Here is a 144,179-nt window from a genome sequence, read left to right as displayed (position 1 = left end):
ACATTGGTCTTTCCAACCTTGTACTCCAAGGCAAAGTCGAACTCAGCCAAAAACATTTGCCATCGAGCTTGTTTAGGCGTCAACTTCTTCTGTGTCTGAAAATAGCTCGTGGCCACATTGTCCGTCTTGACGACAAACTCGGCACCCAAAAGGTAGTGCCACCAGGTCCTGAGGCAATACACAATGGCGGTCATCTCATGTTCATGCACTGTGTAACGCCTCTCTTCATCTTTCAACTTGCGACTCTCATATGTGATCGGATGATCATCTTGCATAATAACTCCGCCAATGGCAAAGTGTGAGGCATCCGTGTGGACTTCAAAGGGTCCCGAATGATCAGGTAGTCGCAACACTGACTCCCTCACTAAGGCTTTCTTTAATCCATCGAAGGCATCTTGGCACGCTCTTGTCCAGAGCCATGCTCGATTCTTCTTTAACAAATCTGTGAGGGGCGCAATAATGAGGGAATGGCCTTCGATGAAACGTCGATAATAGTTTGCCAAACCGAAGAATTACTGCAATTCTGACACTTTGCTTGGCAAAACTCATTCCTGGATGGCCCTTATCTTCTGCTTATCCATACGCAGCACACCATGCCCCACAACGTGGCCAAGGAAGATGATCTCCTCCTGCCCGAAGAGACACTTCTCTCGTTTGACACAGAGGTCATTCTCCTTCAGTACCAGAAACACTGTTCGTAAGTGCCCAACATGTTCCTCCATGTTGTTGCTGTAAATCACGATATCATCCAAGTAGACTACCACAAACTTGTCTAAGTAAGGGTAGAAGATCTGGTTCATTAAAGTTGTGAATGTGACTGGAGCATTTGTCAGCCCGAATGACATTACTAGAAATTCGTAAGCACCATAGCGGGTGACATAAGTTGTTTTCGACTCATCACCTTCAGCAATCCTCACCTGCCAGTAACTCGATCGCAGATCTAGCTTGAAAAAGATACGGGCACTGCCTAGCTAATCGAATAAGTCCGCTATCAATGACAATGGGTACTTGTTCTTCACCATGACCTTGTTCAAAGCACGATAATCCACACATATTCGTTTAGAGCCATCATTTTTCATCTGGAAAAGGACTGAGGCACCAAATGGGGCTTTTGATGGACGAATAATGCCTGCGTCAAACATCTCGTCTAGCTGCCTGTGCAGCTCCTTCAACTCAACTGACCCCATACGGTATGGGACCATTGCGGGAGGCTTCGCTCCCGGGGTCAACTCAATCTTGTGGTCGACCTCACGCCTTGGCGGAAGACGCTTTGGTAATTTCAGAGGCATCACCCCCCGAAACTCCTCTAATAGTGGGGCTAGGGTCGGCAACACTGCTGCTTCTACCTTCCCTTCTTCTGCATGCACTGCCACTAAGAATGTCTGCTCTTTATGCTTAACACCCTTCTTCAGTTGCATTGCTGATAACACTAAAGACTTGCCTTTCTGCATAAGGCACTGTACTGTGTGGGACAGGTCTGACCCCATGATCGTCAACATGTTAAACTTTGACAACATCATAACATTCTGGCTTCGCAGAAACTCCATACCCAGAATCACCTTGAAATCGTCCAGAGGCACCACAGAGAAGTTGGCTTTGCCGACCCAACTCTCCACTTGAGTAGCCACATCTTTTGCTTCACCAAGGATGGGCTTGGCCTCAGAGTTTACTGTTTTGATAGTCCTCTACTTTGACCCAGTTTTAAAGCCCAACCGCTCTGCCTCTTCCCGCGAGACAAAGTTGTGTGTGGCCCCGGAGTCTATCATTGCTGAAGTAGACTTTTCATTCATAATGACTTCTACGTACATAAGTTCCTTACTGACCTGCATGTTCTTATCTGCACAACTTCTAGCTGCGTTAATCGATCGCATGACCCCCATCCTTGGTTGCATGGTCTCAGTGTCACTGCATTCAGTATCGCTGCATTCTTCCTATGCAACATTGGCTTGCCTGTCGTCCTTTACAAGGAGCTTTGGGCACTGCCTGGCGATATGTCTATCGCCACAGAACCAACATGTCATAACCATACCTTTGTTGTTATTGTTATGCTTTGTGAAGTTCTGTTTCTTTTCGGATTGATGGCGTGTCGATGCCTCACCTTTATGATTGCGTTGCTTATCCTTCTTGCCTCTGTGGTCAGGCTTCTTCCCAACTTTGGTTGATGGGGTGAAAGGCTTGTACTGAGTGTCAACTAAGCACTCGGCCGCCACATATGCATCTTCCACAATATGGGGGTTGCTCCTTTCCACTTCAGACTGTGCCCATGGCTGAAGTCCCACAATTAACCAGTTGAGCATGTCGTCTTCTAGAATGTTAGGTATCTCCAGCATAAGCTTCTGGAACGTTCTGACATAGTCTTGCAACAAACCAGTGTGTTTGAGCTCACGAACCATTCAGTATGCTTGTCTCTGCGCATTTCTTGGCATGAAGTAGTTACACAACTCTATTTTAAAGTCATCAAAGGTGTCTATCACACATTGACCTCTCTCCATGTCATTGCGCTTTCACCTCCACCAAGCGATAGCATCTCCATCAAGTAAGGTCGCTGCAGCCTTAATCCTTAGATCTTCAAGGGTAACATTTTGGATATCTAAGTAGTCTTCTACTTGGAACAAGAAGTTCTCAATGGCCTTGCTGTCACGAGAACCATTGAATTTTGTAGGTCTTGGCATATTAATCTTTGATGGCCTCTCACCATTTCCGCCATTTAGAGTCACCGTACGCTGCAACGTACGGTTCTTCAACTGAAGCTCCCCTACTTCAGTCTGCAAGTCAGTTACTGTAGTCGTCAATGAAGTGACCTGCCCCATTAGTAAGTTTACTTGCTCTTGCAGGCTCGCCACCACATCATTCAATCCATTGAATGATTCACATGCGCGTGAAATCACTTCCTTATGCGAAGTCACCTCTTCCATCAGCTTGTTAACAGTTGCAGCCAACTCTTCTTGGCCCTGAGGTGAACCCATCTCCTCAGCTTCACCAACTGCCTTGCCTTTGGTGTTGCGTAAGTTTTGATAAGGTGCCACGATGTCTTGCTCACAAATCGCAGCCTGTCGGCGTGTCTGTCGACACCGACTCTGGAGTCCCTTCCCCAACACAAGAACGGGCTCTGGTACCACTTGTCATAGGCCTATTTCCTTCAATGGGCCAACGCGGCGCGACGGTCCTTCCTCACCGCCGCAAGCCTACTAGTCAGCTCGCTTGTCGATCGCGGAAGCTTGTAATCAGAGTGCAAGAGAGCAAGAGAGAATAGAGGGAGAGAAATTGCAATCACAAGAAGCAATCACAACGAGGGTGAACAAAAGAAAACTCAACGCATTTACTTCATTCACAATTTTGCCCGCAGGCTATTACCGTTCAAGTATACGGGCTGCCCCTTCGGGGTATTGATTCACTTGAACCGGGCAACTTACATCAGACTCATCAAAAGCAAAACAGACTCTAAGCACAACTGTACACTGTAAGTCGCAAGGGAACAATCACATCTAAATGAAATAATACATGTTAACTGAACACACACGTTAATTCTATTTTACCCCTTGAATTCACCTATTGCAATTTAAATTACTAAGTGTTATCTTTAACCTAAATACGTTAGGAATCCAATTAACCTTTTGTAACCTACTTATAATCTATCCAAATTAATACCTTGTTGAACCAGCAATGTCTGACTTCTTCCTTGAAGAAGAAGACAACTCCAAAACCAATTAAATCAAAGAAAAAAATGAATTTTGACTATGACAAAAAAATGACTTTTGATAACAAGATTTGAAAGGGACCAAAACCAAATTCTTAACTACAATAATTACTAACTAAACCAGACATTAGGGTAACCTAAACACAATTTTATCTACTGTGACCAGGAAAAAAATCAGAACGTCAAAACGTTGAAACCTCAAAATTGGTTAGACCTAATCTAATCGATTTTGCTAATTTTAACGAAAATCACACACTAACACAAAATGACTTTTTAAACCACACTAACTCGATTTTAGACCTTACAAAAACATGCTTTTAAATTGCTAAAAAAAATAATCAAAAAATAAAAACTACTCTTGGCCATGACTTGACACAACTACGCTAGAAGAAGGGGTGAGAAGGAGAACGTACCTCAGAGGGTCGTCCGACGAATGGAGGGGAAGGAAGAGAGGTTAGTGCTTGGAATATCCACCCACACGTCCACCATGGTCTGTGTTTTCTGTAGTAGCTGCACCCAAACAAGAAGCCGATTTGAAGAAGAAGGCGGAAGGTAGAATCGAGAAGAAGCGAGGGAGGTAGAGGTTTGGCCGGCCCTTAGTGGTGTAGACAGCACACCAGCTGAAGGAAGCTTCATCTTCGATCTGCAATCCCTGCAAAAACACCACAAACACATGGCAGCACACAACAAAAAGAAAGGAAGACAAAGAAGAAAAAAAAAATAGAAGAAGAAGAAGAAGAAGAAGAAGAAGAAGAAGAAGAAGAAGAAGAAGAAGAAGAAGAAAAAAGAAGAAGAATGGGAAATCGTGAAAGAGAGGAGAAGAGAGAGACTAGGCATTTTTTCCAAAGCAAAAATGTGAACCTTGGAAAAATGTTGACTATTTAAATCAGCATTATGCCTTATTTCACAAAACCACCTAAAATTACAATTAATTTCAACTACATGCTAAAACTCTTTCCTATTTGCAAGCGACTATCAAAATGCTTAATAATTAAGGGATTTTCAACAAATGTTTATCTTTTGGACCATGGATCATGTGTGGATTTGATTAGAGTCATTTAATCACTGATCCATGATTCAAAAGTAAGCTTGTGGGTCGGATATGGATCCGATTTGCCTCAAAAACCACTCTAGAACCATAAAAATGCATTATTTTTCTCGTTTGAACTCTAATTCGAGTGAAATTCGAACTCAGACCTCTTTGTATCTAAATACATCAATACATGGAAAATGCATAAATAATCTATATATAAAAAATGATGTGTATTTCATGCATCATCATATATCGAAGATTAGGCAGATATTTTTCCAATTGCGAAGTATGGTTTACGAACATTGGAGGGACCGATAGTAGAAATAGATTAAATAGGTGGACATCAACATATATCTATGCTTGCTAGGGTATGGCAACAATGATTGAAAATGATTATCGTCATTATATTTTGGGTAAGCTTCGATATACTTCAAGACAAATACGCCACAGTCGTATGTGTCATGAATATATTGATGTATACACAGAAGATAACAACCATAATCATCATCGAAGATTATACAGATCTTTCCTCATGGTGTGAAATAACTATGTTATCAGCATCAAACCCCATCTATCAAGCACAGGTAGAAGGAACACAAAAGAACAAACAAGAAAGAAAAATACAAGGAAGAAGAAGAAGAAGGAGGAGAAGAAGAAGAAGCTGCGTTGCCGCAGAAAAGAGGAAGAGATATTAAATAGATTAGGGTTTTAGACCTGGACAACAGGTCGGGTAGGGTTTTACATAGATCTATATTAGGGTTTTACATAGAATAGGGTTTTTACCCACATGTACACAAATCGACAGGACATTTAGACTTAATAAGGTATAAATCGATTTACAACTTGATATAACTATTTAAGTAAAAGTTGCAAATCACTATCACTGTTTCATAGAAGGTGTTCTATCGCGATCTGTACAACAATGGACATAAAGTGGAAATGATGTCCTATCACGATTTACACAATGCTATATTAGTAAGAACCCGTTATTATAAATTGTCATCTCACGTTTAGCACTTATAACAAATATGCTATATTAGTAAGAATCGGGATTAGGGTTTGTTGTCTTATCGCGATTTGCTTTTACGAGCATTTTCTATGTGAATTATATGTCGTATCGCGATTTACCAATGACTTATTCATAAAAGGTGGAAAGAAAAAATAATACACAAATCGACATGATGTTTAGACTTAGTAAACTATATATCAAGGTAACTTCATAAATACAAATCGACATAACTTTATAAATACAAATCAACATCATTCACAAAGACATATCATTGTTGCGGTAACTTCATAACTACAAATCGACGTGATTTACAACCATATTCATTTATAAAATATATGAGTATTTAGTTACAATACATCTTGACCAATGGTTTGGCTTAGATACAATACATGACTATCATCATCAAAGAAAATAGACAACATCATATGCCCAATCGTGATTAGGGTTTAGGATTTTAAGGGTTTAGGCTTTAGGGTTTAGGATTCAGGGTTTGGGGTTTGTGGTTTAGGGTTTTGGGTTTAAGATTTAGGGTTTAAGGTTTTAGGGGTTTAGGGTTTAGGGTTTTATGTTGTAGGGATTGGGGTTTAGGGTTTAGGGTTTTAGGGTTTAGGGTTTAAGGTTTAGGGTTTTAGGGGTTTAGGATTTAGGGTTTAGGATTTAGGATTTAGGATTTAGGTTTAGGTTTTAGGATTTAGGTTTAGGGTTTTAGGGCTTTAGGGTTTACGGTACAGGGTTTAGGATTTAGGTTTTTAGGTTTTATGTTTTATGGATTGGGTTTAGGGTTTAGGGTTTAGGGTTTAGGATTTAGGGTTTAGGTTTAGGATTTAGGTTTAGGGTTTAGGATTTAGGTTTTTGGGTTTTATGTTGTAGGGATTGGGGTTTAGGGTTTAGGGTGTAGGGTTTAGGGTTTTAGGGGTTTAGGGTTTAGGGATTGGGGTTTAGGGTTTAGGGTTTAAAGTTTAGGGTGTAGGGTTTAGGGTTTTAGGGGTTTAGGATTTAGGGTTTAGGTTTTAGGATTTATGTTTAGGGTTTAAGGATTGGGGTTTAGGGCTTAGGGTTTAGGGTTTAGGGGTTTAGGGGTTTAGGATTTAGGGTTTAGGGTTTAATGGTTTAGGATTTATGGTTTAGGGTTTTAGGGTTTAGGGTTAGGGTTTGGGGTTTGAGGTTTGGGGTTTGGGGTTTAGGGTTTAGGGTTTAGGGTTTAGAGTTTAGGTTTTTGGATTTAGGTTTAGGGTTTAGGGTTTAGGTTTTTGGATTTTATGTTTTAGGGATTGGGGTTTAGGTTTTAGGGTTGATGAGCTTTGTCTATGTGAACGATGTATCATATTGCGACTTACATAATGACTGAATAATAAATGGCAGAAAACTAAAACAATAAAAAAACTGAGGCGATGTTTAGAATAAATAAAGTAAAAATTGAGGTTACTTCATAAATACAAATCAATTTACAACTTAATACCGATTTAAGTCACAGTTGCAAATCGATTTCACTGTAACGATTTATCCTATCACGATTTGCTTTGACGAGTTTTGTCTATGTTAATGATTTTCCTATCGCGATTTACATAATGACTGCTAAAAGACAAAAAAGTAGAAGAAAAAAAAAATCAACACGATGTTTATTGGTAATGTGAACTATTTGTCTTATCGCGATTTGCAAATCAATTTTACTATAACGAGACTTGCTATCTTAATTTGCTTGATACATCCTATCACATTGACTAGTTTTGTAAAAGGCAGATGAAACGATACATAATGCAATTTATTTGCTCGTGCTTTTTGAAAAATGGCGGTATTTTTTAAAAACTGGCATATTTTTTGAAAACTAGCAGTATGTGAAACAACGTTTCTTTTATATATGAATGACACATCACACAAGTTCAGGAGGGTGTCGCTTCACTTTGCTTCATGATTAAGGAATAAACGAACCGACATTTCCTTTATAAATGACATGTTCGTGAATCGAACATATAACCTACTTCATCGCAAAGGGGGTATCAATGTCGAGGAAGAAGACAACGACAACTACATGACCAATGATGGCGAGGAAGAAGACGACGACAACTACATGACCAGCGATGGCGAATCAGGCATATATGGTCTAAACCTCATGACGAGTTCTTCAAAATTTGTCTTTTTTTATAGCGTATATTCGATTTGTGTTGTGTACTGTAGAAAGGAATTTCAATATCGTTTAATGAATATTCTGCTAATGTCAGTGAAACTTCTACAAAAAGCGGTGCCCAAAAACTCGACAAAGAGCTCCAAGATAACATCATTTAGCTGCAATATGAATTTGCAGAAGGAAATACTATCACTAATTTTGTACATATGAAACCACTATCAGTTATATATTACGTATGTCATTTGTATGTATGTTAACACATACATATTTGTTGCAAATAGATTATATCTGATTTCGTCATGTATATTCAAAGCAACACAACAACTAATACTAGACGCGTTGTTACCCCTTATTTTATGGTATATCGGTTCTCTTATATGTTTATTTTTTTTATTTACTCTTGTTGCTTCATGTTTAAACCTTACTATTATCATTGTTTCGTTTAACAAAGTTTCATCCATCGATTGCCATACTCCATTGGAATTCAAGCTGAACTACCATACTGGGGTAACGATGATCACTGCGGAGACTTTTACTCAAGTGAAAAGGTAAGTGAAGAAACCTCTTGTCGAAGGTTTAGGCATAACAGTCCTAAACGATCTGTACTATCGATTTGTAAGATATTTTATCGATTTGCAGATATTGATTCCTACACTCTAGCAAACTGCTCAGCATTGGGTCTTATACGTGATGGATTTACGAAAAAAACAAATATGGTTCTACAACTCATTGGACTTTCACACTGGTGTATAACGTGACATTTTGCATTTTGTAAGTTTCCATCTATAAGGGTATCATATCATGTACGATGGCTCAGAATTTACTACTTGCTTCTGCATTAACCACATGCGAGATTCGTTAAAGACGTTTTGGGTGTCAACATTGGTGAGGGGAGGTTTTGCTCAGGACACGAAGCTCCTATACAAAATAATTGCGTCGATTATGGTGTATTTGTAATGAAGTATATTGAAGCAATATACAATGGACGAGAACCTGATTTTGACACTGTATGCTCTTTATTATCCTCTATTGTTGGGAACTCAATTTATATATTGGTGTCACATTACATTTTTGTTGCAGGATATTATACTTGGATTCCGCACAGAACTATGCAAAAAATTGATGGAGTTTCTAATTATGGAAAAAAAAACTCATCTGACAAGAATACATAGATGGCAATGAACGACGCGACCCCCTTGTAATGCTCCAAACCCCAACCAAGGAAAAACCTTATAATTTTTAGAGTTAATTTTTTTTGAAAGGTTTTAAATAAGCAACGAAAAACAAGGGGAAACAATGGTTGTAAGTTTGGATGAGTTATAGATAATAAGAATTACCAAAAGTCACTATATGAAAGTCCTTTATAAAATGAGAGTATGAATACATCGTAAATACAAAGTCTCCCAAAAAGTCTGAGAAAATCCCCTCAAAACAAAATGCCAAGACCACGAGTCCAAGTGTGGATCCCAAGCCTCCCACTGTGCAGTCATCGCATCGCAGCTCAAGCTAATCATCACCTGCACCCCCATAAAATGGGGTTAGACCTCTTACGAGGTGGTGAGACAAACCATTCACAATATACCATTTTCAGGAAAGCATGAAACATGATAGCAGTTATGACATGAATCAAAAGTAAGTAGCAGAACTACAACTAACATGATAGAACAATTAATAATATGTAACTAAAGTAAATGTGCATGTGAGCATATATGTGCAACATGATACAAGTGTAAGTACTAAGAGAAATAACCATACAAGCCATGTTTATCATGATGAGATAGTTAGAAACATGTGACCAAGGTAAGGCATTTACAGTACATACAACAAGGAATGAAACACATTATACAGTTCTAAGGTACGAAGCAAAAACATCTAACAAGGCAAGGTCAACATGTGATTGGTTAGTAATTATGTTCTTCTTACTTAATCCTTCGGGTACGCGAAGGAACCTCGCATTCTGTGAGACATGCACTCGACGTCTATTATTCAATTTCTAAAGTGGTAACCGGGGAAGCTACAGACCGAGTAAACCTCATGTGGGTGGCCCATGGTCGAAAGAAAACCACGCATAGGTAAAGGATTGCAATCCATACTACTACAGTAGTTGAGGCACCTTAATAGGTCACCTTGACCTCCCTAACTCTGAGTGACTGGAGGTCAAAGGATGCCTTTGCTCTTTAAAATGTGTCGTGAAATCGATCGGTCACTTAGGGCTGTACCATCCATCCTCTCCAAGGTGAACCGTTTTGTGAATAGGAGAAACATGCAATTTATCTTTCTTAAGCTGGTTAACAGACACACCTCCTTTCGAGGTATCTAGGCACACATGCCTCGTGTTCCCCACAGGGCCATACTATCAAGGTCTTTGCCCACCCATTCACATGCTCGAGCCTCACACGGTTAAGAAGAGCACATCGCCGGTGAAGGCGATACAACACCATTTCTTTTTATTTTTTTTAAGAGTATTACAACAATGAGCTTGCTCATGAACGTGGGACCATCACCCAATGCAACTCATGTAGAGTTCAACAATATCAACTGGAAAGATGTGCCAATACCCTAACGCGGTGTTCGATCTCAACCCTTTGTCTGGATACATCAAGTGTGTTGTGTGCGACATGCATCAATGTAGTGCCATGGTGTAACATAGTCTACAACCGTGGTAGGGCACAAAACCAAATACGACACTTGATGTTAATCAAACAACAATCAAGTCTACTGTCAATGTGTGCCAAAGTGAGAGTGCAAGGACATACGACATGTTCTCAATATTCTCGCACATATGTCAAAATTCAAATAGTAGCGACTACTCATATCCATACATCCACATTTCATAGGTGTAAATATGTGCAAGTGATGAGTATCGTCTAACAACTACATTCGATACATGAGTCAAATATGCAATTCTACTAATTATTGCAATTATGGCACTAAAGAAATTTAACGAAGTATTTCCATGCACAAGTCATGATGTGCGAGACTTATGCAATAGAAATGCGAGAATATATATATATATATATATATATATATATATATATATATATATATATATATATATATTAGCATGCGACATTACGCAACCATCTATCAAAATCCATACTTCATGCAGGCGAAAATCAAGCCATGCCAAGTGCTCAAACTCAAACAAAGGCCTTGCTTGCCATCCTTATGCGCAAAGGAAAGCAACAACGTTGAGAGCACGCATATGGAAAATAGAGGGAAATGTTCAATTGCGCTACATGCTCGCAACACACTGCGCGTGTGCAGGGAAAAAGGTGCCAAGGCAGCCCACAACTCGCTGCCTTGAGCCGCACACCACAGTAGTCCACGGGACTGCGAACCACCGCAGCACCCCTGCTGCTAGCACAACAAAGTTGCAACCTTGCACATAGGCCGGGACACCCAACAACAGGAAACATCCTGCTGCCAACACCGGCTGAAGCACCAGGCTATGGATTATAAGGCCAGCCCGCGGCTGCCTTGCAGGCTGCGACAACCTACCCCGAACTGTGACATTCTGAGTGCCAGGGAGCTAGGACCACTAAAATCAGGTCTGGTCCATGAGGGACCAGACCCAGCTGAATACACTCATGCCCTGGTCTGAACGAGGGAGGTTCGGACCAGAGGAGGTGAGGTGCGGTACACGCGGACAACCTAAAACAGGGACAGTCCGGGTGCTCCAACGACCAAACGACCCCCAGCCTGGTCTGGTCCATGAGGGACCACACCTTGCTGGAACAAAAGAAGAAGTCCCTAGTCTGAACCAGGAAGGTTCGTACCAAAGATACACGGTGCAAGCCTGCAGGCCTGTGCTGGAATGCCTGCAGCCAGCGACCAACAACTCAGGTGCAGCCCGCACCCGGTTGCCAGCCACTTAGTGGCGGCAGGGCAGAGAGCCTCTGCTCAGTCCAGGGTGACCCTGACAGGTTTGAACCACATTTGGTTTAGAACATGTTAGGCCAAAAACACAAAAAGAATGAGCTATGTCAGCCCGGACTGACGAAGAAGAGGGTGGCGACTCGGTTGGGTTACGAGCGAGCCCGATCTGGTCGCACCAACACCCCAAGGCTCAAGGCTGCCTTGCTGCCAACCTCTTAGCCGTGAGAGGTTGCTGCGAACAGGGCAGACCCCAACCGAAACCCTCCAAGAGAGCAAACCGAAATGAAAACTGAAGAGAAGAAAGAAAATAGACAACGTGAATACTTGCAAGAATGAAAATAAAATAAAGAAAGACGAGTTTCCACCGTATGCAAGAAAAAAAGGACCCTCTATCATGGATTTACCTAGAACCCCTTGCATTCATGTAATGAAAGAAGGGAGTTTCGGGTCCTAATCATTTCAAAAATCAAAATGAACCAATTTTCAACAAGAAACGAGAAACCATAGATAAGAAATGCATTTACACAACCAAATGAGTGTGTGTGGGTGCTCAAAAATGTGAAGTAATGACTATTTTAACACATGCATACTCTAATCCGTCAAAACCCCTTGCATGCACCGGATGCAAAGAAGGTTTTGCCTTCATGCTTTAACCGAAACATGCATTCAGCATTTCATCCCACCAAAAATGGTAAATAGGAAGGAAAACCTCACCTTGCTTTCGGATGGAGGAGGAGAAGACGAGTTCTTCTCTTAGCTTGAAGAACAAAATAGAGCACACACCACTCCCACGATGTTTCGGTGGAAGAGGAGAGGAGAGAGAGAGAGAGAGAGAGAGAGCTCAAGAAAAATTGCCACTTATGGCTCTCTCTCTCTTTCTTAAAAAGTTTTATACCTTGCATGCTAAAATGAAGGGCTAGGATTGCCTTGGAAGATCCGACGCCTAGGGTGAGTTGCACACCCATCCATGTAATGGCAAGAGTGAAAGACTCTTGTATGGCTGCCCAAGAGCTCCACTTACCTTCTTCTTTTTAAATTTACTTTTAAAGTTTTCAAAAGTGCACACTTCCTTAATGATTGCATTTCTTGAAATTACATGGATGCCATGGGCTGCCGCCCACTTGGGCAAACCACACGCCTTCTCTTAAATTCTTACCTTTTTATTGCCATAACACCACTGCCCAACTTGGTCAACGTGACCAGTTGGGCTCCCTCACGTGGGTGACGTCCAGTGAGGTCGAGCCAAGGCTGGGTTCGACCTCCCAATCGAGCCCAAGCCTACCTAGAAAGGAAATTAAAATAATATATATATATATATATATATATATATATATATATATATATATATATATATATATATATATATATGAATTATTCAATTTCCATTTCCGATAAAACCCATAATTATTTTAGAACCACATTCAAATTTCATGAAATAAAAGGGTTTTAAATCAATTAAATTCTTCCATGTTGATATATCCAACTCGATTTCAGATCCGAACCTAGTGTTTTAAATCCAAATCTGAGCCTCGTTGTCCAATTTCTAAATTAAAATTACAAAAATACCAAAAAATGGTTTTGAATGGCTCGGGCAGTTCATCCGGCATCCTGTTGTATCCACAACTCTATATTTCTCGATTCGAGGTTTTAAACCTCGAATATTTTCTCAAAATCCGGATCCAAACTCATTTTCTGAAGAAATTTCCCCAAAATAGCCTTGAATTCTCAGAAAAACTCTCCTTTGTAAATATTTTGCAAAAATAAAAAAAAATTAGTCTTAAATCTTTATTTTTCTCGTAAATCTTAGGATTTTACTCTAAAAATACAAAAAATGAAAAAACAACACAAAAACCAAAAAAAATGGAAAAACTACGAGAAAAACAAATGGTTTTAAGCTTTTTGAAGTTAATTTTGCTAAAAACCTCATTTTAAACCATTTTATAATTTTTTTTTTAAAAGAGACCCCCCCTTTTGAAAAAGGGGAAAATTTACAACGGCTTGTTCCCGCGCACTCCTCCCTCTCATTTTCTACCCTCCATCTTCAACAATCTTCTTTCCTCTCCACCTTCTATCTTCAACAGATTTCCTCTCTCGAATCCTCCATTTTCCCTTTAAGAAGAGGCCTCCACCGATTCTTGAAGACACCCATTATCGACATCATCCACCAGAGCACCATCCATTGATTTTTCTCATATCCACCTTCACACAACAACCCTCGAGGGATCCATTTTCTTCCTTCGATAACCCATTATCGAGTTTTCTTCTGATCCATCCATCCATCATCCGTTGGTACACAACAAATTCTCCTTCAGCATCATCCATTATCAGACGAAAAATCGTTCAGAGACATTTACAATTATAGTAAAGGAGATAAACCCATCCAGCAGTTGCACACAGAGAACTCATCTCTTCTATCTCCATCTCAGTCGAATCAAGGAATTCTGTTCAGCAGGAACACAAGGAGAGAATCCTTCCTCGAATTCACAGTAAGCGAGTCTTCTATTCTCTTCTGTTTATTGTTTTCATAAACCTCGGAGTTGTTCTTTATTATATGATAAGTAAGCCTTTGTTGTAATGTCGATCTGCATATGACAGAATCGACTTACATATGACGACATTAACGGAACAACAAGCGTTCCAACATTTCTTTGTGTCTTCATTTTATTTATACTGCAATTCCACTCTTATTGGGTTGAGGCTATCAGATTCAATGATCTGATAAGGTTCATTTGAATCCTGGTCCAATTTTTTTTTTTACCAAACTTTGTTTTCGTTTTCGATCTTCACGTGAGTTTCTGAATCGCCTATATGATCTCTGTTTTTAACATTTGATCTCTTGCCCCTGTTAGCTATCGTATTTTGATTTCCATTAACATGGTGGCTTCAGATAACTTGATTGTCGGCCTCACATCGGCCACTATATCATATATGCATCACCATTCACTACTTAAACATGAAGACATCATGTAGCAAGAGATCGTGCATCTCCTTATTTGATAGTTAGATCCTGTACATTTAGATATTATAAATTTTTTTGTTACAGTTGAATAATCTGCATCGAGAGGTTAGGTCTTTTGGTAAATTCATTCATATAGATTCATTTAGAGGTTTGTTCCATCATATTTTCTTTCACAAGCATTTATACTTCGATGAAGGTACAATCCCCTGTTGCATTTGTGTTCATTGTTTTATATTCCATCAAAACATTCACGATTCCTGCGCTTTCTTTACATAGCGTAAGCACCTGCTGTCACTAATTACGAACCTAGATGCACTCATATCCAGTCATTCCATCTGTGCGTTACCATCTCCAGACATAATCAGTGAGCTCATTCATAGAGCTCGCTAGGGATTTACATCTTTTTCATGGATCTGTTTGTTGAACCCACTCACTCGACTCACCCAATATATACACTCTCTATAAGTATACCCATTGAATTCATCACATTAGTTTCAATTCTAACAGTGGTACAATCCCTTACATCTGAACTTCTTTCTTACAGGAGGATGCCATAACACAACAACCAATTGGCTCTCCAATTCAAATCACCAGGTCTGGTGTACCTTCTATGCAGTAGAAGGCTATGCGGGCCCTTGAAAATATCATTTAAATTAGGCCAAATATCATTGCAGCTGCAGAGGTATATGCTTCAGCAGAAGCACAATGCAATATACCACGCGAGCTTCCAAAGATACCTTCATTCCATAAATTTGCCAGACGTGAGCAATATGCACAAAGAGATGAATTAGAGTCTAATAGGAAGTGGTGGCCTGAAAGTGATCTAGGAAAACAAGATTTTACAGCAGAAATTGATTCCAGAAATTACAGGGTTAGGAATTGGTCTATTGACTTTTCTACAGCTTGTGGTAATGTTGAGGGGTTAAGAATATCTGGTGAAAATTCCCAGCTAGGTTTTTCAAGTGATATCCGATTGAATTTCCATGAGCATTCTGGGGAATGGGGAGCAGTGCAAAACATATTCTTCCTTGGTTTATGCTTTATGAGAATTTGTTTTGTCTCATTTTTTTTTTCTTTTTTTCGATTTAATTTCAAAATATTACCTTGAAGTGCCAGATGTTACATTAGTGAGAATGCTTCAGTCTGGTATATAAAATCATTGTTGTGGATACATTGAATGTTTCTGCTAAATGTTGGGAAACGACAGTGCAGTTAGCACTGAAGTAATGGCATAAAAGGAGACCACCGATGCTCTCTCTTGTGGGTGCATCTCAGATCCCATCTACATTGTATATCCCACAGTATGCACACCCACTGTGTGCATACATCACCATTTCTAACACACACCAAGACACCGCTCAACACCTCTTTATAGCAGCGATTTTGCATTCATCGCTTATCCTGAACGTGTGAAGGCATTATACAGTACTTTGCATCACACCTTTTCTTATACCTTCACCTTCCTTTACTATTCACTATTCTACTTCCTACTATCCATACTTTCATCATATACAACATAGAGTATATCTTTGCTGTCATCATTTTTTTTTTCTTTTTCTGTTCATCATTGTCATAGAGACAACGCACTTGGCGCAACTTACTTGCATCAATTCCTTGTTGTTGTCATTTGTAATGGCATCATACCACACACTGCCATTCCAACTGGCACCATCCTCTTACACTTTACTGTCTAAATTTCTCCGCATTTATGAACATTGCTGCCACCACATCCTATTACCTGCAGTAAGTATCTCAAACAACACCCTGTTGTTGTCAACCAACAATATCCTCTGTACAATGCTTTTGTGTCCCCACTAAGGTATAACTCACTGCCAGTATTGCTGCACCTGTATAGTTCCTTCCCATTCACCATTCCACCTACACACACACACACACATATATATATATTCATATATGTATACATATACATATATAAATATACATATAAATGTATATATATGCATATATATGCATATATACATGTACATAGGTATATATCACTTTCATCTTTTCGACACTTTAGATCTTAAATATCTTGGCATGTGAGCATTTTTATCATTGACACCCATATATGTGCAATTTTCCTCTATTTTCATACTAATCAATTATTTTGCAGGAAATATGTGGAAAATGTCATTACTTGGGATTTGTATTTTCAATTTTAAGCATTGTAATAAATTAGATCTTAATGAGAATTTACATTTCCTGTTCTAGATTAGAATGAATGAGCATATAAATATAATTTGTTGCATCATTTTCCTTCATTTCAAAGTTTCACAAATGAGAACATGAATGGCACGTGCACCATTTCGTAAGAGGTAATTAATCCTAAGTCGATGATTTACATCAATGGCCATAGTCAGGATGTAAACAAAACTTAGGATTTTTATCTTTTATAAAATAACACTGGATCCACACTGGATCATTTTCAAAATTCATCATATTTTCTTTAAATATTTTCCTCTTTTATCAGAGTTTAGTCTAAAATTGATTCAATACATATATCAATGGCCATAGTCAGGATATATTGATAATTAATTTCATTTTTAAACTCTATAAAAGCACCAAAATGTATTTTATTCTTCGTTTGAATTTAGATATGATTATTATATAATACATTCAATGACCATAGTCAGGAGTGTATTATATCATTAATCTTATTTACATTCATTTAAAGAATGTAATATGATTTTGAAATGCAATTTCAAAAATTATTTAAATTCATTCATCATTTAGGATAGAATTGCATCATATTTTCAAAATTCCCTTTTTAAAATTCCAAGTGATTCTTTTTCTTCATTTCTCAGATCAAATCTTATTTATGGATTCAAATTCAATTCTATCTCATTTAAAAGATTCAAACTCGATTTCAAAGTCGAATTTAACTTTGAAATTTCAAAATCATTTTTTTATTCAAAATTCAAAATTCAAAATTCAAAATTCCAATTCAATTCAAATTCAAGATTCAAGGTTCAAATTAAGCTTTGAAGTTTCTAATTCATCTTCTGATTCAAAATCAAGTTTATTTTCCTTACCTTCAAAATCAAAATCAAAGTTTGAGATTAATTCTGAATCTCAAAGCTTGACCCTTCCTAAGTTTTAAATTCAATCTGAGTTTCTAAAACCCAGATCCATCTTCAAAAGTTCCATTTGGACTTTCAAAATCCAAATCCAAAGTTAGACCCAACTTCATCTTGGATCTCAGGCTTCAGATCCAAAAACCATTTTAGGATCCAGAATCCAACTACATCTTGGATCTTAGACTTCAGATCCAAATTCCATCCCAAAATTCGGATCCAATTCCATCATTGGATCTCAGACTTCATATCCAAATCCATTTTAGGATCCAGAATTCAATTTCATCTTGAATCTCAGACTTCAGATCCAATTCCTATTTAGGATCCTAGATCCAGAATCCAACTTCATCTTGGATCTCAGGCTTCAGATCCAAAATCCAACTCCATCTTGGATCTTAGACTTCAGATCCAAATTCCATCCCAAATTTCAGATCCGATTCCATCATTGGATCTCAGATTTCATATCCAATTTCCATACAGGATTCTAAATCCAGGATTTAATCTTAAATCTCAGTTTTATTTAGAATCCAAACTTTGGATTCAAATTCCATCTTGAATTCCATATTTCAAAACAAATTTTATTCCCAATTCCAACTTTCAAATCCAATTCCATTTTATTTCAGATTTCAAAATCCAAGTTTATCTTGATTCTCAAAATCCAAAAACCAATTTCTCAAATCTCACCTTGATTTCAAACTCTAAAATTGAAATTTAAATTACATTCCAAATTTCATCTCACTTCTGATTCAAAACTCCAATTCAGAGTCCATTTTTATGACTTTGAAAATTCCTTTCTTCTTTTTTTATTTCAACTTCAAAAACATTCCTTTCAAAGTCCACATTTATTTTTCCAAACTCTGATTATTCCAAAACTTGGAACTTTAGATCTTAAGTTCTAATTTAGAAACCATATATTCACTCTATTCATCAGAAACACTTGGAGATTTCCAAAATCATTTTTGAAAGAGCATACATCCTTGCATTTGCACAAGCATGATTCTTTGTGCATCGAGGCTTAGAATAAATTCTTAGATAATCTTTTAGTAAAACAAAAAGGCATGAATTCGACCCTTGGTTCGATTACCCCTAGTAAAGGCGCCAGGAACGGTCGAACCTCATACCGACGAGCGAATCCCGTCTCCCATTTTCTCGCAAAATATTTCAAAACGAAGGCGAGTAATTGTTCTAAATATTTTTCAAATCAAGGTCAAGTGAGACCCCACAAAAGAGTTTCCCTCTCTCTTCTTTCTTTTTCTCTTCTCTTCTCTCTTCTTTTTTGTCTTCTATTTTCTCCCTTCAAAAAGGAAAAAATAGGGATTAGAAAGGAGAAGAGAAGGAAGAGAGAGAAATACCAAGAGAGGAAAATTTTTGCGATGATCACAGGTTTGGCGACCGTGATGGGACCCGTCTTCGTCTGGTAAAAAATTATGCATTTTTCTTTTGCTTTGATATTATCTAAGTCTTTATTTTACAAATGTCAGCTATATTTTCATGCAAACCTTAGGAGCCTAGACTCTGTCCTAAGCTGACATCATTGCATATAGGATTTGAGTATGGTTTGGCAGGACCATATTGAGGAGATTATTCCATGTTCATATTAGACTTAGGTCTGAAATACAACTCTCCTCAATTCTAGGGATTGAATGCAAACAATGTATGCAAGTGTATGCTTCTCTTCATTTTAATCTATCTCTTTTAGGACTTGCATTAAGAGACATCTGATTTTATTGCATGTTGAGCATGTTTTTGAAAACCTCCCTACCTATATTGTCCCGGTCTTCACGTTGCTGGACTGTCTCACTGAACCATAGTTCGGGAGAGAGCCTCACAACTGGGCCATTTTTTTGGGTTCGTGTCCCCCTACTATGTACCTAAGGGCCATAGTGCGAGGTATATTGGTAGGTGCTCAAGGATGTTGAGAAGCCATTACCTTAGAACCGAAGAAATGTTTCTATGTCACGTACTTTGATCTTCGGCTTGAGTATATCGGCGTATCTTGATTGAAATCAGATGATCTGAACCCTAGAGTTAGGATTAAGGTCCTACAAGCCATTTAAAAAAATTGCATTTAGAGTCAGCCTTTATGGAATGCTGTGTGCGCATCCTTGTTTATGCAACTTTGGTTATGTGATGTTTCTCTTATTCTCTCATATATATGTATCAAACCCTTTTCAAAAACTCTAGGTATATTATTCAAAATTTCTCCTATTTTTCAGAAACCCCAGGTGTATATTTTCCTATACCTACATTTCTTTTCTCTTTTTAGATCAATTTTTCTTCAAAAACCCTGGAAAATTCCTTTAAATTTTTTTTCAATCTTTCAAAAAAAAATTTCCAGGTTTGTATCTTCAAGAGTCTATCATGCATTCTATCTAAATTCTTCTCATTCTTCTTTGCCCCAGTATCATTTTGATGGCGTCCGATTCTCTTGATGTTGTCTTTCCTAAAGATCATATCTTCTATCAGATACAGGATGAATCCCCAGATCATCGAGTCATCCAGTCTCATCCTTTCTTCCCTCGGTGGTATTATTCTTGGTTCGCCACCTTCTTGCGTATGTTCCCAGACCACTTGGATGACTGTGGGTTGGAAATAGCATCGGCAGTAGGCAAGCGAATCATCAACGGAGCTCTAATTTAGGCTATGGCAGAACGGTGGAATCCACGTACCTGCACATTTTGGTTTCCATGGGGAGAAATGACTCTGCTGATGGACGAATTCAATGATATTATGGGATTTCCCGAACCAGCTGGTCAGCTAGATGATCCTGTCGAGCAGCAGTTCCTGATCAACATCAAAGGGGTAGATGTTCGAGAAGCTTTGGCCCGAGCAACAGGGAGCAAATCTTGGCCTCTCACTGAGATCGATGTGAATGAGTTTATTGATCTGTTCGGACTCTATCGCAAGTACGGAGCTTACAAAGAGGTTGGCACTTTGTCTCGAGCAACGAAAGACCAAATTCAGCATGCCATGATCCTATGCACAGTGGGATTAGCTTTCTTCCAAGATGGTCAGAATTTCATAAATGTTAGAGTTGCCCAGCTTTTCGAAGATGGGGAAGCAAGCAGACCCGTCAGCATTCAGTTTCTATGGCAGCCTTGGCTTTTCTTTACCGAGGCTTGACTCGTTTTGCCCTCGGAGAGACTATTCTGGTAGAAGGATGCACTTATGCCCTACAGTCGTGGTTCCTGCGACATATGCCATCAAAAGTCACTTCCTTCAGATTCAGCAGTAAGCAGCCGAAGTCGGCCATTCAATATCGAGCCTTGATCGAGAAACTACATTAGGAGGAGATTGTTTGGGATTTCTTCGACAGAAAAGAAATAGTTCCTCATTACACCTATGCTTGCACCAAGCGCTACAAATTGCTTGGCCCCTTCTTCTGTGTTGATTATCAGCCAGAAAGATGTCTCAGACAGTTTTCGCAGCGACAGGTTTGTGCCAACACCCGCTTCTCGATGGGCAACAAGCCATAATTCAACCTACAGTCACATCAGTGGTCTGGGGCATACTATGTCACCAAATATACTTGGGATTCTTTTATTTCCCTATCTGTATTTTCGGGATCAAATGTATCTTCTGAATATCAAGAGTGGTGGCAAACTGTCTGCCCACCCTCTCTTTGTCTTTGAATATTACTATCAATAAAAATTACTTTTTGGGCCAAATTTTATTTCTTGTATTGTTTTATAGCACAAATGGTCACGATTCTGGTGACAACCTCATCCCGGGTAAATGGGACATCCCTCGCACTTCTCTTCAAATATCTTTTATCATGGTTGATGACCTCACCTAGGTAACAAGGCACATTTCTCTGTTATCATAAAAATGGTAACACAATTATCACAAATCTTGTGATGACCCAATCCCGGGTAATGGGATAATCTCTTGAAATTGTCTACCAAAGCCCTTCATTCTTGCTTTTCTCAAGGAATTGTGATTTTTAAAAAGTTTCTTCCATACTCTAACCATTCCCGTATTCTGCACAGAAAACTTTGGCATCTTAAAAAATGGTTCAGATAAGAGCAGGTAAGAAGACTGTTCAGCAACACAGTGACAGCGAGCAAGAAGAAATAAACTCTCCCAGATTATCTAAGAAACATGACTCAGGGGACGAGAGTGATGTTGATCCTGCTATGTACAGAGTTTTTCAAAAGATGATGTCAAAAATGATGGCTGAGCAGACTAAGGCTGGTCCGAAGAAAGCAGCTGCTAAAGGCAAGATTAAGAAGAAGCCCATGAAAAAGCCTATCAAGATCAGTAAGCAGAAGGTCCAGTGTGACAGCACCTCGGAAGATTCAGAATCAGCAGAAGAGAACTCTGAAGAAGAAGAGCAGTTGATTTATATCCCCAAGCATATGCGGCAGCCTAAGAAAACAGTTGAAGAGCCTGTGCCAGTAAGCAAATCCAAGTATGGGGCCCCTGCGGAAGATCCAATTCAAGCATTGACAAAGATAGTCAAGGATCTGCAAATCTGAGACAAAGGGAAAAGGTCATACACCAGGTAGGATTTCTATCTTGGCTTAGAAGGGGATAACAATCTGGAAAACCTCCCCCGAAAATTCATTAAGTTTGATGGATCCAGAGATCCTAAGGCCCACCTTGCCATGTTCTTCGCCAAATGCGCCAGGTTCAGCGAGGATAACCATGCCCTCTTCCTCTGTTTCCCCTGCAGTTTGGAGGGGATAGTTGCCAAGTGGTACGCCGAGCATGTCAATCCCATTGAATTGAGGGATTTTGACAAAGTTGTCAACATTTTATTGAGAGCTTTCTGTTCAATACAGAAACTCTGCCTATGCTAAACCATCTGTGCAACCTCAAGCAGGAACCCAATGAAAAGGTCAGAGATTTCATCCATAAGTGGAGGAGTATTTATAATAAAATGAGAAATCTCATCTCTGAGGAGCATGCCCTCCAAATTATCCTCAACAATTTCTCTCAACCCCTGAAAAGCCTCATTTTCTCATACCCATCCAAGTCATTTATAGAATTGACGGAACGAGCGGAATGACTCGAAATGGGGGTAGAGAATGAAATGTATGAAGGGGTCACTTTGGCCAAGAATATCCAGGATCAAAAGAAAAAGGCACACTTTACTTACTCAGCTGACGCTCCCGGGGATAATCAGGGCAGTAGCAGCAAGAATGGCAGCGGCAGTGGCACAAAGCCTGAGCAAAACTGAGGTAGAAAAGGAAAGTTCTTCAAGAACAATGATAAGCCTCTCTCAAGCGGTCCTCAACAAAAAGGGGATCTTCAGGAAAAGCCCAAGCATATCGATTGGAGCAGAGATCAGAAATTTACTCCCCTCGATCAGCCATTAGAAAAAGTTCTGGAATATTTACTATCCCACGGAATGGTGAAACTTCTAAAAGTTGTAGATCCGCCCGTGATCATGGGAAGGTTCAAGGAGCAGTATTGCAAGTTCCACAGAGCATCTGGGCACGATACAAAATATTGCTTTGTCCTGAAAAATTTGATCTAGGACTGCATTGACAAAAGCATCCTCATAGAAGATGAAGAGGAAGGCAAAATGAAAATCCTGTCCGCCCCATTCCCAAAACATTCAGCATCGACCATTTCAGAACATTCATTTCTTCCACAAAACCATATACATCCATGCTCCACTGAAGAACTAAGTCTCCAGCATCAGGTAATGGTTCTACATCAGAATCAGCCTACGTCTCATAAGATGAATATCTTCTCATTTTTGAACCAAAAGAATATATCAGTTGAGAGCAGAAAAACTCAAGTTTTTCTAAAAAGATTCCTTAAGAAAGAAACCTGCGCAGAGGAAACAGAAACCTCTAAGGCAACAGAAGAGCGGGCCAAAAGTCTCCAGAAACCGATTACAGCACTCTCTAACATTTCTATTTTTGAATTGACTCATGATTCTCCCAAGCATCGAGAGAAGCTAGATGATTTATTGAGAAAGATTAAGGTGAAGCCAAACACTACGCCAGAAGATATGGCACAGATTGTAAATCAGGCGATGACTAACGCGCCTATCACCTTTTCTGATGAGGACTTGCCAAAGCCTCATTCATTTCATAACAATGCATTATACATCATGGTAAGGACCAGGGGCATGACAGTCCCACATGTACTTGTCGATGGAGATAGCAGTCTAAACATTTGCCCAGAGATGACAACAAAGGCCTTAGGATTGAAGGAAGAAAAATATGTGCCTGATCCCATTACCATCTATGGCTTCGACAATCACAGGTAGACTGCCAAGGGCAAAATCTTTCTGGAAATCTTCATTAATTACTCAGTGCACACAATTCTGTTCCATGTCGTCAACGTGCCACCCCCTTATAATCTCTTGTTGGGATGAACATGGATCCATAATGCCAATGTCGTTCCATCAACCCTCCACCAATGCATAAAGTGGTCCAAGGGAGGAATGATTACCACCATCCTGGGAGAAGATCCTGAAGAGAGGCTGCCACAGCCTATGATTCCCCGTCCAACATTTACAGTGGATATTCCAAGCATCCGAGAAGCCGATGAAATCAATCTCAGTGAGAGCCTGGAGATGCTAAAACTGAAAGATGCCATGGATGAAGAAAATGTTGCAGCCACGGTCCAATGGCAATACCTTGTTTCTTCAAGTTAGGAGGACGTATCAACTACACCTCATTCAAAGATCATCCTTTATTTCCATAATTTTCCAAAGCAAGAAAAGGATTTGATTTGTTGATAAAACATGGATATCAGCCATTCCAAGGCATGGGAAAAAATGAGGATGGCATAGTAGAGCCTATCATTCCCGTTCAGCATGCAGACAGTTCAGGGTTGGGGTTCACCGGCAAAGCTTCCAATAAGAAAACAGTTTTTGTCAAAGGAGCCAATGAGCAGATGATGCCTTAGTTTTTCCTGCTTTTTCCATTCCTGTTCTTTCAGTTAACTCTTGTAGGGACGACACAGTCCCATCTTTTATCAAGTCTTGTAAATATTATATTTCAATCAATGAAAGATCAATCTTCTCTTCATATTTGGGCATCTATCATTCTTTCTTATGTTTTGTCTGCGCCATTAGCCTTTGCTTTGTACAAAAAACTTGTCTTGGACTTGTACTTTCTCCTAAAAACCTTTCTTACATTTTTAGGACCATTAGCTCCCGAATCGATGAAGAAATTCATTATCAACCCCAAATATTTAAAATTGGCATAGATTCCTAAGATGAAAGGCAGAGCAGAGGTCAGCCAGGCAGCAGAACAGATCGAAGAGCTAGCAGAGTTTGATTCAACTATCTAGGAATTGCCAGAATTTGCCCACATTCAGAAGCAGGATGAACCTTCATCTTTGGTTCAAGATCCAACTAAGGATATCAACATTGATTCGGAAGATGATCCAAAAATTCTCAAAATCGGTTCGGGCCTACAAGCAGAAGAGAAAGCAAGACTCGTCCAATTCCTTAAGCAGCATCAAGAAGTATTTGCCTGGATTTATGAGGATATGCCAGGATTAGATCCCAAGCTGGTTGAGCATCGACTCAAATTGAAACCAGATTCCAGGCCAATCAAGCAGAAATTAAGGAAGTTAGACCCTCGAATTGAGCAATAAGTCAAAGAAGGACTTGAAGATTTATTGAAAGCAGGCTTCATCCGAGCCATTGATTACCCCGATTGGTTGGCAAATATCATGACAGTACCTAAAAAGAATGGAAAAGTTCGGATCTGCATTGATTTCAGGGATCTCAACAAGGCTACCCCAAAAGATGATTATCCACTTCCCAATATTGATCTTCTGATCGATAGCACGACAGACCATGCCATATTTTCTTTTATGGATGGATATTCAGGCTATAACCAAATCAAGCTGTCCGTTCGTGATCAGTCAAAAACTTTCTTTACTATACCATGGGGAACCTTCTACTACACAGTAATGCCGTTTGGGCTAAAAAATGCCGGGGCAACTTATCAAAGGGCAATGGTCATTATTTTCCATGACCAGATGCACAAAAATATGGATGCATATGTGGATGACATTCTGGTTAAGTCTAAAGAAGAAGAGGATCACCTCGATGCTCTTAGTCAAGTTTTTTAAAAGACTTATTCTCTATAAGTTGAGACTTAATCCTCAGAAATGCGTTTTCGGAGTAGAATCTGACAAATTGCTCGGCTTCATTATCAGCAAGAAAGGAATAGAGGTGGATCCAGCTAAAGCAAAAGCCATTATTGATATGCCACCCCCAACTAATCTCAGGGAACTGCGGAGCCTTCAAGGGCGTATTCAGTCTATTCGCAGATTCATCTCAAATTTGGCCATAAGATATGAACCTTTCAATCATTTACTAAGAAAATGAGTCAAATTTGAATGGGGATCAAAATGTCAGTTCTCGTTTGAGCGCATCAAGCAATATCTCCTTAATTCACCAGTTTTGAAGCCGCCAAAATTGAAGAAGCCTCTCTTACTATATATTTCTGTCAATCAGAATGCCTGCGGTGGATTCTTCGCACAGTGTGAAGAAGGAAGCCTGATAGAGCACACCATCTACTATGTGAGCAAAACCTTCATTGACTATGAAAAGAAGTATTCTTAGATGAAGAAAACTTGTCTAGCTCTGGTTTGGATGTGCCAGAAATTGAGACATTACTTGTTGGCATCTGAAATCAAATTTCTATCAAAGCTTAATCCTCTCAGATATATTCTTGAACAACCATTTCTCACTGGACGGATTGCGAAATGACAGGTCCTTCTAATGCAATATGACTTAGAGTATATTTCTCAAAAGTCGATTAAAGGCCAAGCGATCGCAGATCAGTTGGCAGATTTTCCTTTGACAGAAGAAATTAAAGCAAAGAATGATTTTCCTGATGAGCACATCTGCAATGTCCAACATCCTCCAGTTTGGAACCTATTCTTCGATGGCTCTAAAAATATGTATGGCATAGGGATTGGAGTCTTGTTAATCACTCCAGAAAAAGAAATGATCCCTTATTCTCTCAAGCTTGGTTTCCAATGCACTCATAATATGGTCGAGTATGAAGCTCTAATACAAGGCCTCAAAATTCTACAAAATTTCAATGTCAAGAGAGTGCATGCCTTTGGCAATTCATTACTTGTTGTCAGTCAAGTTAATACTGAATGGCAAACGAAAGATTCCAAATTGATTCCCTATCAGAAGATTGTCCTAGCTCTTGTGGACAACTTCGAAGAATTTCAGCTCAGCCATATCAGAAGAGAGCATAATCAGATAGCCGACGACTTAGCCAGCTTGGGCTCCATTTTATCCTTCAAAGGTAGTGAATCATGTCGTTCTTTTGAAGTTGGCAGACTTGAGCAACCTACTTTCATTTCAACCATGCAAGTAAACCAAGTCGATCAAAAGGAGAAACCTTGGTATCAAAATATCAAAAATTTCATTAAGACTGGTGAATTTCCACCAGAAATGCCAAAAAGGGAGCAATGTGCAATTCAGCGTATGTCTACCCGTTATTTTATTCTCGCCAATGTCCTCTACCGCCGTAGGTTCAGTTCTGAGTATGCAAGATGCTTAGACAAAGAAGAGGCTATGAAAATTATCTAAGAAGCACATGAAAGGATTTGTGGTGGCCATGTTGGCTATCAAACTCTCGTCAAACAGATCGTCCGAGCAGGGTACTATTGGAATACCATGCAATAAGAATGTCATAGATTTGTGAAGAAGTGCGTCAAGTGCCAAATGCATGCGCCTTCCATTCATGCACCAGCTACATATTTACAATCAGTTGTTTCTCCTTGGCCATTTTCTATGTGGGCTTTCGACGTCGTAGGCCCGATTACTCCTTCTGCTTCAAACGACCATAAATACTTTCTGACTGCGACAGAGTATTTCACCAAATGGGTTGAAGTTGTTACTCTACACACAGTAGAAGGCTGCCATGTAGTTTCTTTCATTCACAAGAACATTCTTTGCCGCTTTGGCATACCACATGATATTGTTTCAGACATTGAAAGTCATTTCAAAAATGAGAGGATGAAGACCTTCTGTTCTAAATTCAAAATTTGCCACCATTTCTCAGCCCCCTATTATCCTCATGGGAATGGCCAAGCAGAGGCTACCAATAAGATTCTGATCCGCATTTTGGAAAGGACTATGAGGACAGGTCGAGATTGACATGAGAAAATTCACGATGCACTTTGGGCATACCGAACCACCATTCGGACTCCGACCAATGCCACTCCTTCAGAACTTGTTTACGAAACTGAAGTAGTGTTGCCTCTCCACGTTCAAAAGCCCGCTCTCAAATTTGCTTCCCTTATAGAATTTCCACTTGATTAATATCAGCAACAGAGATTGGTGCAACTGGATTTAATGGATGAGAAAAGACTCAAGGCAGCAGAGCATGCTCAAGCTTATCGACAGAGGATAGCTCGACACTATGCCAAGTCCGTCATTGAGAGAAGATTTCGAGTTAACGATTTGGTGCTCAGATCAACGGCTCATCTCAAGCATCGACCACGGGGCAAGTGGTCACCCAATTGGGAAGGCTCTTATTTAGTTAAGAAAGCATTGCCTCGCAACTCATATCGTCTAATCAACGCAGATGGGGTGAAAATGTCAGTTCCTGTCAACACTCTGCATCTGAAGAAATTTTATACTTAGAATTTTCATTCTAAAGCCTTTTGTACTATTCAAAGAGCCATTTCAATGAAACAATGATCTTCTATCAATTCTTACATTCTTCCTCATGATACTGGGGCATTTTTATTTGTGATTTATAATCATCTTCCTTCATCATATGCATGCAGGATTAAACAACATTCTTTTCTCAAATTCTACTAATTTTCAAGTGATCTTGTAATCTTTAATAAATTTCCTTCATATGGTTTATTTTCTCGCTTAAATCAAGTTTTTATCAAATTATTGTCAATATTTGTAAAGTGTTAACAATTTTTCATAAATCTTATTTTCTATCTACCTTTATCTTTAAAAATACCCTTTCAGGATAAGAGATAAACCTGATGCCTCCTTTCAATGAGGCATTCTTTTTATTATTTCCCCCCATTCAGGATAAGGGGATAAATCCTGAAAGCCGACCACATGCAATTAAACTATGATGGTCCATTAATTCTCACCAAGAACCTTTATCTTCTAAATTCATTTTGAAAATCTAGCTCATCTTCAAAACCAAGTCCTCGCACTGGTTATTTCTCAAACTTTTCAATCATATATTGAGCTCAGTTGGAAAATGTTAACACACCAAATTTTTCAAAAATTTGCAAAAAGATCCTTTTGCCCCTAAACCCCATTTTTCTGAGAAAATCAAAGCTAATTTTCAGTTATGCTTCGGATTTTTTGGATCAAATTTCATTCAAAATCAATTCTGAATCTGAATCCAATGCTTTAAATCCACATTTCTTCAAAATCCGGATCCAAACGCATTTTTTTGAAGAAATTTCCCCAAAAACACCTTTTTTTTAATTCTCAGAAAAACTCTCTTTTGTGAATATTTTACAAAAACACCAAAAAAATAGTTTTAACCTTTGATTTCTCGTAAAACTTTAGGATTTTATTTTAAAAAAATACAAAAAAATAGAAAATAGCATAAAAAAAAACCAAAAAAATTGAGAAAAGCTACAGAAAAATGAATGATTTTCAAAGCTTTTGAAGTCATTTTACCAAAAACCTCATCTTAAACCACTTTTCAAAAACCTCTCTAAAAGAGGACCACCTTTTTTTGAAATAGGGAAAAGCTCCAACGGACTCCCCCTATCTCAGGACCTCTTCTTCTCTCCATCATCCGCTCAATCAATATCCCCTCCATCGCATGCCTCATCTCACGTTCATCCCTAACCGTCTGAAACCCTTCTCGATCCTTCCTCTGCTTCTTATAAAAACATCGATCCCAGCCTTCAAAGGCAGCCATTTCTTTTGGGCTTTACTGCGTCCGATTTTTCTCTCTCCCTCAACTTCTCTTTTTCATATCTGATCGATTGAAGGAATCGACCATCCATTGCAAACAAGAGTGCGTGAGACGTCCCCCCCCTGCTTCGATTAAGATAAAACCATCTGGTAAGAACCTCTTCCCTTTAATCCCTTTGCTTAGTTTTTGATCTGTCCCATTAAAGCACCATTGGGGGTGTTGAGTTGCCTGTGCAACGTCAACCCACCTCTGTGCTATAGCAAACGGAATGTGAAATTCATACATCATTTTTTTTTCCTTTTTTTTTCATTTCTTCCTTCTTTCTCGTTTTCCTTCCTTCGATGAACTGTTGTTGATAACCTTGGGCTTCTCATATATCCTTTATGGTCTTGCTACTCAGTACGTCCTCAACATCTTTTATTTTATTATTGGCATTACCATCTGTGCGAGAGATTTCATTTCATGTTCCAGAATGTATGATTCTTGTTTGCCATTACATCATTATTCTGTCATTTTCATTATAGCTTACTGCATATCATGTATCTTGTTAAAATCCATCGGCTAATCTCTCTTGTTCATTTCATTTGTTATATTTTCTTCATTTTCGTTGACTAAATTCATTTGTTGAAATGCAATTCCCTATATTTGATCATGGATCTCATTTATCCCAACCTACCGTTTCATGAATTAAGGCAGTTTGATTCAGTTTGTGTTCTCTGTGCTGAATCTGGATGAATATATTGTCACTTTGTAGCATACCAGTCATAGTTGGAGCATCACATTTCACTCTACATCAGTTGTTAGTTGTCCGCTGGAAATTCACTGTGGGCTTTGGCTGATCTGGAATTATCGTGTAAATCATTGTTTGAAGCAATATCTCTGTATTCGCAAATGAGTTGTTAAAGGATGCTTTGATTAACCATGGAAATCAGACCTCTGATTTGCTCTGGAAAGAAAATCGGGTCTGTGGAAGTCACTCATCTCTGTCGTGAGATTCCTGTTAAATTTTTTTTTAACGATTCCCCATTATAAGTCACTGTGAAAACCTGGGTTATCATTGCTGTGGAGGCAGACTGGATTTACCTTGAAAATGGGTTACTCCATCATAGATTCTCATTCTCCCCTGCGGGGATAAGGCGTGTTTGGGGCTGTGTGGTCCTCTACATTACGTGTTTGGGTGTCTTCTGGTCTTCTTGCTCTGGATTTAGGGTTCTCCTTCTTTCTTCCATCATCTAGGGTTCGGTCTTCACTCTTTGGCTTTTCCGGATTCAGGAGGAGGGCAAAGCAAAGGGCCAGGTCGGACAACAATCAGTAAGTGTGTATTCGTTTGATTTGAGTTCTTTATTGTGATGCCTCTTCTCTGCTGTTTGCGATCTATTTTTGTGGCAAATTGTGGTACCAGTTTCAATTTTATTTGATATAAGGTGATCTTGAGGTGTTGTCGGTTTATAACCAGTATAATCGTAGGGAGGGAATTTGATGTTGATCATCTGGAATACAGAAGCAAGGGTTCCAAGGTTACGGGAGGTTGATTTGAAAATCTTGTGTGTTATATTTATGATCTTGCTTTAAAGGATTCGTGGTAGAGAGGGAAGCTGGTAGAAAGGCAGCCTTCTGTTGGTTAGTCCCCTGCTGGCATATCGGTCTTCTGCATATGATTGCTGAGTTGAGATTTCTGGTTTAGGTAATATGATAGTATAAGCAAACATGTAAAATTTTAGTGTCGGTTTGGGGGCAATTGGTGTATCTTTTTGGTATGATTGTTGACCTTGCCTTTTCCCTTCACCCCGAGGTAGAGCTGTTTTGAGTTTCGATGATTTATCTCCGTTTGTCTTGGTCTAGGTGTATGCTGACCACAGACTGTTGCTTCATGATTAGCTGTGCCTGTGCGGTGTTACTAGGGGTTGGAAAAACGAGTTTTACTGGCCTTGCCTTCTTTTAGTCGGATGAGTATACATCTCATGTTGGTTCTGGTTCTGCTGTTGAATCTAGAGCTTGTTGCCATGGTCGGAGCAAAAGCATTTGAATGCGAGGTAGTGTCTGTTACCTTCTATGAAGAGCAAAAGTATCATTATAACTGTATCTTCTTGTTAGGCTCCCGTCTTATCTATTGCTTCACTTGTCATTCGTTTGCTTCATTTGCCATTCCTGCCTCATGTGGGCGTTGACTGTTGTAGGACTCAAAGGAGCGGAAGTTGTTTGATTTTTTTTTTTGATGGGGCACTTTTGTGTCTTTTCTGTGGACCGAAATTTTGAGGAGCTAATTTTGGGGCACTTTGGGTTGAGTTGCTGCTGGGTTTGGCAGGCTACTGATTTTGGTCTTTTGATTTGTTAAAATTTTCATTACATTGATCATGGGGAAGTTTAGACTCTCTTCCAATCACGTGCATCTTGTTCTATATCATAACTTTCAAGTTTTTAGGAGACCTTTGTTCGCTGGGAATAGGGAGGTTGCACCTTTTCTTACTAAACATTTCGGACCTTTCTGTGTTTGGTCTTTTTGTGATAATCTTATTGGTCTGTATTATCTAAGCAGTTTTAATTGTTAATCATCTTTATGGTTGATCGTCAATTTTTTTTTCTGTCGTCTCTTTTATTGGGATTATGTCCATTTTTTTTTGATATACCACAAGGGAAAGATTCTTTGTGGGAGAGATCTGTTGCTTCTGTTTTGTGGTAATCCACTTCTGGTCTTCCAGGATTGCTTATAGCAGTTTAATGTGCTGAAACTCGTTGGGATTCTTTTGTATGGAACATATAGTGACATTATCATTATGCTGGCCTTCTTGGTTGATTATGTGATCTACTGAAAACAAAGAAAGACTTGCAACCTGCGTTGCTCATTCTCATTCGATGTTATGATATACATTCATCATGCCGTCACTGAGGTGATTGGAATGGAAAAGCCGGCATGAGTTTGGATCTGCTCAGTGCATCTTCATCGGTCCCATGGACACCCCTGTCATCAACCTTTGGACTTCTTACTGTGTTCCACTCTTTTGTAGTTTTTTTTTTTATGTAAAACTTCAACGAGCTGAAGTCCTCTTGTGATGAAGTTCCAGATGACTTGGTGGTCTTACTTTTTTTTTTTTTTTGCATTTTGTGTTTTCTGGATTTGCTTGTTAGACTATATTACCTATTTGTCTTTCTTTGATTTCAGTTGTATTAGTGGTGCTGCTCTTGTTCTGATGTGTTGGTTTCAATGATCATCTTACACTGTTTTTTTTTTAGTCGACCCAAGCATATCATTTAGACTATGTAAAAGCATCTTTTTAATTAGCCTAAGTATATCATTTTCACATGTGCATAGCATCTCAATCAACATTTTATGTCATTTGTATCCCTTGCATATTACATACTTATTACCATCATACTTAGCACACATCCTAGTTCCAAGACAAACCCTTAGCTTTCCTTTTCACATTTTTATGCTTTGCCTTATGCTAATTCTATTTTCTGTAGGGAATGTGTAAGAAATATTGGTTTCCTTCCTAGATTAGAAATTTATTATTTCAATTTCAGTTCAAATTGTAATAGCTAGGTATAAATGAGAATTTACATTTCCTGTTTTAGATAGAATAAATAAGCATTATAAATATCATAAAAATACTTATTCTTCATACTTTTTGCCTTTATTTCTCAAATTCTCACAAATGGCAACACGAATGGCACGTGCACCATTTCGTAAGAGGTAATTAATCCTAAGTTGATGATTTACATCAACGGCCATAGTCGGGATGTAAACAAGACTTAGTATTTTTATCTTTTATAAAATAACACTGATCCACACTGGATCCTCTTCAAAAATCATCATATTTTCAAATATTTACTTCTTTTATTAGAGTTTAACTTAGAATTAATTCAATATATATACCAATGGCCATAGTCAGGGTATATTGAGAGTTAATTTCATTTTAAACTCTATAAAAGCACCAAAATGTATTTTATTCTTCATTTGAATCTAAATATAGATTATTATATAATACATCCAATGACCATGGTCAAGGATGTATTATATCTTCAATCTTGTTTTAATTCATTTAAAGGATGGAATAGCTTTTCAAAATCCAATTTCAAAAATTTAAATTCATTCATCATTTGGATAGAATTGCATCATATTTTTAAATTCTTTTTCATAAATCCAAGTAATTCTTTCCTTCATTTCTCAGATCAAATCCTATTCATAAATTCAAATTCAACTCTATTTCTCAAAAGGATTCAAGAATTCAATTTCAAGGTCCCATTTGACTTTGAAACTTCAGAATCATCTTGTATTTCAAATTCCAAATTCTATCTTAAATTCAAAATCCAATTTAACTTTGGAATTCCTTTGTATATTCAAGATTCAATTTCTAAATTTCATTTTCCAAATTCAATTCAAACTTGGAAATTCTTGATTCATCTTCTAAATTCCAGATTCAAGCTTCAAATTCAAAAGTCCAATTTGACTTTGAAATTCATTTTGTATATTTAAAATTCAATTCTCAAAATCAATTATTGGAAATTCCAAAACCAAAATCAGATCAACTTGGATCCAGTTTTCTAAATATAATTCTACCTTTGGATCTTAGACTCCAGATCCAAATTACATCTTAGATTCCAGACCTTGGATCCAAATCCATCTTAGGATCTAGAGTCCAACTCTACATTGGATCTCAGACTTCAGATTCAAATCCATTCTAGGATCCAGAACCCAATTCTACTTTGGATCTTAGACTTCAGATCCAAATCTATCTTAGGATCCAGAGCCCAATTCTACATTTGGATCTCAGACTTCAGATCCACTCCATTTTAGGATCCAGAAACCAAGTCCATCTAGATTTCTAAATCTCGGATCCCATTCTGCCTAGGATCCGGAATCCAATTCCAATTCTAGATTTCAATTTCATCTAATCTGAATCTCTTAAATCCATTTCTATTCTTAAATACCATTTGATTTCTCAGATCCATTCTAAATTTCAAAACTTCAGAAATCCAAATTCAAATTTCATCTCAAGTATTCATTTCCTTTCCTAAATTCAAAGTTCAAATTCAAAGTCCATTTCTGACTTTGAAACTTCATTTTAAAGCTTTAAGTCATTCCTTCTCATTTATTCTTCCAATCCTGATTTACTTCAAAAACTTAGAACTCCTCTGATCTATCTCAAGTTCTAAAGTTAGATTAAATCATTTCTTCACTCCCTTATCAAGTTCATCTCAGAATAACTTGGAGATTTTCAAAATATCTTTCAAAAAGAGCATACATTATGGCATTGCACAAGCATGATTCTTTGTGCATTTAGATCTTTTAGAATAAATTCTTAGATTATATTTAGGCAAAGCAAAAGGCATAGATTCGATCCTTGGTTCGATTACCCCTGGTAAAGGCGCCAGGAACGGTCGAACCTCGTACCGACGAGCGAATCCCGTCTCTCCATTTTCCCGTAATATTTTAAAAAACGGAGGCGAGTTAAATTTCTAAATGCTTTCAAATTAAGGTCAAGTGAGACCACGCGAAATAGTTCCTCTTCTCTCTTTCTTTCTTTCCTTTCTCTTCTCTTTTTCTTTCTTTTATTCTTCTCCCTTCAAAAAGGAGGAAAATAGAGGTTAGAAAAGGAAAAGAGAAGGAAGAGAGAGAAACAACAAGAGAATAGGAAAATTTTTGCGATGATCACAGTTTTGGCAACCGTGATGGGACTCGTCTTCGTCCGGTTGAATTTATACCCTTGCTTTGCTTTTATATAATCTAAGTCTTTATTCTAACATATGTCAGCTACATTTTCCATGCAAACCTTAGGAGCCTAGACTCTGTCCTAAAGCTAACATCTTTGCACATATGATCTAAGTATAGTTTGGTAGGACCATATTGAGGAGATTATATCCATGTTCACATTAGATTTAGGCCTTAAATACAACTCTCCTCAATTTTAGGGATTGAATGCAAACAATGTATGCAAGTGTATGCTTCTCTTTATTTAAATCTATCTCTTTAAGACTTGCATTAGAGCCTTCTGGTTTTATTTGCATATTGATCATAGTTTGAAAACACCCCTACCTATATTGTCCCGGTCTTCACGTTGCTGGGCTATCTCACTGAAACATAGTTCGGGAGAGAGCCTCACAACTGGACCACTTATTTGGGTTCGCGCCCCCCCTACCACGTACCTAAGGGCCATAGTCCGAGGTATATCAGTAGGTGCTCAAGGATGTTGGGAAGCCATTACCTTAGAACCGAAGAGATATCTTATATGCCACGTACTTCGAGCTTCGGCTTGAGTATATCGGCGTACCTAGATTGGAAACAGATGATATAAATCTTAGAGTTAGGATTAAGGTCCTACAAGCCATTTCAAATATTGCATATAGAGTCAGCTTTAGGGAGTGCTGTTTGTGTATCCTTGTTTGTATATCTGTGATTGTGTGATATTTTATATCTTCCTTATATTTTCAAAACCCTGGGTATATATTTCAAAATTTCCTCCTTGTTTTTAAAACCCAGGTGTATTTTTCTTTATCCTTTTCTCCTTCTTCTAAAAATTCTTCAAAAAAATTCTTCTCATCCTGCCTGCAAGTTCTTCAAATTTTAAATCCTTACCATTCATTCTCAAATTCCATTTTTCCTTTTATTTTCTTCTGTTTTTATTCTTGTTTATATTTTCATAAAAATCTCTTTCCGTCAAGAGATATCCTTTTCAAAATGGTATTTTTTTCATATTTTAGTTGGTTACTCTCCCTCGTGGAGTAAACAACACAATTGTCACAAATTTTGTGGTGACTCAATCCCTAGTAATGGGATACAATTGTTTAGATTTTAACCTAAATCCTCCCTCTTGTCAAAACTTCTCCAAAAAGTTTCTTCAGTCTAAAAACCTCCTCTTTCCTCTACAGAGAGCACTGATATTCAAAAATGGTTACGACAAGAGCGGGAAAAGAAACAGATCCTCAACTCAGCGACAGTGAGGCAGAAGAGATGAGCTCTCCTAAATCAGTCAGGGGACAGGGTCAGAACAAGAAAGATGACATCGACCCCGCTATGTATGATATGTTCCAAAAGATGATGGCGAGGATGATGTCAGAGCAAGCCGAGGCCAAGCTGAAAGAGGCAGTTCCTAAAAGCAAGTTGAGGAAGAAGCCTGTAAAGAAGCAAGTCAGAATCATCAAAAAGAAGGTGCAGCCAGACACTACTTCGGAGGAATCAGAGTCAGTCGAGGAAGAGTCAGAAGAGGAAGAGCAGATTGTCTACAGACAGAATCCTCCAAAGCAATCCGTAAAAATAGCTGCAGAAGAGCCTGAATCCGTCAACAAGGCCATGTCTGGGGCTCCAGCAGAGGACCTGATGAGCAAGCAGATAAAGGAGATGAATCGAGCTATTAAGGATATTCAAGCCAAGGGTAAGGGCAAGCAGACCTATACTGGCGAAGATTTTTACGATGGTCTAGATGGGGATGATAACCTGGAGAATCTTCCTCGCAAGTTTCTCAAATTTGATGGAACTGGCAACCCTAAAGCCCATTTAGCCACATTTTATGCAGTGCAGCCGTTTCAGGAAAGATAACAGGGCTCTGTTCATCTGTTTTCCCCGCAGTCTGGAGGGTATAGCAGCCAGATGGTATGTTGATCATGTGAATCCTATCGAACTACGCGAGTTCGATAAGGTAGTAAATATGTTCATTGAGCGTTTTCTATTCAACACTAAGGTTTCCCCTACGCTCAATTACCTTTACAACCTAAAGCAGAATGAGACAGAAAGAGCAGGAGAGTTCATCCACAGGTGGAGAAGTACCTGCAACAAGATGAAAGTTCCCATTCCAGAGGAGCATGCATTGCAAATAATCCTCAGCAATTTCTCTCAGCCCCTGAGAAGCCTCATTGCCACTTCTCCAGCAAAATCCTTTATCAAGTTGATTGAACGAGCCGAATGGCTCGAGGCAGGAATAGAAAGTGGGCTTTACGAGGGCATGCCTCTGACCAAAAATATCCAAGATCAGAAAAAGAAAGCGCAGTTCACTCATGCAGCTGATACCTCTGGCAATAATCATGATAACAACAGAAGAAACAGAAATAACAGCAAAAATGGTCAGAACCATGGCGCAGCTCAAAGGGAAAAGTCTTCCAAACAGAATAACAAGTCGTTTCAGTCTAACCTTCCGCAAAAGGAAAAGATAAAGCGCGAAGGTTGGAGTAATGATCGTGAGTTCACTCCTCTGAAGCAAACGCTCGAAGAAGCCCTTGAATTCATGCTGGCCAAGGGATTGGTTAAACTCCCAAAAGTCGCGGATCCTCCCACGGTCATGGGAAGGTTCACAAATCAGTTCTGCAAGTTCCATCGAGCAGTAGGGCATGACACCGATCACTGCTTTGTCTTCAAAAATATTGTTCAGGATTGCATCGACAAGAGTCTCTTTGTTGAAGACGAAGAAGAAGATGACCTAGCCGTCATGACCAAGTCTCTCCCCGGCTACTCAGAAGACTGAAGACGTCAGAATTCTCCTACCTTTTCCCTTTTTGCCAAGTCACCTTGTAGGGGGCCAGTCAGCCCAGTCCTTTTGTGACCTTTTGGTCAAAGTGTTTGTAAATATTTCAGTTCTTTGTTATCAGTTTCACTCGTCAATGAAATGTCAATTTTCCTTTATATCTCTAAATATCCCAATACTTTCTTCCTCTACCACATAGGGGCATTTGTTTTTAAAATCTATATTTCAAAAATCTCTTCATCGGCTTCTATTAAAATCACATTTAAATTCCTGTTCTTTTCAGAATGCGGGACCAATCCTGACATCACTCATGAGAGAAATGATATTACCTATGAGGGCCTTTTCAAAAAATCATGAAATTTCAAAAAGTTTTCGTTATGACCAAAGAGTTCAAATATTCTTCGGTCCAAGCTTTGTCAAAAATCAACCCTCGTGTTGATCATGTTTTCAAAAATAGTTTCTTCGAACCATTGCATTGAAAAAAATCAACCATCGTGTTGATCATGTTTTCCAAAATAGGTTTTTGAAACCATTGCATTGAAAAATCAACCCTCGTGTTGATCATGTTTTCCAAAATAGGTTTTTGAAACCATTGCATTGAAGGATCAACCCTTGTGTTGGTCTTATCTTCCAAAAATAGATCTCGAATCTCGTGTTGATCATATTTTCCAAAAGTGGTTTTTTTTTCAAAATGTTATATTCAGAGATCAATCCTGGCATTGGTCTCATCTTCCAAAAAATTGATTTTAAATCATTATAGTCAAAGATCAACCCCTGTGTTGGTCTTGTCTTCCAAGTTTGATTTTTTTTCGAACCGTCATATTCAAAGATCAATCCTTGCATTGATCTTATCTTTCAAAAATGGGTTTTAAATCATTATATTCAAAGATCAATCCCTGTGATTGATCTTATCTTCCAAGGTTGATTTTTAAACATTATCTTCAAAGATCAACCCCTGTATTGATCTTGTTATCAGTTTCAAACTGTTATTTTTAGAAATCAATTTTGTTATTGATTTTCTTTTTCAAAAATTAGATTTTCAAAACCATTGCCTTCAAAATTTGACCCTCATGATGATCTCTCATGTTTGATTTGAAGGATCAGTTCTCGCACTGATCATTCTTCTTATGGTAGATTTTCTTCCCAAAATGATTTTTCACTTACCTTTAAATGAACATTTTCCTTTCAAGATCCCATATGCAGGCAGGATCAGAAAAACTCCTTTTTCTCTTAAATCTTATAAATTTTCAATTAAGTTTGATATTTTTATCAGTTTCATTCATTTTATTCAAGTTTATATCAATTTTATCAAGTTTTTATCAAGTTTATCAATATTTCCTCAATTTCATTAAAATTTTATCAATCTTTTTACCCTTTCAGGTTAAAGGATAAACCTGATGCCTCTTTCCCATGAGGTATTTCCTTTATTCTTTTCCCGCTCAGGTTAAGGGATAAACCTGACCCTCGTTGTCCGAGGTGTTCTCATTCAGGATAAGGGAAAATCCTGAGACCCCTTGTAGGAGCAACAACACTACCTATGAGGATTCTTTTGTAAATACAAGTTTTGTTAATCTTTATTGATTTTCTAGATTTATATCAATTTGCCTTCGCTAAATTTTCTTAAATTCTATTCTCTTCCCATTCAAGATAAGGGATAATCCTGAGACCCCTCATAGGAGCAACAATGCTACCTGTGAGAATTCTTTTCCAAAATAAATTTTCAAAATTTCTTTCCTTTCTTCTTCTCCATTTTTTTTATAAATTTTATTCTTCTCCCATTTCAGGTTAAGGGATAAACCTGAATCATTCCTTTCTAAATTCTCATCAAATGTCTATTCCATTTCCCCTTCAGGATAAGAGAAAATCCTGAAAAACACCGACAACCATTCTTGCTCAATTCTTAAATATCTTAGAATATCGGTGTCCCCTCTTCTTCAAATCTCCATCAGAAAACCCAGTACTTACACTGGGGCATTTTTTTTGAAGAATTCAATACTCATACAAGTAAGCCTAGCACTCGTGCTAGTGCCTGGCTGACCGATCAGTTAGCCTCTCAGGATCAGTCTTTTTGCACTGACCCTTCATAAAAAATCAAAGCTCTAAATCCAATGTCGACCTTCGGGTCATTCAAGTCTCAAATTCAAGCCTTCATGTTACAATCTTTCCTCGATTCTCCTTAAATTCTGCCAATTTTCTTCTATCCCTTCTCATCAACTCTCCTTTGAGATTCGAGTTTTCGACTCGAACTTCCAACTCTTTCCTCTGAGATTCGAGCCTTGACTCGAATTTTTCAGTTCTCCTTCGAAGGTTTGAGTTTTAACTCAAGTCTTCTGTTCCTTCACAAATCTGAACCTTTCCAGTTTTCCCTTGAAATTCGGGCCCTGGCCCGAACTTTCCAACTTTCCTTCAAAAATTTGAGTTTTAAATTTTCTTGCCTTCAATAAATGAACCTTTAAAGTTTAGATTCGAGCCCTAACTCGAACTTTCCCGTTGTCCTTCGAAAATTTGGGTTTTATCTCGAGTTTTCTTGCCTTCAGTAAATGAACCTTCAAGTTTAGATTCGAGCCCTGACTCGAACCTTCCTACTTTCCTTCGAAAATTTGAGTTTTATCTCGAGTTTTCTTGCCTTCAATAAATGAATTTTCAAGTTTTCCCTTGAGATTCGAGCCCCGACTCGAACCTCCCAGTTTTCCTTTGAAAATTCGAGTTTTTACTCGAATTTCCCTGTTTTCCTTGTGGAATCTGAGTCCTGATTCAGATACTCTTTCAAAGGCTTACCTTTAAAATCCAGTTTTATATCAAGCTTACCTGCAGAACTTTAAATTTACATTTTCCTTCAGAATTCAGCCTCATGTTGGATTCTTCCCCAGAATCCCACTGATATTATCAAAATTCGATGTTAAGCAAAGGTTTCATCATTAAGGATTTCAGGAATATCTGGCCAAATTGCCATAAAATAGTTGTTGATCTCAAACTTTTATTACATAAAGAATTTCCTCAAATCTCCTTAGTATTCCTTCCAAAAGGGTGAAACTTCTGTGAAGAAAGGCTCAAACTCCAAATTTTCTGTTGGTCAACCAAGAGGATGAAGAAAAATCTTCGACATGACCGATAAAGGAAATATTCAATGATGCAGAAGAGTCATAAATAAGCTGATATTGATCATAGCTACGGCACATTCTTAAAGATTATTCTTTGCCAGTAAGACAGTGGAAATATCCTGGGCAGTCAGAAAAGAACCTACCCAATTCATGTCTCCTCGAGTCAATTAGCTGCAAATCAAATATTCGCAAAAGGGATCTCTCAATTGTCGTCAAGATGAAGACGAATTAAGCGAGTAGACCCTCAGGGCCAAAGAAGATTTGAAACATCTCCAAGATGACAGAGTTTGTGACAGATCCTTCCAGAGAAAGTTCGGATCACCGTCGAGATGAAGGCGGATGTGATGGACCTACCGACAAACCCTAAAAGACATTTGATTTCTGCTATCATCTAAAGACCTTTGAGCCAATACCATCATATATAATTCCTGAGATAAATGAAGGATCAGAACATCTCCAAGATGAAGGAGTTTATGACGTACCCTCTTCTGAAAAGAGAGAAAGCTCAGGACATCTCCAAAATGAAGGATGATGTAAAAACCCAAGAAAGCCCCATGACTCAAAAGAGTGCAAAAAGATCATCATGGGAAAATGCCCAGGATATCAAACTGCCCAAACTACAAAGAATCTTCTTTACCTATGTGAAATTCTTCTATCAATATCTTTTCATTTAATTACTTTTATGAAGCTAAGAAAATTTCCTCTCCTTTCATATCAAGAAAATTGATAGCATCCTTGAAGAAGACCAACAACTAAATTTGCCTTTGATCCTGGATTCTATAGAGTTAACCTAGTTGGGGGTAATACTCTAGGTGGAAAAGGGAACATCTTTCGAAAGTACTTACCTTCAATTACCTTAAAACAACTACGATTTTATCACCCTGGCAATATTTTTTCAGCTCTTCTGATGAGAAATAAGAACTTGACATCTGTTATTGATATACCTTGGTGTTGCCTTTTCCTTCTTTCGCGTAGTCGAAAGAATTGCCTTCCCCTTTTTTCATAAGAGTTGCCTTCCCCGTCTTTCGCTTTGTCGAGGAACTTGCCTTCTCCTTGATTAAATGATTGCCTTCTTCGTCTTTCGCTTTGTCGAGAGACTCGCCTTCTCCTTTTCTAAAAAGGATTGCCTTCTTCGTCTTTCGCTCTGTCGAAAGACTCACCTTCTCCTTGATTAAATGATTGCCTTCTTCATCTTTCGCTTTGTCGAGAGACTCACCTTCTCCTTTTCTAAAAAGGATTGCCTTCTTCGTCTTTCGCTCTGTCGAAAGACTCGCCTTCTCCTTGATGAAAGGATTGCCTTCTTCGTCTTTCGCTCTGTCAAAAGACTTGCCTCCTCCTTGATGAAAAGATTGCCTTCTCCGTCTTTCGCTTTGTCGAAAGACTCGCCTTCTCCTTGATAAAAGGATCGCCTTCCCTGTCTTTTTGCGTTGTCAAAAGATTTGCCTTTCTCCTTGATTAAATGATCGCCTTCCTCGTCTTTCGCTTTGTTGAGAGACTTGCCTTCTCCCTGTTAAAAGGATTGCCTTCTTCATATCTTACATCTTGCCTTCTCCTTGTTAAAATGATTGCCTTCTGCATATTTCACATCTTGCCTTCTCCTTGCTAAAAGGATTGCCATCTTCGTCGCCATCTTCATATTTCACTTTTTCTCCTGTTCAAAGGATTTGCCTTGTTCCATCCTCTGCCTTGTCAAGAGATTCGTCTCCTTGATAAAGGGTTCGCCTTATTCATCTTTCACCCCATCGAAAGATTCGCCTTCTGTTACCTTATTCATCGTACATTTTTTCCTCACATCTCCTTATTTTCCATTTCTCACATTCCAGAAGAGTTGCCTCATTCCGTTGAAGTATCTCTCCTGTCCCATCACGGTTTCGAGAAATCCGTATGGTTGGTTCCCACTCAGGTTAAGGGTCAAAACCTGTACTTCCTGCGAGAGGTCATTAAATTCAAAAGCTGATTCAGTCTCAACAATGAGACGTCCAAGTTCATCCCTTTTTAAAGATTTAGAGAACCCCATTTTCCTTCTCCTTTCGCAAACCCCTTTCGGATTTGTTCATCCAAATTCCGAAGGTCCCATCATGGTCCCTCCACTCGAGGAGTCCGTATGGTCGTCCCCTTCAGGTTAAGGGTTAAGCCTGAACCTCGTACCTTGAGGTATCTTCCTTTTTCAGGTTTGGGTTAAACCTGAGTCTCATATCAACGAAGTGTTTCTTCCTCCAGTCCCATCATGGTTTTTTCCTACAAAGGAGTCCATGCTCTGTATATCCATCCAGGAAAGGATCATGCTAGAGTTTCATCTCACGAGGCATTTCTCTCAGAAATGTCCCATCGAGGCTCACTTATATTCCTTTCCCCATCCCAAATTATCTCGATATATCTTCGTCCCATCCAGGTTAAGGGCTAAACCTGACTCATTCCAAAAGATTGATCTCGCCTCACTCATGTGACTTGATCAAAATTCTTCACCATTTTCGGGACCTTCACTCAAAGTTCCATCACGATTTCCTCATTCTCAACTCAATCATATCATTTTCGAGGATTTCATCCCCCCAGAAACCATGTAGGATAAGGTTTTAAGCCTGAGAAGCCATGTTTTCAAAATAATTCTTCCACACTCAGTTCAGATCTGCTGACTGGGACATTTTCAAAATTTGTAGTGTTATCTTTACCACTAAGCTCGGCTTCCAACCGGCTTAGTAGCAAAGAGGGGCATCTGTTAACACACCAAATTTTTCAAAAATTTGCAAAAAGATCCTTTTGCCCCTAAACCCCATTTTTCTGAGAAAATCAAAGCTAATTTTCAGTTATGCTTCGGATTTTCTGGATCAAATTTCATTCAAAATCAATTCCGAATCCGAATCCGAATCCAATGCTTTAAATCGACATTTCTTCAAAATCCGGATCCAAACACATTTTTTTGAAGAAATTTCCCCAAAAATAGCTTTTTTTTAATTCTCAGAAAAACTCTCTTTTGTGAATATTTTACAAAAACACCAAAAAATTAGTTTTAACCTTTGATTTCTCATAAAACTTTAGGATTTTATTTTAAAAAAATACAAAAAAATAGAAAATAGCATAAAAAAAACCCAAAAAATTTGATAAAAGCTACAGAAAAACGAATGATTTTCAAAGCTTTTGAAGTCATTTTACCAAAAACCTCATCTTAAACCACTTTTCAAAAACCTCTCTAAAAGAGGACCACCTTTTTTTGAAATAGGGAAAAGCTCCAACGGACTCCCCCTATCGCAGGCCCTCTTCTTCTCTCCATCATCCGCTCGATCAATATCCCCTCCATCGCATGCCTCATCTCCCGTTCATCCCTAACCGTCTGAAACCCTTCTCAATCCTTCCTCCGCTTCTTATAAAAACATCGATCCCAGCCTTCAAAGGCAGCCATTTCTTTTGGGCTTTACTGCGTCCGATTTTTCTCTCTCCCTCAACTTCTCTTTTTCATATCTGATCGATTGAAGGAATCGACCATCCACTGCAAACAAGAGTGCGTGAGACATCCCCCCCCTGCTTCGATTAAGATAAAACCATCCGGTAAGAACCTCTTCCCTTTAATCCCTTTGCTTAGTTTCTGATCTGTCCCATTAAAGCACCATTGGGGGTGTTGAGTTGCCTGTGCAACGTCAACCCACCTCTGTGCTATAGCAAACGAAATGTGAAATTCCTACATCATTTTTTTTCCTTTTTTTTTTTTTTTCATTTCTTCCTTCTTTCTCGTTTTCCTTCCTTCGATGAACTGTTGTTGATGACCTTGGGCTTCTCATGTATCCTTTATGGTCTTGCTACTCAGTACGTCCTCAACATCTTTTATTTTATTATTGGCATTACCATCTGTGCGAGAGATTTCATTTCATGTTCCAGAATGTATGATTCTTGTTTGCCATTACATCATTATTCTGTCATTTTCATTATAGCTTACTGCATATCATGTATCTTGTTAAAATCCATCGGCTAATCTCTCTTGTTCATTTCATTTGTTATATTTTCTTCATTTTCGTTGACTAAATTCATTTGTTGAAATGCAATTCCCTATATTTGATCATGGATCTCATTTATCCCAACCTATCGTTTCATGAATTAAGGCAGTTTGATTCAATTTGTGTTCTCTGTGCTGAATCTGGATGAATATATTGTCACTTTGTAGCATACCAGTCATAGTTGGAGCATCACATTTCACTCTACATCAGCTGTTAGTTGTCCGCTGGAAATTCATTGTGGGCTTTGGCTGATTTGGAATTATCGTGTAAATCATTGTTTGAAGCAATATCTCTGTATTCGCATATGAGTTGTTAAACGATGCTTTGATTAACCATGGAAATCGGACCTCTGATTTGCTGTGGAAAGAAAATCGGGTCTGTGGAAGTCACTCATCTCTGTCGTGAGATTCCTGTTAATTTTTTTTTTAACGATTCCCCATTATAAGTCACTGTGAAAACCTGGGTTATCATCGCTGTGGAGGCATACTGGATTTACCTTGAAAATGGGTTACTCCATCATAGATTCTCATCCTCCCCTACGGGGATAAGGCGTGTTTGGGGCCGTGTGGTCCTCTACATTACGTGTTTGGGTGTCTTCTGGTCTTCTTGCTCTGGATTTAGGGTTCTCCTTCTTTCTTCCATCATCTAGGGTTCGGTCTTCACTCTTTGGCTTTTCCGGATTTAGGAGGAGGGCGAAGCAAAGGGCCAGGTCGGACAACAATCAGTAAGTGTGTATTCGTTTGATTTGAGTTCTTTATTGTGATGCCTCTTCTCTGCTGTTTGCGATCTATTTTTGTGGCAAATTGTGGTACCGGTTTCAATTTTATTTGATATAAGGTGATCTTGAGGTGTTGTCGGTTTATAGCCAGTATAATCGTAGGGAGGGAATTTGATGTTGATCATCTGGAATATAGAAGCAAGGGTTCCGAGGTTACGAGAGGTTGATTTGAAAATCTTGTGTGTTATATTTATGATCTTGCTTTAAAGGATTCGTGGTAGAGAGGGCAGCTGGTAGAAAGGCAGCCTTCTGTTGGTTAGTCCCCTACTGGCATATCGGTCTTCTGCATATGATTGCTGAGTTGAGATTTCTGGTTTAGGTAATATGATAGTATAAGCAAACAGGTAAAATTTTAGTGTCGGTTTGGGGGCAATTGGTGTATCTTTTTGGTATGATTGTTGACCTTGCCTTTTCCCTTCACCCCGAGGTAGAGCTGTTTTGAGTTTCGATGATTGATCTCCGTTTGTCTTGGTCTAGGTGTATGCTGACCACAGACTGTTGCTTCGTGATTAGCAGTGCCTGTGCGGTGTTACTAGAGGTTGGAAAAACGAGTTTTACTAGCCTTGCCTTCTTTTAGTCGGATGAGTATACATCTCATGTTGGTTCTGGTTCTGCTGTTGAATCTAGAGCTTGTTGCCATGGTCGGAGCAAAAGCATTTGAATGCGAGGTAGTGTCTGTTACCTTCTATGAAGAGCAAAAGTATCATTATAACTGTATCTTCTTGTTAGGCTCCCGTCTTATCTATTGCTTCACTTGCCATTCGTTTGCTTCATTTGCTATTCCTGCCTCATGTGGGCGCTGACTGTTGTAGGACTCAAAGGAGCGGAAGTTGTTTGCTTTTTTTTTTTTGATGGGGCACTTTTGTGTCTTTTCTGTGGACCAAAATTTTCAGGAGCTAATTTTGGGGCACTTTGGGTTGAGTTGCTGCTGGGTTTGGCAGGCTACTGATTTTGGTCTTTTGATTTGTTAAAATTTTCATTACATTGATCATGGGGAAGTTTAGACTCTCTTCCAATCACGTGCATCTTGTTCTATATCATAACTTTCAAGTTTTTAGGAGACCTCTGTTCGCTGGGCATAGGGAGGTTGCACCTTTTCTTACTAAACATTTCGGACCTTTCTGTGTTTGGTCTTTTTGTGATAATCTTATTGGTCTGCATTATCTAAGCAGTTTCAATTGTTAATCATCTTTATGGTTGATCGTCAATTTTTTTTTCTGTCGTCTCTTTTATTGGGATTATGTCCATTTTTTTTTTTGATATACCACACAGGAAAGATTCTTTGTGGGAGAGATCTGGTGCTTCTGTTCTGTGGTAATCCACTTCTGGTTTTCCAGGATTGCTTATAGCAGTTTAATGTGCTGAAACTCGTTGGGATTCTTTTGTATGGAACATATAGTGACATTATCATTATGCTGGCCTTCTTGGTTGATTATGTGATCTACTGAAAACAAAGAAAGACTTGCAACCTGCGTTGCTCATTCTCATTCGATGTTATGATATACATTCATCATGCCGTCACTGAGGTGATTGGAATGGAAGAGCCGGCATGAGTTTGGATCTGCTCAGTGCATCTTCATCGGTCCCATGGATACCCCTGTCATCAACCTTTGGACTTCTTACTATGTTCCACTCTTTTGTAGTTTTTTTTTTTATGTAAAACTTCAACGAGCTGAAGTCCTCTTGTGATGAAGTTCCAGATGACTTCGTGGTCTTACTTTTTTTTTTTTTTTGCATTTTGTGTTTTCTGGATTTGCTTGTTAGACTATATTACCTATTTGTCTTTCTTTGATTTCAGCTGTATTAGTGGTGTTGCTCTTGTTCTGATGTGTTGGTTTCAATGATCATCTTACACTGTTTTTTTTTAGTCGACCCAAGCATATCATTTAGACTATGTAAAAGCATCTTTTTAATTAGCCTAAGTATATCATTTTCACATGTGCATAGCATCTCAATCAACATTTTATGTCATTTGTATCCCTTGCATATTACATACTTATTACCATCATACTTAGCACACATCCTAGTTCCAAGACAAACCCTTAGCTTTCCTTTTCACATTTTTATGCTTTGCCTTATGCTAATTCTATTTTCTGCAGGGAATGTGTAAGAAATATTGGTTTCCTTCCTAGATTAGAAATTTATTATTTCAATTTCAGTTCAAATTGTAATAGCTAGGTATAAATGAGAATTTACATTTCCTGTTTTAGATAGAATAAATAAGCATTATAAATATCATAAAAATACTTATTCTTCATACTTTTTGCCTTTATTTCTCAAATTCTCACAAATGGCAACACGAATGGCAAATGCACAATTTTGTAAGAGGTAATTAATCCTAAGTTGATGATTTACATCAACGACCATAGTCGGGATGTAAACAAGACTTAGTATTTTTATCTTTTATAAAATAACACTGATCCACACTGGATCCTCTTCAAAAATCATCATATTTTCAAATATTTCCTTCTTTTATTAGAGTTTAACTTAGAATTAATTCAATATATATACCAATGGCCATAGTCAGGGTATATTGAGAGTTAATTTCATTTTAAACTCTATAAAAGCACCAAAATGTATTTTATTCTTCATTTGAATCTAAATATAGATTATTATATAATACATCCAATGACCATGGTCAAGGATGTATTATATCTTCAATCTTGTTTTAATTCATTTAAAGGATGGAATAGCTTTTCAAAATCCAATTTCAAAAATTTAAATTCATTCATCATTTGGATAGAATTGCATCATATTTTTAAATTCTTTTTCATAAATCCAAGTAATTCTTTCCTTCATTTCTCAGATCAAATCCTATTCATAAATTCAAATTCAACTCTATTTCTCAAAAGGATTCAAGAATTCAATTTCAAGGTCCCATTTGACTTTGAAACTTCAGAATCATCTTGTATTTCAAATTCCAAATTCTATCTTAAATTCAAAATCCAATTTAACTTTGGAATTCCTTTGTATATTCAAGATTCAATTTCTAAATTTCATTTTCCAAATTCAATTCAAACTTGGAAATTCTTGATTCATCTTCTAAATTCCAGATTCAAGCTTCAAATTCAAAAGTCCAATTTGACTTTGAAATTCATTTTGTATATTCAAAATTCAATTCTCAAAATCAATTATTGGAAATTTCAAAACCAAAATCAGATCAACTTGGATCCAGTTTTCTAAATACAATTCTACCTTTGGATCTTAGACTCCAGATCCAAATTACATCTTAGATTTCAGACCTTGGATCCAAATCCATCTTAGGATCTAGAGTCCAACTCTACATTGGATCTCAGACTTCAGATTCAAATCCATTCTAGGATCCAGAACCCAATTCTACTTTGGATCTTAGACTTCAGATCCAAATCTATCTTAGGATCCAGAGCCCAATTCTACATTTGGATCTCAGACTTCAGATCCACTCCATTTTAGGATCCAGAACCCAAGTCCATCTTGATTTCTAAATCTCGGATCCCATTCTGCCTAGGATCCGGAATCCAATTCCAATTCTAGATTTCAATTTCATCTAATCTGAATCTCTTAAATCCATTTCTATTCTTAAATACCATTTGATTTCTCAGATCCATTCTAAATTTCAAAACTTCAGAAATCCAAATTCAAATTTCATCTCAAGTATTCATTTCCTTTCCTAAATTCAAAGTTCAAATTCAAAGTCCATTTCTGACTTTGAAACTTCATTTTAAAGCTTTAAGTCATTCCTTCTCATTTATTCTTCCAATCCTGATTTACTTCAAAAACTTAGAACTCCTCTGATCTATCTCAAGTTCTAAAGTTAGATTAAATCATTTCTTCACTCCCTTATCAAGTTCATCTCAGAATAACTTGGAGATTTTCAAAATATCTTTCAAAAAGAGCATACATTATGGCATTGCACAAGCATGATTCTTTGTGCATTTAGATCTTTTAGAATAAATTCTTAGATTATATTTAGGCAAAGCAAAAGGCATAGATTCGATCCTTGGTTCGATTACCCCTGGTAAAGGTGCCAGGAACGGTCGAACCTCGTACCGACGAGCGAATCCCGTCTCTCCATTTTCCCGCAATATTTTCAAAAACGGAGGCGAGTTAAATTTCTAAATGCTTTCAAATTAAGGTCAAGTGAGACCACGCGAAATAGTTCTTCTTCTCTCTTTCTTTCTTTTCTTTCTCTTCTCTTTCTCTTTTTCTTTCTTTTATTCTTCTCCCTTCAAAAAGGAGGAAAATAGAGGTTAAAAAAGGAAAAGAGAAGGAAGAGAGAGAAACAACAAGAGAATAGGAAAAATTTTGCAATGATCACAGAAAATCCGGTTCTCACACTGGTAACTTTCTAAATTCAGTCTTCTGATCAAAGACCTTCCTTCTGCAAAATTCAAGTTTTTGACTTGAACTTCCCAAAATTTGATATATTTCCAAAAGATCCAGCATCGCGCTGGTCAAGTATTTCCTAAAGGATCTAGCATCTTGCTGGTCATGTATTTCCAAAAGGATCCAACACTCGTTGGTCATGTATTTCCAAAAGGATCCAACACTCGTTGGTCATGTCTTCCAAAAGACCCAGCTCCCGCTGGTCATGTATTCCAAAAGGACCCAGCATCTCACTGGTCATGTATTTCGAAAAGTCCCAGCTCACGAGTGTCGATCTCCCAAATTAATTTGTTTCACAAATCAAACCTTCAAGATGTGATTCCTCCATTCTCTCATTTCTGAACCTTCGGGTTTTCAATCTTCTCAAATCTATCATTTCCAAACCTTCAAGATCTTTAATCTCTCAAATACCATCAGTTCCCAACCTCTGGGCTACAATGTCTTCAAAATCTCATCATTTTCTCAACCCTCGGGTTATAATCTCTCAAAATTTAATCACTTTTTAGCCATAAGATTAAATCTTTCATTTCAAAATCCAGTGTTTTCACTGGTCGGGATTTGAAATCTAGTTTCTCATAACTGGTTTGGATTCAAAATCCAGTGTTTTAACTGGTCAGGATTTTCAAAATCCAATTCTTCATAATTGGTCGGGATTTAAAATCCAGTGTTTTCACTGGTCGGGATTTTCAAAATCCAGTTCTTCATAACTGGTCGGGATTTAAAATCTAGTGTTTTCACTGGTCGGGATTTTCAAGATCCAGTTTTTCATAATTCGTCGGGATTTAAAATCCAGTGTTTTCATTGGTCAGGATTTTCAAAATCCAGTTTTTCATAACTGGTCAGAATTTAAAATCCAGTGTTTTCACTGGTCGGGATTTTCAAAATCCAGTTTCTCATAACTAGTCGGGATTTAAAATCCAGTGTTTTCACTGGTCGGGATTTTCAAATCCAGTTTCTCATAACTGGTCGGGATTCAAAATCCAGTATTTTCACTGGTCGGGATTTTCAAATCCAGATTCTCATAACTGGTCGGGATTCAAAATTCAGTATTTTCACTGGTCGGGATTTTCAAATCCAGTTTCTCATAACTGGTCAGGATTCAAAATCCAATGTTTTCACTGGTCGGGATTTTCAAATCCAGTTTCTCATAACTGGTCGGGGTTTAAAATCCAGTGTTTTCACTGGTCGAGATTTTCAAATCCAGTTTCTCATAACTGGTCGGGATTCAAAATCCAGTGTTTTCACTGGTCGGGATTTTCAAAATCCAGTTTCTTATAACTGGTCGGGATTTCCAAAATCTAATGTCTTTTCATCGGTCGAGTCTGATTTTTACACCATTCCTCTAAATTACAACTAAAGGTCTCCTTAAAATTTATATTGAGTGGTTATTTCACAAAAGAATGCTGAAATATTCTGCCAATTTGCTAAAAACATTTGTTGATTCTAAAAATCTGACTACGCAAAAGAATTACCTCAGATTACCTCTAGTATTCTTTCCAAAAAGGTAAAGTTCTTTGCGAAAAAGGGATAAAATTCAAATCTTTTCCTGTTGATCAACCTAAAGGATGAAAGAAATATCCTCGGTATGATTAGTAAAAGAAATATTCAATGAGATTGAAAAGCCAAAAGCAAATTGATATTAATCATGGCTATGGCACATGTTTAAAGACGACTATCTGGCAATCAGGCAGTGGAAATATCTTGAGCATTAAAAGAATCCACTCAATCTCATATCTTCTTATCCATTTAAAGTTGCAATCAAATATCCGCAAAAGGATCTTTCAACTGTCATCAAGATGAAGACGAATATGCGAGCTAGACCCCCGGAGCCAAAGAAGATTTGGATCATCTCTTAGATGAAGGAGTTTGTGAAGGATCCTTCCAGGAAAAGTTCAGATCACCGTCAAGATGAAGGCAAGTGCGATGAACCCACCGACAAACCCTAAAAGATATTTGATTTCTGCTATCATCTAAAGACCTTTTAAGCCAATGTCATCAATAGAATTTCTGAGATAAAAGAAGGATCGAAACATCTCCAAGATGAAGGAGTTTGTGACGTACCCTTCCCTGAAAAAGAGAGAAAAGTCAGGACACATCCAAATGAAGGATAATGTGAAAAACTGAGAAAGTTCAGTGACTCAAATAGAGTGCAAAAGAATCATCATGGGAAAACACTCAGATATCAGACTGCCAAAGTTGTCAGAAGTCATCTTTTCTCATGCAAAATTCTTTTATCTATATCTCTTAACTACTTGCTTTTATGAAATTAAGAATATTTCTTCTCTTCTCATATCAAGGAAATGGATAACTTCCTTGAAGAAAATCATCAGTGCTAAAATTTTGAATTTGACTCTTACAACCAAGGAGTTAACCTCATTGGAGGAAATACTCTAAGTAAAAGAGGGAATATCTTCGCACATACGTGCACATTTTCAAGCGTTTGAGTCAACTAAAATTTTATCTTATTGGCAAAATTTTTTAGCTATTCCAAAAATGAAATAAATATTCAATATTCATTTTAATACAACCTAGCGTTGTTTATACTTTTCAAAAAGAGTTGCCTCCTTCAGGAGAAGTATCTCTTCCTATCCCATCACGGTTTTCTCATTTAAGAATCCCGTATGGTAGTACCCACTCAGGTTAAGGGTCAAAACCCGAATTTTCTGCGAAAGGTCATTCATTTCAAAAGCTATTTTAGTCTCAGCAAATGAGACACTCATATCACCCCTTTTCCAAGCTTTAAGGAATCCTATTTTCCTCCTTTCGCAAACCCTTTTCGGATTTGTTCGTCCAAACTCCGAAGGTCCCATCATGGTTTCTTCGTCTGAGGATTCCATTTGGTCGTCCTCTTCAGATTAAGGGTTAAGCCTGAACCTCGCCCCTCGAGGTATCTTCCTTTTCAGGTTTGTGTTAAACTTGAGTCTTGTTCCAACGAGATTCCTTGTTTTAACGAGGTGATTTCTTCCAGTCCCATCATGGTTCTTCCCATCAAGGAATCCATGCTTCATATATCCGTCATGATAGGATTCCACTTGAGCTTCACCTCACGAGGCATTTTTCCAAAAAATGTCCCATCAAGGTCCTCATGTATTTCTTTCCTTATTCAATTCATCTTGATATATCTTAGTCCCATCCAGGTTAAGGGCTAAACCTGAATCATTCCAAAAAGCATATCTTGTCCCACCTTTGAGACTTGATCAAAATTTTTATTTCCACCATTTCGGGATATCCATCCAAAGTCCCATCACGATTTCCTCATTTTCTACTCAAACATATCATTCTCGAGGATTTCGTCTTCCCAAAACCATTCAGGATAAGGTTTTTAAGCCTGAAGAGTCATGTTTCCAAAATAATTCTTTCACACCCAGTTCAGATCTGCTGACTGGGGCATTTTTCAAAATTTGGAGTATTTTCTTTTCCACTAAGATCGGCTTTCAAACGGCTTAGTAGCAAAGAGGGGCATCTGTGAACACCCCAAAATTTTCAAAGTCTTGTGAAAATGACCTTTTTACCCTTGACTCTATATTTTGAGAAAATCAAGGCAATTTCAAAGCCAAATTTCAATTATTCTTCAGATCTTCTGGGTTAAATTCCATGTCGATATATCTAACTCGATTTCGGATCTGAAACCAGTGTTTTAAATCCAAATCTGAGCCTCGTTGTCTAATTTCCAAATTAAAATTACAAAAATAGCAAAAAATGGTTTTGAATGGCTCGGGCAGTTCATCCGGCATCCTGTTATATCCACAACTCTGTATTTCTCGATTCGAGGTTTTAAACCTCGAATATTTCCTCAAAATCTGGATCCAAACTCATTTTCTGAAGAAATTTCCCCAAAATAGCCTTGAATTCTCAGAAAAACTCTCCTTTGTAAATATTTTGCAAAAATAAAAAAAATAGTCTTAAATCTTTATTTTTCTCGTAAATCTTAGGATTTCACTCTAAAAATACAAAAAATGAAAAAACAACACAAAAACCAAAAAAATTGGAAAAACTACGAGAAAAACAAATGATTTAAAGTTTTTTGAAGTTAATTTTGCTAAAAACCTCATTTTAAACCATTTTATAATTTTTTTTTTTTAAAAGGGACCCCCCTTTTGAAAAAGGGGAAAATTTACAACGGCTTGTTCCCGCGCACTCCTCCCTCTCATTTTCTACCCTCCATCTTCAACAATCTTCTTTCCTCTCCACCTTCCATCTTCAACAGATTTCCTCTCTCGAATCCTCCATTTTCCCTTTAAGAAGAGGCCTCCACCGATTCTTGAAGACACCCATTATCGACATCATCGACCAGAGCACCATCCATTGATTTTTCTCATATCCACCTTCACGCAGCAACCCTCGAGGCATCCATTTTCTTCCTTCGATAACCCATTATCGAGTTTTCTTCTGATCCATCAATCCATCATCCGTTGGTACGCAGCAAATTCTCCTTCAGCATCATCCATTATCAGACGGAAAATCGTTCAGAGACATTCACAATTATAGTAAAGGAGATAAACCCATCCAGCGGTTGCACGCAGAGAACTCATCTCTTTTATCTCCATCTCAGTTGAATCAAGGAATTCTGTTCAACAGGAAAGCAACGAGAGAATCATTCATCGAATTCACAATAAGTGAGTCTTCTATTCTCTTTTGTTTATTGTTTTCATAAACCTCAGAGTTGTTCTTCGTTATATGATAAGTAAGCCTTTGTTGTAATGTTGATCTGCATACAGCAGAATCAACTTACATATGGCGACATTAACGGAATAACAAGCATTCCAACATTTCTTTGTGTCTTCATTTTATTTATACTGCAATTCCACTCTTATTGGGTTGAGGCTATCAGATTCAATGATCTGATAGGGTTCATTTGAATCCTGGTCCAATTTCTTTTTTTTTTTACCAAACCTTGTTTTCGGTTTTGATCTTCATTTGAGTTTTTGAATCGCCTATATGATCTTTGTTTTTAATTGATCTCTTGCCCTTGTTAGCTATCGTATTTTGATTTCCATTAACATGGTGGCTTCAGATAACTTGATTGTCGGCCTCACATCGGCCACTATATCATATATGCATCGCCATTCACTGCTTAAACATGAAGACATCACATAGCAAGAGATCGTGCATCTCCTTATTTGATTGTTAGATCCTGTACATTTAGATATTATATTTTTTTTTGTTACAGTTGAATAATATGCATCCAGAGGTTAGGTCCTTTGGTAAATTCATTCATATAGATTCATTTAGAGGTTTGTTCCATCATATTTTCTTTCACAAGCATTTATACTTCGATGAAGGTACAATCCTCTGTTGCATTTGTGTTCATTGTTTTATATTCCATCAAAACATTCACGATTCATGCGCTTTCTTTACATAGCATAAGCACCTGCTGTCACTAATTACGAACCTAGATGCACTCATATCCAATCATTCCATCTATGCGCTACCATCTCCAGACATAATCAATGAGCTCATTCATAGAGCTCGCTAGGGATTTACATCCTTTTCATGGATCTGTCTGTTGAACCCACTCACTGGACTCACCCAATATATACACTCTCTGTAAGTATACCCATTGAATTCATCACATTAGTTTCAATTCTAACAGTGGTACAATCCCTTACAGCTGAACTTCTTTCTTGCTCACTATTTGAAAAGCACTTACAGGAGGATGCCATAACACAACAACCAATTGGCTCTCCAATTCAAATCACCAGGTCTAGTGTACCTTCTATGCAGTAGAAGGCTATGAGGGCCCTTGAAAATATCATTTCAATTAGGCCAAATATCATTGTAGCTGCAGAGGCATATGCTTCAGCAGAAGCACAATGCAGTATACCACGCAAGCTTCCAAAGATACCTTCATTCCATAAATTTGCCAGACGTGAGCAATATGCACAAAGAGATGAATTAGAGTCTAATAGGAAGTGGTGGCCTGAAAGTGATCTAGGAAAACAAGATTTTATAGCAGAAATTGATTCCAGAAATTGCAGGGTTAGGAATTGATCTGTTGACTTTTCTGCAACTTGTGGTAATCTTGAGGTGTCAAGAATATCTGGTGAAAATTCCCAGCTAGGTTTTTCAAGTGATATTCGATTGAATTTCCATGAGCATTCTGGGGAAAAGGGAGCAATGCAAAACAGATTCTTCCTTGGTTTATGCTTTATGATAATCTGTTTTGTCTCATTTTTTTTTTGTTTTTTTCCATTTAATTTCAAAATATTATCTTGAAGTGCCAGTTGTTACATTAGTGAGAATGCTTCAGTCTGGTATATAAAATCATTGTTGTGGATACATTGAATGTTTCTGCTAAATGTTGGGAAACGACAGTGCAGTTAGCACTGAAATAATGGCATAAAAGGAGACCACTGATGCTCTCTCTTGTGGGTGCATCTCAGATCCCATCTATATTGTATATCCCACAGTATGCACACCCACTGTGTGCATACATCACCATTTCTAACACACACCAAGACACTTCCCAACACCTCTTTACAACAGCGATTTTGCATTCATCGCTTATCCTGAACCTGTGAAGGCCTTGTACAATACTTTGCATCACACCTTTCCTTATACCTTCACCTTCCTTTACTATTCACTGTTCTACTTCCTACTATCCATACTTTCATCATATACAGCATAGAGTATATCTTTGCTGTCATCATTTTTTTTTCTTTTTCTGTTCATCATTGTCATAGAGACAACGCACTTGGCGCAACTTACTTGCATCAATTCCTTGCTGTTGTCATTTGTTATGGCATCATACCACACACTGCCATTCCAACTGACACCATCCTCTTACACTTTATTGTCTAAATTTCTCTGCATTTATGAACATTGCTGCCACCACATCCTATTACCTGTAGTAAGTATCTCAAACAACACCCTGCTGTTGTCAACCAACAACATCCTCTGTACAATGCTTTTGTGTCACCACTTAGGAATAACTCACTGCTAGTATTGTTGCACCTGTATAGTTCGTTCCCATTCACCATTCCACCTATATATATATATATATATTCATATATGTATACATATACGTATATAGATATACATATAAATGTATATATATGCATATATACATGTACATAGGTATATATCACTTTCATCTTTTCGACACTTTAGATCTTAAATATCTTGGCATGTGAGCATTTTTATCATTGACACCCATATATGTGCAATTTTCCTCTATTTTCATACTAATCAAGTGTTTTGCAGGAAATATGTGGAAAATGTCATTACTTGGGATTTGTATTTTCAATTTTAAGCATTGCAATAAATTAGATCTTAATGAGAATTTACATTACCTGTTCTAGATTAGAATGAATGAGCATATAAATATCATTTGTTGCATCATTTTTCTTCATTTCAAAGTTTCACAAATGGGAACACGAATGGCACATGCACCATTTTGTAAGAGATAATTAATCCTAAGTCGATGATTTACATCAATGGCCATAGTCAGGATGTAAACAAAACTTAGGATTTTTATCTTTTATAAAATAACACTAGATCCACACTGGATCCTTTTCAAAATTCATCATATTTTCTTTAAATATTTTCCTCTTTTATCAGAGTTTAGTCTAAAATTGATTCAATACATATATCAATGGCCATAGTCAGGATATATTGAGAATTAATTTCATTTTTTAACTCTATAAAAGCACCAAAATATATTTTATTCTTCATTTGAATTTAGATATGATTATTATATAATACATTCAATGACCATAGTCTGGAGTATATTATATCATTAATCTTATTTACATTCATTTAAAGAATGAAATATGATTTTGAAATCCAATTTCAAAAATTATTTAAATTCATTCATCATTTAGGATAGAATTGCATCATATTTTCAAAATTCTCTTTTCAAAATTCCAAGTGATTCTTTTTCTTCATTTCTCAAATCAAATCTTATTTATGAATTCAAATTCAATTCTATCTCATTTTCAAGATTCAAACTCGATTTCAAAGTCTAATCTAACTTTGAAATTTCAAATTCATTTTTGTATTCAAATTTCAAATTTCCAATTCAATTCAAATTCAAGATTCAAACTTCAAATTAAGCTTTGAAGTTTCTGATTCATCTTCTTATTCAAAATCAAGTTTATTTTCCTTACCTTCAAAATTAAAATCAAAGTTTGATATTAATTCTGAATCTCAAAGCTTGACCCTTCCTAAGTTTTAAATTCAATCTGGGTTTCCAAAACCCAGATCCATATTCAAAAGTTCCATTTGGACTTTCAAAATCCAAATCCAAAGTTAGACCCAACTTCATCTTGGATCTCAGGCTTCAGATCCAAAACCCATTTTAGGATCCAGAATCCAACTCCATCTTGGATCTTAGACTTCAGATCCAAATTCCATCCCAAAATTCGGATCCAATTCCATCATTGGATCTCAGACTTCAGATCCAAATCTATTTTAGGATCCAGAATTCAATTTCATCTTGGATCTTAGACTTCAGATCCAAATTCCATTCCAAATCTTGGATCCAATTCCATCTTGGATCTCAGACTTTAGATTCAATCCCCATTTAGGATCCTAGATCCAGAATCCAACTTCATCTTGGATCTCAGGCTTCAGATCCAAAATCCATTGTAGGATCCAAAATCCAACTCCATCTTGGATCTTAGACTTCAGATCCAAATTTTATCCCAAATTTTGGATCTGATTTCATCATTGGATCTTAGATTTCAGATCCAATTTCCATTCAGGATTCTAAATCCAGGATTTAATCTTAGATCTCAGTTTTATTAAGAATCCAAACTTTGGATTCAAATTTCATCTTGAATTTCATATTTTAAAACAAATTCTATTCCCAATTCCAACTTTCAAATCCAATTCCATTTCATTTCAGATTTCAAAATCCAAGTTTATCTTGATTCTCAAAATCCAAAAACCAATTTCTCAAATTCTGTTTGGATTTCTCAAATCTCACCCTGATTTCAAACTCTAAAATTGAAATTTAAATTACATTCCAAATTTAATCTCTCTTCTGATTCAAAACTCTAATTCAGAGTCCATTTTTATGACTTTGAAAATTCCTTTCTTCTCCTTTTATTTCAACTTCAAAAACATTTCTTTCAAAGCCCAGATTTATTTTTCCAAACTTTGATTATTCCAAAACTTGAAACTTTAGATCTTAAGTTCTAAGTTAGAAACCATATCTTCACTCTATTCATCAGAAACGCTTGGAGATTTCCAAAATCATTTTTGAAAGAGCATACATCCTTGCATTTGCACAAGCATGATTCTTTGTGCATCTAGGCTTAGAATAAATTCTTAGATAATCTTTTAGTAAAGCAAAAAGGCATGAATTTGACCCTTGGTTCGATTACCCTTGGTAAAGGCGCCAGGAACGGTCGAACCTCGTACTAACGAGCGAATCCCGTCTCCCATTTTCCCACAAAATATTTCAAAACGGAGGCGAGTAAATGTTCTAAATATTTTTCAAATCAAGGTCAAGTGAGACCCCGCAAAAGAGTTTCCCTCTCTCTTCTTTCTTTTTCACTTCTCTTCTATCTTCTTTTCTGTCTTCTATTTTCTCCCTTCAAAAAGGAGGAATTAGGGATTAGAAAGGAAAAGAGAAGGAAGAGAGAGAAATACCAAGAAAGGAAAATTTTTACGATGATCACACTCATATTCTTCATCGGTGTCTTCCGCTGATTCTGTTTTATGTGAGACTTCTTCTGGTTGAATCTGCTTCTTGGCACTCTTTGTGGATTTTTTAGCCTTATGACCGTGAAACTTCTGTCTAAACAAATTCTTCTCTGAACTAGTCGCGACTTGTTCGCTCATCATCTTGTTTATCATTTTTTGGAACTTGGTGTACATCTGTGGATCTATGCCATCGTCCTCTTGCTGTTGATCTTGACTTCTGACGGATCTGGGGGAATCCATTTCTACTTCTGAAGCTGATGAGTACTGAGATGTTGTTGTTCTTTTGTCTGATCTTGTCCGAACAATCAAATGTTGTGAATGCTCTCTACAGGGCAAAGACCTGATTAAATTATAAAGGAATTGGTTTTTGGAAGAAACATTTGCTGAAAATATGATAGACAATTTGAAAAAGTATCCCATTACTAGGGATTGAGTCATCGCAGGAATCACAACAATTTATTTTGTTATTCTTTGAAAGAGAAATAAACAACGAAAAATGTGCCTTGTTACCTAAACGAGGTCGTCAAACCACAAGAGAAAGAGAGCAAATTTTATTAAAATGAGAAAAATATGATTTTATTAGTCTTGACAAAGAAGTGGAGGACAAACAATTTGCCACCATTCATGATAGTCGGCAGACACTTTAGGACAAGAAAAGAATTTATGGGAAACAAAGGAATCCCAGTCGTAGCGGGCAGAATGATATGCCTCGGACCATTGTGCGAAAGTGAGATCGAATTCTGCCATAGCTCCTGATAGTAGTCTAGCTTCAATGTACTACTGTCTCTGAGAGATCTGTCGAACACATCGCTTCGGCTGATAGTAAGTGTATAAGAATGGTCCCAACAATTTGAATCGCTTGCCATAAGCGTACGTATATCTGGGAGGAGATAGTTGTCGATCAAAGTAGTCACAGACAATGTCATCTTCTTGAATGTTGTCGATCATGGACTGGTACTGTGCTACTGGAAGAAGTTCTTGGCCATTGTATCTGAAAGAATTCGCTCAGGCTGGAACATGCTGGAAGAACCAAGATTGAAGCGCGTAAATGCATCCTTCAACTAAGATGGATTCTCTAAGTGAGAAACGAGTCAAACCCCGATACATGAAAGCAAGCACTGCCATGGCTATGAAGAGACGGTTGGTCTGTCAACTTCCCCATCTTCTCATGAGCTGGATTATTCTGATGTCCATGTAGTTTTGTCCATCTGGGAAGAGGGCTAATCCTACAATGCATAGAACCATTGCATTCTGAATCCTTTATCTAGCTGTCCTTGATAACGAGCTGACTTCGACGAAGGTCCCATATTGATGGTATAACTCAAGCAGATTGACATATTTGTTTCCATCCAACTGGATCATGGGCCAAGATCGACGACCTGTCATACTAGCTAAGGAGTCTCGGGGGTCCAAACCCTTGACATTGATCAGGAACTGATGTTCTAACGGATCTCTTGGTTGACCGGTTGGTTCTGGTAATCCCATAATCTCTGAAAATTCATCCATTAACATGGTCATCTCTCCCCATGGGAACCAGAAGGTACATGTCCGTGGATTCCATCGCTCTGCCATTGCGTGGATCAGGTTGCCATTTACTGTCTATTTTCCGATTGCTGACGCCACTTCTAACCCGCACTCGCTCAAATGGTCCGGGAACATGTGGGAAAAAACTTTTGAGCTATGAATAATACCACCGGAGAATGAAAGTTCTGATGCTAAAAGCTCGATGTTCAGGACGACCTTGTCGCACCTCGTAGGAGATGTGACCTTCAGGAAAAATAGCATTGATTTGACTGGATGCCATCAGACTGAAAATAGAGAAAGACTCAGAATCAGACTTAGGAAAATTATGGAAATTTTGAAAATTGCAGGCAGGATATAAAATGTAGCTAGAGATTCGAGATCCAGTAGAACGATAGAATGGAAAATCACCTGGAGTTTTGAAAGAAATTGGATATTTGGGAAAATCATCCAAGGTTTGAGAAAATAAAAGGAAAAGATGAGAATATGGATATTTGAAAATATTTTTTGGGGAAAATATGAGAGAAATAAAGGTAACATACAAACAGTCACATCCTGCACAAACATTTATGCACATACAACACTCCCTAAAAGGCTGACTCTAAGATGCATCATTTTAAAACAACTGTAGGACCCTAATCCTAACTCTAGGTTCATATCATCTTTATCCAATTCCGTTATGCCGATATACCCGAACTGAAATCCGAGGTACGTGGCATATAATTTTAACTCCGGTTCTAAGGTAGGGTTTTCCAACATCCTTGAGCGCCTACCGATATACTTCAGACTGTGGCCCGCGGTACGTGGTAGGGGTTGTTAACCCAAATAAGTGGCCCAGTTGTGAGGCTCTGTCATGAACTAGAGTTCTGGAAGAGAGCCCAGCAACATGAAGACCTGGTAAAGACAGGTAATCGGGGTTTGAAAAAATGATCACATGCAGAAAATAAAAGGCTCTAAGACCTAAAAGCAATTGATTTTGAAAATCTTTGAAGAAGCATACATGTTATCATCGCAAAATTTTCCCCCACCCTTGCGAGAGAGAAACGAATTTCGTGAGTCAAACTCGACCAAAGTTTTGAAAATTGTTTTGAAAATTAACTCGCCTCCGTTTTGAAAATTTGCGGGAAAATTCCGCGGAATGGGATCCGGCTGTCGGTACGAGGTTCAACCGTTCCTAGCGCCTTTACCAGGGGTAATTGAACCAAGGACCAATTATGTGATTTAACTCGATTCAAATAGCTAAATTATGCTCTATTTTTCCTAGAATGCACAGAGAATCAGGCTTGTGCTATGAAATTTTGAAAATAATGCAAGTTTGAGAAAATATGATGTTTGCTTTGGAAAATTGGAATATGCTTGAAAATTGATTGGAAAAGTACTTGAAAATTGAATTCTTGAGAAAATCATTGAATTTCATTGGAAATCAGAAATTTGCATTGGAAAGTGATTTCTCAGGAAAACTTGTACTTTGGAAAATTGATTTTGAGATTTAGATTTCTTTTCTGAGGAAATGGATTTGAGAATTCTGAGAAACTCAAGAAATTCATTGGAAAATGACTTTTGAAAGGAAAAATGGATTCTCAGGAAACTAGGTTCTTAGGAAAATGGGAAATCTGAGAAAATCGATTTTTTTGAAAACTTGAGACTTTGAAATTTGAGAATTTCAAAACATTGGAAAATCTTGATTTGAACTTGGGAAGTGCTTTGAAATGTTATTTGAAAACTTAGGGTTTTGAGAAAATCAGATCGTGAGAAAGACTTGGAAATTCTTGAGAAAACTGAATTTTTTTTTTGAAATTGAAATTGGAAAATGAATTTTAAAACAATGCAATTTGAATAATATGAATGAATGAATATGAATTTGAAAAGGGAATTTCATTGAGGAATTGAGAAATCCTTTTGAAGTTTTGAAAAATGCAGTGCATTTTTTAAGTTAGCCTAAGTGTGTAGGCTGAATGTGGCTAATATGAAGATCATAAATCTTGGTTTTCTTCGTATTCTGACTATGGCCATAAATACGAATCCCACTGAGTTTATAAACTCCATAAGAGCTTGTGAACGTGCTATTCGTGTAAACCATAGTGAATTTGAAATAATGTGCATGAATCATACATCACATATTGAAATTTGCATAAATTAAACTATATGCAATGAAACCCTATTCTAAGCAGAAAAAGTAACTCTTATTCGAAATTATTACATTTGAGGTTACATTGAATTGAAATAAAAAAAATAAAATCTAAGTCTTTTTCTTGAATGTTCCTGCAAAACTAGAAAACAAGGTTAGCACAAAAATGTAGGTTTTTTTGAATTTATCCGAAAATATGGGAAATTATCGGATATTATTCAGATATAAACCCAAATTCATACCCCCTTTGATATAAAAATGATAAATAATTAATAAATTTCTAAAATAAACTTGGAAATTCGAAATTGGGGTCAAAATGACCAAAATACCCCTGATGACCTTGAAATCAGGGTTTTCTGAAAGAATTTTTGTAAATTTTGGAAATTTGAAAATCAAATGAAATAAATCAAACATAATATGATGAAATATGATGATATGCATGAAATTTTGGAGAACTAGAAATTGAAATTTCAAAATTTAGGTCAAAATGACCAAAATACCCCCGATAACAAGACTATGGCCTTGAAACCAGGGTTTTCTGAAATAAATTTTGCAAAATTGAAAAATATGAAATGCAAAGGAGATTGAAATTAACCCTAATATGATTCTACATGCTTTTGTACATGATAAAAACCTTAAAATGGCGAAAATATCATAAAATATCGAATTTAACCTAATTTTTGCCTGATTTTCGCTTCTGAATTTAAAGATAAACTAACACATGGATCAAATGAACTTGAAATTAAACCAAATTTGGAATGGACACATAAAATAACCTTAGAAACATAATGGAGTTCGAAAATCTAATTTTTTGTATTTTTTAATATGGAAATTCAAATAAAAATCCTAAATTTTGTGATTTTTGCCTAAAATGTTTATTCTAAAGAAGATTTAGGATATCAAACTTCCATAAAAATTTTCCAAATTTTATGGGGTGACAGAGGACAGTAAGGCAAGGATTTTTTCCTTTTACACTTTCTGGTTTTTACCTATGGTCGGAGCTGTACCACTCCGGCAAGTCGGATCGGAATCCGGCGACTCTAGGATTTAGGGGAAAGAGACAGGTTTCGGTAGAAAACATGGGAAAAATGGAATACAGATGGGGAAAAGGCTGAAATTGTGGGAAACGGTCCCTGACAAACATAAAAAGATTTGATCTTTTGACACCATTGGGATTCGGGTTATGGTTTGGAAAAGGCCATACTGTTATCAGAGACCTAAATCTCTGAGATTTCTGGACATTGGAATCTGTTAGACAGAAAGAGAAAATCCGGGAAAAATAATGAAATAGATTAGAAAATTCTCAAATTTTGGAAAATGACAGGAAATTATGTTAGAAACAACTTTCATGTTGAAAGTTTTTGCAGACAGGTTACAGATTGGATGGACTCGGTGCATTAGGGTCTGTCTATACCCTGACAAAAGAAAATCGATATTTTCCTAGGGGTATGAGAAATCCGATTTTTTACAGAGGTAAAAACTAATTGGAAAAACCTCAAAATTTTCCGATCATTAGTAGATTCAATCATGAATCTACTGTGATTTTTGGAGGATGATCTGGATCTCTCACAAGGGTGGTGCCGGAGGTTCTTTTCTGCTAAAGCGCAAACTGGAAATTCGAAAAGACAGAAAACCCGTTGTAGAGTTTGATCGGTTTGGATGGGTTCCAAAACCCGAACAAACTCAAATTTTCGGCAGTAAAACAAAAATATGTATACCCAATTACTCTAAAATTTACAGATTTTATTGGTGCAATAACTCACATGACATAACGTATAGACTTTGCACAAAACTGAAATTCTATGAATTCTACATCAACTACTAATAAATCTATATAAAATGAATAAAATGCATAATGAAAATGCAATTTTTAAATATGAAATTATATAAAACATGAAAATCAAAACCATCATCGGGGGTACACAAACTCTTATGTTTGATCTTGCTGTGAAAAGGAAAAATCCAGTCCATTCATTGGACGGATTCCCTACTCCATGTAGCCTTAAGCATAACAATAAAGGAAATAAAAGAGTAAAAAGAAAAAAAAAATGAAGATCTTACCTTGGATTGGCTGAAGGTAAGCTATAGAAATGGTGTTGCTGCTAGCTTGAAGAAGATGGAGGTTTTGCTGCCATGAATGGAGGTGTTTTGGCTTGGAGGATGTTGCTGCGTTGCCAAGAAGGGTGGCTGCACCGGTGGGGAAGATGATGGACCTTGGCGGAGCTGGAGCCGTTGATGGAGTTGGAGATGATGGACCAGCTGGTGTCTTGTGTGGTGGATGCAGCTGCTACAGAGGGAGGAGTTGGAGGTGGCTGCCAAAAGTTGGTGACTGTTGTGGCTGCAGCAGTGGTAGTGGCTGCAAGGGAGGCTGGACCGGTGGTGAGGCCCTTGGTACTGCTGGAAGTTGCCTTGGAGTTGATGGTCACCCTGGAGGGAGGCTGCTACTGCTGGTGGCTGCAAAGCTTGAAGATGGATGCTGGGGTAGACTGGTTGGATATGAAGGAGTGAAGCCGCAGCAAGATGGTTGAAGAGAGAGAGAGAGAGAGAGAGAGAGAGAGAGAGAGAGAGAGAGAGAGAGAGGCGTGAAGAGGTGGGCAGCCGTATGGCTTTTTTTTCTTTTTTGGTTTTAAACTTAGGTTTTAATTGGGATCCTACCTAGGGTTTTATGAGTCAATGAAAAAGGGAGAGACCCCTTTAAGTGAATGGCTGGGCAAGAGGGAAAAGAAGGGAGGAAGGAAGGGAAGAAGGAAAGAAGAGGAAGAAGAAAAGGAAGAAAAAGAAAGAAAAGGGAAAAAGAAAGGAAAGAAAGAAAATGAGGGAAAAAGGAAAAGGGAAAGAAAAATGAGAAAAAAATGGAAAGTGGGGCTGGAGGTTTGGGTGACCACCTTGTGGGTCCCACCTCTCTAAAATGAAATAAATAAATAAAAATCAATAAAAACAAAAACAAAAACAAATAAATAAAAAGAATATTTTTTTTTAATAAATTAGAAATGTAAATGAATGGGCCATCTCAGAGCGGGTCCAAATTTCAATTTTGAAATTCATTTTGAAGATTAGAGGGGTAAAATAGTTTTTTCAAAAAGTTTCCAGACGAAACAAGCTATTTTGGCAGTTTTTTAAACGAGCTCGGATTTTGAAGTTCAATATCCCGTTGCGAAGAAAATCCAGTGTAGAATTTGAAAATGTAATTTTGAAAGAAATCCAGATTGTTTTTCTCAAGAAAATGCTTCCAACAAAACGAGCTATTTTTGGCAGTTTTTGAAACGAGCTCGGATTTTGAAGTTCAATACCCCGTTGCGAAGCAAATCCAATGTAGAATTTGAAAATGTAATTTTGAAAGAAATCCAGATTGTTTTTCTCGAGAAAATGCTTCCAACAAAATGAACTATTTTTGGTAGTTTTTGAAACGAGCTTGGATTTTGAAGTTCAATACCCCGTTGCGAAGAAAATCCAGTGTAGAGTTCAAAAATTTGAGTTTGAAATAAATCCAGATTGTTTTTCTTGAGAAAATATTTCCAAATTTAGACTCCTGGGGGTAAAATGTCAATTTTGGAAACCCAGAGTTTGAAATTGATTTCTGCAAGCTTTTAAAACTCAATCTGAATTGAAATTTATAAAATTGGAGTTCTGGACTTCGAAAATGAAATGTGATGAAATGTTATGAAATGCTGAGAAATGATATGAAATGATGAGAAATGACATGAAATGCTATGCGAAATGCTAACCTTGAATAAAGAATTTTGGATGTCAGACCCCGATTGACACTTGTATCAGTTTAAAAAGCATTAAAATTGATAAAATTTGCAAAATAGCTCAAGAAATGGTTTTCGGGACTCTACTGGGTCAGAGTGACACTGAAAATTGGGGTTTGAGCTGGATTGAACTGAGATGAGCTAGATTGAGCTGGGTTTTAGAGTTTCAGAACTCAAATGAACTGACCAGACACTAACTCAACTGACCTTTTCGACTGAATTTTCAAGAAAAGCTGCCATTTTTAGAGAAATGGTACCGAATGGTCACTGGAGTGAAGTGAATTACGAACTTGAGCTAGCTTTGAGCTAAAACAAAGGTCAGTAATACTGAGATGAACTAAAATCGAGGCTCAAACACTAGCTCAACTGACTGAACTCGGCTCAATTTCAGCTGAAAGAGCTGAAATGGACTAAAATGGGCTCCTGAACACTTAGAAATGGTTTTGAACTGAAACGGGAGCACTCGAACTCCTGGTGAGCTCAAGTTAGACTCTGGGAGTATAACTGACTAATGAATGACTGACTCAAAGACAATTGGCTTGGATTTGAGTGAGAAATGAGCTCATTTCTGAAGAAATGATCTCATTTTGGCAGGAATGGTCAGAAATGGAAATGGTCTGTTCATTGTGAGCTCAGATAAGCTTGAAATGATTGATATTCTAAATGTTCTGAACTGACCAATGAGCTTGGTTGACTCCGACTGACTGGGGTCTGGGATGACCTAGGGGTAAAATGATAATTTTCCTAATGAAAGTTGGTAAAATGGTGATTTTCTGAAACTGACTCGGGGTTTGACTCCTACACTGACCTAACAGGGTTGGCACTGCACGAGGAGGGTTGTTTGAGAATGGATGAGGAAAATTTGGGGTGTTTACAGATGCCCCTCTTTGCTACTAAGTCGGCTTGTGGACGAGCTTAGTGGCAAAGAAAAACACACCAAATTTGGGCTATAAAAATGCCCCAGTTAGAAGGATCTGACTGGTTTTAAAGAGATTAGCCCTGATGAAAATGGTAGATATAAAATAGAGAATAAGGAAGAAAAAAAATTTTACCTCAAAAAAAGTGAGATTCAGGTTTTGCCCTTAACCTGGATGGGACTGAAAATACTTCGTGTAGAAACGAAGCTCAGGTTTGACCCTTAACCTGACCGGGAAATGAAATACCTCATTAAAATGAGGCTCAGGCTTAACCCTTAACCTGACCGGGAAATGAAATACCTCATCAGAATGAGGCTCAGGTTTGTACCCTTATCCTGATTGGACGGAAAATAAAATACCTCATCAAAGGAGGCTCAGGTTTGTACCCTTATCCTGATTGGGCGGAAAATGAAATACCTCATCAAAGGAGGCTCAGGTTTGTACCCTTATCCTGGTTGGGAGGAAAATGAGATACCTCAATAAAGGAGGCTCAGGTTTGTACCCTTATCCTGATTGAGCGGAAAATGAAATACCTCATCAAAAGAGGCTCAGGTTTGTACTCTTGTCCTGATTGGGCGGAAAATGAAATACCTCATCAAAGGAGGCTCAGGTTTGTACCCTTATCCTGATTGAGCGGAAAATGAATGGAATCCTCGAAGGAAGAAACCATGATGGAACCTTCGGATTTCCGCACAATGAATCCGATAGGGGTTTTGCAAAAGGATGAAATTGGGGTCCCTAAAGCTTGAAAAGGGGTTTGATTTTGGGCGCCTCATTGCTGAGACTAAATAAGTTTTGAAATTGGTGACCTTTTGCGAGAAAATGATTGGTGGCTTAACCTCAAGCCGAAATTGGACTGTCTATGGTGGGACAGTGGGGACACAGGGAAGTGTGCGAATCTGAGAGCCCAGGCGCTCAGATTATACCAACAGAAGGGAAGGAATCTTGAAAACTCCCGTTATCAAGTCCTAAAAGGGATAACAACTAATGTCAGGATGCGCCAAATATGAACATCAAACTCTCGCTTCACGTCAGGATGGCTAGAAAATATTGTCAAAATGTTGAAAATTATTGTTGATTCAAAATAATTTAAAATGATGCACATTGTTTGGAAAATATTCCCTCTTTTCTACCTGAAGTCTTACTTCTGACTAGGCTTAACTTCGTAGAATCAAGATTCAAATTCAAATTGCTTGCGATTGGCTTTCTTTCAAGGAAGTTATCAATTTCCTTGATATGAACGGAAAAGAGAGAATTCTTGATATTGTGAAAGCAATTGGTGAAAGAATATTGATAATAGAATTTCACAAAATTAAAGAAGATCCTTTGACAGATTTGGCAGTCTGATATCCTGGGATTCTTTTCTCATGACGATCTTTCTGCCTACTCTTTTTTTTTTTTTGGCAGAATTAGAGATCTCTTGGGTTTTTGGGGATTACATCATCCTTCATTTTGGAGATGTCCTGACTTTTCTCTCTTTTTTTTTTTGGAAGGGTACGTCACAAACTCCTTCATCTTGAAGATGCTCTGATCCTTCTTTTTCTCTCAGAGATTATATCGACGGTTATTGGCTCATTTGTTGGAAATCTCTTAATGATAGCGGAAATTAAATATCTTTTAGGGTTTGTCGGGAGGCTCATCGCAGTCGCCTTCATCTTGATGGTGCTCTGAACTTTCCCTGGAAGGATCCGTCACAAACTCCTTCATCTTGGAGATGATCCAAATCTTCTTTGGCCTCAGGGGTCTACTCGCCTAATTCACCTTCATCTTGACGATAATTGAGAGATCCCTTTTGCAGATATTTAATTACAGCTTTAGGTGATTGAGGAGATATAGGGATTGAATGGATTTTTCTGTATCACCCAGGATATTTCGACTGCTTTATTTTCCAAGAATGATCTTTAAAAATGTGCCATTGACTGTGATCAATATCGATCACTTATGGCTTCGCGACAACATTGAATTTCCTTTGCTGGCCTGTTCTCGTCGCGAAATTTTCCCCCCGTCTTCCCTTCCTTGCGGAAGAGAAAAAGAGAGAAACGCTTTCGCGCTTCAAACTTTGACCGGATTTTGGAAATTGTTTTGAAATACTCGCCTCCGTTTTTGAAAATTGCGGGAAAATCCATGGGATGGGGCTCGACCTGTCGGTACGAGGTTCGACCGTTCCTGCCGCCTTTAACAGGGGTAATCGAACCAAGGACCAAAACTATGCTTGACTTAGCGAAATTATCAAAGTTATGTTCTATCCTAAATGCATAGAGAATTCAGGCATGTGCTATGAGATTTTGGAAAATGCCAGTTGGAAAACATGATGTATGCTTAGAAAAACTTTGGAGTTGGAAAGAATCTCTCAGGAAAAAGGTCAATTTCTCAGGAAACTCAGATAAAAAAGGGGTTTTTGAAAACATGAGAAAGCTTATAAAGATGTGAAAAAATCAGAAATAGTTGAAAATCTTGGGAAAATGGAAGTGATTCTTGAGAAAAGATGGACTTTTTGAAAAGGGAAGCACTTCTTAAGAAAACTTGGACTTTGAGAGTTTTCTTAGGAAAATGATGGAATATTTATAGGAAAACTCATTGGAGAAGGAAATTCAAAACTTGGGGAATCGAAATCCTGGGACTTTTACCTTTTTAAATACTTGGAAATCGATTTTGGATCTTGAAGAAAGATTGGAAAACTCTTTTGAATATCTTAAGAAAATATCATTTTCCTGGGAAAACTGTGGAAAAACTTGTCTTTGGAAAACCGATTTTGAAAAATCCTTAGGATTTCTTGAGAAATCGATTTCTTAAGAATGAAGTTTTCTTGAGAAAATCTTGAGAAAATCAATGATTTCATGATGTAAATGTCATGAGTGAATGAATGCACTTTGAAAAGATTTTCTAAGGGATTTGTTGGAAAATGTACATTAAGTTAAGATAAATCCTTCACATATCCTGACTGTGGCCATGAATATGTTCAGAATTTAGTTGATTTGATGCACATGATTTTGAAAACTTTGGAAATATGATGTGCATTTTAAGATAGCCTAAGAGTGTAGGCTCAATGTGACTAGTAGAAAGATGATGGATCTGGGTCTCGTCCATATTCCGACTAGGGCCGTAAATATGGATCCCACCGAGTCCATCAACTCCCTAAGAGTTGGTGCACGTGCCATTCGTGAACATCCATAGTGCTTTTGAAATAAAATGCATGAATCATATAATCAGGATATTGCATAAATTCAAACTATATGACATGCATCCTAGTCTAAGCAGGAAATTAAATCTCTTATTCCAAAATTTACATTATTACATCACTAAATAAAGGAAATAAAAGAAATTTGCAGACTTCAGCTCCTTCTTTTGATTGTTCCTGCCAAACTTGAAATTGGGTTAGCTCAAGTATGTGGGTTTTTCCAAGATTTTCCAATAATATTATGAAATTATTGGATTTAATTGGATATAAACCCTATTCTCGTGCTTTTTTGATATTTTGAAATGATGAAAATGCTAGAAATTCAGTGAAAAACAATTTGAAATTCGGAATTGAGGTTAAAATGACCAAAATACCCCTAATTATAAAGTTATACCTTTAAAATCAGGGTTTTTTGAAGGAAAACTTGGTAAAATTGAGATTTTGAAGTTCCAAGTGAATCAAATGATGATGAAATGTAGTAAGAGACATGATGACATGCTGCTAAACACATTAGGACTGTAAAATCAGAATTTGGTATTTCGCAATTTATCAAAAATAACGATTTTCGCTTGTTTTTCGCTTGGATCTGGGTCCTGCGGGACCCTATTTTGGTATTATGGATGATCCGAACCTCAAATGGATTCCAAATTGCACCAAATTCGGTATGAAGCATCTAAACACTCTGATAAACAACCTAGAATGCTAAAAATCACGAAATGATATGATTTAAATGCTAAAATTCAAGGAAAGTCCTAAAATGATGGATTTTGCCTATGGATCCGAACCAAATGCAATGCCTAATATGATAATGCAAGATTTACACCATGGAAACTTTTGATATTTTGCAGACTGATAAAAGACCCGAAATGGAACATTTTTGGTTTTTACAGCCTCGGGATTTGAGCCATGGTGAGTTCAATAACAGGGATTTAGTTCTGACAGAGGTAAAAATCACACTAATCTGATGTAAAATGCTAAAAAAATACAAAACGGCCATGAAAATTTATCAAATTAATCAGAGTTATGCATGACACCTACATGAACAACTTTCATGTTTATGACTTCGGCATTTGATCAACATAAACACAAATAAAAATATAACTATTTCTGCCTAAACTAACAGAACAGACAAATGTAGCAAAACAAGAGGCTGACAAAAACAATCCGAAGCAGGGGTCAACACTGTTCTAAAAATTACAGGCTTTCAGATTCAAACAGAGGACATCTCGGACACCACTTTCACTTTTTACAGTTTCGGATTTGGAGCAACACACAAAGAGAAACCATAGCCCTAAGTCGATCCAAGATCTCAGAGGCTCAAATTAGGCTCTGACACGTGTCCCGAACTCTCGGATTTTTTTCAGAAATAAAAAAAATCAGAAAAATATGATAAAATCATATTAAAAATTAGACATTCTCTCGAGTTCAAAACATCTTTTGTATCGAAAATAGGATCTTCCATTAGGGATATCTCGATTTTACAAGTCGGAAAATGATTTTCAAAACGTATCCCGGGTAACAAAACCCGACTTGCCATTTTGAATGTTTACCGCAGTAAACAAATTCAAATGCCTCCGAATTTTTGACAAAATTTCAGGGACACCTAAGGGCGTATTCCGTGATTTTTTTGGGATTTTTAATAAAAAATAAATGCATCAAATGCCGTGTGGAGTGACTGACAAAAACAGAGACCTACTGAAAATAAGCAGAATTGAAATAAAGGCTAAATTAATCCTAATTAATTCATGAAATATGCTAAATGAATGAAATAAAATGCTAATTAAACCTAGCTAACTATATGAATGTTAAAAATCATCAAGGAAGCATAACAAAACATTTTTATATATGTCGTTTTATGAGAATAGCTCAATCCATCCCTCGGATGAGCTCTTTCTTCAAACGACTCCCGATTCGGATTATAGAATCACATCAAGGGGAAAAGAAGTGCACATTGCTTCGTTACGCAGCGTAGAAGCTCTTGAAAGGGGCAGCTATCACGAGCTTCCTTCATCCTTCGCTCCGAGCTTCGGATGGTCCACCAAAATCGACCTCTGTTGGAATTGAATTGGCCACAGCACGAACTTTACTCCACCTTCTTCAATGCGCCAAAGGGGGCACGATTTCCACAGTTCAAAATCTGATTCTAGGAAGGCTAGGTCGGATTTTCCAAGTTCACCAGAGCTAAAAAAATGATCTCCTTTTAGGCTGGGCGTGAACCCTTGTTTTTATAACTTTTCTGAAAAATTTTGAAATTCAAACAGGTTCAATCTGAGCCCTCCATGTGGCGCCATCTCAGGGGGTGCCATCTGAGGGGTTTGAAATTCGAATTCACTTTTTGTAGGGAGTTTTCAGGTGGCGCCACCTCATGGTGGGCTACCTTTATTAAAAATAAAATAAAAAATAAAAATGGAGCCAAGTGGAGTCCTGGAATGGTGCCACCTCAAAAGGTGTTTGACACATGTCAGAAGGTCAGAGCAGTGGGCTCAGAAGGCGCCACCTCAGAGGAATTTGAATTTTGCTTTTTCTGGTGAAAGGAGATCTGGACATGTGGCAGTCCAGGATGGTTCCAAGTGTCAGCCTGCTGGAGGAGGTTCTTCAGATGGCGCCACCTCTGGGGGAAGTTTGAAATTCAAATGGAGGTTGGCCCTGGAGGAATGGAGGGTGGACATGTGGCGCCACCTCAGGGTGGCTCCTACAATGCCATGTGGCAAGAGGGAGGAAAAGAGGGAAAAGGGACATGTGGCGCCATCTCAGGCCATCTGGAAAGATCAGAGCTCAGGATTTTTGCCACCTAGTGCCTTGTTTGATTTTTGAATGGTTTGCTTTTTCTGAAGAAAGCCAGGAGTGACATGTGTCTCCTACTTTTCTGAAAGAAGTAGGGAGAAGACATGTGTCCTCTACTTTTTCTGAAAGAAGCAGAGAATGACACGTGGCAGAGGGGAGAGAAGGTGGGCCAAGCCATGTGGCGCCATCTCAGACAGGATGAAAAAGGTAGGAGTTCTTGATTTTCGCCACCTATGGGGATTTTTGAATATTTGAATTCTAGCTTTTCTGAAGAAAGCAGAAAATGACACATGGCACTTGCCTTTTTCTGAGGAAATGAGGGCTTGCCATGTGTCCTCTGCAGAAGACACTCCAGATGGCGCCACCTCAGAGGAGACAAGCCTACCTTTTCTGTAGGAATTTAGGAGTGACACATGTCTCCTACTTTTTTGAGAAAAGTAGGAAGAGACATGTGTCAGGCTACTTTTCTAGAAGGAGGGAGAGGTTGACACGTGTCCTCTGCAGGAGACACACTTCAAGTGGCGCCACCTCAGAGGAGACAAGCTCCACTTTTTCTAGACAAGACAACCTATGACACTTGGCATCTCCTGGTAGTCTTTGAAATGACACATGGCGCAGGATGGATAGGGTGACACATGGCAGATAAATGGGATGACATGTGGCGGCTTCTGAAGGTAGCCCCACACTGACACGTGGCAGAAGAGGGAAGGTGACATGTGGCACCAACTCTAGGTGAACCCTATGCTGACACATGGCATGTAAATGGGAGGAGAGAGAAAGGACAAGTGGCACCAATCCAGGGGACAAGGCTCCTATATTTTTGGGTTTTTCAAAATTCAAATTTTTCAAAAGGAAAGCTTGTGTGACACCACCTCAGTGTGGGTCCCACATTGCTTCTTTATTGAAATAAGGATAAAACAACAACTTCTTTTTTGGAATTTTCATAAAATCTGGACTAATGGGCAAAACAGGAATTTTGGAAAGAGTTGGCCCTTGTAGGGCGATTTTGTAAAAGAAAGATATTTGAAATTGTCAAAAAGGGCAAAATCTGAGGTGAAGTGACTGAAATCCATATTGAAAACTATCCAGATCGTTTTCCTGAGAAAATATTTTGAAATTCAGAGCCCTAGGGGTAAAATGGGAAGAATTGATAATTTTGAAGACCCAGGGTTTTGAAATCAATTTTGAAAAGAGTTAAAATTCTAATCTGGATTGAAGATTTTGAAATCGAGAGTTCTGGACCTCAAAATGACATGCTGTGCAGTGCAGTGATTTGAAATGCTCATGCAATGATATGCAATGTCATGTCTTATGAAATGGAATCTTGAACCAAGACTTGAGGATTCCTGTCTTCTGTCAGGAGTAAGATTTTGACTATCTGAGACAAAATAGAGAAATTGTGAGAGTTGCAGATGAAATTTAGACTTTTGCAAGGTCCGGGCTCAGAAAATGACCATTTTGCCCTCCAGCGATTTCAGAGGCTGGATGATGATGCTTGGTGGACTGTCGGGGAGGTGAGTGAAAATTTGGGGTGTTTACAGATGCCCCTCTTTGCTACTAAGCCGGCTCATGGCCGAGCTTAGTGGCAAAGAAAAACACACCAAATTTGGGCTATACATAAAAATAATGCCCCAGTTAGAAGGATCTGACTGGGTGTGAAGAAATTAGCCCGAGGAAGATGGTAGATATGAAGCGAAGAATGGAGAGAAAAGATTCACTCTATGAGAGTGAAGTTCAGGTTTATGCCCTTAACCTGGATGGGACAGAAATACCTCGCATGGAACGAAACTTAGGTTTGACCCTTAACCTCGCATGGAACGAAGCTCAGGTTTTGACCCTTGACCTGATTGGGGAATGGAATATCTCATCGAAATGAGACTCAGGTTTGTACCCTTAACCTGATCGGGTGGAAGATGAAATACCTCTTTGATTGAGGCTCAGGTTTGTACCCTTATCCTGATCGGGCGGAAAATGGAATACCTCTTTGATCGAGGCTCAGGTTTGTACCCTTATCCTGATCGGGCGGAAAATGAAATACCTCTTTGATTGAGGCTCAGGTTTGTACCCTTATCCGGATCGGGCGGAAAATGGAATACCTCTTTGATCGAGGCTCAGGTTTGTACCCTTATCCTGATCGGGCGGAAAATGGAATACCTCTTTGATTGAGGCTCAGGTTTGTACCCTTATCCTGATCGGGCGGAAAATGAAATACCTCTTTGATTGAGGCTCAGGTTTATACCCTTATCCTGATCGGGTGAAAAATGAAATACCTCTTTGATCGAGGCTCAGGTTTGTACCCTTATCCTGATCGGGCGGAAAATGAAATACCTCTTTGATTGAGGCTCAGGTTTGTACCCTTATCCTGATCGGGTGAAAAATGAAATACCTCTTTGATCGAGGCTCAGGTTTGTATCCTTATCCTGATCGGGTGGAAAATGGAATGCCTCTTTGATTGAGGCTCAGGTTTGTACCCTTATCCTGATCGGGCGGAAAATGAAATACCTCTTTGATTGAGGCTCAGGTTTGTACCCTTATCCTGATCGGGCGGAAAATGAAATACCTCTTTGAGTGAGGCTCAGGTTTGTACCCTTATCCTGATCGGGTGGAAAAATGAATGGAATCCTCGAAGGAAGAGACCATGATGGAACCTTCGGATTTTGCACAGTAAATCCGACAGGGGTTTTGCAAAAGGAAGGTAAATGGGGTCCCTAAAGCTTGAAAAGGGATTGGTTTTGGGCGTCTCATTGCTGAGACTAAAATCAGCTTTTGAAATTGCCTTTTGCGGAAAATGATTGGTGGTTCGACCTCGAACCGAAATGGGACTGTCTATGGTGGGACAGTGGGGACACAGGGAAGTGTGCAAATCTGAGAGTTCATGCTCTCAAAGAAGGGAAGGAATCAAGTCCTTAGGAGGGATTTAAAATTGGTGTCAGGATGCATCGAAGACGGATATCGAGCTCTCACTTCACGTCAGGATAGCTAGAAAATATTGTCAAAATGTTGGAAATTCTGCTGTTGGTTCAAAATTTTTGAAAATGTTGCACATTGTTGCAAAGATATTCCTTCTTTTCTACCTAAAGCATTACCTCCACACAAGGTTCACTTTGTAGAATCGAGACTTGAAAACCCAAATTGTTTACAATTGACCTTCTTCAAGGAAGTTATCAATTTCTTTGATATGGGTAGGAAAGAAAATTTGATGTTATGAAAGCAATTGATGAAAGAGTATTGATAATAGAATTTCACAAGATTAAAGAGAATTCTTGATAAATCTGGCAGCTTGATATCCTGAGAGCTTCTCTCTTGATAATCTTTCTGCACTCTTTTGGCTCTATGGGTTTTTGCTACACTCTCCTTCATTTTGGAGATATTTTGACTTTTTTTTTTTCTCTCTTTCTTTTTCCTCTCTTGCTCTCTTTTGGAAGGGTACGTCACAAACTCCTTCATCTTGGAGATGTTTCGATCCTTCTTGGACGATGGGTTTGGAGATCTTTGGATGATAGCTGAAATTAAATATTTTTTAGGGATTGTCGAGAGGTTCATCGCATCTGCCTTCATCTCGACAGTGCTTTGGACTTTCCCTGGAAGGACCCGTCACAAAATCCGTCATCTTGGAGATGTTTCGAATCTTCTTTGGCCCCAGGGGTCTACTCGCCTAATTCGCCTTCATCTTGACGACAGGTGAGAGCTCCCTTTTGCGGATATTTAATTACAGCTTAGGTGATTTTGAGTGGACAGGGCTTGGGTAAATGCTCTCTTTTCTAGCACTCAGGATATTTCCACTGTCTCGTCCTTACAAGAATAGCCTTTAACGATGCGCCATTGGCTGCGATCAATATCGATCATCTACGGCTTTTCAATAACCTTGAATCTTCTTTTCTGGCCATATCGAGGATTTATCCTTCATCCTTTTGGTTGGCCAATAGAATGAATTTGAATTTTGAATCCCTTTTCGCAAAAGCTTCGCTCTTTTGGAAGTGATGCTGAGGGTAAACTGACTAGTGCAATAAAGATTCTGAAATCAGCAAATAATTTGACAATTTGACAAAATTTTCTTGAAATCCTTAGTGAAAGTGAGTATTTGAAATCCGGCTCAACGCATCCGTGACGAAAATTCTCCTCTCTTTTTCCCCAAAAAGAGAGACTCAGGCTTAGCCCTTACCTGAATGGGAAATGGGAAATACTCCTCTCTTCCCTAAAGAGGAGGTGTTTGCAAAACGAACTTTCGAAGAGAAATTGAGCTTTCGTCAAAGCTCCCTAATATTAGGCTTCTCTTATGGAAAGGGGGCCGATAATAGTGAGGTCTGAAAATTGGGTCATGAAAGGAACGAGTCCATCACACTATCCCTGCGAAGAGGGTCTTTCATGACGAAGATGGCCTAGTATGAAATTGGGGGGTCACAAGAAAAACGAGTCTCCGTCGAGCCTCTCCCTTTGAAAAGGGTTCCTCGTGTGAAATTGGAAATTGTTTTGCAAACGGTTCACAAAGACGCGAGTCCCTTCAAACTCTCCCTGAAAAGGGGCTAAGTGAACGAATTGGATAGCATGCGAAAAGAACGAGCTCCCTCGAACTCTCCCTAAAAAGGGTCTCTCGCAAGAGAAAATGATTGAAATTGGATATTGAGATTGATTGACCCGAAGGTCGAAATTGAAAATTGGAAAAATTGGTTGCTGAAAATTGAATGACCTAAAGGTCGAAATTGGATGACCTGATGGTCGGAATTGAGAATTGATTTGACCACAAAGGTCGAAATTGAGAATTGGTTGACCGAAAGGTCGAAATTGTGTGACCCGAAGGTCGAAATTTGGAAATTGATTTGACCAAAAAGGTCAAAATTGAGAATTGATTGACCAAAAGGTCAAAATTGGGTGACCCGAAGGTCGAAATTTGGAAATGAAGGTCAAAGATTGGAAATTGATTGACCCGAAGGTCGAAATTTGGAAATTGATTGACCCGAAGGTCGAAAATTGGAAATTGGAAATTGGAAATTAGAATTGAGAATTGGAAATTGATTGACCCGAAGGTCGAGAATTGAAAATTGATTGACCCGAAGGTCGAAAATTTGGCAATTGATCGAAAATTGAAATTGAGAATTGGAAAATGGGTGACCCGAAGGTCGAAATTGGAGAATTGCCTGATTTGAGGATTTAAATTGAAATTTGGAGGGCAAAATGTCAGACTTGAGCAATTGACAGACTTTGATGATTGAAATGACTTGGATTAATCAAAGGAGAATGATGAGTTCGAGTCAGAGCTCGAATAAAATAGAGATCACGAGTCGGAACCCGGATCAACAAGAGAAAATGAAGAGCTTGCATCTGAGCTCAAATGAATAGAGAGATCACGAGTCGGAACCCGAATCAACAAAAGAAAATGAAGAGCTCGCATCTGAGCTCAAATGAATAGAGAAATCTCGAGTCGGAACCCGGATCAACAAAAGAAAATGAAGAGCTCGAGTCAAGGCTCGAGTAACTAAAGAGATCTCGAGTCGGAACCCGGATCAACAAAAGAAAATGGAAGGCTTGAATCAGAGCTCAAATAAGATAATGAGATCACGAGTCGGAACCCGGATCAACAAAGGAAAATGAAAGACTTGAATTAGAGCTTGGATAAGATAAGGAGATCTCGAGTCGGAACCCGGATCAACAAAAGAAAATGAAGAACTCGAATCAGGGTTTGAGTAAGGTAATGAGATCACGAGTCGGAACCCGGATCAACAAAAGAGAATGACAAGCTCGAAAAGATCTCGAGTCGGAACCCGGATCAACAAAGGAAAATGATTTGTTCGAGTCAAGGCTCGAGTAAAGTAGAGAGATCACGAGTCGGAACCCGGATCAACAAAGGAAAATGAAGAGTTCGAGTCAAGGCTCGAGTAAAGTAGAGAGATCACGAGTCGGAACCCGGATCAACAAAGGAAAATGAAGAGTTCGAGTCAAGGCTCGAGTAAAGTAGAGAGATCACGAGTCGGAACCCGGATCAACAAAGGAAAATGAAGAGTTCGAGTCAAGGCTCGAATAAAGTAGAGAGATCACGAGTCGGAACCCGGATCAACAAAGGAAAATGAAGAGTTCGAGTCAAGGCTCGAGTAAAGTAGAGAGATCACGAGTCGGAACCCGGATCAACAAAGGAAAATGAAGAGTTCGAGTCAAGGCTCGAATAAAGTAGAGAGATCACGAGTCGGAACCCGGATCAACAAAGGAAAATGAATTGTTCGAGTCAAGGCTCGAATAAAGTAGAGAGATCACGAGTCGGAACCCGGATCAACAAAGGAAAATGAGGAGTTCGAGTCAAGGCTCGAATAAAGTAGAGAGATCACGAGTCGGAACCCGGATCAACAAAGGAAAATGATTTGAATAAAAACCCGAGTCGGAACTCGGTTTTCCAAAAAGTTGAAAATGTGCCAGCTTGAATACTGGATTTTGAAATAATATCAGTTCGAGCGTTGGGTTTTGGTTCAGTATTGGCGATGATCTTTGAATCATTAGGAATTGTGATGGGACTGTTTGTTGAAATCCCCAATACCGACCGGATTGTTATTAATGCAATTGAATGCAAATGAATATGAGTTGATGCATGAATGCACAAGTGCATGAAATGAGGAATTTGTTTATCCTGCCTGCATATAGAATGCTTGAAAACAAATTTTCAAAAGGATGTCCCAATGTAATGGGGGAGAGATAATAACAAAAACAGAACAACCACAAGAAGAATGTCATAATTAAATGAGAAAAGTTGATGATTTTATTGATGCCTTAAAAAGGATGACGACTTGAAAAAGGAAAACCACTAGGACTATATCGTCCTGACAAAATGAGAAGGCATTGGCATTGGCATTGGCATTCTTCAGAGTGATCTGGGAGAGGCTTGGTCAGGACTGCAACTCGTCCCTTCCTTTCTTCCGGCACCAAAAGCTCTTTATCGATGTAGTCTTGTACAATATTTTTTAGAACGAAGCAACGTTCAGTATCGTGCCCCATTGCCCGATGGAACTCGCAGAAACAATCTTTCCATTTCCCCATGGTGACGGGAGGATCCACAATCCTTGGAAGTTTGATCATATCCTTCGCGAGCAGATATCCAAGAATTTCTTCGATGGGCTCACCTAAAGGAGTAAACTCGCGATCATAACTCCAACCATCACGCTTTATCTTCTTCGGATTGTTGGATTTCTGTTGAATGCTGACTTCTTTGACTTCTTTCTTGGTTAGGGCTACTGGATGTTCTTTTTCTCTGCCTTCAACAAAGAGGTTCTTATCAATACAGTCTTGTACAATATTTTTGAGGACAAAACAATGATCCGTGTCATGCCCTACTGCCCGATGGAATTTGCAAAGCTGATTCTTGAACCTTCCCATGATGGTGGGAGTTGTGGCCTTTGGGAGCTTCACTAATCCCTTAATCAACATGTATTCAAGGACTTCGTCGAGTGGCTTGTCTATAGGAGTGAAATCTCGATCGCCGCTCCAGTTTCCGCGCTTTGGTTTTCCTTGATTTTTTTCCTTTTGCTGAGGGCTGGATTGAAAAGGTCTATTCTGGATTCTAGAATACTTTCCTTTCAAATCTTTAGACTCTTCTAACTTGCTGCTTTGACTACCTCTGTTTTTGTTGTTGCTGGGTTTAGAACTGGTTGCCCTGATGTGGTCTCCAATGATGCTCATAGGGATGGTGATCGATGCCCCTTCTTTAACAGGAACTTTTCCGAAATTGGCTGCAGCTTGCTCGGATAATATCTCAATCATCATTCTTTTGAACAACCGATATATGGCGGGATCAATCTCCTCCTTGATGGTCTGAGCTCCCTCTTTGACAGACTTTATGGAATCCATTTCTCACTCACTGTTTGTAACTAATGTGCTGAAGTAGCGCGGTCTTTGATCTCGTCAGGATCACACAACTATGCCAATGCCCTCTGCAGAACCACATGGGATGTTTAGCATGATGGAAAAAAAGAATTTTGAAACCAACACTCTTGAGGGAAAAACAAATGATGGAATTGGAAAGACATGTCAAAAATTTGGATAAAATTTGGAAGATATACTGGGAGATATGGAAAAGTTTTTGAAGCAAAATTTGAAATTTCAAAAATTTGCAGGCAGGATTGGAATAAGGCTGGAAATCCGAGATCCAGTAGAACGAGAGAATGGAAAATCACCTGGACTTTTGAAAGAAATGGGATATTTGAGAAAATCATCCAGGGTTTGAGAAAAAGACCTTGTGGAAAATAAGGATATTTGGAAAAAGACCTAATGAGTTGAAAAACATTGGGAAACATAAAGAATTGAGAAAATCATACATACAATCACATCCTGCACAAACATTTATGCACATTCAGCACTCCCTAAAAGGCTGACTCTAGATGCATCAATTTGAAAACAGCTGTAGGACCTTAATCGTAACTCTAGGTTCAGATCATCTTTGTCCAATCCAGTTATGCCGATATACCCGAATCGAAATCCAAGGTACATGGCATAGAGTTTCAACTCCGGTTCTAAGGTAAGGTTTTCCAACATCCTTGAGCGCCTACCGATATACTTCGGACTGTGGCCCGCGGTACGTGGTAGGGGGGTGTTAACCCAAATAGTTGGCCCAGTTGTGAGGCTTTGTCCCGAACTATGGTTCTGGAAGAGAGCCCAGCAACGTGAAGACCGGGTAATGATAGGTAATTGAGGTTTTGAAAAAATGATCACATGCAAGAAATAGAGGGCTCTAAGTCCTAGAGAGATAGATTTTGAAAACTTTGAAGAAGCATACATTGTTTGCATTCAGATCCTAAATTGAGGAGAGTTGTATTTAGACCTAAGTCTATGTGAGCATGAAAATTTCTCCTCAATCTGGTCCTACCAAACCATGCCTAGTCTACATGCAGTCAATGTCAGCTAGGTCCAAATCTAGGCTCCTAGGTTCGCATGATATCAAAATAAAAGAGCTGACATTTTGTGAACATAATTTTGATAATTAAACTAAGTCAAGCATAATTTAGGTCAGACAAGGACAGGTCCCATCACGGTCGCCAAACCTGTTCTCGTCGCGAAATTTTTCCCCCGTCTTCCCTTCCTTGCGGAAGAGAAAAAGAGAGAAACGCTTTCGCGCTTCAAACTTTGACCGGATTTTGGAAATTGTTTTGAAATACTCGCCTCCGTTTTTGAAAATTACGGGAAAATCCATGGGATGGGGCTCGACCTGTCGGTACGAGGTTCGACCGTTCCTGCTGCCTTTAACAGGGGTAATCGAACCAAGGACCAAAACTATGCTTGACTTAGCGAAATTATAAAAGTTATGTTCTATCCTAAATGCATAGAGAATTCAGGCATGTGCTATGAGATTTTGGAAAATGCCAGTTGGAAAACATGATGTATGCTTAGAAAAACTTTGGAGTTGGAAAGAATCTCTCAGGAAAAAGGTCAATTTCTCAGGAAACTCAGATAAAAAAAGGGGTTTTTGAAAACATGAGAAAGCTTATAAAGATGTGGAAAAATCAGAAATAGTTGAAAATCTTGGGAAAATGGAAGTGATTCTTGAGAAAAGATGGACTTTTTGAAAAGGGAAGCACTTCTTAGGAAAACTTGGACTTTGAGAGTTTTCTTAGGAAAATGATGGAATATTTATAGGAAAACTCATTGGAGAAGGAAATTCAAAACTTGGGGAATCGAAATCCTGGGAATTTTACCTTTTTAAATACTTGGAAATCGATTTTGGATCTTGAAGAAAGATTGAAAAACTCTTTTGAATATCTTAAGAAAATATCATTTTCCTGGGAAAACTGTGGAAAAACTTGTCTTTGGAAAACCGATTTTGAAAAATCCTTAGGATTTCTTGAGAAATCGATTTCTTAAGAATGAAGTTTTCTTGAGAAAATCTTGAGAAAATCAATGATTTCATGATGTAAATGTCATGAGTGAATGAATGCACTTTGAAAAGATTTTCTAAGGGATTTGTTGGAAAATGTACATTAAGTTAAGATAAATCCTTCACATATCCTGACTGTGGCCATGAATATGTTCAGAATTTAGTTGATTTGATGCACATGATTTTGAAAACTTTGGAAATATGATGTGCATTTTAAGATAGCCTAAGAGTGTAGGCTCAATGTGACTAGTAGAAAGATGATGGATCTGGGTCTCGTCCATATTCCGACTAGGGCCGTAAATATGGATCCCACCGAGTCCATCAACTCCCTAAGAGTTGGTGCACGTGCCATTCGTGAACATCCATAGTGCTTTTGAAATAAAATGCATGAATCATATAATCAGGATATTGCATAAATTCAAACTATATGACATGCATCCTAGTCTAAGCAGGAAATTAAATCTCTTATTCCAAAATTTACATTATTACATCACTAAATAAAGGAAATAAAAGAAATTTGCAGACTTCAGCTCCTTCTTTTGATTGTTCCTGCCAAACTTGAAATTGGGTTAGCTCAAGTATGTGGGTTTTTCCAAGATTTTCCAATAATATTATGAAATTATTGGATTTAATTGGATATAAACCCTATTCTCGTGCTTTTTTGATATTTTGAAATGATGAAAATGCTAGAAATTCAGTGAAAAACAATTTGAAATTCGGAATTGAGGTTAAAATGACCAAAATACCCCTAATTATAAAGTTATACCTTTAAAATCAGGGTTTTTTGAAGGAAAACTTGGTAAAATTGAGATTTTGAAGTTCCAAGTGAATCAAATGATGATGAAATGTAGTAAGAGACATGATGACATGCTGCTAAACACATTAGGACTGTAAAATCAGAATTTGGTATTTCGCAATTTATCAAAAATAACGATTTTCGCTTGTTTTTCGCTTGGATCTGGGTCCTGCGGGACCCTATTTTGGTATTATGGATGATCCGAACCTCAAATGGATTCCAAATTGCACCAAATTCGGTATGAAGCATCTAAACACTCTGATAAACAACCTAGAATGCTAAAAATCACGAAATGATATGATTTAAATGCTAAAATTCAAGGAAAGTCCTAAAATGATGGATTTTGCCTATGGATCCGAACCAAATGCAATGCCTAATATGATAATGCAAGATTTACACCATGGAAACTTTTGATATTTTGCAGACTGATAAAAGACCCGAAATGGAACATTTTTGGTTTTTACAGCCTCGGGATTTGAGCCATGGTGAGTTCAATAACAGGGATTTAGTTCTGACAGAGGTAAAAATCACACTAATCTGATGTAAAATGCTAAAAAAATACAAAACGGCCATGAAAATTTATCAAATTAATCAGCGTTATGCATGACACCTACATGAACAACTTTCATGTTTATGACTTCGGCATTTGATCAACATAAACACAAATAAAAATATAACTATTTCTGCCTAAACTAACAGAACAGACAAATGTAGCAAAACAAGGGGCTGACAAAAACAATCCGAAGCAGGGGTCAACACTGTTCTAAAAATTACAGGCTTTCAGATTCAAACAGAGGACATCTCGGACACCACTTTCACTTTTTACAGTTTCGGATTTGGAGCAACACACAAAGAGAAACCATAGCCCTAAGTCGATCCAAGATCTCAGAGGCTCAAATTAGGCTCTGACACGTGTCCCGAACTCTCGGATTTTTTTCAGAAATAAAAAAAATCAGAAAAATCTGATAAAATCATATTAAAAATTAGACATTCTCTCGAGTTCAAAACATCTTTTGTATCGAAAATAGGATCTTCCATTAGGGATATCTCGATTTTACAAGTCGGAAAATGATTTTCAAAACGTATCCCGGGTAACAAAACCCGACTTGCCATTTTGAATGTTTACCGCAGTAAACAAATTCAAATGCCTCCGAATTTTTGACAAAATTTCAGGGACACCTAAGGGCGTATTCCGTGATTTTTTTGGGATTTTTAATAAAAAATAAATGCATCAAATGCCGTGTGGAGTGACTGACAAAAACAGAGACCTACTGAAAATAAGCAGAATTGAAATAAAGGCTAAATTAATCCTAATTAATTCATGAAATATGCTAAATGAATGAAATAAAATGCTAATTAAACCTAGCTAACTATATGAATGTTAAAAATCATCAAGGAAGCATAACAAAACATTTTTATATATGTCGTTTTATGAGAATAGCTCAATCCATCCCTCGGATGAGCTCTTTCTTCAAACGACTCCCGATTCGGATTATAGAATCACATCAAGGGGAAAAGAAGTGCACCTTGCTTCGTTACGCAGCGTAGAAGCTCTTGAAAGGGGCAGCTATCACGAGCTTCCTTCATCCTTCGCTCCGAGCTTCGGATGGTCCACCAAAATCGACCTCTGTTGGAATTGAATTGGCCACAGCACGAACTTTACTCCACCTTCTTCAATGCGCCAAAGGGGGCACGATTTCCACAGTTCAAAATCTGATTCTAGGAAGGCTAGGTCGGATTTTCCAAGTTCACCAGAGCTAAAAAAATGATCTCCTTTTAGGCTGGGCGTGAACCCTTGTTTTTATAACTTTTCTGAAAAATTTTGAAATTCAAACAGGTTCAATCTGAGCCCTCCATGTGGCGCCATCTCAGGGGGTGCCATCTGAGGGGTTTGAAATTCGAATTCACTTTTTGTAGGGAGTTTTCAGGTGGCGCCACCTCATGGTGGGCTACCTTTATTAAAAATAAAATAAAAAATAAAAATGGAGCCAAGTGGAGTCCTGGAATGGTGCCACCTCAAAAGGTGTTTGACACATGTCAGAAGGTCAGAGCAGTGGGCTCAGAAGGCGCCACCTCAGAGGAATTTGAATTTTGCTTTTTCTGGTGAAAGGAGATCTGGACATGTGGCAGTCCAGGATGGTTCCAAGTGTCAGCCTGCTGGAGGAGGTTCTTCAGATGGCGCCACCTCTGGGGGAAGTTTGAAATTCAAATGGAGGTTGGCCCTGGAGGAATGGAGGGTGGACATGTGGCGCCACCTCAGGGTGGCTCCTACAATGCCATGTGGCAAGAGGGAGGAAAAGAGGGAAAAGGGACATGTGGCGCCATCTCAGGCCATCTGGAAAGATCAGAGCTCAGGATTTTTGCCACCTAGTGCCTTGTTTGATTTTTGAATGGTTTGCTTTTTCTGAAGAAAGCCAGGAGTGACATGTGTCTCCTACTTTTCTGAAAGAAGTAGGGAGAAGACATGTGTCCTCTACTTTTTCTGAAAGAAGCAGAGAATGACACGTGGCAGAGGGGAGAGAAGGTGGGCCAAGCCATGTGGCGCCATCTCAGACAGGATGAAAAAGGTAGGAGTTCTTGATTTTCGCCACCTATGGGGATTTTTGAATATTTGAATTCTAGCTTTTCTGAAGAAAGCAGAAAATGACACATGGCACTTGCCTTTTTCTGAGGAAATGAGGGCTTGCCATGTGTCCTCTGCAGGAGACACTCCAGATGGCGCCACCTCAGAGGAGACAAGCCTACCTTTTCTGTAGGAATTTAGGAGTGACACATGTCTCCTACTTTTTTGAGAAAAGTAGGAAGAGACATGTGTCAGGCTACTTTTCTAGAAGGAGGGAGAGGTTGACACGTGTCCTCTGCAGGAGACACACTTCAAGTGGCGCCACCTCAGAGGAGACAAGCTCCACTTTTTCTAGACAAGACAACCTATGACACTTGGCATCTCCTGGTAGTCTTTGAAATGACACATGGCGCAGGATGGATAGGGTGACACATGGCAGATAAATGGGATGACATGTGGCGGCTTCTGAAGGTAGCCCCACACTGACACGTGGCAGAAGAGGGAAGGTGACATGTGGCACCAACTCTAGGTGAACCCTATGCTGACACATGGCATGTAAATGGGAGGAGAGAGAAAGGACAAGTGGCACCAATCCAGGGGACAAGGCTCCTATATTTTTGGGTTTTTCAAAATTCAAATTTTTCAAAAGGAAAGCTTGTGTGACACCACCTCAGTGTGGGTCCCACATTGCTTCTTTATTGAAATAAGGATAAAACAACAACTTCTTTTTTGGAATTTTCATAAAATCTGGACTAATGGGTAAAACAGGAATTTTGGAAAGAGTTGGCCCTTGTAGGGCGATTTTGTAAAAGAAAGATATTTGAAATTGTCAAAAAGGGCAAAATCTGAGGTGAAGTGACTGAAATCCATATTGAAAACTATCCAGATCGTTTTCCTGAGAAAATATTTTGAAATTCAGAGCCCTAGGGGTAAAATGGGAAGAATTGATAATTTTGAAGACCCAGGGTTTTGAAATCAATTTTGAAAAGAGTTAAAATTCTAATCTGGATTGAAGATTTTGAAATCGAGAGTTCTGGACCTCGAAATGACATGCTGTGCAGTGCAGTGATTTGAAATGCTCATGCAATGATATGCAATGTCATGTCTTATGAAATGGAATCTTGAACCAAGACTTGAGGATTCCTGTCTTCTGTCAGGAGTAAGATTTTGACTATCTGAGACAAAATAGAGAAATTGTGAGAGTTGCAGATGAAATTTAGACTTTTGCAAGGTCCGGGCTCAGAAAATGACCATTTTGCCCTCCAGCGATTTCAGAGGCTGGATGATGATGCTTGGTGGACTGTCGGGGAGGTGAGTGAAAATTTGGGGTGTTTACATGGCCATATCGAGGATTTATTCTGCGTCCTTTTGGTTGGCCAATAGAAAGATTTTGAATTTTGAATCCTTTTTCGTGAGAGCTTTGTCCTTTCAGAAGTAATACTGAGGGTATTCTGAGGTAATAATTTTGTGCAATAAAGATTTTTGAAATCAACAAATATTTGATGACAAATTGGCAAATTTTTCTTGACATCCCTTGTGAAAGCGAGCATTTGAGGCACAACGCAACACATCCATGACAGAAATTTTCTTCTCCTTTCCCCAAATGAGAAGATTCAGAAATTGGAAATAGGAATTACTCCTCTCTTCCCTGAAGAGGAGGTGTTTGCAAAACGAACTTTCGAAGAGAAATTAAGCTTTCGTCAAAACTTCCTAGCATTAGGCTTCTCTTATGGAAAGGGGCCCGGTAATGGTGAGGTCGGTGAATTGGTCATAAAAGAACGAGTCCATCACACTCTCCCTAAAAAGAGGGTCCTTCATGATGAAATGGCCTAGTATGAAATTGTGGTCACAAGGAAAGCGAACTTCCGTCGAAGCTCTCCATGAACTAAGGGTTCCTTGTATGAAATTGGAATTTTGTTTTGCAAACGGTTCACATAGACACGAGTCCCTTCAAACTCTCCCTGAAAAGTGGCTAGGTGAACAAAGGATAGCATGCGAAAAGAACGAGCTCCCTTGAACTCTCTCTATAAAAAGGGTCTCTTGCAAGAGAAAATGTTTGAAATTGGTATTGAGTGACTAAAAGGTCGAAATTGGAATTTGGAAAATTTGAAAATTTGAAAATTTGAAAATTGATATTTGAAATTTGAAATTTGGAATTTGGAATTTGGAAATTGGAAATTGAAAATTGATTGACCCGAAGGTCGAAATTGGAATTGATTGACCCAAAGGTCGAAATTGAAATTGGTTGACTCAAAGGTCGAAATTAGAAATTTGGAATTTGAAAATTGGAAATTGGGAAATTGATTGACCCGAAGATCAAAATTGGAAATTTGGAAATTGATTGACCTGAAGGTCAAAATTGGAATCTTGGAAATTGGGTGGCCTGAGGGCCGAAATTGGTAATTGGATGGCCCAAAGGCCGAAATTGGAAATTGGATGGCCCAAGGGCCGAAACTGGTAATTGAAATTTGAACTTTGATGAATGATCCACACAAAGACTAAACCCGAGAGGTTGAGTAATACGACCAACCAGGGAGACACTAACCACGAGTGCTCAACTTTGAAAGAACACCAGCATGAATACCGGGTTTTGAAAATATGTCAACATAGACATTGGATTTTGAAAATGTACCAGTTCGAGCACTGGATTTTTAAAAACACACCAGTTCGAGCACTGGATTTTGAAAATGTATCAGTTCTAGCACTGGATTTTGAAAACATACCTTGTTTTTAAATTGAAATTTGAATTTTTGAAAGAGACCTATGCTATTAAAATATTTGGGAATTTTAACGAGAGTGATTGTCGGGGTCTCAAGATTATCTCTTATCCTGAATGGGTAACAAACTTGATGCAAATGCATGCCAATGAATGCAAATGTATGCAAATATGAAAATGATATAAATGAATGCACATGCGTGCAAAATGAGAGATTTGTTTATCCTGCCTGCATACAGAGTGTTTTGAAAACAATTTTCAAAATAATGCCCCAATGTAACTGGGAAAGAATAATTTGACCATTATTGAAGAAAATATATTGAGGAATTACAAAGGATGGAATAGAGAATTTAAGTATAGAAAATTTTTAAATGTTGAGCATTGATGGGATCTGGTAATTCCACTCCGTCGACATTGATGAGCAGATATGAATTGCGGGGTAATGCTTCCTCGACAACATAGGCTTCTTCCAAATTCGGCGACCATTTTCCACCTGGGGGTGCTTGAGATAAGCCATGGATCTGAGCACTAGATCATTGACTCAGAATTTCCTTTCAATGACAAACTTTGCATTTTGTCTGGCTATCCTTTCCCGATATGACTGATCATGTTCTGCTGCTCAGAGCCTTCTTTCATCGAGCAAATCAAGTTGTACCAGTTGTTGTTGCTGATAATGATCAAGCGGTAATTCGAGAAGTGATGCAAATTTCAGAGCAGGTTTCTGAACATGTAGAGGCAATACTACTTCGGTTTCGTAGACAAGTTCTGACGAAGTAGCATTAGTTGGAGTTCGAATGGTGGTTCGATACGCCCACAATGCATCATGAATCTTCTCATGCCAGTCACGACCTGTTTCCAAAGTTCACTCCAGGATTCGAATCAAAATCTTATTGGTGGCCTCTGCTTGTCCATTTCCTTGAGGATAATAAGGAGCGGAGAAATGATGATGGATTTTGAACTTCAAACAGAAAGTCCTCATTCTCTCATTCTTGAAATGACTGCCATTATCTGACACAATATCATGTGGTATGCCAAAACGACATAGGATATTCTTGTGGATGAATGAGACCACATGTCGACCTTCTACTGTGCGTAGAGTGACTGCTTCTACCCATTTAGTAAAATATTCTGTTGCGGCAAGAAAATATCTGTGGCCATTTGAAGCAGAAGGAGTAATGGGGCCTACGACATCAAAAGCCCACATGGAAAATGGCCATGGTGAGACGACGGATTGCAAGTATGTCGCTGGCGCATGAATAGAAAATGCATGAATTTGACATTGAACACACTTCTTCACAAAACGATAGCAATCTTGTTGCATAGTTCTCCAATAATATCCTGCTCGGATGATTTGTTTGACAAGAGTTTGGTAGCCAACGTGACCACCACAAATGCCTTCATGTGCTTTTTGCACAACTTCTTTGGCTTCTTCTTCATCCAAACATCTGGAATATTTAGAACTGAATCCACGACGATAAAGGATGTTGGCAAGAATAAAATATCGAGCAGACATGCGTTGAATTGCTCGCTGCTCTTTCTTTGAGAGCTTTGAAGGAAATTCGCCAGTTTCAATGAAATTCTTGATGTCATGATACCAGGGATTCTTCTTTTGCTCAGCCTAGTTTATCTGCTCTACTGGGACGAAAGCAGGTTGATCAAGTCTGCCAATTTCAAAGGAGCGACAAGATTCTCCGCTCTTGAAAGACATGATGGATCCCAGATTGGCTAAATTGTCTGCAATTTGATTGAAGTCTCTCTTGACATGAAAAAGTTGGAATTCTTCGAAATTGCTGACAAGAGCTGAGACGATCTTCTGATAAGGAAGTAATTTCTGTTCCTTCACTTGCCATTTGGCTAAGACTTGATTGACGATGAGCAAAGAGTCACCATAAGCATGCACTCTTTTGACATTGAAGTCTTGTAGAATTTTCAGACCTTGTATCAAAGCTTCATACTCGGCCATATTATGAGTGCACTGAAAATCTAATTTGAGAGAAAAGGGGATCATTTCCTTCTCAGGTGTGATCAACAGAATCCCGATTCCTATGCCTGTCATATTCTTGGAACCGTCAAAGAATAAATTCCAAATTGGAGATTGTTGAACATTGCAGATCCGCTCATCGGGGAAATCATCCTCGACTTTAACATCCTCTGCTAGAGGAAAATCTGCTAATTGATCTGCAATTGCTTGGCCCTTGATAGATTGCTGAGAGACATATTCCAAATCGTATTGCATCAATAGAACCTGCCATTTGGCAATCCGTCCACTGAGGAAGGGTTGCTCTAGAATGTACTTGAGAGGATTTAATTTGGATAGGATCTTGACTTCAAATGCCAACAGATAGTGTCTCAATTTCTAACACATCCAAACCAGAGCTAGACATGTCTTCTCTATCTGAGAGTATTTCTTCTAATAATCAATGAAGGTTTTGCTCACATAGCAAATGGCATGCTCTATCAGACTGCCTTCTTCGTATTGCGCCAAGAATCCGCCACAAGCCACTTGATTAACTGAAATGTATAGCAGTAGGGGTTTCCCCAATTCTGGCGGCTTTAACACAGGAGGATTGAGCAAATATTTCTTGATGCGTTCGAATGATTGCTGACACTCTGGTCCCCATTCGAATTTCACTCCTTTTCTGAGCAAATGATTGAAAGGCTCACATCTCATGGCCAAATTGGATATGAATCGCCGAATTGATTGCATACGTCCCTGAAGGCTACGCAATTCTTTCAGATTAGTCGGGGGAGACATGTCAATGATAGCTTTGGCCTTAGCGGGATCAACTTCTATCCCCTTTTTACTAACCAGAAAGCCTAACAATTTGCCAGATTCTACTCCAAAAACACATTTTTGTGGATTGAGTCTTAGCTTGTAAAGAATGAGCCGCTTGAAAACTTGATTGAGAGCTTCGATGTGATCTTACTCTTCTTTGGACTTTACCAGAATATCATCGACATAGGCATCCATGATTTTGTGCATCTGATCATGGAAAATGACGACCATAACACACTGATAAGTGGTTTCAGCATTCTTAAGCCCAAATGGCATGATTGTATAACAAAAAGTGCCCCAAGGAGTAGTGAAAGACGTCTTGGACTTATCATGAGCGGCCAACTTGATCTGATTATATCCGGAATATCCATCCATAAAAGAGAACATAGCGTGACCTGCTGTGCTATCAATCAAAAGATCAATATTAGGAAGTGGATAATCATCCTTAGGAGTCATTTTATTGAGATCTCTGAAGTCGATGCAAATTCGAACTTTACCATTTTTCTTGGGAACAACGACAATATTTGCTAGCCAATCTGGATAGTCAATGGTTTGAATGAACCCTGCTTTGAGTAGGTCTTCCAGACCTTCCTTAACTTGTTGTTCCACTCGAGGATCCATCTTTCTCAGTTTCTGCTTAACCGGCTTGACATCTAGTTTTAGGATGAGACGATGCTCAACCAATTTGGTATCTAGACCTGGCATGTCCTCATACGTCCACGCGAACACTTCTTCATGTTGCTTGAGAAAATAGGTGAGCCTTTCTTTCTCTTCCGGGCTCAAACTGCTGCCAATCTTGAGAATTTTAGGATCATCTTTTGATCCAATATTGATATCCTCAGTCGGATCCTGAACTAAGGATGATGGCTCATCTTGTTTCTGAATTGTTGCAAATTCTGGTAATTCTTGAAGAGCTGAATCAAATTCTGCAGGTTCTTCTGAGTGCTTTGTAATCTGACTACATTATGCTCTTATTTTAACCTGATGAATCACTGTTGGCTTCGAAAAGGCCTCTGGATTAAGAACGAGCTTCTTGATAGATCGGGAAGACATTCTGAAAATTGAAGAATAAATCGATTCAGGGAAATCGCCCATCATAAAACAAACTGCTTTTATTGAGAAAATAATTGGAAAAATAAAAGAGCAAAATAATGGCAATTTTGTAAAGATTTGATAATGAGAAGTAAAGAGACAAATGACATCCAGATAGACAAAGGAAATTTGCAACTTTATTGAAAGATTGAATTGAGGACAATGATTGAAATGAAACGGGATATCATCCTAAATGTGAAAATAAAAGAATAGAAATGAAAGACAAGCAGATGCCCTTAGTGCGTCCCTTTGACAAAGATAGTGCCCTTCTGAGATCTTCTGCCATTAAAGCCCAATCCGGCCTTCTGAGGATAGTGCTGAGGAACTACTGGCTCGAGACGACCATCTCTATTTTTTCTCAGGCCTTGAAAAGGCTGATAACCATGCTTTACTAACAGATCAAATCCCTTTTTGGCCTTCATAAATTGGGAGAACAATGGATGATCTTTGAATGTGCTATAGTCAATTCGTCCTCCAATCTTGAAAAACTGTGGGCCTCTCCATCGAGTCATGGCCACTGTATGTGCTGGTTGTTCAGCCGTCTGCAGTATTCCCGAATTTTCTTCAAAGCTGACCTCATCAATGCCCCTAATGCTAGGGATATCAGTAGTGAAAGTGGGCCTAGGAACCATGGGTTGTGCAAGCCTCTGTTCTGGATCTTCGCCCAAGACTGTTGTGATCATTCCACCTTTTGACCATTTGACACACTGATGCAGAGTAGACGACACAACGTTCGTATTGTGAATCCACGGTCTCCCGAGAAGTAGATTATAGGTGGGTGGCACATTGACCACATGAAAAAGGACAGAGTGGACTGAATAGTCGATGAAAATCTCCAAGAAAATTTTTTCTTTCGCTGTCTGACCATGATTATCAAACCCGTAGATAGTGATCGGGTCCGGGATATATTCCTCTTCTTTGATGCCCAAAGCTTTGTCTTTCATTTCTGGGCATATATTGAGGCTGCTGCCTCCATCTATCAGCACATGAGGAACAATCATTCCTCTGGCTCGAATCACAACATACAAAGCGTTGTTGTGAAACACATGCGGCTTGGAAAGATCTTCATCTGAGAAAGTGATCGGAGCATTTGTCATGGTCTGATTGACTATCTGGGCCATGTCTTCTGGAGTTATGCTCGGTTTCACTTTGATTTTCCGCAACAGATCATTCAACACCTGCTGGTGTTTGGTGGAATCTTGAGCTAAGTCCAAAATTGAGACATTGGATAATGCTGTTATCGACTTTGGTGTTGATGTCTCACTTTTCTCCGGGGCGGGCTTAATAAAGTGTTTGGGGAGCCATGGCATTCTTTTCGCCACCTCAAGAGATACCCCAGCGGGTTTATCAGATACTTTCATTTTACCAAAAGCTGCAATGAGATCCATTTTCTGAGCTTTGGACTGAGCCTGCTGCAGTACAAGGACCTGATGTTGGATTTGCATATCCCTTTTAGAGCATGGCCTAATATGCTCTTGCGGCTAAAAAGGTTGTTCAGAGATGACTGCCGTAGAATGATGGGGAAAGGGTTTCTTTAGAATATCCATATTTTTATCTTCGGCACCCTCTACCAGAAGATTCTTGTCGATGAGGTCTTGGATGATATTTTTGAGAACAAAGCAGTTCTCAGTATTATGTCCCACTGTTCTGTGAAATTTACAGAACTGATCTTTGAATTTTCCCATGGGAACAGGGGGATCGGCCAGCCTAGGCAGTTTGACCATCTCCTTGGTCAACATATACTCGAGTACAGTCTCGAGTGATTGATCCAGCGGAGTGAATTTCCTGTCATAACTCCACCCTTCATGCTTTACTTTTTCTCAGGGCTTTGGTCCCTGCTCTAGTTGAAGTGGCTTATTGAATTGAGGAACTAACTTGCCTTTTTGGTCATTCTTGCTTGAACTTCCTGCCCCATAACAGAAATCTCTGTTCTGCCCCTTATGGTGGTTCCAATTATTATTTCTGACAGAATGAGTGAAGTGAGTCTTCTTCTTCTGCTCAGTTTGGTCGTTGTTTTTAGTGAAGGTGAAACCTTCATAGAAACCATTTTCCATACTCAATTCGAGTCATTCGACTCGCTCTGTCAAATCAATGAATGTCCTCGATGGTGCAATAGAAATGAGACCTCTTAGAGGCTGTGAGAAGTTACTCAGAATTAGGGACAGAGCATGTCCCTCTAATATGGGGTCCCTCATCTTGTTGCAAGCTGACCTCCAACGGTGAATGAAATCTCTGGCCTTTTCATTTTCTCTCTGTTTGAGGCCGCATAGGTGACTGAGGGTGGGAAGTGCCTCGGCATTGAAGAGGAATCGCTCGATGAACATGTTCACCACTTTGTCAAATTCTTTCAGCTCGATAGGATTGACATGTTCTGAATACCATTTTGCTGTTGTTCCCTCCAGACTGCGAGGGAAACAAAGGAAAAGTAACTGGTTGTCTCGCTTGAATTTGGAGCATTCAGCAAAGAACATGGCGAGATGAGCTTTAGGATCGCCAGAACCATCAAATTTGATAAACTTTCTGGGGAGATTCTCGAGATTGTCGTCCCCATCCAAACCATCATAGAAGTCTTTGCTGGTGAAGACTTTCTTGCCCTTGTCGCGGGCCTGCAGGTCTCGAAGCATTCTGACCACATCTTTGAACTGCGGCTGGTCAGAGTCATTGACAGACTGCTCTTTGAATTTGTGGGCTGACCCCTACCCCTGGGTAGATTTGCGGAATGCCTGATGGGTCCCAAACTCTTCATCTGTGCCCTCTGTTGATCCCTCTTCATCAGTTGTATCAACATTCTGGGTAGGCTTTTTAGATATCTTCACGGCTTTCTCGACTGCCCGACCTTTTTTTTTTGCTTTACCTGTATTTTCTCTGTACTGGCTTCAGCTTGCTCTGCCAGCATCTTGGTCATCATCTTCTTGAACATGGCATACATCTGAGGATCAATGTCATCCTCAACCTGCTGCCCTTGATTTTTGCCCGAGCGCGGGGAATCCATCTCTTCGTCCGAAGCTGTTGAATATGCGATGCCTTCAACTGGTGCAGTTTTCTTCCCTGACCTTGTCTGAACCATTGAATGTCACGAATGCTCTCTGCAGAGCAAGATTGAGGGTTAAGCTTTTGAAAGAGATTTTGACTAGAAGAAAGATATTTGCTGAGAATTTTGGTAGACAATTGAAAGAATATCCTATTACTAGGGATTGAGTCGTCGCTGGGATTACGATAATTGTGTTGTCATTCCTTTGCAAAGAAAATAAACAATTGAAAATCATGCCTTGTTACCTAGGCGAGGTCGTCAAACCAAGAATTAAAGAATTTGCAAGATTTTTATTTATTGAAAGAAAAACATGATTGCATCAATAATAAACTTGGGAAAGAGGGGGCACAGACAATTTGCCACCACTCTTTATAACTAGCAGAGACACGAGGACCGGAAAAAAGTGGAAGAGTAACAAAAGAGTCCCAGCCATATCTGGCAGAATGGTATGTTCCAGACCACTGTGCTGATGTAAGGTCGAACTCTGGCACGACTCCTGATAGCAGCTGCATCTCTATGTGCTTCTGTCTCTGAGAAAACTGTCGAACACACCGCTCCGGATGATAGTAAGCACAGAAGAATGGACCAAGCAACTTGAATCTCTTGCCATATGCATAGGTGTATCTGGGAGGCGATAATTCTCTATCAAAATAGTCCCACACCACTTCTTCTTCCTGCAGATAGTCGATCATGAATCGGTACCGTGCAACTGGAAGAAGTTCCTTGCCATTGTATCTGAACGAACTAGCTCTGGTCGGTACATGCTGAAGGAACCAAGACTGAAGAGCATAAGTACATCCCTCGACTAAGATGGACTCTCCAAGTGTGAAGCGGGTCAGTCCTCTGTATAGAAAAGCAAGCGCGGCCATGGCTATCGAAAGACGGTTGGTCTGTCGACTTTCCCATCTCCTCAGAAGCTGAACTATTCTGACATCCACATAGTTCTGTCCGTCTGGAAAGAAAGCAAGTCCCACAGTGCACAAAACCATCGCATGTTGAATTCTCTCTCGAGCTGTTCTGGACAGCGAGCTGACTTCTGCAAATTCTCCATACTGTCGGTAGATCTTGATCAAGCTCACGTACTCATTCCCATTTTCTTCAATCAGTGGCCAAGACTTGCGCCCTGTCATGCGAGCTACGACATCTTTGGGGTCCAGACCCTTGACATTGATCAGAAACTGTTGCTCTAACGGATCTTCAGGCTGACCGGCTGGCTCAGGCAGTCCCATAATCTCTGAAAATTCATCCATCAGTAGTGTCATCTTGCCCCACAGGAACCAGAACGTGCAAGTGCGCGGATTCCACCGCTCTGCCAGTGCATGAATCAGATTGTCGTTGACTGTCAACTTTCCCACTGCAGATGCCAATTCCAACCCTCAATCGCTCAAGTGGTCCGAAAACATACGAGAGAAGTTTTTGAACCAGACATAGTACTACCGGGGGAATGAGGGTCCGGTGCTAAGAGATCGATGCTCAGGAAGACTTTGTCGCACCTCGTAGAAGATGTGACCCTCAGGAAAAACAAAATCGAGCTGACTGGATGCCATTGGACTGAAAGACAAGAAGACTGGAATTAGACTTTGGAAAAATACAAGAATTTTGAAAATTGCAGGCAGGATAAAATGAAAGCTGGAAATTCGAAGTCCAAAGGAACGAAAGAATGGAAAATCTCCTGGAGTTTTGAAGGAAAAGGTGGATAATTTAGAAAAATCGTCCAGGGCTTTTAAGAAAAAGGAGATATTTCATAAAAGATGAAAAATGAGGTATTTTGGAAAATTGTTCGGTATTTTGGAAAAATTGGAAAAAATATAAGAAAATAAGGCGAAAATGAATATCATACATTCAATTACAAACAATTATGCACATACAACAATCCCTAAGAAGCTGACTCTAAATGCATCAATTTTGAAAGAGCTTTAGGACCCTAATCCTGACTCTAGGCTCAGATCAACTGTGTCCAATCCAGTTATGCCGATATACTCGAGCCGAGGCTCGATATACATGGCATAAAACTCATCTCCGGGTCTAGGCTTGTGTTTTTCCAACATCCTTGAGCGCCTGCCGATATACGTTGGACTATGGCCCTCGGTACGTGGCAGGGGGGCGTTAGACCAAATAAGTGGCCCAGTTGTGAGGCTCTGTCCCGAACTATGGTTCTGGAAGAGAGCCCAGCAACGTGAAGACCAGGTAGACATAGGTGGGGTGGTTTTTGAAATATGATCACATGCAGGCAAACAGAGGGCTCTAAGTCCTAAAGAGATAGAATTTTGAAAACTTTTGAAGAAGCAAACATTGTTTTCATACAAGTCCTAGATTGAGGAGTGTTGTATTTCAGACCTAAGTCTAAGTGAGCATGCATAATTCTCCTCAATATGGTCCTACCAAACCATGCCTAGTCTACATGCAATCCATGTCAGCTGGGTTCAAGTCTAGGCTCCTAGGTTCACATGATATCAGGAATTAAAGCTGACATTCCAAAGAACATAATTTTGATAAATGAGCTAAGTTAAAGCACATAATTGATCAGGCAAAGACAGGTCCCATCACGGTCGCCAAACCTGTTATCATCGCAAAATTTCCCCCCTCCCTTGCGAGAGAGAAACGAATTTCGCGAGTCAAACTCGACCAAAGTTTTGAAAATTGTTTTGAAAATTAACTCGCCTCCGTTTTGAAAATTTGCTGGAAAATTCCGTGGAATGGGATCCGCCTGTCGGTACGAGGTTCAACCGTTCCTGGCGCCTTTACCAGAGGTAATTGAACCAAGGACCAATTATGTGCTTTAACTCGACTCAAATAGCTAAATTATGCTCTATTTTTCCTAGAATGCACAGAGAATCAGGCTTGTGCTATGAAATTTTGAAAATAATGCAAGTTTGAGAAAATATGATGTTTGCTTTGGAAAATTGGAATATGCTTGAAAATTGATTGGAAAAGTACTTGAAAATTGAATTCTTGAGAAAATCATTGAATTTCATTGGAAATCAGAAATTTGCATTGGAAAGTGATTTCTCAGAAAAACTTGTACTTTGGAAAATTGATTTTGAGATTTAGATTGCTTTTCTGAGGAAATGGATTTGAGAATTCTGAGAAACTCAAGAAATTCATTGGAAAATGACTTTTGAAAGGAAAAATGGATTCTTAGGAAACTAGGTTCTTAGGAAAATGGGAAATCTGAGAAAATCGATTTTTTTTAAAACTTGAGACTTTGAAATTTGAGAATTTCAAAACATTGGAAAATCTTGATTTGAACTTGGAAAATGCTTTGAAATGTCATTTGAAAACTTAGGATTTTGAGAAAATCAGATCGTGAGAAAGACTTGGAAATTCTTGAGAAAACTGATTTTTTTTTTTGAAATTGAAATTGGAAAATGAATTTGAAAACAATGCAATTTGAATAATATGAATGAATGAATATGAATTTAAAAACGGAATTTCATTGAGGAATTGAGAAATCCTTTTGAAGTTTTGAAAAATGCAGTGCATTTTTGAAGTTAGCCTAAGTGTGTAGGCTGAATGTGGCTAATATGAAGATCATAAATCTTGGTTTTCTTCGTATTCTGACTATGGTCATAAATACGAATCCCACCGAGTTTATAAACTCCATAAGAGCTTGTGCACATGCCATTCGTGTAAACCATAGTGAATTTGAAATAATGTGCATGAATCATACATCACATATTGAAATTTGCATAAATTAAACTATATGCAATGCAACCCTATTCTAAGCAGAAAAAGTAACTCTTATTCCAAATTATTACATTTGAGGTACATTGAATTGAAATAAAAAAAATAAAAGCCAAGTCTTTTTCTTGAATGTTCCTGCAAAACTAGAAAACAAGGTTTGCACAAAAATGTAGTTTTTTTTGAATTTATCCGAAAATATGGGAAATTATCGGATATTATTCAGATATAAACCCAAATTCATACCCCCTTTGATATAAACATGATAAATAATGAATAAATTTCTAAAATAAACTTGGAAATTCGAAATTGGGGTCAAAATGACCAAAATACCCCTGATGACCTTGAAATCAGGGTTTTCTGAAAGAATTTTTGTAAATTTTGGAAATTTGAAAATAAAATGAAATAAATCAAACATAATATGATGAAATATGATGATATGCATGAAATTTTAGAGAATTAGAAATTGAAATTTCGAAATTTAGGTCAAAATGACCAAAATACCCCCGATAACAAGACTATGGCCTTCAAACCAGGGTTTTCTGAAATAAATTTTGCAAAATTGAAAAATATGAAATGCAAAGGAGATTGAAATTAACCCTAATATGATTCTACATGCTTATGTACATGATAAAAACCCTAAAATGGCGAAAATATCATAAAATATCGAATTTAACCTGATTTTTGCCTGATTTTCGCTTCTGAATTTAAAGATAAACTAACACATGGATCAAATGAACTTGAAATTAAACCAAATTTGGAATGGACACCTAAAATAACCTTAGAAACATAATGGATCTCGAAAATCTAATTTTTTAGATTTTTTAATATGGAAATTCAAATAAAAATCCTAAATTTTGTGATTTTTGCCTAAAATGTTGATTCTAAAGAAGATTTAGGATATCAAACTTCCATAAAAATTTTCCAAATTTTATGGGGTGACAGAGGACAATAAGGCAAGGATTTTTTCCTTTTACACTTTCTGGTTTTGACCTATGGTTGGAGCTTTACCACTCCGGCAAGTCGGATCGGAATCCGGCGACTCTAGGATTTAGGGGAAACAGACAGGTTTCGGTAGAAAACATGGGAAAAATGAAAGACAGATGGGGAAAAGGCTGAAATTGTGGGAAACGGTCCCTGGCAAACAGAAGAAGATTTGATCTTTTCACACCATTGGGATTCAGGTTATGGTTTGGAAAAGGCCATACTGTTATCAGAGACCTAAATCTCTGAGATTTCTGGACATTGGAATCTGTTAGACAGAAAAAGAAAATCCGGGAAAAATAATGAAATAGATTAGAAAACTCTCAAATTTTGGAAAATGACAGAAACTTATGTTAGGAACAACTTTCATGTTGAAAGTTTTTGCAGACGGGTTACAGATTGGATGGACTTGGTGCATTAGGGTCTGTCTATACCCTGACAAAAGAAAATCGGTATTTTCCTAGGGGTCTGAGAAATCCGATTTTTTACAGAGGTAAAAACTAATTGGAAAAACTTAAAAATTTCCAGATCATTAGTAGATTCAATCATGAATCTACTGTGATTTTTGGAGGATGATCCAGATCTCCCACAAGGGTGGTGTCGGAGGTTTTTTTCTGCTAAAGCGCAAACTGGAAATTCGAAAAGACAGAAAACCCGATGTAGGGTTTGATCGGTTTGGATGGGTTCCAAAACCCGAACAAACTCAAATTTTCGGCAGTAAAACAAAAATATGTATACCCAATTACTCTAAAATTTACATATTTTGTTGGTGCAATAACTCACGTGACATAACGTATAGACTTTGCACAAAACTGAAATTCTATGGATGCCACATCAACTACTAATAAATCTATATAAAATGAATAAAATGCATAATGAAAATGCAATTTTTAAATATGAAATTATATAAAACATGAAAATCAAAACCATCATCAGGGGGTACACAAACTCTTATGTTTGATCTTGTTGTGAAAAGGAAAAATCCAGTCCATTCATTGGACGGATTCCCTACTCCATGTAGCCTTAAGCATAACAATAAAGGAAATAAAAGAGTAAAAAGAAAAAAAAATGAAGATCTTACCTTGGATTGGCTGAAGGTAAGCTATAGCAATGGTGTTTCTAGCTTGAAGAAGATGGAGGTTTTTCTGCCATGAATGGAGGTGTTTTGGCTTGGAGGATGTTGCTGCGTTGCCAAGAAGGGTGGCTGCACCGGTGGGGAAGATGATGGACCTTGGCGGAGCGGGAGCCGTTGATGGAGTTGGAGATGATGGACCAGCTGGTGTCTTGTGTAGTGGATGCAGCTGCTACAGAGGGAGGAGTTGGAGGTGGCTGCCAAAAGTTGGTGACTGTTGTAGCTGCAGCAGTGGTAGTGGCTGCAAGGGAGGCTGGACCGGTGATGAGGCCCTTGGTACTGCTGGAAGTTGCCTTGGAGTTGATGGTCACCCTGGAGGGAGGCTGCTACTGCTGGTGGCTGCAAAGCTTGAAGATGGATGCTGGGGTATACTGGTTGGAGATGAAGGAGTGAAGCTGCAGCAAGATGGTTGAAGGGAGAGAGAGAGAAAGAGAAAGAGAGAGAGAGAGAGAGAGAGAGAGAGAGAGAGAGAGAGAGAGAGAGAGAGAGAGAGAGAGGCGTGAAGAGGTGGGCAGCCGTATGGCTTTTTTTTCTTTTTTGGTTTTAAACTTAGGTTTTAATTGGGCTCCTACCTAGGGTTTTATGAGTCAATGAAAAAGGGAGAGACCCCTTTACGTGAATGGCTGGGCAAGAGGGAGGAAGGAAGGGAAGAAGGAAAGAAGAGGAAGAAGAAAAGGAAGAAAAAGAAAGAAAAGGGAAAAAGAAAGGAAAGAAAGAAAAGGAGGGGAAAAGGAAAAGGGAAAGAAAAATGAGAAAAAAATGGAAAGTGGGGCTGGAGGTTTGGGTGACCACCTTGTGGGTCCCACCTCTCTAAAATGAAATAAATAAATAAAAATCAATAAAAACAAAAACAAACAAATAAAAAGAATCTTTTTTTTTGTTTTTTTTTATAAAATAGAAATGTAAATGAATGGGCCATCTCAGAGCGGGTCCAAATTTCAATTTTGAAATTCATTTTGAAGATTAGAGGGGTAAAATAGTCTTTTCAAAAAGTTTCCAGACGAAACGAGCTATTTTTGGCAGTTTTTTAAACGAGCTCGGATTTTGAAGTTCAATACCCCATTGCGAAGAAAATCCAGTGTAGAATTTGAAAATGTAATTTTGAAAGAAATCCAGATTGTTTTTCTCAAGAAAATGCTTCCAACAAAACGAGCTATTTTTGGCAGTTTTTGAAACGAGCTTGGATTTTGAAGTTCAATACCCCGTTGCGAAGCAAATCCAATGTAGAATTTGAAAATGTAATTTTGAAAGAAATCCAGATTGTTTTTCTCGAGAAAATGCTTCCAACAAAATGAGCTATTTTTGGTAGTTTTTGAAACGAGCTTGGATTTTGAAGTTCAATACCCCATTGCGAAGCAAATCCAGTGTAGAGTTCAAAAATTTGAGTTTGAAATAAATCCAGATTATTTTTCTTGAGAAAATATTTTCAAATTTAGACTTCTGGGTGTAAAATGTCAATTTTGGAAACCCAGAGTTTGAAATTGATTTCTGAAAGCTTTTAAAACTCGATCTGGATTGAAATTTATAAAACTGGAGTTCTGGACTTCGAAAATGAAATGAAATGTGATGAAATGTTATGAAATGCTGAGAAATGATGAGAAATGACATGAAATGCTATGCGAAATGCTAACCTTGAATAAAGAATTTTGGATGTCAGACCCCGATTGACACTTGTATCAGTTTAAAAAGCATTAAAATTGATAAAATTTGCAAAATAGCTCAAGAAATGGTTTTCGGGAGTCTACTGGGTCAGAGTGACACTGAAAATTGGGGTTTGAGCTGGATTGAACTGAGATGAGCTAGATTGAGCTGGGTTTTAGAGTTTCAGAACTCAAATGAACTGACCAGGCACTAACTCAACTGACCTTTCCGACTGAATTTTCAAGAAAAACTGCCATTTTTAGAGAAATGGTACCGAATGGTCACTGGAGTGAAGTGAATTACGAACTTGAGCTAGCTTTGAGCTAAAACAAAGGTCAGTAATACTGAGATGAACTAAAATCGAGGCTCAAACACTAGCTCAACTGACTGAACTCGGCTTAATTTCAGCTGAAAGAGCTGAAATGGACTAAAATGGGCTCTTGAACACTTAGAAATGGTTTTGAACTGAAACGGGAGCACTCGAACTCCTGGTGAGCTCAAGTTAGACTCTGGGGAGTATGACTGACTGACTCAGAGACAATTGGCTTGGATTTGAGTGAGAAATGAGCTCATTTCTGAAGAAATGATCCCATTTTGGCAGGAATTGTCAGAAATGGAAATGGTCTGTTCATTGTGAGCTCAGATAAGCTTGAAATGATTGATATTCTAAATGTTCTGAACTGACCAATGAGCTTGGTTGACTCTGACTGACTGGGGTCTGGGATGACCTAGGGGTAAAATGGTAATTTTCCTAATGAAAGTTGGTAAAATGGTGATTTTCTGAAACTGACTCGGGGTTTGACTCCTACACTGACCTAACAGGGTTGGCACTGCACGAGGAGGGTTGTTTGAGAATAGATGAGGAAAATTTGGGGTGTTTACAATACATTGTTTACATTTAGATCCTAAATTGAGGAGAGTTGTGTTTAGACCTAAGTCTATGTGAGCATGAAAATATCTGCTCAATCTGGTCCTACCAAACCATGCCTAAGCTATATGCAATCAATGTCAGCTAGGTCAAAATCTAAGCTCCTAGGTTTGCATGATATCAGAAAGCAAAAGAGGTGACATTTTGAGAACACAGTTTTGATAATTGAACTTAGTCAAGCACACTTTCGATCAGACAATGACAGGTCCCATCACGGTCGCCAAACCTGTTGTCGTCGCAAAAATTTTATCTTCCCTTCCCTGCGGAAGAGAGGGGAAACGATTTCCGTGAGTCAAACTTTGACTATAGTTTTGAAAATTGTTTTGAAATACTCCTCTTCGTTTTTGAAAATTACAGGAAAATCCATAGGATGGGGCTCGACCTGTCGGTACGAGGTTCGACCGTTCCTGCCGCCTTTAACAAGGGTAATTGAACCAAGGACCAAAAATGTGCTTGACTTAGTTAAATCATCAAAATCGTGTTCTATCCTAATTGCACAGAGAATTCAGGCATGTGCTATGAAATTTTGTAAAATGCAAGTTGGAAAATATTTCTCAGAAAAAAGAAGGAAATCAATTTCTCAGGAAATTCTGATAAAAGGATTTGAAATCTCAAGAAAATTTATGAAGTTTTGGGAAAATCATGAATGGTTGAAATCCTGGGAAAGTAAAAAAATTCTTGAGAAGAGATGAACATTTGAAAAGGCAAATATTTGTCAGGAAAACTCTGACTTTGAAAATTTTCTTTGGAAAATGATTGGAGTTCATTGGAAAACTCTTTGGAGAAGGAAAATCAAAACTTGGGAAACTGAAATCTTGAGAATCTTAGCTATGAAATATTTGAAAAACGATTTTGATTCTTGAGAACGATGAAAAACTCCTTTTGAAAATGAATCTTAAGAGAAGAACACTTTTCCAGGAAAATCATGGAAAACTTAATTTGGAAAATCCAACTTTGAAAATTTTCATGGAGTGAAAATTTTACAGAAATGCACATGATTTCATGATGTGAACTATCCTGAATGAATGAATGTATTTTTATAAAAGCTTCTTTTCAGGAAAATATGCGATTTTAGAATTAAACTAAGTAGAATTATCACATATTCCGACTATGGCCGCAAATATGTTTATAATTTACTTAGTTAATTCTAAAATATTTTGTAAAATTGAAAATATGCAATGAATTTTGGAAGATAGCCTAAGAGTGTAGGCTCGGTGTGACTAGTAGGAAGATGCTGAATCTGGGTTTCGTCCATATTCTGACTAGGGCCTTAAATATGGACTCCACCGAGTTCATCAACTCCCTAAGAGTTGGTGCACATGCCATTCGTGTTCATTCACAGTGATTTTGAAAAGTAATGCATGAATCGCATAGTTAGGATATGGCAGGAATTCAAACTATATGATATGCATCCTAATCTAAATAGTAAAAGTAAATATTATTCCAAATGTACACTTTGATTATTACATAGATGACATAAAGCAAACTAAAAAAAATTCAACTGAAGGTGCCACCTCTAAGCTTTTCTGCAAGTGCCAGTTAGTATAAGAGATACAACATACAAAAGAAAATATCACATCAATGCCAAGGTGCCAATAATTATGCCTACACTACAACCGAAACATATATATAAACGACAACATGAGGCCTAAATGGGATGCTTACAAGATGCCTAGATACTAAGTTTAATTGAAAGAAGACACATGTATATATATATACATAAATACTTAGGCTTACATAAGAGAAATACGTATATGGAATGTTAATCGTCTCATTCAATAAAGGTTACAAGCCATATAACGTAGCCTTGACAATCCCATAAACACAATGCCCTTATGCTACGACACTTATGACTTTACTCGGGTTCACAACACGATTGCCATTCTCTCATACTCCTGGTAACTTCAAATGGCTATTTACAGCCTATCCACACCTTAGTTTATTTGCAATATTCCTAATATATGAATGGCTGCAACCCGGATTTACATAGTGAATCAATACCTTTAATTAGGAAAACTGATAGATGCATATCAACCATGTCACTAACTGATGTTGAATCATGCAAAACATATCTGACTATGCATGGAATGAATTTAGACAAGCTTAGAATTAAAAAGAGGTTATAATTGATGACAGTAAAACAAACAAAAGATCTAATGCCACAGACACAGGATAGAAAAAAAAGAAAAAAAACTGAATGAAATTATATTACAGTCTAAGAGATAAAATACAGAGCATGTGTTATAAATTGACATAAATGATATATGGGAATAAAAGTTAGGGGATCACGAATGGGTAAGGGATGGTTTTGAGTATATGATGGAGTAAGGTATATGCAGCAGTAATATAGCATTGCAGTCAATATAAGATGCCAATATTAGAGATGATCACTAGTCGCGGCCGGATGTCTGAGTTGGATGACCGATCCTACAAATTAGATCGGCTCACTGGTTTAGAGGCTCAACGTTAGGCATCCTAACATAATGATGTGATACAACAAATCTGTTTTGCAGTAGAATGACTTCAGATAGATTAAAACAGGTACAATCGACTACTCTCACGAACCAGTATCAGTTCTAAAATCGATCCTCCAGATTGGATATCTGAATCAGATAGCCAAAGAATCTCATGCTTTTCAACATATTTGAGGCTATACAACAGGTTCATCAACAACTCCACTATGACAAATCGGTTAAGTTAGCCGATTACTCACAACACTGTGAGGAGGATCAATAACTCAATTTCTGCAAAAGAGTTATAACTGTATGCTTATTTCCCATAACTTCTTTAGGTACTTTGATAATAAAACGAGATAATTCTACAATAACTTGAGACAAATCTGCAGTATATGTCTAGATATAAGCAAAAATATGATGATGTACAATGAGAATATAGCTATTGACCAACATATCACAGATGAAAGAACCCAATATAGAAAATGGAACTGTAACAGACTAATGCTAAGCTCAAACAGCGTTGTATATAACAAAATCTGCTGATGTCTGCAGTTTGGAATAAAATGCTAAAGAGACAAGGCCCTGAATATGAGTTATTGAAAACAGAGAAGCCTAAACAAATCATAAAATACCACAGTAAACAGATGACAACAACAACTACTGCAATGTATAATAAAAAACATTATAACAAATTAAGATGGAAACTTGTGTCAAATTCAGATGTTGCGCTTAGGTCAAGGGCGCTATTTTCTGTACGATAAATCCATAAGGATATTGCTTGGGGTCATGATATGCAGGTGCTTTCTTTTCGAAAACTGTATGGGTGGATAAAAGCCAATGAGATACGGAAGGGTTAATGGTTAATGTCAAAGCCGACAAACCTGAAAAAAAATTTTTGTGGAAAAGTGATAGGATTGCAAAACGATTAGAGTGAATGTGAGATCATTTGGGATCTCATTCATTGAGTTTTACATTGACTGAAATATTAATGAACTGGATATCTTCTGTAAAATGACTTTCAATAGCATGAATGAAGTCAATGATACACAGGCGCCATTGTCAGATGCGTATGTACCTATGAAGATCCATAACATGCAAGAAAAGGGGACTTAGCACTATGCAGAACGCCTAAGGAAATGATAGCAGACATACGAAAATGGATAGGCTATCGTCAATGATACATAAAATTATATTCTCTGCGTTTTGCAGAAGATGGGAACATTGATATAAAACAAGGTCTTCCTTTTCTCTTCTTTTTGTAAAAGTGAGTGTCTTTAAACAAGAATGTACTCATCGATGCTCAATATGAGAAAGCCTGAACAAGAACATGAAAGGAAAAAAAAAACAGTGAGTTGAAGTGGAAACATTATTCCAGGAATTTTTATGATGCTAATGAAAATTTGATAAAATCTTAGGGAAAATAATAATTTGATTAAAACATGCTATTCAAATGAATCGACAACACCATTGCGAGGTGTTATCGATTCCTGATGTATTTAAATAAATAGAAATGCAGATCACAACATTAAATGCAATGGATCTGCAGTGTATAATAGCATGAATACAATGCTTGGTTTCTGTAAATGTAGATGTAAAGGGGAGAGAAGTCTTTACCTTGATTCAGCAGAGGTTGAGGAGAGCCCTTCTCACAGAAATGGATCGAACCTCCAAAGATTGAAGGGAAAGAGAAGCTCCCACCACGCTCTTCTTGGTTGCCTTTTGAGCGTTCTGCTGAAGGCTAAAAACCCTGGAGGAAACAAAGGTATTCGGGGATAGGGGAAGCCGAAATCCCCAAAATCGCACCCTTCCTGGGTGTTATGCTGAAATCACTCCCTTCCTGAGTATTATGTTGGAGGCCAAAATCATTCCTCCCTTCCAAAGTGTTATGCTGAAGGCTGAGAATAATGGAAGAAACAAAGATCTTCAGAGAGAGATAGAAAGCCGAAATACCCAAAATCCCTCCCCTTTTCTCCCAACGGGGTCCCCTTTTAAAAAAATTTCAGCCAGTTTTACAGAAAAATTGGGTGTTTTGAAATCATCCGAACTGAATTTTGAAAGCATCTTCAAACAAAATTTTGAAATTTTTTGAAATTCACCAATCGTTGAGAAGAGGACGACATTTTTTTCTGAAGGGAAAATTTTGGGTTCAAGGCTTAGGTAAACTGAGGGTTTTCACAGTGGCTCCTTTTGGGGTTGAAAAAGGTAAAAAGGAAGAAGATGGGTAAAACGTGTCTCCTTTTTTTAAGGTGATGCCACCTCAGCCGGTTTAAGAAAATTCTCTTTAAAAAAAAATTTCTTTTGTTTTGATTTTCTTTGCAGGGAATTTTAGTGAGGCGCCACCTATGTGTGGGCCCACTGATTATTTTATTGAAATAAATAGAATTTAAAGAAAGATTTTCATAAAGTGGTGCCACCTCAGGGTGTGTCCCATGTCATTTATTTGAAATAAAAGCAAAATTAAATTCTTTTTTGGGATTTTATAATAGTAGGCTAGTTAGAAAACATGAAGTAAAAAAATCGGTTTGATTTTAAAAATTTAGAAGAAAAACGGTCCTTCAGGGCGAAATAAAAGATGCAGGGATTTTATAAAGAAGTTCAGGGCCCTTTTACAAAAGTTTGAAATAAAGTCCTCTATATTTAAAATTGTGTCCCCTTCTTTCCAACTGACAAAATTTTAAAATCAATATAAAAAACTATCCAGATTGTTTTCTTGAGAAAACTTTTGTAATTCGGAGTCCTGGGGGTAAAATGTTAAGAATTGCCAATTTTGAAAAGGGTTAAAACTCGAATCTGGATTGAGGATTTTGAAATTGAGAGTTCTGGACCCCAAAATGATATGTTGTGCAGTGCGGTGATATGAAATGCTCATGCAATGATATGCAAAGACATGTCATATGAAATGCCACTCTGAATCAGGAATTGGAAATTCTAGTTTTTTGTCAAGAATAGGATTTTGAAGATTTGAAGTTTGAAGATGTTTCTAAGCCTAAATAGAAAGATTTTGAGACCCGAGAATGAAATTCTGGGCTTTCTGCGAGGTCCAATCTCAGAAAATGACCATTTTGCCCTTCAGTGATCTCGGAGAACCAAAATGTGATGATTGAGGGAGATGTCAGGGAGGTGAGTGAAAATTTGGGGTGTTTACAGATGCCCCTCTTTGCTACTAAGCTGGCTCGTGGCCGAGCTTAGTGGCAAAAAAACACACACCAAATTTGGGTTATATATAAAATGCCCCAGTTAGAAGGATCTGACTGGATATGAGGAAATTAGCCTGGGAAAGATGGTAGATGTGGAATAGAGAACGAAGAGGGATAGATTCGCTCTGTGAGAGTGAAGTTTAGGTTTTGACCTTAACCTGGGTGGGACAGAAAATGCTTCGCATGGAACGAAGCTCAAGTTTATCCTTTGGCCTGATTGGGGAATGGAATATCTCATCGAAGTGAGACTCAGGTTTGTACCCTTATCCTGATCGGGCGGTAAATGAAATACCTCATCAAATGAGGCTCAGGTTTATATCCTTAACCTGATCGGGCGGTAAATGAAATACCTCATCAAAGGAGGCTCAGGTTTATACCCTTAACCTGATTGGGCGGTAAATGAAATACCTTATCAAATGAGGCTCAGGTTTATACCCTTAACCTGATAGGGCAGAAAATGAAATACCTCATCGAATGGGGCTCAGGTTTGTACCCTTAACCTGATCGAGCGGAAAATGAATGGAATCCTCGAAGGAAGAGACCATGATGGAACCTTTGGATTTTGCACAATAAATCCGATAGGGGTTTTGCAAAAGGAAGAAAAATGGGGTCCCTAAAGCTTGAAAAGGGGTTGATCTTGGGCGTCTCATTGCTGAGACTAAATAGCTTTTGAAATTTACCTTTTGCGAGAAAATGATTGGTGGTTCGACCTCGAACCGAAATTGAACTGCCTATGGTGGGACAGTGGGGACACAGGGAAGTGTGCGAATCTGAGAGCTCACGCTCTCGAATTATAAAAGAAGGGAAGGAATCAAGTCCTTAAGAGGGATTGAAAATGGTGTCTGGATGTATTAAAAATGGACATCAAGCTCTCACTTCACGTCAGGATAGCTAGAAAATATTGTCAAAATATTGAGAATTTTGTTGTTGATTCAAAGTATTTGAAATGGTGCACATTGTTGCAAAAATATTCCTTCTTTTCTACCTGAAGTATTACCTCCAAACGAAATTGACTTCGTAGAATCAAGATTCAGAATTCAAATCGCTTGTGATTGACCTTCTTCAAGGAAGCTATCAATTTCCTTGATATGAACAGGAAAGAGAATTTGATATTGTGAAAGCAGTTGATGAAAGGATATTGATAATAGAATTTCACAAATTTAAAGAAGATTCTCGATAGATTTGGCAGTTTGATATCCTGAGAGCTTCTCTCATGATAATCTTTATGCACTCTTTTGGCTCCCTTGGGTTTCGGTTACATTCTCCTTCATTTTGGAGATGTCTTGACTTTTCTTTCTTTCTTTCTTTTTTCTCTCTCTCTTTTTGAAAGGGTACGTCACAAACTCCTTCAACTTGGAGATGTTTTGATCCTTCTTTGCTCCAGGGTTATCTTGATAATATTGGCTCATGGGTTGGAGATATCTGGATGATAGCGGAAATTAAATATCTTTTAGGGATTGTCGAGAGGTTCATCGCATCTGCCTTCATCTCGACAGTGCTTCGGACTTTTCCTGGAAGGATCCGTCACAAACTCCGTCATCTTGGAGATGTTTCAAATCTTCTTTGGCCCCGGGGGTCTGCTCGCTTAATTCGCCTTCATCTTGACGACAATTGAGAGATCCCTTTTGCGGATATTTAATTGCGGCTTAGGTGATCTTGAGGAGACAGGGTTTGCATGAATGCTCTCTTTTCTAGCGCTCAGGATATTTCCACTGCCTCATCTTTACAAGAATATTTTTTAGAGATGTGCCATTGACTGCGATCAATATCAATCATCTACGGCTTTGCAATAACATTGAGTTTTCTTTGTTGGCCATATCAAAAACTTATCCTTCATCCTTTTGGTTGGCCCTTGAAAGAATTTGAATTTTGAATCTATTTTCGCAAAAGCTTCACTCTTTTGGAAGTAATGCTGAAGGTAAACTGAGGTAAAAAATTGTGCAATAAAATTCTGAAATCAACAGGTAATTGATTGACAAATTAACAAAATGTTCTTGAAATCCTTGATGAAAGAGAGCATTTGAGGTCCGGCTCAACACATCCGTGACGAAAATTCTCCTCTCTTTTTCCCCAAAAAGAGAGACTCAGGCTTAGCCCTTACCTGAATGGGAAATGGAAATTACTCCTCTCTTCCCTGAAGAGGAGGTGTTTGCAAAACGAACTTTCGAAGAGAAATTAAGCTTTCGTCAAAGCTCCCTAATATTAGGTTTCTCTTATGGAAAGGGGGCCGATAATAGTGAGGTCAGAAAGTTGGGTCATGAAGGAACGAGTCCATCACACTCTCCTTAAACAGAGGGTCCTCCATGACGAAAATGACCTAGTAGGAAAATTGGGGGGGCACAAGAAAAGCGAGTCTCCGTCGAGCCTCTTGTCATAAAATGGTTCCTTGTGTAAAATTGGAAATTGTTTTGCAAATGGTTCATGAAGACGCGAGTCCCTTCAAACTCTCCCTGAAAAGGGGCTAAGTGAACGAATTGGATAGCATGCGGAAAGAACGAGCTCCCTCGAACTCTCCCTAAAAGGGTCTTTCGCAAGAGAAAATGATTGAAATTTGGATATTGAGCCAATAGGCATAATGAATACGATCATGATTGGCGAATGTGACTCGTAGGTCAAAAATGATTGAAATAGACTTGGTAACCCGAGGGTTTGAAATTGGATGACCTAATGGTCGAAATTGAGAATTGGTTGACCCAAATGTCAAAGTTGTGTGACCCGGAGGTCAAAATTGAGAATTGAGTGACCCGAAGGTCGAAATTGGAAATTGAAGTTGGGAAATTGGGTGACCCGGAGGTCAAAATTGAAGAATTGAATGATCCGAAGGTTTGAATTGGAAATTGGTGGGCAAAATGTCAAATTTGAGAAATTGACTGACCATGAGGATCAACATGACTTGGATCAACATAGGAGCATAAATGGATCGTGTCAAAGCTTGAATAAGGTAAAGAGATCACGAGTCGGAACTCGGATCAACAAAGGAGAAATAATTTGAAGGAAAACTCGAGTCGGAACTCGTATCTTTGAAGAAAAAATAATTTTGACAGAAAACCTGAGTCAGAACTCGGTTTTTCTAAGAAAAATTAATTTGAAGGAAAACCCGAGTCGGAACTCAGTTTTTCAAAGAAAAATAATTTAAAAGAAAACCCGAATCGGAACTCGGTTTTTCAAAGGAAAAATAATTTAAAGGAAAAACCCGAGTCGGAACTCGGTTTTTCAAAGGAAAATAATTTGAAAGAAAACCCGAGTCGGAACTCGATTTTTTAAAGGAAAATATAGACCAACTTGAAAATTGAATTTTGAAATATACCAGTTCGAGCACTGGATTTTGAAATAATATCAGTTCGAGCACTGGATTTTGATTCAATACTAATGATTGTTTTTCAATTTTGAATTACAATTAAGAATTATGATGGGATTGTTTATTGAAATCGCCATACTGACCAAATTGATGTTAATGCAGTTGGATGCAAATGAATGCAAATTGATGCACATGAATGCACAAGTGTGTAAAATGGGGAATTTGTTGATCCTGCCTGCATACATAACAATTTTTTTTTAAATGCCTCAGTGTAACTGGGGAAAGAAAGTTTGATCATTATTGAAGAGAATAGGAAGATTACAAAGGAAGAATAGATGCTTCAAGTATAGAACTTTTTCAAGTGTCGAGCATTAATGGGATTTGGTAATTCTACCCCATCGGCATTGATGAGCCGATAAGAGTTGCGGGGTAATGCTTCTTTGACAACATAGGGACCTTCCCAATTTGGCAACCATTTCTCGTCGGGATGATGCTTGAGATAGGTTGTGGATCGAAGTACTAGATCATTGACTTTGAATCTCCTTTCGATGACAGACTTCACGTACTACCTGGCTATTCTCTAGCGATAGGATTGAGCATGTTCTGCTGCTTTTAGCCTTCTCTCGTTGAGCAAGTCTAGCTGTATCAATCGCTGTTGCTGGTATTGGTCAAGAGGTAATTCTAGAAGTGATGCAAATTTCAAAGCGGGCTTCTGCACATGCAGAGGTAATACTACTTCTGTTCCATAGACCAATTTTGATGAAGTAGCATTTGTTGGAGTGCGAATGGTGGTCCGGTAGGCCCATAGTGCATCGTGGATCTTCTTATGCCAGTCACGACCTGTTTCTACAGTTCGCTCCAAGATACGAATTAAGATCTTGTTGGTAGCTTCTGCCTGACCATTCCCTTGAGGATAGTAGGGAGCGGAAAAATGATGATGGATTTTGAACTTTGAGCAGAAGATCTTCATTCTTTCATTCTTGAAGTGACTGCCATTATCCGACACGATGTCATGTGGTATGCCGAATCGGCAAATGATGCTCTTGTGAATAAAAGAGACCACGTGTTGGCCTTCTACTGTGCGGAGAGTGATAGCTTCTACCCACTTGGTGAAATATTCTGTTGCGGCAAGAAAGTATTTGTGGCCATTTGAAGTAGAGAGAGTGATGGGACCTACGACATCAAAGGCCCACATAGAGAACGGCCATGGAGAAACAATAGATTGCAAATATGTTGCTGGAGCATGAATAGAGGGTGCATGTATTTGACATTGAACACACTTCTTCATAAAATAGTAACAGTCTTGCTGCATAGTCTTCCAATAGTAACCTGCTCTGATGATCTGCTTGACAAGAGTTTGGTAGCCGACGTGGCCACCATAAATGTCTTCGTGTGCTTCTTGTACCACTTCTTTGGCTTCGTCTTGGTTTAAGCATCTGAAATACTCTGAACTGAATCCATGACGATAAAGAACATTAGCCAGAATAAAATATCGAGTAGACATGCGCTGAATTGCTCGTTGCTCTTTCTTTGAGAGTTTTGGAGGAAATTCACTGGTTTCTATGAAAGTTTTGATATTGTCATACCAAAGCTTCTTCTTTTGCTAAGCCTGGTTTAGTTGTTCTGTTGGAAGGAAGGCAGGTTGGTCAAGTCTGCCAATTTCAAAAGATCGACAAGATTCTCCATTCTTGAATGCCATAATAGAGCCTAAACTGGCTAGACTATCAGCCACTTGATTAAAATCTCTCTTGATATGGAATAGCTGAAATTCTTCAAACTCGCTGACAAGAGCTGAAATGATTTTCTGATAGGGAAATAGCTTTTGATCTTTCACTTTCCATTCAACTCGGACTTGATTGACAACAAGTAATGAGTCATCGTAAGCATGCACTCTATTGACATTGAAGTCTAGTAGAATTTTTAGTCCTTGGATCAGGTGTGATCATCGCAAATTTTTTCCTCTCTTGGGGTTTTTCTCTCTTCCTTCTATTTTCCTTTTCTAACCTCTATTTTCCTCCTTTTTGAAGGGAGAAAAGTAAAAGAAAGAGAGAAGAGAAAAGAAAAGAAAGAAAAAGAGAAGAGAAACTCTTTTGCGGGGTCTCACTTGACCTTGATTTGAAAATATTTAGAAATTTAACTCGCCTCCGTTTTGAAATATTTGCGGAAAAAATGGAGAGACGGGATTCGCTCGTCGGTACGAGGTTCGACCGTTCCTGGCGCCTTTACCAGGGGTAATCGAACCAAGGATCGAATCTATGCCTTTTGCTTTGCCTAAATATCATCTAAGAATTTATCTTAAAGATCTAAATGCACAAAGAATCATGCTTGTGCAATGCAAGGATGTATGCTCTTTTTGAAAGATGATTTTAAAATTTTCCAAGTATTCTGAGATGAACTTGATAATGGAGTGAAGAAATGGTTTCTGGATGATAAAATCCGACTTAGAACTTGAGATAGGTCAAAGAAGTTCTAAGTCTTTGAAGTAATCAGAGTTTGAAGATTGATTTTTGAAAAGAAAGATTTTGATGAGAGATAAAGAAATGAGGCTTCAAAGTCAGAAATGGACTTTGAAATTGAATTTGAGTTTTAAATTTTGATTTAAGAAAGGAAATGAATACTTGAAATAGAATTGAATGTCAAATTTCGAAGTTTGAAATCAGGATGGATCTGAGAAATCCAAAATAGAAATGAATTTAAGAAATCCAGATGTGATCTGCAAATGGATTTAGATTTGAAATCTGGAAATGAAATAGAACTCGATTTGAAAGTTGGAATTGGGAATGGAATGGGATTCTGGATCCTGAATAGAATTGGATCCAAGATCTGGAATCCAAGATGGGATTAGATTCTGAATCCTAAAATGGATTTTTGGGTCTTAAAATGGGTTTAGGATCTAAAATATGAGATCCAAGATAGAGTTGGACTCTGGATCCTAAGATGGATTTTGGATCTGAAGTCTGAGATCCAAAAGTGAAATTGGGTCTGGATCCTAAAATGGAGTGGATCTGAAGTCTGAGATCCAATGTAGAATTGGGTTATGGATCCTAGAATAGATTTTGATCTGAAGTCTGAGATCCAAGGTGTGAATCGGGTTCTGGATCCTAAAATGGATTTGGATCTGAAGTTTGAGATCCAAAGTGGCATTGGATTCTGAATCCTAAAATGGATTTGGATCTGAAGTCTGAGATCCAAAGTAGAATTAGATTCTGGATCCTAAAATGGATTTGGATTGAACTCTAACTTTGGATTTTGGACTTTGAAAGTCCAAATGGGGCTTTGAAGATGGATCTGGGTTTTTGAAAACCCAGATTGAAAAACTTAGAAAAAGACTTGAATCTTGAGATTCAGAACCAATCTCAAGAGGATTTTGAGGATAAAAAAATAATCTTGATTTTGAACTTGAAAATGAGAAGATGAATCAGAAGTTTCAAAGTTAGATTGAACTTTGAAAAATGGAAATTTTGAGATATTGAATTTGAATCTTGACAATGAATTTTAGAATTTTGATTTGAAAATTGAATTATGAATATACAAATGAATTTCAAAGTCAAATTGGACTTTGGATTTAAAGTTTGATTTGGGAATCAGAAGATGAATCAGAATTTCAAAGTTAAATTGAACTTTGAACTTTGATTTGAATTAGAATTTGAATTTTTGATATACAAATGAATTTCAAAGTTAAATTAGACTTCGAATTTAGAATCTGAAAATGATATTTGAATTTACAGGAGTTGAAAAATTGATTTGAGAAGTGAAGAAGATATCTGAAGGAAATCACTTGGATTTGTGAAAAAGAATTTTAAAAATGTGATGTAATTCTATCCTAAATGATGAATGAATTTTAAAGAATTTTGAAAATCATATTTCATTCTTTACATGAATTGAAATAAGATTGAAAATATAATACATCCTTGACTATGGTCATTGAATGTATTATATAATAATCTATATTTAAATTCATGTGAAGAATAAAACATATTTTTGTGCTTTTATAGAGTTTAAAATGAAATCAACTCTCAATATACCCTGACTATGGCCATTGATATATATTTTGAGTCAATTTTAAGTTAAACTCTAATAAAAGAAGAAAATATTTGAAAATATGATGATTTTTGAAGAGGATCCAGTGTGGACCCAATGTTATTTTATAAAAAATAAAAATCCTAAGTTTTGTTTACATCCTGACTGTGGCCATTGATGTAAATCCTCAACTTAGAATTAATTACCTCTTATGAAATGGTGCACGTGTCATTCGTGTTTCACCATTGTGAGATTTTGGAAAACAAAGAGACAAAAACATGAAAAATGAGCAATTTATGATATTTACAATGCTCATCTATTTTATCTAAAGCAGGAAATGTAAATTTTTATTAAGATCTAACTATTACAACACATGAAATTGAATTTACAACTCCAAGTAATGATATTTTTCACGTATTCCCTGCAAAACACTTGATTAGTAGAAAAAATGGAGAAAAATTTGTACATATCATATGGGTGTTAATGGTAAAAGAATACTCACATGCCAAGGTATTTAAAATCTAGAAGTACGGAATAATATATATCTATGTGCATTATACATGCATATATATATATATGTATATCTATATATGAATATATACATATATATGAATATTTGTATATATAGGTATATAGGTGGGATAATGAATGTGAAAGATTGACATAGTGGATGATATGGGGATGCTGAATATGAAATATGGAAGCAGTGAATGTGCATGGTGGTGTATAATAAACATAATGAGATATGTTATGAAGAGGCAACAGAGGGTAGACTGGGCATGAGGGTATTTATGTTGTAAAAGAGAATGATGTGTTTAAGTGAGGCTAAGTGAAAGGGATGCCAATACAGCAAGCACAGGTGAATGTGAAAGCTTGATTGTAAATGAAAGTGCAGTGTTGGGGTATAGCTACTGATGTATATAGAGTTGCAGCCGGGTAGAGATGGGATGAATGAAATTCCACTAGAGGGGGGTGAATAGTGAAATACTGTAAAGATCGATAAAATAAAAATTAAAATGCAATAAGGCACAACACATAAAATACAGAATTTATACTGGTTCGATCAATTTCTAGACCTACATCTAGTCCCCAAGCAAACCACTTGAGCTTTCCACTATAACATCCGAGTTACCGGATAAATAGTACAACACCCTCTTCCTCAGAGGTCTTCTTCTCTCAACAGAGAAGGGGCACACCCTCTTTCACAGAGGTCTTCTTCTCTCAACAAAGAAGGGGCACACTCTCTTTCACAGATGTCTTCTTCTCTCAACAGAGAAGGGGCACACCCTCAATCACAGAGGTCTACTTCTTTCAACAAAGAAGGAATACAATGAATAACAGAAAGTTACAATACTTCCTATAGAACCTTCAGAATGATATGAATGCACGAATGAAGGATTCTCAGAATGTTCTGTTCTTTTTCACTCAGAAGATACTCTTTGTCAAAGAGCTATTCTTGACTTTTTCTCTTTTTTTTTTCTTTTTCAAGACTCTCTTTCAAATATCGAATAGGAATTTTTCTCGTTGTAAGCTCACATGTCCTTGTAAAATAATTAATTTGATTGTGTTTATATAGCCTTAGAAAAATAGTCGTTGCCTTTTTGAAATGATAGTATTTTTGGGATGTGAGATGTCAAGTCATTTCAAAAAACATCTTTATGGATTTTTGAAAAAGTCTTCTTTCTATAAAAGTAGTATTTGGGGTACACTAGTCGTTGTAATATTTTAGGTATGACATATTTTATGTAAAAAGTCTTTTTCTTATAATAGTACATTGAATATTGGATGTGTAAGCCATCATGTAGTTTTGTCTTTATTATAATTAATGATTTGTAGTACTTAAGTATTTTATTTAGAAATTCTCACTTCTTTACTTAAATGAGTGTAAGTACAATAAATGCTTTGAGATCTTTATTTGTAAATAGTCATATCAAGAATTGCTTTATGATGCATTTTTCAATGTCTACAGAGAGAATGAAGACTTTAAGCAAGTCGACATTCTTGAGTGGGATTAAAATAGTTTTTTTCTAGAAAGAGTTGTAGAGGAGGTATTTAATGTTTTACAAAGAGAATGATGACTTCAAGTAAGTCGACATTCTTGAGTTATAAAAAGGTAACTAAAGTCTTTTCAAAACATATTATATTTGTTTTTCTTTGTCTAGCCGATTTCTATGTTTTATCTTTTTCTTACATAGTTGAAATCATTTCTTTTTATTTCTTCTCAAGTTGTCTTATACATGATAGAAGGTACAATTATTGCTTTTTGAAATCATGAGCTAATATATCATGTCAAAATACCTTTTCCATAGAGGTTTGTAAGAAGGTACAATTATTGGTTTTCAAAAAAGGTCCTTTTTGAAACTATCATATACTTTTATGAAATATAGCTTTTGGGAATGAGTGACTTTTATGATGAAGTATGTAATATGCATGCTTCTGAAGGTTCTGTTACATATGACTCTAAAGAAGAAAAAAGTCTTTATCTTGAGGTAGTCGATCTCTTTAGATGATCTTTAGGAATGCATGGCTCATCAAGCTTTTTCTTCAAGGAGTATGATTGCACCACGGTTGTACTTGAACAGAAGGTCTCCATCCTTTTTGGGTGAGATATCCTTGCATCAAATACTCGTTAGATACATGGCAAAGCATATCCAGTCATAATATAACATTTTTCAAGAAGATATATTATCATATCATATTAAATCAAATATGACAGTGTATCATATTGTGTGTCGTCAAAATATAGTTTCTCAACATTCTCCCCCTTTTTGATGATGACAAAATATGCTCCCCCTGTCAAAAAGACAATATGCATAGTAATAATAATATCATAAAAAATGTCAAAAAGTATTTTTCTCCTATTGGATACAGGTTTTCTCCCCCTTTGTCATGGACAAAAAGGAGGGGATCAGAGTAAGTAGAGTTATTACAGACCAAATGAAAAAATTATTAAAGTTATTACAGACGACATGATTGAAGAGTTCATTTTGAGTCGGATGAGGGGTGAAACTTCCTTAGTAATTCATCTTGGCCGATTTGCAGTGATGCTTGACTCTTGAGAAGGAGATTCTGGGTGTTCTGGACATTGACAAGTGCTGAGAAGATGTCAAGGTCAGAAGTTGCTGCTTGATCTTCTTCTTGAGGGCCTTCGTCGTCAGAGTTTAGGTGAGAGGACTCTACCTCATGGAGAGAGGAGTCATCAAACGTGTGGTTGGAGTGATAGACGACATCGGTTGCAAGAGGTATTTGGAAGAATTCAATAATGAGGGTGATGAAGTACCCAAAGGGAAGAGACTGAAAGGAACAAAAGTTAATCATGTTGTGGAAGATGACACTGAACCAGTTGATGGGAAAGACACAGAAGATTGCATAAAGAAGAAGGGAGACTTCATTTGCAATAAATCCTCTAGAGGGCGACTTAGGAACTACATTAGAGGAAAGAATTTTGGACAGTAACAGTGCATGAGGCTTTAAGTTGCTTTCATGCCACGGAAAGTGGGTTGAGCGAGTGGAGAGGAGGACTTTCTTAAACACAGATTGGTCAAGAGGAACAATGTTGGGAAGCTCAATCCCGTAGGAAGATATATTCAGAATGTAGCCTAACTTAGAAATGTCGAAGGAGAAGACTTTTTCATGTACCATGAAAGTGATGATAGAGTGATCATGGTCGACAGAAAGGTTTGTGTAGAACACTTTGATAAGATGGGGATAGATGGGCATTAATTGTGGAGAGGCTAGGACATGAATAAAATCGGAAAGAGAAGATTGTAAATCAAATGATGGAAAGGCTTCTAGATGGACTAATTTACCAGGTTGGATGGTCATGGAGTTTATGGAGTGATATGTGTGAATGAGATCTGGAAATCTCAACTCCAAAGCTTCAAGCATGTTAATGTCGGATGAGGAGGAGGATGCCATTGTAAGTACTTGAAAAGAGACTAAGAAAGAAGAGCTTGGAAAGAGTGATAGCTTGTATGAAGATAGAGAAATTCGTGTGGAATTGGTGAGGGATGACCCAATCTATTAAATAGAAGGAAGAAAATAATTGTGATAAGAAATGAATGACATTTGAAGTGTATGATTTTTAGATTTTAGTTGAATAAGGAAATTCGTGAGTATAGCATGTGAATGATAAATCAAATCAGTTTTTGGAGTATAGTGTATTATATTAGTATGTAGGTCAAGAAGGACATAGTTTTTAAATAATTTTTCTATATAGAGAAAATTTTACTATGGGAGAGTTTTTCGGATTGTGAGGTGTGTCATGAATTGAGTATGAAGTGTCCTATTGGACAAGGTTTTTGGATTTCAAAGATTTTCGTGAAACGAAGTGATGAGATGTAAAGATTGTTATAAAGTGAAAGAAATAATGGCCTAATAAAACAAACAACTTTTTATATGATGTTTTTACTTTATGTGAAAGCATTCTAAATTCGTGAAGAATGAGTTTGGAATAAGACAAAAAGGATATTTGAGTGAGAGATGCAATAATTTCTTATTTAAGAAATGTTTTTATGGATATGCGTGGAAGGAGTGAGAATAGTCATAAAGGACAATATCTCTTGAGGTTAGATATGAGATGTATGACATAAAGTAAGGTTATGATTGACATGAATTGATGTTTTGCTTTAAAGGACATGGTTTTAATGAATCTCGTTTGGAGGGAGTTCATGGTTTTTGAAAAAGATGAAACATTAAAAAATTGTAAAGGGGTCAATGGTTATGGATGGAGGTTTACTTCGTATGAAGAGAGAGAAAAAGAGTGGCACAATAGTACTCATGAGAATAATAACAAATGAAGGACAAGTTGTTTATAATTTTTCATAAAAGATGTGAAGGACGAAAGAACAAAAATAGATTGTACTTAAGATATGATATAAAAGATGATATAGTAAATCTTATACGTGAAGATAAAAAAGGTGGTGAGTAATAAAAAAATAAGAAGGATTGTGTGTTTCTCATAAAGTGGTTTTATCATGCTATTCTTTACTTAAGTAAAGTTTTAGTGAAGTGTTGAGGAAAGGAAGTCATGATAAGAGATATATCATTTGACTGTAAGAAGCTAAGAAAAAGAATGATCAGTAAATGTCTAATAAAATAAGTAAGGATTACAATATCATGTTGAAGAGGGGCTAGCTTATCGTAAGAGAGGTTTTCACTAAAAGACAAAATTGATAAAAGGTGTTATGAGATGAGTGATGTGAACAAAGTCATGATAGCTTTACTTAAAGTAAAAGGAAATAGGACAATGAGTTATTATTGATGTGTACTTGAAAGATGACAAGTTGAAAGACATAAAGAATGTATCATGATGAATGTGGTTAGAGTATACGTGAATATGGAGACATAGTTTGACTATAAAGAAAATGTATATGATAGATAAAATAAAAAGATCGATAAGAAGGAATCAGTTTTTAAAATAAATACTTTATCAGAACTCATAAGATGTTTTAATCCAAATAAGTGTGATTAATTATAAGTCACTTAATTTGCATATTCCTAATTCTCTTCTAATTCGTGTAAAGTCTTCGTGTTTTAAAGGTTTAGTGAAGATGTCTGCTAATTGTTGATTGGTGGATATAAATTCGAGTTTAATTATGTTGTTCAAGACTTGTTCTCTTAAGAAGTGATGTCTTATTTGAATATGCTTAGTTCGTGAGTATAAAATAGGATTCTTAGATAAATTTATAGCACTAGTATTATCACAGAAAATAGTTGTATTTTCAAAAATTAGACCAAAGTCTTTTAAAGTTTGTTTCATCCAGATGACTTGAGTGCATGCTAGGCTAGCGGCTATATATTCAGCTTCAGTAGTAGATAAAGATACACAATTTTGTTTCTTACTGAACCATGAAACTAGTGAGTGCTCTAGCATATGACATGTTCCACTTGTGCCTTTTCTGTCAGATTTACTTCCAGCAAAGTCAGCATCGCTGTATGAGATTAAATCAAATGTAGAAGATTTTAAATAAAATAATCCAAAATCAACTGTGTCTTTTAAATATCTCATTATTCTTTTTACAGCTTTAAGATGTGATTCTTTTGGATTTGACTGAAATCTAGCACACAAGCAAACACTGAACATAATATCTGGACGGCTAGCAGTTAAATAGAGTAGTAATCCTATCATACCTCGGTATACCTTTGTGTCTACAGACTTACCATCTTCATCTTTGTCCAAAACAATAGTTGTGCTCATAGGAGTATTCTTTGAAGCAGTTGAGTTCATGTTGAACCTCTTTAGAAGTTCATGAGAATACTTAGATTGATTGATGAAGACTTCATCCTTGGTTTGCTTAATATGCAGTCCAAGAAAGTAGGTGAGTTCTCCCATCATACTCATTTCAAATTCTTTCTGCATGGACTTAGAAAAATCTTCACAGAGAGTGCTGTTAATAGATCCAAAGATGATATCGTCCACATAAATTTGAACAATTAGGGTATGATCATTCACTGTTTTCACAAATAGAGTAGAGTCTGCTTTGCCTACAGAAAAACCAGTTTTTAATAAAAAGGTTTTTAGTCTGTCATACCAAGCACGAGGTGCTTGTTTTAATCCATATAAGGCACATTTTAGTTTGAAAACATTATCTGGATATTATTCATTTTCAAAGCCTGGAGGTTGTTTTACATAGACTTCTTCATTTATAAAACCATTTAGAAAAGCACTTTTAACATCCATTTGATATAGTTTGAAATCCATATAGCTTGCATATGCTAGAAACATTCTAATAGATTCAAGTCTAGCAACAGGAGCAAAACTTTCATCAAAGTCAATACCTTCCTCCTGGTTGTATTCTTGAGCTACTAGTCTTGCCTTGTTTCTTATAACATTACCTGTTTCATCTAGCTTGTTTCTGAAGATCCATCTTGTCCCAATGATTTAATGATCCTTTGGTCTTGGTACAAGATCCCAAACATAATTTCTTTGGAATTGATTCAGTTCTTCAGTCATGGCTAGCATCCATAACTCATCGATGATGACTTCATCAATCTTCTTTGGTTCAAGTTGAGAAATGAATGCCATGTTTGCAATCCGTTCCAGCTGAGCTCTAGTTTGAACTCCCTTGGTCAGGTCTCCCAAAATCTGCTTTTGAGGATGATCTCTGATTTCAACAAATGTTTTTTGATGATCATCTTCATTAGATTTAGTTGTGTTATCTAGGAACAAATCTGTACTTTCAACATCATCATCGTTAGTCTTATGAACAGATTGATCAATAGATTCACAAAAACTGACATGCATAGATTCTTCAATAGTATTTGAACTCTTATTGAAAACTCTGTATGCTTTACTATGACTTGAATATCCTAAGAATATGCCTTCAATAAATTTAGGATCAAATTTATCAAGGCTATCTTTTGTGTTAAGGATAAAACATTTACACCCAAAGACTTTAAAGTAGTCTATTCTTGGAGTTCTGTCATAGAATAATTCATAAGAAGTTTTATTTAATAAGGGCCTAATAAGAATTCTATTTGTTATATAGCATGCAGTATTAACAGCTTCTGCCCAAAAATATTTAGCAAGATTATTATGTTGAAGCATAGTTCTAGCTGATTCCTGAAGGGTTCTATTCTTTCTTTCTACTACACCATTTTGAGGTGCAACTCTAGGAAAGGCAAAGTTATGAGCAATACCATGCAAGTTACAAAAATTTACAAAAAGTTCATTATCAAATTCTCCTCCATGGTCACTACGGATTTTTATAATAGAACAAGTTTTTTCATTTTATAGCTTTTTACAAAAAAATTCGAATTCACAAAATGTATCACTTTTGTTTTTCAAAAATATAACCCAAGTAAATTTTGAGTAATCATCTACAATGACAAAAGCATATTTATCATGATTAAGACTAGCTACTCTAGAAGGACCAAAAAGATCCAGGTGGAGAAGCTCTAAAGGTCTTTTACTTGAAACAATATTTTTTTATTTGAAAGATGATTTTGACAATTTTCCTAGTTGACATGCATCACAAAAAAAAATCCTTTTTATAAGATATTTTAGGTAACCCACGTACTAACTTGTGTTTAGCTAATTTAGACATGTACTTGGCGTTGACATGACCCATTCTCATATGCCATAAATGTTGAGTGTCGTTATTAGCTATAAGGAAATGTTCAGTAATGTTTTCTAGGTATAATTCATAAATATTATTTCTTCTTATACCTTTTAAAATGATGTTTTCGTTGGTGTCTGCTATAAGACAAGCATCATGTTTAAAGCTAACATTATAACCTGTGTCACACATTTGACTTATACTTAGAAGGTTATGTTTTAAGCCTTTAACAAGGAGAACATCTTTGATAAGAGGTTTATCAATATTGCCAATATTACCAATACCAATTATCAAACCTTTGTTGTTATCTCCAAAGGTGACAGTTCTTCCTTCTTTGTGATGAAGAACAGCAAAAAGATCTAGATGTCCTGTCATGTGTTTTGAACATCCACTATCTAGTATCCATCTGTTCTTCTTCTTTGGAGCCTGCAAAATATCAAGTAAAAATCCTTTGTGGTACCCAATCGGGTCCCTTTTTGTTAGACTTAGGAACCCATATCCATTTTGATTTGGGTTTGTCTATAACTTTAGAGGAGTATAAAGTATGAAAATTGTAACGCTCCTGCTTAGGTTCAACAGAACCTTTGATGAAAACAATCTTTTTATTTATACAAGAAGGTTTATTCATGAGAGAATATCCAACACCATTCTTGTAAAAAAAGAATTTTTGAGAGGATAGGAGTTTATCCAGGTTCTCTTTCCCTTTAGTAAACTTAAAAACCGTTTTCATAAGGTTCACAATTTTACTTTTTAATTCTGAAATTTCTACTTGAAGATTTTTAGTCTTGGAGCTAGTAGAAGAGATTTCAGAAGTAATCAGAAAATTTTTCTTTTGTAACTCAGAATTTTCAATACTGAGTTTTTCATTTTTCAACATAAGCTCTAGATTTTCAGATTTCAAAAGTTTATTTTTGAGAATCGTTTTTCTTGATTCTTCAAAAAGTTCCTGAAAGGCATTTTGAAGTTCTTCAAAAGAAAAATCAAGGGATTCACTTACAGAGCTTTCTGCCATGAAGCACATGTTGGCGGTTTCAGCTTCATCATCACTTGACTCTTCACTTGTGGATGGTTCTGAATCGTCCCATTGAGCATGCAGAGCCTTTTTCTTGAAGAACCTTTTCTTTGGTTCCTCGGTTTTGGATTTTCTTTTTAGGAGAGGACAATCACGTCTCATGTGGCCTGGCTTGTTACACTGATAGCACATGGAATCTTCCTTAGATTCTTTTCTTTCCTTGTGCTTATTTTGAAGCCGGTTCTTTCTCACTAAGCGCTGAAATTTTCTGGTGAGTAGCGCAATTTCAGATTCTTTTTCTGAGTCCTCATTCTCAGAAAGAGCTGGGAAGGCTAGAGTTTTCTTTGTAGGTTGTTCCTCTTCCCTTCTTTCCTTCATATGGACTTCATAGGCCATAAGATTGCCTATTAAGTCATCCAGGGTAAGCTTGGATAAATCTTGAGCTTCTTCAATTGCTGTAGTCTTTTTTTCCCAATCAGTTGTGAGAGATCTCAAGATTTTCTTCACCTTATCTGTCTGGGAATAGGTTTCTCTCAGAGATTTCAGGTCGTTGGTGATGTTGGTGAATCTTGTAAACATCTCTGTGATGGGTTCATCTTTGTTCATTTTGAACAACTCGTATTTTTGGACAAGAGATGAGATTTTGGCTTCTTTCACTTTGTTGGTTCCATCATGAATAACCTCCAGAGAATGCCAAATATCATATGCGGATTCATAAATAGATATTCTATTGAATTCATTTTGATCAATGGCACAATATAAGGCATTCATAGCCTTTGCATTTAGATTTGCCATTTTCTTCTCTTCATCAGACCATAAGCTATAGTCTGCGGATGGATATGTGTATGGATGCTCAACAATTTTTCATATAGCAAAATCTATGGATTTGAGAAGTATAGTCATTCTGCATTTCCAGTATCCATAGTTGGAGCCGTTGAAGAAAGGAGGACGAGATGCATGTTGACCTTCAATATCATGAGCATAAGAGGTAGATGCCATTTGTGCTGGAGGACTTGTTATGTCGAAACCAGCAAACCTGCTCTGATATCAAATGAAATTCCACTAGAGGGGGAGTGAATAGTGAAATACTGTACAGATCGATAAAATAAAAATTAAAATGCAATAAGGCACAACACATAAAACACAGAATTTATACTGGTTCGGTCAATTTCCAGACCTACATCCAGTCCCCAAGCAAACCACTTGAGCTTTCCACTATAACATCCGAGTTACCGGATAAATAGTACAACACCCTCTTCCTCAGAGGTCTTCTTCTCTCAACAGAGAAGGGGCACACCCTCTTTCACAGAGGTCTTCTTCTCTCAACAGAGAAGGGGTACACCCTCTTTCACATAGATCTTCTTCTCTCAACAGAGAAGGGGCACACCCTCTTTCATAGATGTCTACTTCTTTCAATAAAGAAGGAATACAGTGAATAACAGAAAGTTACAATACTTCTTATAGAACCTTCAGAATGATATGAATGCACAAATGAAGGATTCTCAGAATGTTCTGTTCTTTTTCACTCAGAAGATACTCTTTGTCAAAGAGCTATTCTTGACTTTTTCTCTTTTTTTTTTCTTTTTCAAGGCTCTCTTTCAAATATCGAATAGGAATTTTTCTCGTTGTAAGCTCACATGTCCTTGTGAAATAATTAATTTGATTGTGTTTATATAGCCTTAGAAAAATAGTCGTTGCCTTTTTGAAATGATAGTATTTTTGGGATGTGAGATGTCAAGTCATTTTAAAAAACATCTTTATGGATTTTCGAAAAAGTCTTCTTTCCATAAAAGTAGTATTTGGGGTACACTAGTCGTTGTAATATTTTAAGTATGATATATTTTATGTAAAAAGTCTTTTTCTTATAATAGTACATTGAACGTTGGATGTGTAAGCCATCATGTAGTTTTGTCTTTATTATAATTAATGATTTGTAGTACTTAAGTATTTTATTTAGAAATTGTCACTTCTTTACTTAAATGAGTGTAAGTACAATAAATGCTTTGAGATCTTTATTTGTAAATAGTCATATCAAGAATTGCTTTATGATACATTTTTCAATGTCTACAGAGAGAATGAAGACTTTAAGCAAGTCGACATTCTTGAGTGGGATTAAAATAGTTTTTTTCTATAAAGAGTTGTAGAGGAGGTATTTAATGTTTTACAAAGAGAATGATGACTTCAAGTAAGTCGACATTCTTGAGTTGTAAAAAGGTAACTAAAGTCTTTTCAAAACATATTATATTTGTTTTTCTTTGTCTAGCCGATTTCTATGTTTTGTCTTTTTCTTACATAGTTGAAATCATTTCTTTTTATTTCTTCTCAAGTTGTCTTATACATGATAGAAGGTACAATTATTGCTTTTTGAAATCATGAGCTAATATATCATGTCAAAATACATTTTCCATAGAGGTTTGTAAGAAGGTACGATTATTGGTTTTCAAAAAAGGTCCTTTTTGAAACTATCGTATACTTTTATGAAATATAGCTTTTGGGAATGAGTGACTTTTATGATGAAGTATGTAATATGCATGCTTCTGAAGGTTCTGTTACATATGACTCTAAAGAAGAAAAAGTCTTCATCTTGAGGTAGCCGATCTCTTTAGATGATCTTTAGGAATGCATGGCTCATCAAGCTTTTTCTTCAAGGAGTATGATTGCACCACGGTTGTACTTGAACATAAGGTCTCCATCCTTTTTGGGTGAGATATCCTTGCATCAAATACTCGTTAGATACATGGCAAAGCATATCCAGTCATAATATAACATTTTTCAAGAAGACATATTATCATATCATATTAAATCAAATATGACAGTGTATCATATTGTGTGTCATCAAAATATAGTTTCAAATGGGATGAAGTGCAAATACTGTTGTAATTGCAGCAACGAAGGGGATATACTAGCAGGGGAATACAGTCCACAGGGAAATGCTGTGAAGGCATCATCCCTAAATATGCAGCAATGTGTACTTGTCCTGGAGGTGATGCAGGAGATATATTGGAAGGATACTATGAAGGTGATTGGACTATAAGTGATGGAAAATGAAGGTAAGCAAAAGGTAATAGTGAGATTGTTTGATGCAGATGGGGGAAAGAATATGGGCTAGTGATGGCAGCCATAGGTGAGTGTGACTAATGAGGACATAGGTATTTGCGGTGTGTAAGTGAGGACAGCAAGTAAAGAAGAAGAGGATGACATTTGCAGAGGATTGCTACAATATGGTGCTACCATGTGAAGGTGTGTGGCTGAAAATATTTAGTGAGATGGAAAGCATGTACTGGGAACGGGCTGTTGTAGCCAACGCAGCAGGATGCTATGGTATAGCCTTGATCTCTTGATGGTAACATGGGCACCCTACAGTCAGCATATTGGAATACCTCTTAAGAATCATAGCCACACGGAGGCTTCAGACCTGTACCATCCAACCTCGCTGGACCTGGCTGAAATGGGGATCTGGGTATCATTATGAGTATGCAGAACAGAGACTTAATGGGGATCAGAAATACCCTACAGATAGTGGCAACCTAAGGGTGCAGAGGAGGAAATGCCTAAATGAAAAAAAAACTAATAGAACTAAGGATGAAGAGGAAAAGAAGAAAAAAAAATGCGAAAAGGAGAAAATATGAATGTCAAAGAATATATAATTCATAATAAATAAATGCACACCTACTGGACCCATCTGATGACAATCAGGTAAGCCACTAGGGATATCAAACAGTGTTTGATGGGAATCCCTGCAATTGCCTTTAAGATGTTTCTGTATATTGTCCTCAAAGTATATTGAAGAAGAATCTTTAATATCGGCTGAGCTGCTGGGCTCATTTGCATGCCTGTGAGGATCAATGAATAACCTTGAGGAGTGTATGGGCATTGAATTTATTTCTATAAAAGAGCCATCCGATATTCTGGCAAGTAATTTGCCATAAGTTGATGCAGAAATTAATGTATGACATACAAATAATATACTAACTGATGATAAATGAACTAACTAACAAGATGGTGAAATACAGGTGGATTTGGTAATGTCACACAGAAATATGATGCAAAATAAAGATGATCAGATGGAATACGATGCTTCAATTGTAGCTGATATTCAATAAGAACAAGCTTATCTGGATTTTACATGGAGATTGTAGCTCAGATAAGACATCCTTTTGATCCAATTAATCCAGTCAGCTACGACAGGGTCACAGGGAGAGGATGAGGAAACCTCTTGATCTTACCTACTACCCTGTTCCTGACCAAGTGACATGCTCACACATAGGGGAGATGTTGGAGTGAGAAAGCATAAAAAAAAAAGAAATGCTGTAGAAAATAGACAATTTATGTTATGAATCAAATTAAAACAGGAAGCACATGAAATGAATTTGGCATGGTAACATGATGCTGAAACAAATTGATGCAAACATCAGAATTCAGCATTGAGCAACTCTATCAGCAGATTGATGACCAATTTTCAATGAATCAATGTGCCAGTCCAGGAGTAACTGATCTTTGATGGAGGATCTCATGGTAAAATAGTCTCACTACAGAATATACAGTGATTTCACAGCAAAACGTAATTGCTGCCTTCATCATGATGCCATCAGAGATACTCACATCAGCCGGATCAAAGGAGCGAGAGCCTCTTACGGGATTTCGCAATGCTTCAGAAAGAGTCGGCGTCATATATGAAGGTGCTAGGAAAAGAAATTACATGGGTCGTAGAAACAGCCAGAAGAAAAAAAAAATGAAAACTGAACTTGAAAGGGGAGGGAGTCTTATCACACGAAGACTCTCGATCAGTAATGGAGATACGTCAACCTCTGGTGGTGGACTAACAATCTCAACATTGCGTGAGAGGGGTGGGGGTGGTCTTATACATCAGATCAAGATCCAATGAAATGCATAGCACACACGATGGAGTGTGGTGAACATCTGGGATCACCGTTTGGCACATCCCTTGCTCTGATGCTTTTGATGTCAAGGATACACATAGGCAAAGACATCGATATAAGGCCAAAAATAAAACAAAGGAATCCAATACCTCTCAAAATCAGGGTGAATACGAGAGAGGTGCTTAATGAAATATATCGATCAATAAAAAAAACAAGAGAATCTAATTTCAAAACAGAAGTAGCGACAGAAAAGGGGGAGTCCGAAGTTTACCAAAAACTCAACAAGAAAGCAAAATTCAGTAGGAAATCTGGACTGGGATTCGGATGAACCCTGCTGGATTATGGAATCCGGCAGCCTGAGTCCAAAAATTGGCAGCATGAGCAAAAAAAAAATGTTGGAGCATGATTACTCCGTTTGCTATTGCACAGGAGAGGAGCTTATATTGCTAAGAGCAACCCAGCACCCTCGAGAGTGCATTTACGGGATTAGAAATGAAAAAATTTAGGGGAAGTTAAAGCGAAAAGAACCAGAATGAAGGTCGAATGATAACTTACCTGTATGTTATTGAAGCTCTAAAGAGTCTTCTCTTTGTTATGCTTGGGAGATCCTCTAATGCTGCTGAAAAGGAGGGGATCGAGGGGAAGAAGGATGTTGGAGAAGGAGGAGGATTAGAAGAATGGATACGTTAATGGATGGCGGATGAAGTAGTTAAATGGATCCCTCTTTTCCCTGCGTGTTCCCCTTTTAAAGAGAAGGAGGAGGGTTCGGGAGAGGAGTTCGGTTGGAGATGGATGGCCACTCAGTGGGGAAGAAGGGGCGATAAAGGGTGCGAACGGGAGTGGCCATTGTAAATTTTCTAAAATTCCCTATAGGGGTCTCCTTTTCAGGTTTTTTCTAAAAAATGGTTTTTATTTTCAAAAAGAGGTTTTAAGGGAGGTTTTTAGCAAAGTTCAACTCTTTCAAGCTTAAAAACCATTTGCTTTCTTTTATTTTTTTTTCCATTTTTTTTTTATTTTTGTGTTATTTTTTATTTTTTGTATTTTTGGAACAAAAATTTAAGATTTTACAGGAAAACAAAGATTAAACACTAAATTTTTTGTATTTTTTTGAGAAATATTTACAAAAGTGTTTTTCCGAGAATTTCAGGCCATTTCAGAGAAATTTCTTCAGAAGAATGGGTTTGGACCCAGGTTTTGAGAAAATGTTCGAGTTTTGACACTCGAATCGAGAAATACAACATGATGGATCCAAACGGATGTCGGATGGACTGTTCGAGCTATTTAAAAACTATTTTTGGTGTTTTCTGTAATTTTAATTTAAAAGTTGGACAATGAGACTCAGATTTGGATCTGGACAATGGATCTGTATCCGAAATCAAGTCAGAAATATATAAAAAAAATGAATTTAATTTCAGTAAAACTTGAGAAATGAACTGGAATTTAGATTCAGAAAATGATATCAGAGGCAAAAAGGGAATATTTAAAAGACTTTGAAAATTTTGGGGTGTTTACATCAGGGCTTCATACTCAGCCATGTTGTGGGCGCATTGAAAATCTAACTTGAGAGAAAATGGAATCATCTCCTTCACAGGAGTGATTAATAAGATCCCAATGGCTATTCCAGCCATGTTCTTGGAACCATCAAAAAATAAATTCCAGATTGGAAATTGCTGGATATTGCATTTTTTCTCATCAGAGAAGTCATCTTCGGCTTTCACTTCTTCTGCCAAAGAAAAATCTGCAATTGCTTGACCTTTGATTGATTGATGTGAGACATATTCTAAGTCATACTGCATTAGTAAGACTTGCCATTTGGCGACTCGTTCACTGAGAAAAGGTTGCTCTAAAATATACTTGAGAGGATTGAGTTTAGACAAGATTTTGACTTCAGATGCCAGCAGGTAGTGTCTTAGCTTCTGACACATCCACACCAGAGCTAGGCAGGTCTTCTCTATTTGAGAGTATTTCTTTTTATAGTCTATGAAAGTCTTACTCACATAATAAATGGCGTGCTTTATCAAGCTGCCTTTTTTGTATTGCTCCAAGAATCCGTCGCATGCGACTTGATTGACTGAGATGTATAACAAAAGGGGTTTTCCCAATTCTGGCAGCTTCAGAATGGGAGGATTGAGGAGATATTTCTTGATACCATCAAATGATTGCTGACATTCAGGTCCCCATTCGAACTTCACTCCTTTTCTGAGTAAGTGGTTGAAAGGTTCACATCTCATTGCCAAGTTGGAAATAAATCGCCGAATTAATTGCATGTGTCTCTGAAGGTTACACAATTCCTTGAGATTTGTCAGGGTGGCATATCAATGATAGCCTTTGCTTTGGCTGGGTCAACTTCAATTCCCTTTTTGCTGACCATAAAACCCAACAGTTTGCCTGATTCGACTCCAAAAACACACTTTTGGGGGTTAAGGCTTAGCTTATAAAGAATGAGTCGTTTAAACACTTGATCAAGAGCTTCAATGTGATCTTCTTTCTCTCTGGATTTCACGAGGATATCATCCACATATATGTCGATGATTTTGCGCATCTGATCATGAAAGATAGCGGCCATTACACGTTGATATGTTGCTCCTGCATTCTTAAGCCCAAATGGCATGTCTGTATAACAAAAAGTACCCCAAGGCATAGTGAAGGAAGTTTTTGATTGATCGCGGGCGACCAACTTAATCTGATTGTAGCAGAAATATCCATTCATAAAAGAGAACATGTCATGTCCTGCCGTGCTGTCGACTAGAAGATCAATGCTTGGAAGTGGATAATCATCTTTCAGAGTCGCTTTATTGATGTCTCTGAAGTCTATGCAAATCCTCACTTTGCCACTTTTCTTTGAAATAATGACAATATTGGCTAACCAATCTGGGTAGTCAATAGTTCAAATGAATCCTGCTTTGAGCAAGTCTTTGAGTCCTTCTTTGACTTGTTCTATTCTGGGGTCCATTTTCCTCAGCTTCTGCTTGATTGACTTAGCGTCTAGCTTCAAAATGAGGCGGTGTTCGACTAATTTGGGGTCTAAGCCCGACATATCTTCATATGTCCATGCGAACACTTCTTCATGTTGATTGAGGAAATTGGTGAGCCTTTCCTTCTCTTCTAGGCTCAGACTGGTACCGATCTTTAGAATCTTGGGATTGTCTTCCAAGCCGATATTGACATCTTCAGTCGGATCTTATACTAGAGCTGATGGTTCATCCTGCTTCTGAACTGAGGCGAACTCTGGCAATTCTTGAAGAGATTGATCGAATTCTGAATAATCATCTGTCTGCTTTGCAACCTTGCCATCTTCTGTGCTTGCTTTGACTCGGTGAATTGTTGCCGATTTCTGGAAAGCCTTTGGATTGAGAATGAGCTTCTTGATTGTTCGGGAAAACATTCTGAAGTTTGGGTAAGAAATTTGATTCAGGTAAAATCGCCCATCATAAGACAAACAATCATTTGAAAAGGATCATGCATAAAATGACATTAGAATTATAAACTGAGGAGATAGAGAAAGGAAATAGATGGCATCCAGATAGACAAAGAAACTTGAAATTTTATTGATTTTGAATAGATCAAAGACATTGATAGAATGAAACATTTATTTTGAAAAGAATAGAAAGAAAATAACAAATGGTTCTCAATGTTCCCCTTTGACAAAAACAGTCTTCTTTTGTGAGCCTTCGCCGAAGAACCCTAGTCCTGCTCTGTGGGGACGATGCTTTTGAATCATTGGCTAGATGCGACCATCTTCATTTTTGCTCAATCCTTTAAAGGGTTGATAATCATGCTTCAGAAGTAAATCAAATCCCTTTCTTGCCTTCATTAATTGTGGAAACAATGGATGATCTTTGATAGTGCTGTAGTTGATCCGACCTCCAATCTTGAAGAATTCAGGACCTCTCCATCGGGTCATGGCTACAGTGCGCAGAGATAATTCTGAGGTTGTCTGGAGTATTTCTAGACTTTCTCCAAGACTGATTTCTTCACTTTTCCTGATGCTAGAGATATCTACTGTGAATGACGGTTGAGGGATCATGAGCTGCGAGAGCCTTTCTTCTGGGTCTTTTCCCATTACTGTTGTAATCATTCCACCTTTGGACCATTTTACACATTGATGAAGGGTGGAAGGTACCGCATTTGCATTATGGATCCATGTCCTTCCGAGCAGTAGATTGTAGGTGGGTGGCACATTGACCACATGAAAAAGCACGGAATGCACTAAGTAATTGATAAATACTTCCAGGAATATCTTGCCTTTAGCTATTTGACCATGATTGTCAAATCCATATATGGTGATAGCATCTGGAATATACTCTTCTTCCTTAATCCCTAGTGCCTTTGCTGTCATTTCAGGATATTTGTTGAGGCTACTGCCTCCATCAACCAACACATGGGGTACTGTCATTCCTCTTACTCGAACGACAATGTACAAGGCATTATTATGAAATGAGTGAGGCTTTGGAAGGTCCTCATCCGAGAAGGTGATCGGCGCATTGTCATGGATGAATTCACGATTTGTGCCATGTCTTCAAATGTGGTACTTTGTTTGACTTTAATTTTTCTGAGCAAATCGTCCAGTACTTGTTGGTGCTTGCAGGAACTCTTGGCTAAGTCCAAAATTGAAACATTAAACAAAGCAGTCAATGGTTTTTGCATTCCCTTTTCTAGCATGGGCTTGATGAACTGATTAAGGAATTCAGGAATTCCTTTTAATTTGGGGGATGATTTTGTGGGTTCTTCAGATACTTTTAGCTTGCCAAATGCTGAAATTATGTTTATCTTCTTAGTGGCTGGTGCTGCTTGTCGTAACACCAAAACCTGATGCTGGACTTGGAGATCTTGAGGAGAACACGGCCTGATGTGTTCTTGAGGTAGAAAGGGCTGTTCAGATATCATTGCTGTGGTGTGTGGCGGAAATGACTGATTGAGAATGTCCATTTTTTCTTCTTCATCTCCTTCCACCAAAAGATTCTTGTCAATAAGATCCTGCACAATATTCTTGAGAACGAAACAGTTCTCGGTCTTGTGTCTCACTGTCCTGTGGAACTTGCAAAATTGGTCTTTTCATTTCCCCATAGGCACAGGGGGATCGGCCAGTCTTGGCAACTTGATCATTTCTTTTGACAACATATACTCGAGCGCATCTTCGAGTGATTGATTGAGGGGAGTGAATTTTCTGTCGTAGCTCCATCCTTTATGTTTAACCTTTTAACGCAGTTTTGGCCCTTGATCTTGCTGAAGGGGCTTGTTATATTGAGGAGCAGGCTTTCCTTTCTGATCAACTTTGTTGTTAGAATTGCCTGTGCCATAGCAGTATTCTTTCTTCTGGCAGAATAGGCGAAATGAGTTCGCTTCTTTTGTTCACCTTGGGGGTTATTTTTGAGAAATGTGAAGCCTTCGTAGACTCTATTCTCCACACTCAGCTCGAGCCATTCAGCTCGTTCAGTCAGCTCAATGAAAGTACAGGATGGTGCAGTGGAGATTAATCCTCTCAGCGGTTGTGAAAAGTTGTTGAGGATCAGTGATAGATCATGTCTTTCTGATATAGAATCCCTCATTTTGTTGCAGGTTGATCTCCATCTATGAATGAAATCTCATGCTTTTTCGTTTTCATTCTGCCTTAGATTGTAGAGATGACTTAATGTTGGGAGTGCCTCTGTGTTGAACAGAAAGCGTTCGATAAACAAATTCACAACTTTATCGAACTCCTTGAGCTCGATAGGATTAATATGCTCAACATACCATTTGGCTGCAACTTCTTCCAAGCTGCGGGGGAAACATAGAAATAATGCTTTGTTATCTCTCTTGAATCTCAAGCACTCTGCGAAGAACGTGGCGAGATGAGCTTTTGGGTCGCCAGAACCGTCAAATTTGATGAATTTTCGGGGAAGATTTTCCAGATCATCATCCCCTTCTAGGCCATCATAGAAGTCCTCGCTAGTGAAGACTTTCTTGCCCTTGTTGCGGGCTTGCAGATCTTTAACAACTCTAGCCATTTCCCTAAACTGTGCTTGCAGGGGATCTTCTGCGACCTGACTTTTTGGTTTGTGGCTCCTCCTTGGTTCCCAGTCATATTTCTGAAATGTCGGAGGCACCTCATATTCTTCATCGATGTCTTCCACTGATTCTGTTCCATCTAAGACTTCTTCTGGCTGAATCTGCTTCTTGGCAGTCTTTATGGATTTTTTAGCCATATAACCGTGAAACTTCTGTCTAAACGGATTCTTCTTTGAATTGGTCCCGACCTATTCACTCATTGTCTTGTTCATCATTTTCTGGAACATGACATACATCTGTGGATCTATGCCATCGTCCTCTTGCTGCTGATCTTGACTTCTGACGGATCTGGGAGAATCCATTTCTGCTTCTGAAGCTGATGAGTACTGAGATGTTGTTGTTCTTTTGCCTGATCTTGTCTGAACCATCAAATGCTGTGGATGCTCTCTGCAGGGCAAAGACCTGATTAGATTTTGAATGAATTGGTTTTTAGAAGAAATATTTGCTGAAAATATGGTAGACAATTTGAAAAAGTATCCCATTACTAGGGATTGAGTCGTCGCAGGAATCACGACAGTTTGTGTTGTTATTCTTTGAAAGAGAAATAAACAACGGAAAATGTGCCTTGTTACCTAGGAGAGGTCGTCAAACCACAAGAGAAAGAGAGCAAATTTTATTGAAATAAGAAAAATATGATTTTATTGGTCTTGACAAAGAGGTGGAGGACAAACAATTTGCCACCATTTATGATAGTCGGCAGACATTTTAGGACCAGAAAAGAATTTAAGGGAAACAAAGGAATCCTAGCCGTAGCGGGCAGAATGATATGCCCCAGACCATTGTGCGAAAGTGAGATTGAATTCTGCCATAGCTCCTGATAGTAGACTAGCTTCAATGTACTGCTGTCTCTGAGAGAACTGTCGAACACATCGCTCCGGCTGATAGTAAGTGCAGAAGAATGGTCCCAACAATTTGAATCGCTTGCTCTAAGCGTACGTGTATCTGGGAGGAGATAGTTGTCGATCAAAGTAGTCCCAGACAATGTCATCTTCTTGAATGTTGTCGATCATGGACCGGTACTGTGCTACTGGAAGAAGTTCTTGGCCATTGTATATGAAAAAATTCGCTCGGGCTGGAACATGCTGGAAGAACCAAGATTGAAGCGCGTAAATGCATTCTTCAACTAAGATGGATTCTCCAAGTGAGAAACGAGTCAAACTTCGATACAGGAAAGCGAGCGCTGCCATGGCTATGGAGAGATGGTTGGTCTGTCAACTTCCCCATCTTCTCATGAGCTAGATTATTCTGATGTCCATATAGTTTTGTCCATCTGGGAAGAGGGCTAATCCTATAGTGCATAAAACCATTGCATTCTGAATCCTTTCTCTACCTGTTCTTGATAACGAGCTGACTTCGACGAAGGTCCCATATTGATGGTATAACTCAAGCAAATTGACATATTCGTTTCCATCCAACTGGATCAGAGGCCAAGATCGGCGGCCTGTCATACGAGCTAAGGAGTCTCGGGAGTCCAAACCCTTGACATTGATCAAGAACTGATGTTCTAACGGATCTTTTGGTTGACTGGCTGGTTCTGGTAATCCCATAATCTCTGAAAATTCATCCATTAACATGGTCATCTCTCCCCATGGGAACCAGAAGGTACATGTTTGTGGATTCCATCGCTCTGCCATTGCGTGGATCAGGTTGCCATTTACTGTCTGCTTTCCGACTGCTGACGCCACTTCTAACTCGCACTCGCTCAAATGATCCGGGAACATGCGGGAAAAAGCTTTTAAGCCATGAATAATACCATCGGGGAATGAAAGTTCTGGTGCTAAGAGCTCGATGTTCAGGATGACCTTGTCGCACCTCGTAGGAGATGTGACCTTCAGGAAAAATAGGATCGATTTGACTAGATGCCATCAGACTGAAAACAGAAAAAGACTCAGAATCAGACTTAGGAAAATTATGGAAATTTTGAAAATTGCAGGCAGGATATAAAATGTAGCTGGAGATTCGAGATTCAGTAGAACGATAGAATGGAAAATCACCTAGAGTTTTGAAAGAAATTGGATATTTGGGAAAATCATCCAGGGTTTGAGAAAATAAAAGGAAAAGATGAGAATATGGATATTTGAAAATATTTTTGAAGAAAACATGAGAGAAATAAAGGTAACATACAAACAGTCACATCCTGCACAAACATTTATGCACATACAACACTCCCTAAAAGGCTGACTCTAAGATGCATCATTTTAAAACAGTTGTAGGACCCTAATCCTAAATCTAGGTTCAAATCATCTTTATCCAATCCAGTTATGCCGATATACTCGAACCAAAATCCGAGGTACGTGGCATATAATTTCAACTCTGGTTCTAAGGTTGGGTTTTCCAACATCCTTGAGCGCCTACCGATATACTTTGGACTGTAGCCCGCAGTACGTGGTAGGAGGGTGTTAACCCAAATAAGTGACCCAGTTGTGAGGCTCTATCCCGAACTAGGGTTCTTGAAGAGAGCACAACAACGTGAAGACCGGGTAAAGATAGGTAATAGGGGTTTGAAAAAATGATCACATGCAGAAAATAGAAGGCTCTAAGACCTAAAAGAGATAGATTTTGAAAATCTTTGAAGAAGCATACAATGTTTGCATTCAGATCCTAAATTAAGGAGAGTTGTGTTTAGACCTAAGTCTATGTGAGCATGAAAATATCTCCTCAATCTGGTCCTACCAAATCATGCCTAAGCTATATGCAATCAATGTCAGCTAGGTCAGAATCTAGGCTCCTAGGTTTGCATGATATCAGAAAGCAAAAGAGCTGACATTTTGAGAACACAGTTTTGATAATTGAACTTAGTCAAACACACTTTCGATCAGACAATGACAGGTCCCATCACGGTCGCCAAACCTATTATTGTCGCAAAAATTTTATCTTCCCTTCCCTGCGGAAGAGAGGGGAAACGATTTCCGCGAGTCAAACTTTGACCATAGTTTTGAAATACTCACCTCCGTTTTTTAAAATTACAGGAAAATCCATAGGATGGGGCTTGACCTGTCGGTACGAGGTTCCACCGTTTCTGCCGCCTTTAACAGGAGTAATCGAACCAAGGACAAAAAATGTGCTTGACTTAGTTAAATCATCAAAATCGTGTTCTATCCTAAATGCACAGAGAATTCAGGCATGTGCTATAAAATTTTGTAAAATGCAAGTTGGAAAAACATGATGTATGCTCATGAAATGCTTTGGAGTTGGAAAATATTTCTCAGGAAAAAGAAGGAAATCAATTTCTCAGAAAATTCTGATAAAAGGATTTGAAATCTCAAGAAAATTTATGAAGTTTTGGGAAAATCATGAATGGTTGAAAATCCTAGGAAAGTAAAAGAATTCTTGAGAAGAGATAAACATTTGAAAAGGCAAATATTTGTCAGAAAAACTCTGACTTTGAAAATTTTCTTTGGAAAATGATTGGAATTCATTGGAAAACTCTCTGGAAAAGGAAAATCAAAACTCAGGAAACTGAAATCCTGAGAATCTTAGCTATGAAATATTTGAAAATCGATTTTGATTCTTGAGAATGATGAAAAACTCCTTTTGAAAATGAATCTTAAGAAAAGAATATTTTTCCAGAAAAATCATGGAAAACTTAATTTGGAAAATCCAACTTTGAAAATTTTCAGAGTTTCTTGAGGAATCGATTTTTCCATGGAGTGGAAATTTTATAGAAATGCACATGATTTCATGATGTGAACTATTCTGAATGAATGAATGTATTTTTATAAAAGCCTCTTTTTAGGAAAATATGTGATTTTAGAATTAAACTAAGTAGAATTATCACATATTCCGACTATGGCCACAAATATGTTTATAATTTACTTAGTTAATTCTAAAATATTTTGTAAAATTGAAAATATGCAGTGAATTTTGGAAGATAGCCAAAGAGTGTAGGCTCGGTGTGACTAGTAGGAAGATGCTGAATCTGGGTTTCGTCCATATTCCGACTAAGACCGTAAATATGGACTCCACCGAGTTCATCAACTCCCTAAGAGTTGGTGCACGTGCCATTCGTGTTCATCCACAGTGATTTTGAAAAGTAATGCATGAATCGCATAGTCAGGATATGGCAGGAATTCAAACTATATGATATGCATCCTAATCTAAACAGTAAAAGTAAATATTATTCCAAATGTACACTTTGATTATTACATAGATGACATAAAGCAAACTAAAAAAATTTCAACTGAAGGTGCCTCTTCTAAGCTTTTCTGCAAGTGCGAGTTAGTATAAGAGATACAACATACAAAAGGAAATATCACATCAATGCCAAGGTGCCAATAATTATGCCTACACTACAACCGAAACATATATATAAACGACAACATGAGGCCTAAATGGGATGCTTACAAGATGCCTAGATACTAAGTTTAAGTGAAAGAAGACACATGTATATATATATACATAAATACTTAGGCTTACATAAGAGAAATATGTATATGGAATGTTAATCGTCTCATTCAATAAAGGTTACAAGCCATATAACGTAGCCTTGACAATCCCATAAATACAATGCCCTTATGCTACGACACTTATGACTTTACTCGGGTTCACAGCATGATTGCCATTCTCTCATACTCATGGTAACTTCAAATGGCTATTTACAGCCTATCCACACCTCAGTTTATTTGCAATATTCCTAATATATGAATGGCTGCAACCCGGATTTACATAGTGAATCAATACCTTCAATTAGGAAAACTGATAGATGCATATCAACCATGTCACTAACTGATGTTGAATCATACAAAACATATCTCAGTACGCATGGAATGAATTTAGATGAGCTTAGAATTAAAAGAGGTTACAAATGATGACAGTAAAACAAACAAAAGATCTAATGCCACAGACACAGGATAGAAAAAAAAGAAAAAAACTGAATGAAATTATATTACAGTCTAAGAGATAAAATACAGAGCATGTGTTATAAATTGACATAAATGATATATGGGAATAAAAGTTAGGGGATCACGAATGAGTAAGGGATGGTTTTGAGTATATGATGGAGTAAGGTAAATGCAACAGTAATATAGCATTGCAGTCAATATAAGATGCCAATATTAGAGATGATCACTAGTCGCGGCCGGATGTCTGAGTTGGATGACCGATCCTACAAATTAGATCTGAAATTCCACTAGAGGGGGGGGGGGGGTGAATAGTGAAATATGATAATGATCGATAAGATAAAAATAATTATGCAATAAGGCACAACACATAAAACACAAAAGTTATACTGGTTCGGTCAGTATCCAGACCTACATCCAGTCCCCAAGCAAACCACTTGAGATTTCCACTATAACATCCGAGTCACCGGATAAATAGTACAACACCCTCTTCCCAAGAGGTCTTCTTCTCTCAACAGAGAAGGGGCACACCCTCTTCCCAAGAGATCTTCTTCTCTCAACAGAGAAGGGCAACACCCTCTTTCACAGAGGTCTTCTTCTCTCAACAGAGAAGGAATACAGTGAATAACAGAGTTACAATACTTCCTATAGAACCTTCAGAATGATATGAATGCACGAATGAAGGATTCTCAGAAATGATCTGTTTGTCACTCAGAGGATACTCTTTGTCAAAGAGCTGGACTTGACTTTTTCTCTTTTCTTTCTTTTTCTTTTTTTCTCTTTCTTTTTCAAGGCTCTCTTTTCAAATCACGAATAGAAATTTTTCTCTTTGTAAGCTCACACGTCTATTCCATTTTTTTTCTTGTCTGAATAGTTTATTTGAGTGTGTTTATATAGCCTTTTAAAAAGTAGTCGTTACATTTTGGAATTGTAACTTT

The sequence above is a fragment of the Nuphar pumila genome, chromosome 4 (assembly GCF_984573655.1).
Source record: "Nuphar pumila chromosome 4, dmNupPumi1.hap1.1, whole genome shotgun sequence".
NCBI classification, from domain to species: Eukaryota; Viridiplantae; Streptophyta; class Magnoliopsida; order Nymphaeales; family Nymphaeaceae; genus Nuphar; species Nuphar pumila.
This window is presented reverse-complemented; position numbering follows the sequence as displayed.